The sequence below is a fragment of the Dunckerocampus dactyliophorus genome, chromosome 21 (assembly GCF_027744805.1).
Source record: "Dunckerocampus dactyliophorus isolate RoL2022-P2 chromosome 21, RoL_Ddac_1.1, whole genome shotgun sequence".
Taxonomy (NCBI): domain Eukaryota; kingdom Metazoa; phylum Chordata; class Actinopteri; order Syngnathiformes; family Syngnathidae; genus Dunckerocampus; species Dunckerocampus dactyliophorus.
In genome coordinates, this window is record NC_072839.1 from 14,286,130 (window position 1) to 14,408,025 (window position 121,896).

General features: G+C 42.5%; 1 protein-coding gene across 1 annotated transcript; it reads left to right on the forward strand.

Moving 5' to 3' along the window:
* Window positions 1–51,572: 51,572 nt before the first annotated feature.
* Window positions 51,573–117,133, forward strand: LOC129173888 (cadherin-18). Its single transcript, XM_054765196.1, has 12 exons — window positions 51,573–51,726; window positions 69,651–70,149; window positions 84,663–84,957; window positions 88,804–88,923; window positions 97,907–98,074; window positions 98,180–98,367; window positions 98,441–98,694; window positions 99,118–99,254; window positions 101,132–101,253; window positions 103,078–103,195; window positions 111,051–111,302; window positions 116,343–117,133. The coding sequence occupies exons 2-12, from the start codon at window positions 69,919–69,921 to the stop codon at window positions 116,846–116,848; spliced, it is 2,391 nt and encodes a 796-aa protein (XP_054621171.1). The 5' UTR covers window positions 51,573–51,726; window positions 69,651–69,918; the 3' UTR covers window positions 116,849–117,133.
* Window positions 117,134–121,896: the final 4,763 nt, after the last annotated feature.

Sequence of the window (121,896 nt, forward strand, 5' to 3'; positions counted from 1 at the left end):
GTAGATGCTCAAATACTTTTGTGCACCTTTTATGCCTGAGAAATTCTTGGCTTTACTCACGTTTTTTTTTTTTTTAAGAGGGTGTGGAGATTCTAAATGAAGCTCAAATGTGGTGACTTTGACCTTGCGGCTGGGTTGTAGTCAAAACTTAAAGGAAGTCCCTGTGGCAAAGTCGCTAATGAAGCGAGCGGGGTGAATGATAATGAAACAGCCTTTTCCTCTTTCACACACACAAAAAAACATAGAAAAACACCAGCAGCAGCAACAACAACAGGAAGTTACTTAGTAATTAATAGCTTCAAGACGATCTTGCAAAATTAGCACTTTTCAGCAGGCGCTCTCACGCTCATTTTCCCGAAACGCAGAACCCACCAAAGTGAGTCACTGCGGTAACTGTGAGCATGTTTACAGAGCGACGTAGCAAACTTGATCAGACAAGTATATGAGTGAAAACACCCAAGCTAGCCTCTAGTCAGGCAGCAACAATTCCTTTCAACACAACACGATGCTGGGTGTTAAACGAGCATTCTCCCGCCTCTACTTTGGCTTTGATACGACCTCCCAAGCCAGGAAATTTGCTAGTTAACTTCTTCCCCCAGTGCAAAAAAAGACCCCAAAAGCCATCTTTTAAGTGCGGTGTCAAAGGCGCTAATGAAATCTTTCTGGCTTTTAAAAATAACATCCTGACTAATCTCATGACTATAACATTTCAAAGATGATAAAATGGTCTTAGTGTTAAAGGCACGTTCCAGCTGTGACCTAATAAATATGTAATGACTTTAAAATACCCGCCGGCACCATCCTCTAATTACAGTTAATGTGTGCTGGGAGTCGTATAAATCAATATTACCCTTAAAAAGAAACACTGTTGTGTTGCCTTGATGCATTATTTGATGTCATCATTGCTTGGCAATTGACTGGTTTTAGGTTTAAAGGTGAATCAGCGCATTGGGAATTGGAAATACGATTACAACTGGAGTTTTCTTGCAGGAGTCAATTTATGACCCTGTTAATATTAAAAGCTACCCAGTAACGCCCAGTAACACCAAGCAGGTCCAAGATGGTCCATTATGATTATCAGAGGTGATTTATTAGAAAAAAATTGCTAAGTAACAAAGTTTGCCTTACCAAAAAAGTATAGTATACAGTATAATATTGAAAATGACCCAATTAATGCTTCTTTTCAATGGTCTAGAAATTCTAATCAGGGGTCTGTAATTAGTGTCAGGTCAAAAAACATTGGCATTAACAGCTGTGGCTGTAGGGGCTAGGTTCGAACTGCCAATCCTGAACGATTGTTTGTGGACAACCTGCTCTACCTCCTGAGCCACTGCTGCCCGGTACAGTGGAACCTCAGTTAGCGTGCACCCGGTTAGCATGTTGAATTTTGCCTCGGTTTGCATTAATTTTCCAGTTAGCATACGATAGTCTTCTCATGATATTAATACACTGCGTGAGTCCAACTGTGTTTCTAATGCATTTTTATCACAAAATGTCCATTTTAGCAGCCTATTAGCTTGCTAATACATGGAAACAGGAACCGGAGAAAGCTCTTTCGCCCATCTGTGATGTCATCAGCAGATGACTTTGTAGTTCTTGGCTAACTAACACAGTCACAAGTCTCAAAAATGTTTATAGTTTTATAATAGTATATTGTTTTACATGCTTAAAACAATTCTAAATGCATATAAATGATGAATGAACATTTAAGGTTACTTTTGACTTTATTGAAAATGTGACTGTTGCCAAAGACACAATGAGGCAGCGAGATAAACACAAAGCTTCCTGTTTTTTCAGAGTTATTTGTTGAATTCAATAGTGTTTCTCTCATTCTTTACCAAAATGCTGGCACTTGCAACTTTCTTTGGCTCCATTTTGGGTTATTTTGCAGCTGTGATCAATAAGACAGGCAGAGACCTGAGGTGAGAAGCACTATTGAATTAAAAAATAACTCATGGCAAAAGACAAAGGTGGTGTCTGTGTTGATCTCACATCACATCATGTCCTTTGCATCTTCAGTGAAAGTAAAAATAGCCTTAAATGTTAATTTATCCCTTTCATTCATAATGCATAGGTATTTCTATTTTCAATTGTTTTCTGCTTTTCGTGGCTTTCTGGAACAGATTAATTGGATTAGATGAAAAAAATGAATTAGGTCAGAGTACGTGTTGGTTAGAGTTGGACCTTCTGGAATGGATTAATGACACCAACCAAGGTTACACTGTAGTTGCATTTGAATTATTATGAGGGGTTAGCATCCAGCAGCTTTATCTAGCTCTGCATGCGCTTTAAAATGTTGCTACTCAGATGTTGGTGTGAAAGTTATGCGTGTTATGATTAATTGCCATACTGTTGTGCATAATGACCTCATCAGCACTATTAATCCTTGGTTTAGCAGTCTGCTGCTATTCCTTTCATTACAACATCGGTTCTGTCGCTGCCATGTTGTACAATACACGTGTTCATAAAAAATCTCTCTTCACTTATCGCCTGCCGGATGTTGGGTTTTAGCCTCATCTCATCTTTCAGTTGAGCTCATCAGCGGTATTAATGCAGGCATTTCAGTTATTAATATAAAAAAGCAAGTTGGCTTTTAAAACAAGGTGGTTAAAGATCGCTATGATTATCGGATGAGATTTATTAGGCAAATTTGTCAGCATTATATTGCTTGGTAATAAGCCTGCCTCAGGAAAAAGCTCATTAATGTGATTCTAATTTACTCCACAATTGCTATTAAAAGTGACACCCCTGTTGTCAAACGTTGCGTAACTTTACGATGTTAAATTGACACAAGCATTCATTGTTGTGATTTTATAATCCAAGCAGGCATTGGCAGATGACATTTATGGGAATGGATCCATTCCCCAAACAACAAGGGCACATTCTTAATCAAACCTTCATCCGTCCTCATAACTCATGCAGTATTAGAGAAAAGTACAACATGGAGAAAAACACTTCCTGCACTGTGCCACACTCAAACAGCATTTCCTCATTTGGCTATGCTCAAACGCGTTCCCTTTACTTTGAGAGACAGGACGCCTTGAAGAGAACATTTGGCAGATTGCCATCTCGCTGCCGGCTCGCTTAGGAAATGAAAAGACAAAAATGAAAGACAGGAGATATGCGCGGCAGTAAATACCTTCTGTGTTTGTTGGACCTTGGAGCGCCAATGTGATCAATTCTCTGTTGTTTCAGGACTGCAGACTTGAAAAGAAGTTCACGCCAGGACTCTGTCCACATGGGGCAAATGCTAATAGATCACAGGATTCCGAAAGAAAATCACTTTTCGGTCGATTAAAGTATTAAAAAAGGTGGAGGGTGGCGGTGGTGAGGGGGGACACGTCATTAGGACCATCTAATTGTCGCCCTGAAATGGACTCCCTGCTGTTAACTGATTTATTTGCGAGGTGGGGGGGGGGGGGGGCGCATGAATGGTTCTCGCTGTTGATTGTTTGCAAGATTGAGTCATCTGAATTGTCTTTATTATTTGATCCTAACAAGAATTTAAGAGAGTTAAACCAGGTTACTTGGACACTAGGATAAATCTCACTGGGAGAACCCTTCAAGGCTTTCAGTTTAATGGCACACTGGGACACAAACTAGCCTAATTCAACAAAATGTACTACTAAAAATGTTATTACGATATTCCAAAACAGTCCACTGGAAATGTGTCCACGCTAGTTAAGGTCAGAACTGTACGTTATTACATTTTGTGTTAGATTTCATTGTCTTTATGCCATAAAAATGTTCATTTAGCACATTATTGTGTTTTTGAAAGGCAATTTCTTTGAAGATCCATTCAGATGTGACAGATTAGAGTGGAACCTTAGCCTATGCCCTGGTTAGCATATGTTTCGGATGACATAGAAAATGCAGTCAAAATTTTGCCTCGGTTCGTGTACATGGTTGATACAATATGGCGCATGACTTGTCGTGTTCGTAACCTATCTTTATGACGTGCCTGTTAGCATGCTCTTGTTCAATATTATACAGTCTTATAGCTCAGTGTACACACACACACACACACTCTCACCCTCCATTATACACACACACTCACATAGCACAATCAGAGTCGCACAACACTTAGATATGACTCAGGGAAAATTACTGGGAGGCACATAATAGATGCATTGTTCTCATTCACACCAGCTTAACTCTCACTTTCACTTTCTAGGCACACAAGCTTAAGTCTCACCTTCTAGAAGGGGCAGCTGCTATATAGCCCATAGCAATGCGGTCCAAAACACCAGGAAGAAAAGCTAAATGTAAACCGGAACCAGAAGACATGGCCCTTTGTGCTGGCTATAGCTGATGGACACGAGAGGGCATCAGTTATTTGAATAGAACGACAGTGGAACCTCTAAAGCAGGGATCACCACCGTGGTGCCCGCGGGAACCAGGTAGCCCCCCCACGACCACATGAGGCGCCCGCAAGCCTGCTTTTCATTCAGGTTTTCAGTTAATAATGTGAGAACACTAGAAAGAAAAGTATTCTGAAACATAAAATGTGAGTTGTGGATACCAGCATTTTGTGAACGTTTTGGTAAAACAAGCATATTTGATCTGTTTGGGTTGAAATAAGGTATGAAAATCATTTCTACAAAAATGAGTAGCTCGTGGCCATTTTCATTTTCTAAAAGTAGCTCTCGCAAGAAAAAACATTGGTGACCCCTGATCTAAAGAGTCCCTAAAGTTGTACGATTAAGAATTGGACCAAAATGTGCCTCTGAAGTTATATTCATGGCTTTTTCCTCTTCTTTGTGTCTTTTCCACCTTCCTACATAAAGTTAAGACAGTGTATTGTGGTTTTTGCATAGTATATTTCAATTTACACTTGCAAATATAGCTATTTCTTGAAGAAGCCTACGCAATCTAGCCTATTTCAACAAAATGTCCTACTAAAAATGCACACCAGAAATGTGTCCAAGTCTCCAGTTGAGGTCCAAACTTTATTACATTTGGTGTTGAATTGCATTGTCTTTACAGGGCTACAGATGTACATTTAGATCGCTAGTGTGTTTCTTGAAACATCTTTCAGATATGACGACTGATCGTCATCTGATTTCCTCCTTTGCACAGGCTTTAGCCCATGGACGCGAGAGGGCGTCTGTTATACAACCTCCTAAAAAAGTCCTTAAAGTTGTAGAACTCGCAAGTTTTACAAAACAAGTGTATGGCTTTGGCTTTTTTTTGTGCATCTTTTCGTGCAACACTTATTCTGATACGCGGTATTACACGTTCCTCATTAAAGTTAAGACGGGGTTGTTGTTGTTTTTCCGTTTTAGCTTCGACATTTACCTTGCTTGTATACATAATAGGATTTAAGTTAAATGAATAGTTTTTAAATTAATATGAAATTATTAATGAATAGTTCTGATTATTCTGATCTGATTATTTCTAGTCCCATTGTTTTCTATTGGACAACGTCGCAAACGTCAGATAAATCGGAGTAATAGACTGTGTTCGACCTTTGAAGTGAGACTGTTTAGAGTATTTAAGTCATTCTGTAGTTTTATTGGGCTATGTTCTGTGTGAGTGTAGCTGAAAGTGAGCCAATTGTGCACCGAGCTGCCAGACGACAAGAAGTAATTATGGAGAAACTTACTTGTTGTGGGGACTGCAGAGTGTGAATTTACTTCCAGCGGGATTGATTTTTTTTTTCTTTTTTTAACCAGCGCATTTAGCTGCGTCCTTGTATGACCATAACTTCAAACCATCAAGAGTATTTACTATATGCAGGCAAGTGAATATAATCTAATACTGAACAAGTGTCATGAAAAAAATCACAAAATAAAATGTCTCCACTTTGTTTTGACACGGACGTCAATAAGTCAAGTCCTTGTCAGCAACTTTTCCTTCCAGACAGATTTTTATCAGCTCACATGAGAGTTATGATCTGCCAAGATTGAGTATTTTTATGCCGTTTATTGCAGAGCGACATTCAGTCATGACCCGCTGCCACTGACTGTCTGAACACAGTTATTTTACCAAAAAACACACACTTAAAACACAAATGGGTCTCATAGGTCACAGAAAACTGGCTTTTTGGAAAGCTAAAATACAGATATTAGTGTTTTTTTTGTATTTTTATGTGTAAGCTAAGTGTTCTACTCCTGAAGCGCTACACGTAGAGGGTGTCAAAACATGCACCCCGACTGTGTTGCCTGTGCTCCACAAATACACCACATGGTAGCCCTGTTATTACCCTGTAAATATGATCCATGTGAAATTTCTTGCACAGCTGAACGCGCTCTACAAAACAACCCACTGTAACTTTAATGTGTTTGGTCGAATGACCACAAAATTTGGTACACGCTTTTAGGGAACGGACAACCATGTGTGTCAAATTTGAGCAAGATTGGTTGAAAAACATTGCTGCCATCAAGCAAAACGTTGGCGGGACTTTTGCCATTTGTCTAATGATTACAAAACTTGGAGGCTATCTGTATTACATATACACTAGCATGTATTCTAGAGTACTTTGAACACAACCCAGAGGGAATTTACAGTTGTGAAAAAAATGGAACAACCCATGGGGCAAAAGGTATGTACTGTATTTACAGTAATGATGTTAAAGTGCACTATATATGGTTTAGTTAACTACTATATGTATTTGTGCCTTTTCCGGGAATGACGTCCCTGATTGGCTAGAACAACCTGACATAGCTATAGTGCCACCTGTTGTTTGGCATGCACTTGACAGCCTGCTAACTTTTTGTTTTTTAAGTATTTTTTAACAGCCTTCCTGTAGGTCAAGATTTTTTTTAAACCACATATCTTGGCATGATATGATTTTAGAAATAATTGTATATGCATGTACTTAACCCAAAAGCAATCCTCTTTTTTTTTACAGAATTTTTTTATCCTCAACTTTCTGTGACTGATGGTGACAATGGAGTCTCTGTTGTCTAATCTCCAGGGTCTATTTTGCACAAGCACATTAAAATGGACAATTATTATTTGCAAATGACTAATCCTGAGAGAGAGAGAGACAATGCAAGGAGCTCCAGCTCTCCAAATGAGAATATCTGCGCTCTCCTTGACTGACCCGCCTCATTGTCGTCATCTTCCTTTAACCACAGCACAGCAACAATCGCACACAACACACAAGGCGTACAGACACACACTCGGTTAGGAGTGGAGGTGAAAGCTAAGTAGCGTTGCCAGGGGTAAAGATTAGAATGACAAAGGAGAATGGCTGCTAGTGGAGAGAGAGGCGAGATGGAGATGCTAATAAAGGCTCTCTGGTGGTGGATACAATATCAACGCTGCCCCAAAGAGAGGCGAGCGGCGGCAGCTAAACATTTTAGTGAGGCAGGATGGAGAGGACATTATCATGGAGTGTAGCGATTAAAGTTTTACTCCAGGGTCAAATGAAGCATTACGGCTGCTCACTCACTTTTAAGAGTGTCCTTTTTTTCAAGGCCTTCAGCGTACAGTTAGCAGCTTAGCTGGCTAACTTGCTAGCCTGAGGACTGTTTTTCTTACGAAGCATTAGTGTAGTCTAATACATATGAAATTGTCCATGGTGATATGCTAATTGAAGTATTAGCTATATTCTCTGAAAAAAAATCGGTTACCCTGCTTTTTACCCTTTTCCACATTTAGCGTACAGTTAGCAACTTAGCACTCTAACCCTGTTGTCACTTATTTATGTATTAACAGTATATATATATACATATACTGTATATATATATATATATATATATATACACACATACATATATATATATAAAACCAGAATATATATATTATCGATACGCTTTGCTAAATAGTTATACTCTCTGGCTCATGTTATCAAATATAACAAATACTGTATACACCTTTAGCGTACAGTATTTAGCATACTAAAAGCGCTAAGGCTAGCCTTAAGCCAGTTGTTTTTTCTAACTAACAGTGTAGATCAATACATGTAATTGTTATTGTATTGACAGCTTAGCACACGCTCTTTGGTAGCACCTTTTTCAACTGAATAGCGTTGTCTAGCTTAGCTTACCTACAATTTTGGACTATGACAATAGATGTGAAAGCTATATGCTTCGGTTCATTTCATCAAATATAAAGAAAGAAGAAGCACTTTTTGTTACACTGAAAGATTTCTACCACTCTCTGCCTTTAGCAAGTTAGCAACTTAGCTTGCCTGACCTTAGGTGGCTAGCCAATTGTTTTTCTCACCAACAGTGTGGACAAATACATACAATTATTGCTTTGGAGGCATCCATGTAATGGTTGAATGACTATTTTTGGTTGTTACATTGTTGACTGGTTAGCAGGTGCTCTTTGCTAACGTTTTTCTCAGGAGCATAAGCTTAGCCTCTCTTACTTTCCACGGTGATACGCTAGTACATACTAGCTATTTCCTACAGTTTGCATCTTGAAGTTTACACTAGCTCGCTAAAGGCGCAACTGGCTAGAGCTAGACTGTTAGAACCAGTACTAACCAGTATTAGGATTCATATTTTTCGGGTTATCAGACGTTTTTGGCCAGTCTTTGCTAGCATCTTTCTCAATTGCGCAGTGTTAGCAATCTCAGCTTAGCTTCTCCTGTTTGCAACTATGATGTTAACAGACGTACAAGCTATGTTTCCGTTTTGGGTTATTAAAACTGCAAACAAAAATAAGCATGAATCATGGAAAAATGTTGTTATCCTGAATGAAGCACAAAGAAAACGCGTCAAAATGCTCAGCTTAGTTTTGCTCTAAATACGTACATAAGATGCATACTTTGAATGATTTTATTTGTGTGCATTACCAGAGAATATTTGAACATGTTGGAATGGAAGTGATCCATTCTTGTATTTCGCCTCGGTACTTAAAATAATGGACTTAAAATAATGGCACGGAACACACAAGGCCATTTTATTTCTAAGCGGCGATCTATGTACATTAGCAACAAGAGCCAGAAGTATATTGAAGCTGCTTTATATTCAATTAATGCGCAGCCCCCGTCTATTACCGATGATAGGTTAAAAGAAGGTCAGGTCCTTTATTCCGTGCGTGTCCAACGTGAGCAATAACGTTATTACCCGCCCGCACTGACTGTTCAATTTGTCTGCTTTTGGGACGACGGGAGAAGCGGGACGGTATTTTTTACGGCGGTGCTTCGGAGGGGAGTCGAGCGCGGAGGCGGGGAAGCGGAGAGACGGCGGCTGCATGCCAACGCGCTCGGCAGCTTTTTGGCAACAAGGTAGCACGTTGATAGATATCACAATCATTGCACAAACATAATGGAGAGAATTCCTGCCATTGGAAAGAGAACCTAAACATAAAAATACTTGAAAATTCTATCATTTATGGGATAATAACAATATACCATATTTATATAGTGCCCCAAAAATGCTGTATAATAATACAGTATGCGAATGAATAATACTAATAACGATAAATCAAATAATGACAAAATGAAAAGAAATCATACCATGGACAGCCGTCCGTCACCGCTTCACAGTTCAAATTTTGTGGCTTCACTCTATCATGTTTTTTAAAAATAAATTAATAAATTTTAAAATTGTTGTTTTGTGGTTGACATGTATATTTAAGCATTTTTTTATTAAGCATTTTCAAGCATAAAAATGGCTAAATGAACAGAAACACAAACTAGGGATACTCCGATAGATTGGCCACCGATCAGTATCGACCGATTTCCGTTAAAAAAAAAGGAGCCGACCACCTGCGGCTCCAGCACTTTGCAGCACACAGCGATCCTTTGGTGCAGTGCAGTGTCTCGCTCGAACTAACATCTTGGCCAGTGTCGTCCTCCCACTTTCCCTCAAAACCAACGCAATCGTGTCTGCCGTGTGGAACCGCACTGCTAACACATGCCACGAAAACTACCTTGCGAGGGTGAAAAGCTTTCATGCGGCATTCGAAGAACAACACTTGACGGAGTATGGTGAGTTTTGGAGGGTCACGGGAGCTCACGTCAAACGGCAGATAACGCAGCCACTCACCCGTATGCGTGTGACAGTCAGACGGCTAAGCTAGTAACACGAAAAATCATTGAGTCATTCTGACGAGGGCAGCCTTTCTCAAAGGTGGAAGTTGGCCAGCGTCTCCTTTGAGAATTTCAGGAGTTGTCTTCAAAAAGTCAGTAAAATATGATGTCGTCTAAATTAAGGTGATTTTATTGTTCCTTTTTTCATATCATACAGCCAACAGCCATCGCGGGAAGTACACTGCCCAGCAAACTCTCCCAGTGCTAATGTGTGAGTCTATGTTATGTCTAATATGTCTTATTTTCTCTTATTATGTCCACTGAATTGGGTAATAGGAGTGTAAAGGTGACTATAGGGATGATATTTCATGTCCAGAGGGCTCTAATAACATTAAAAAACGTTATTAAAAGGTCTTAAACAGGTATTCTATGCTCTAACTACAAATATAATGCATTTAATAAATAAGTAATCTTACTTAAATTCACCAATTAACCAATTAACCGTGATAAACAAGGGATGACTGTGTACTTTATAATAATAATAATAATAATAATAATAACAATATATCATGTTTGTATAGTACTTTTCTAGGGGGCAAAAAATTCTGTATATAATAATAATAAAAAAAAATACATTTAAGAAAAATCATACCATGTATTTATAATTAATTTGAGATAATAATGTATTTATACATTTGGATTTTAAAATTATTTCTAAATGGATTAAAATTACATTAAAACACGTCATTACAATATAATTTTTTTTTTATTTTTCCACATCGCTTCATGATTGCTGTATTATTCCGTTTATTCAACTTGAAGCACATTTTTTCCTTGCTTGTCATTGTTTGACACCTTCAAAAGTGGACGTCCCCCACTAAGCATGGCCTGGGAACATGCAGAAATGCTGTTATTAAGTGTGGAGAGGGGACCGTTTTTGTAATGAAAGCACGGCCAAGGCTTGGTAATTACCAGATTTAAACCTTAGAGAATGATTGGACTACACTGTCAGCCTTCTTTTTTAGCCACATTACATTTTCTGTCATTACTGTCACAATTAAAGTAATGGTATTTGTACAATACAATTAGATTTTCTGAATTACTGAAGCATAATTATATAACACGATCAAATACCAGTTGAGAAGTGTAATTTGTCCAGTGATTTTTTTCCATGCAAGTACAGTATAATAACCTGCTCATTACTCACAAACACCCGCCGACTCATGACCTCCTATTCTTCGTTGCCAAGGGACACGACCTGACACGACCACGTGAGCTGCATGGCGCTAATGCGCCTCAGGCCAACTGCAGCCCCCGACCACCAGGCAGTTATCCGGTCATATTGTACCCCCTTGTCAGTGTCACCAGTGTCAACATTATGCATGCACAATGCAAGCGAACACACACGCCTTTATCAGCATGTCAGCCCCGCCCTTGGTGGAGCGGTCCGGTGGGAATGGAAGCGACTGACAGGAAACAACAAAAAGGTCAAGTGCCATTTCGCAGCATCATGCTAGGGAGGAAAATCCTGGTGCCGCAGCGTTTGACCTTGTCTGATTATTTATTCAATGAAAAACACCACTTGTTAAACAGCATACCGCACTTAAAGGAATATCACAAAAATACACATCTTGGAAGTTGTCTAAAATGAATAGCATTATTACTGTAGTGTATTTGGATGCTGGAATTTAAAAGGGCTTGTACTAAACACGCCCTTTTGTGTGTCTGTAGCTTTAATGCTAATGAGTTGTGTTTGTCTCTGACAGAGAGTGTCTACAAGAAGCAACGATGTATACTTTATCCACTTTTTACATATACATGTGTCCAACGTAACGTATGCCATATATCACATACAACAACCTAACATTAACGAGTGGGACAAATGTTAGCAACTAGAATAGCTATGTGAGCTAAAGTGCTAACATGACACTCACATTTTAACAGCAACTTCATGCTAGGTTAGCCTATTCGCTGAAGAAAAACTACTGTAGATCAAACTTACAGCGCCCACGTCTGGAGCAGACTGAGCTTTATTTTAAGACAGGGGTGTCCAATCTGCATCCTGGGGGCCGTTTGCGACCCACGGCTGTTTTTTTATTGGCCTCCGGCACATTCTATAAATATTATTTAACATGAACATTAAAAAAAAAAAAAAAAAAAACGCCAGAAAAATGAGAAAAATCTGCAGTAATTTTACAAGAATAAAGTGAAAATATTCACAGAAAAAAGTTGTAATCTAACCAGAAAAAGTCATAATTTTACAAGAATAATGTAATATTATGAGAAAGAAAGTTGAAATATTATAGAAAGATGTTAGCGTTTTTTTTAAGTCGTATTAAACAAAACAACGAATAAAGTTGGAAAATTATAATGTGAAAGAATAAAGTCCTAACATGGGAATAAAGTCTTAATTACGAGAAGAAAATTTGCAAAGAGAAAGTTTAAATAGTTAGTAAATTTAAAACAAAAACAACAGCAGAAATGAAAAAAAAACAGCTGTAAAAAAAGTTGAAAGCTGAAAAAAGTTGTATTCTAACAACAAAAAAAGAGAATAAACGTAACGTTATGAGCAAAAATAATGTCATTTTAGTAGCATAAAGTTGGAATATTAAAGAAAGGCATTTTTCTTCAGCTGTGATAAACAAAACAACAAATAAGGTTGTAATTTTTGGAAAACAAGGTTGCAGAAAAGGTTATAATGTTACGAGAAGTCAAAATATTATGGAAAAAAAGTCATAGTTACGAGGAGAAACGAGAAGAAAGTTGACATACTTACAAGTAAAAATAAAATGTAGAAATCGAAAAAAATAGCTGTAATTTTACTCAAATAAAGTCAAAATATTCAGAGAAAAAAGTCATACTCTAACAAGAAAAAACAATTTTACGAGAATAATCTTGTAATCCTATGAGGAAAAATGATGCCATTGTAGCAGTATCGAGCTAAAATCTTTAAGAATTTTTTTTTTTCGTTTTTTAAAGTCATATTATTATGAGAAACAAAACAAAATATAGTTGTAATCTTTGTAAAATTAGGTTGGGGAAAAATGTATAATATGGGAATAAAGTCATAATAATTTTTTACAAAAATCATTTAAGAAGAAAGTTGAAATATTTGGAAATTACAAAAAAAAAACAACAGCAAAAATGGGGGGAAGAAAGGGCAGAGAGCAAAGTGGATACTCATAATAGGCGTTTTTACCTGTATCACAAAGCTCAGATGCACTTTTATTCTTGAAATATATCGTATATACGCAACTTCTTAGCACATCTCTATGTGTTGCTTTACAAAATATCAAAGTGGGCCTTGCATCCTTTCATTTTTCACTATGTGGCCCTCGCTGGAAGAAGCTTGGACTTCAAAAGAGAGCATTTGAGTGCCTCTTCTCTCAAAAGTGGAGCAAAGAAGCGAGGAAGATGATAGATTTTTCTTACATTCGGTGTTTGCGAACAGGCTCTACAGACACATATTACTTATAGAACATCATTAAAATGTGACTTTTGCAAAAAAAAAAAAAAAAAAGGGACCTTTAATGAGGTGTGTCTTAATAAACAGTAATTAAAAATAGCAAGGTGGTCTACCAACCTATCAGGTCTCTTTGCCCAGCGGGTAGTCCATTCTGCTAACATGTAGATAGCATAACATCATTGACAAAAGCAGTCTTATTCCACCTCAGGACGTTACAAATGTCAATTCATTAGTAGTTACCAAAAGTGATAAACTGGGAGACGGACTTATTTCTCAGATTGGTCAAAGTGGCTAAATTGAACGGCGATATCAGCCGACAGCAGCAGGCCCGCAATCTGCAGCAAACACTCAACAGTTACGAGATAAATCGGTTGCCTGCGGTGGCGAGCCGCAAACTCCACCGCCGCTGTCACCTCGGGTCTCGGAGACGCGGGCCGTCCACTCACATGTGTCTCATCTCGTCACAACATTAGCCTCGAAGTGAGTAGAGGAAAAAAAAAAGGTCTGAATATAATGTAATAGAGCCTGGCGTGTCAGTCCCCTTGACGGCTGCATCCATCATTGTCAACGCAAGCGACATCAGCGGACGGTCCAAGGTTTTCACCGAAGGATCCGCCGATTGCCGACATCTCGGTCAGGTTGTATGCGAGCGTGGCGGTGATGGTGAGGAGGAGGCGAGGCTGAGTGAAAGTGGCAGGCAATGTGATGGCGCGCTTCTTTGGGACCTTGGGGAACAGGCCAAGGAAACTTCCACCCTAAGTTAATGGGAAGTCCAACACGATGACTACTAGTAGTGGATGGTTAGAGTTACGAGGTTAGCGTTTTTTGGAAAAGCCTATTAAAGTCAGAAATCGTGCATCTTTTTCCCACAGTTGCTGGTGTCTCAAAGTCAACCCGTGAATTTTCCGACACCGGAGGTAGGATCAGAGGTGTAAAAGAGCCGGGAGAGTCGCTGTGACAGTGCTTCTCACCTGATCTCTAAGGGAGAGCTCTGCAGACAAAACTCATTTCAGCCGCTTGTACCTGCGATCTGAAGACACTCTACTGATTTGAATATTTTTGCAAAATCTCTGGAATATGGCATCCAGTGAAGGAATTTTGTTTAAAGTATACAAAAAGTCAGCATGCTAATTCGTGTTTTTTTGGACAAACATTTGGCATCAACGTCTGACATATTGTCGTTAAACTCTTAGGAGAGACGTCAAAGTGAAGCTGAAGGACGCGTATGTTGGTCTCTACGGAGTATTGATCCTTCCCCAAGATAACGCTAATCAATATCACGCTAGTAAGGCTAGTAGCATTACACAAAACTGCTTCACCCATAAAACGTTTGAGCTTGATGAACGAGCCAGAATGGATTGTAGCGTCATCTCTGTTGCCGTCTCTTATGCTCAATACCGCCACCTACAGGACTGGGGTGGAAGACTCCGATGAAAAATGTTTTTTTAGGAACGGCAGCTTGTCTCATTTGGGTTTTTCTTTGTCTTTTCTCGTAATAAGCTAGGAAACTAACAATTCAGAAAATGTGTCACATCATTTTGTGGGTACGCTAGCTAGGTGAGTGTTTCAAGGTCTGTTTGTTTTGTTTTCTGCTGACATTTAAGGCGTGTGGTGGCTTAGCGCTGGTCTTTATTGAGGTGGGACTGCTTTATTGCATTTCATTAGTGTAGCTTATTAGCTAAAATTCCAGCCAGCCGCTGCTGATATCTGTGACTGGAAGCACAAACATGAAAATAATCAACATCTAATGATCCACATTCACCCATTTCACTAATCATTGTTATTATTTTCCATTCTGGCATCCATTTCATGGTTAAATACAGACTGTTGCATCTTTCTTGTTAGAATTTGTATTCCTATTTAATGTGGGCGCATTCATTAACATGAGTTAATGCAACAATAAGCGTGGAATAATAGACTCCCTGCTAGCTTTTCTTAAAAGAAAAAAAAGGAAAGTAAATCAAAATTGCAAGCAAGCGCCTTTCAACACCACGGAATATGCAGTTTGATGAATATGCAACAGCAGCTGAACTCAACTCAAGACTTTGTAATACTTTTTTCCACACAGCTCCTGCAAAAGATGAAGAACCAGGAGGACAGACGCATTTTTCACAAGCTGTCGATTTGCATGTCGGTGTCACGGGAAGTCTAGAGCTCGTCAAACACGGGAGATTTACAAATTGGAATCTCCTGATGGGACTGTAGTCATTCCGAGTGATTAGAAATCAGCTAATCGCCTCAGGGAGCTCCGCGTGCGAGGACTCCTCTCCTCAGAAATGTCAGACATACTTGCCAAAAATGAGGCATTTTATTCAAAGCATGCTGCTTTGTGCACAGTGTTGTTTATTTTTGTTATTTTTTATTTGACATTTATTGAAATCATATTTTATTTTATATTTTTATTTTTTGTATGTTATATACTGTATATTTGTATGATATACAGTCATGGAAAAAATGATAAGGCCACCCTTGTTTCTTCAGGTTATTGATCCATTTGAATGCCTGCTACAACTAAAGGTACATTTGTTTGGACAAATAGAATGATGATAACAAATATAGCTCATAAGAATTAAATAGAAGAGCTGATATCTGGCAACTTCCATGGTTTTCTTCATAACCAAAATCACTTACATGAATAGCTATAGCATTGCACTGCCAAAAAATGTAACTCTTATAGCTACTTTTGTTGTCATTGTAATATCTGTCCAAACAAAGGTACCTTTAGTTGTATCAGGCATTCAAATGAACATAAAACTGAAGAAACAAGGGTGCTCTAATCATTTTTTCCATGACTGTATGTTTCGATTGTCCTTGTCAATATTTTGTTATTTTTATTTATATGTATACAATATTTTACATATATAATATTTTATATTATATTTTGCATTTTTTTTTATATATTTTTGCATTTTATTTGTTTTTTGTGTTTTTTAGTTATGATAATATATTTTTATATTTTCTCGTCTTATTTTTCTATTTTATATGTAAACATTTTACATTTATACAATTTTAGATACAATTTTGCAATGTTTTATTTTATTTTGTTAATATTGTAGGTACTGTATATAATATTTTTATATTATATATTTTCATTTTTTTCAGTCAATATTTGTTTTTTATTTTATACGTAAACATGATTTCACATTTCTACAATTTGATATTATAGTTTGGATTTAACTTTATATGTAATTATTTGTAATTATTAATAAATATGTTATATTTTATATATATTAATATGTTATATTTAGCATTTTTATTTTATATTATATTATATTAAATTATATACTGTCACAAAAAATGTGCAAACGTAGAACACACTGATGTTGCATGTAGAAGCTATTATTTATATTTACTATGATGGTGGAATCAATCATGTATTCATGGCAGTCAATAAGCTGTTTGGGGGAGCGTGTGGTCGGATATTGTTAGCCGTCCTATATTTAGCTGTGTGTGTGTGTGTATGTGTGTGCATCTGCTATGCAAATGACCACTGGGACTTGATAACAGCCTTTCATTTATCTTAAAAGGCGTACAAACGTCGAGATGAGTGTAAAAAAAAAAAAAAATCATGCGTGTTCACTCCTTGTAGCAACAGTGGATTATATAAACATGACACAACTCCCAGAGAGGTTTTTCCTCTTCCATGTTTCAGGATAGGCTGAAGATTCCCCCTCCTCGTACTCCAGCTTGCTTTGCTTACTTTGAGCGAGCGAAGGGCGTAGAGGAGAAAAAAGTTGACGTTTGCAAAAAGCCCGAAGCCACTGACAGCTTCATGGGCGCCTTGAAAGGCTTTTGCCAACTGGCTTTGTTGGCGCAGAGAAGCTCTGATGCCAAACAGACGTCTGAGTGTCTGCTCATCCTCCGAGAGATCTTGCCAACACAAAGACACGGGATCTACCGCTTCCATCACACCAAGCACGTGTGTGTGTGTATGTGTGTTTACGTGATAATGAGCGCGCTGATGTGTGTGTTTAAGTTTCTCTCCATGCAAACAAACACACTTATTTTCCCCTCCAGGAAGAAGCTCTCAATTATTGAGGAGCAAGCATTGATTACACAAAAAAGGAGAAGAAAAGCTGCATTGTTGTTGACGGCGCAGCGCAGTGCTGCATTAGATACCATTCTAGGATCCATTTAAAGCCACTAAGGTATTGGGAGACAGCTATTAACCAATGAGCGGATCAATCGGACATATTCTTCATCTTAGCAAGACATCGTGGACAAATTGTATGCTTCCGGAACAGTTGGCAGGCAAGTGCACAAAGCTGAGGTGCATAAAGGCATGCTCTGATGAGTTTGGTGTGGAAGAATGAGCCTAGGTCCAACCTGAGTGACCGCTGATGCTCACAAACGGGCAGACACACTCCAAAATCTCGTACACGGAAGCCGTGATAGCTGCTTGACTCTCCGCTTCCTGTAGGTCCATCGTGTCCCAAAACGTTTGTTCACACGTTGGGCCCCCCCCGCCCCAAGACCCAATGTAAAACAAGCATCAACATACCGTAACTGCTCCAATCAACCACCAAGTCTCCTATAGCAGCTTTATCTACTTTTGCTGCTGTTCACAATTCCCAGTGTGTACATAAACGTGTACATTCATTTATTTATACCAAGAAACAGGAATGCAAAAGGTTTTTGCCAAGAAATTGCGTTCTTGCACGGGGATTTTTGTTGGCAACCCAATTAAAAAAAGCATTTTAAGTCACCAAAATAAAATAATCATCTTGCTTTCCGTTTCACTGAATAAATAAAGGTACCTTTTTATCAAGGTGCAAAAAGTCGTGAATGAGATGCAGCATGTTTATTTTGAAGGCATCCCCATTAGTTTGACCATGGCAATCCTTAGTCGAAGACAGTGCTAATATTTATGTTATGTTAGGAATGGAATATGTTCCCTCTATCCACAAGCCTTCAACGTGTCTTGTTCAAAGCAGAGGGAAAAAGTGCCATTCCTCATATTCCTGGAATATTTTAGCTGTGCGCTAAAAAAACATTCAATTAGTCGAATATGGGCAAAATCTAAGGAATCAGATTTGGTTATGAAAATCCTGAGTCAAAAACAGCACATTTATGTTAGGTTAGGAATGGAATATTTTCCCTCTGTTTTCAACAAGCCTTCAACATGTTTCATTCAAAGCAGAGGGAAATTATTCCATTCTTAATATTTCTGGAATATTTTAGCTATGCTCTAAAAAACTTTCGATTAGTCGAATGTGGGCAAAATCTAACAAATCAGATTTGACTATGAAAATCCTTAATCACAGACAGCCCTAATGTTTATGTTATGTTAGGAATGGAATATTTTCCCTCTGCTATCAAGACGTTTTCAGAGGGAAAATATTCCAATCCTAATATTGCTGTAATATTTTTGCTGCACAAAAAAAAAAATGAGTTAGACAATTAGTTGAAAATGGGTAAACTATAACATATCAAAACATTCCATTCCTAATATTCTTAACAGTACACGAGTACAATCTATGCAGGCAAACACTTTTAAAAATGGTCTTAGAATAAAACAAGTAGATGTACTGTAAGAAGAAATGTACATTTTTGACAGCTGGGCTGCAATGGAGAAGTTGGAGAAAAGTAGCGTTGCTTGTAACAACTTTAAAAAACCCTCCCGCTGTTTGTCGCTCAAGTTAGATAACAGGAGTTTGACAAAGTAGAACAAAGTCTTTTTGTCCCGGGAAGGCCTTCACGACTGGTAAAGCATTATCACCACGGTAACACACACACACACACAAACAAACAAACGCACCATGGCTGAGTCCTTCTGCTTTTATATTCAAATAAGCAGCATCGCTGGCCCGCATATTTAGTCAACAAAGGCCGGAGCCATTGATGGGCTGGGCTGCGCCCATGCACGAGATGCTGTGATGTGCCAAAATGAAGACTTTCTGCCTGGAAGTAGAAGCACCGTTTCCCATTAAGCCGTTGCCGGCTGGGTTACGCTTGATTTGATTCAATATGCAAAAAACCCTCAGAAAAATATGTCAGCCTGCAGGCTGTGTGCCGTGCTAATGTGGACCTCAATGGACGCATCTTAATGAAGAGGCCAATAGAGTGTGCACTCTATATCGCTATCCATCTATACTATTTGCACACTGTTTATGATTTGATCCAACACCACAAAGAATATAACACGCAACAAGCACAATGTGATTTAAAGGGTACGCTCGCACCTGCTTCGTTTGTCTTCAAGTCACGAGGGAATGCACAACACCTGACCAATTAACCTTGTGTCCTGCTAGCATCAAAGCTAAAGTCCACCATTTAACCATTTAATTTTAATAATACTGTAGCATCTTTTTACACTTGCTGATAAATAATATTACATAAATAATAATATAAATGATATAAATAACCTGGATCAGAGTATTTCTATAAAATAACAAATAAATAGAAATAAAACAAATAAAAACATTAATAATATATATAAGAAAGTAAAGTTTAAAAAAGTATTTAAAACATGTAAAATATTTCCTGCGCAGAAAATAAAATAGAAGATGATAACAATATTAATAATATAATATTTTAACAATTTTATCAATACTAAATACATACAAAAATAAAATGAGCTATTTTTTAAATATAAAACATTGCCTGGACAATTACTAAAGCGCTTTACATAGCAGTAGTTTGATTGTGGAACAGATTACTTGAATATGAATAATGAATAAAATAAAACAAATAAATTCATATATAATAATATATACAAGAAACTAAAGTTTAAAAAAAATTGTAACAGTGGCTGTGCAGAAAATAAAATAAAGGATGATTATTATAATAATATCACATTTTAACATTTATCAACAATAAAGACATACCAAAATATTTTTTAATAATACATTTAAAATAATAATAATAATAATAATAATAATACTGTAATAATAATATACAAAACTATTTTTATTTATCTTTATTCTCTTTTTTTATTTTGCTTTTTTTATTTTAAACAATGCCTGTACAGTAACTAAAGCTCTTTGGATGGCAACAGTTTGACCCTGCAACGATGACTTCTCTCAAATGATTTCTTAGAGGTTTAATTTTTTTCCTTCATCAGAAACCAACCAGCGTCCTTGTGAGTCCATTGTTCAAATGCTTTAGAGCTTCTGCCAAGGGATGCACAGTAATTCCAACATGACCAACACCATATTTTGGTTTACATGAACTCCACTGTGGTGGTATAAAAAGCTAGAACAATATACTGTAAATGAGGCGCAATACATTAGTCTATAGGGTTGTGCAGGTGTACCTAATATTGTGTCCCATCCATCCATCCATCCCAGCCTCTCACTTTCCTGCGCTTTCTCACAACGACCTATAAGAGCTCCTTGTGTATGGGCCGTTTCTGTGGGGTGCCACTTTTCAGATGGCGGCATTAATAGGTGGGACGGGGGGGAAGTGACGGTTCCGGCTCGTGTTGTTGCTAAGCAACCGCCGCAGCAATCCCACTTGGAGCCATGGTCGGCTTTCAGTAAAAATAAAGTTTTAACTTCTTTATTTGAAACGTTTGTTGATTGAGTTTTAAGACATGTACAATTGTAGTAGCACACTTGCATAGCAAATGGTCGCTAATGTATCAAATCTTAGCGAGTCCAACCTTGGTACAACAGCTACCATGTACTGGTTGGCATTGAGACAGATTTATGTACACTTTAAAATATCTGCCCGGTTATCGTCAGATCTAACCAATCCCGAATCTTCTTCCCAGAGTGACTTTATCGAGTTCAAAGGCTCAGGGCGTCAAAGAAAAATGTGATTATAAACCTGTGTAATGGAGCCTTTTACAGATGGAAGTGGTGTCAAAAAATATCTAGCTCAGTTGAGGAAACCTTAGACAAATGTTACAAACAAAGTCACAAACCTGTAAATATCTTTAAAAAATGTTAAGAAGTAGGAAGTAAAATATTGGCGCAATAATAAAACCTAAGAGGTGGTTAAGTCCTCCAAGAGGCTTAGGTCTGCAAATGCTGTTTATGTAGCCCGTGAGTCTTTTTCTTTCTCATAAACTTCTAAATTTAACTACAGTAATCCCTCGCTTATCGCTGTTAATTGGTTCGTGATAAGTGAATTTCCTCAAAGTAGGAGTCTTTATTTATAAATGGAATATGCTCATAGCATAGAAAACCTGTTTATGACTTTCTAAATACAGTTTTTTTTACATTATTAGAGCCCTCCAGACATGATTTATAAATGTGTGTATTTTTAAAACAACATGAGGGAGGTGCGAGGGACGACCATGCAATCAAATCTCAGTTTTTGAAGGCCCCCGTTTTCAATATTTTTTGGTTAAAATTTTGGCAAACTTTTACTTCAGTTCTAATACACTTTCTCGGTAATCTTAGAATATTGTGCAAACTTTTGGATTTTTACTTTTTGGTATGTTGAATCGTGTGGTATTAACAAAGATTCAGCCATCTTGGATCACATACCCAACACTAACTAATACAATAATACAGTATCCTCATTCTGACTCTCATTCTCTTGGCTCATTCTTTTGGCAAACTTAAATGAGAATGTTACACAAACGTCAGTCTGCCGCATCAACAATAAGTTCCATCCTGGCTAAGAGAGAAGAAATTAAGGAAGCCGATATTGAGAAAGGGGGGAAAAAGTGTCGCCGTAAAAGTAAAAGTGATTACTTTGTTATTTATAATCATTTGGAATTATTTTCTGCATGTATTATTCTTGATAAAATGTATTTTTTGTTCATATTTTTGCATGTTAATAGGATTTGCTTTATTTCCTATGGGAAAAATTGCTTCAGTTATCGTCAGACCTTTTGGAAGAAATGAATAACAAAGAACCGAGGTACCACTGAATCAAATTTACGAAAGAAAAACTCGGGAAGAAAAGTGGTAAACAGATAAGAAAATTGTGAAAGCATATTCATCTTAATGGAGTTGACACGGGCCCTTGCAGATAAATTAAGCAAGGACCAGGGGTCTAAGTCTGCCTGGATTCTGGGTCAACAATGAAGCAAAGTTGGCTTTATGAAGATCTTCAAATGTATGTGTGACCTGGACAGCCAAGAATGTCAGCTTATGCAAGGCAATTCTAAACAGGAAATAGAACTTGGCAACATAATTTATGGGAAATGTGTTGCTTTTATTGAAGTTGAGTTTGTACACAGATACACGTCCAAAAGCTTGAAGAGTGCTGAGGGCGACGGGGACTGAGACGGAGGGGCCAGAGGCATATAAAAACGGAGGTCATCTGCATGACGTGAAACCTTCAGCAGCACATTGTATCTACATATGCCTGCACTGAAAGGACTTGTAAAAAGTGCTATTGAAAGACTCTCGATGGCGAGCGCAAAAAGCAGTGGGCTTGAAGGACAGCGCTGTCGTGTAAAGAGTGATAGAGACAAGAACACTGAGACTAAATATTGTTTGTCCTGACTGAGGCCTCGGGGGCTCAATGGGGGAGTTGAACCCATGACATTAAACTGTTGGCAAAGCCAAATTTTTATAAAATATTTTGGAGTGGCCTTTTATTGTGGCCAACCAACAGCAGACCTGTGCACTAATCATTCTATCTAGTCAGGTATCATTTTAATATATCGTGCAACCCTAAGGGTAACCATCTAGTCCGTGGATTTACAATTTCAGCAAACTCATCAACCAAGGAAATGCCCACATTGCCAAAAACATACTCACAATCAGGAGTCGAACACGGAGCAGATAAACAGAGCGACATCTAAAATTCCTTCCATATATTATTCATCTCCATCGACGCAGCAGTTATGCCTGAATCCGTTTGAATCTGTGGGATATAATGGGATGCCGATGATAACTTGCTTGCTTTATCGCAACGTTCAAAGAACGGAGCAAAAGTTCAGTGGCGCGGCCGGTCATAAGAACATCAAGTTCTGCCTGTAGAGAAATCTGCTCCTTATAAATCTCTGGGGTTTGAGAGGTAGAGTACAAGTCATCCATTTCAGGTATGTTAACTTACTTGGTTTTTTGTTTCTAGGTTTTTTCTCATAACCTGCATAGGAGATGATCTCCCCCACCCAATGTATGTTTTTAAAGTCTCCCAAAGCACAGAGGCAGACACACCAGGAGCTCACAAAAAAATCCATTTCCACTTAAAGCATACGTCCATTGAGATCGGAGCAGGGTCAATAACAATTGTTTCGTATATGCATATGTAACGGGTGTTGTGCGGATGTTTATTGGTAAACCTCACCTGACACCTTAAGAGCCGTGCTGGACATCGAAGTGACAGCCTATGGTTTTAGCTTGATGGCTGGCACTCACGGATCTCATGCTGTGGACCTTGGGCAGGGCAGGATGCAATGCAGGGCTGGCTAAACCATGCAGATATACGTGAAAGTCAACCAGAAAGTAATCAATACAGGTGTAAATGTGATAGACGTGAGAAAAAAAAAAGTATTGCCTTCAGAGGGATTGAAAGAGAGCAAACGCTTCCATGAAAGTCTGGATTACCTTTGCAGACTTGATGGTGAGGAATCCCGGGTGAGGAACAATCAAGCTGGGGATCAAGCCCAAGAGTTCAAGTGTCCTCCAAATATCAAGTAGTACCGTGACATGTCAGGGAGAGTTGGGAAAAGACATCTGAATAAGGTGCCTTGATCATAGTTGGGAGCGTAAACATTCACATTTAGGGCCACCGGAGTCATGGAAACCTGAGCAGTGACTATAATTTACCTCTCATTAAGAGCAGAAATTACAATTGAGTGTACAAAGGAAACAGATTGATGTAGCAAGTCAGCGGCACCCCTTGATTTGCCTGAAGATGAAGAATGATAAGTATGTCCCCCTGTTCCCTCTTCAATCTTAACAGATCAGAAAGTTTAAGATGAGTCTCCTGAAGAGAAAATTACACGGGAGCCCAAATGTGTAGTGTCTTATTCCTTTTTTACGCTTCTTAAGCCCTTTACAGTTAAAAATGGTGAATCCAATAGATACCTTGCTCTCCTCCACCTTCCTTCCTGCCGCTTGAGGATGTCCCACAGGTGCTCAGTTGGGTTCAGGTTTTAGCCACTTCATCACTTTCACCTTCATCTTCCTCAACAAAACCCTTGTCACCTTGGAGGTGTGTTTGGACTCCTCATCACATTGGAAAACTTCCATGCGGCCCAGTTTCTGCTTCACAACATCACAGAAATCATGTTTTCTCCCACTGAACCGCAGCTCCCTAGTGCCAGCAGCACTTGTGTGTCCCCTTACCATGACGTGACCACCACAATGCATGTGCGTCTTGCCAGAAGACTGAAAATATGGCTCGTTTTGTCACTATTGACAATGTAAGTTGGCAAGTAAGTGTGTTTGACGTGTGGATACATTGATGTCCCTACCAGGGAGACAATGCATCATATGCTGCATGCTGTTATGCCTCATTAAACTTGGGAAGTAAAAGAGAGGGGATCACACAGCGTCACAGTACATGTTGGTATTCATGTTTCCTCTCTATGAACCACAACTCTCCAGTGTTGGCAGCACTCATGCAGCCCCAGACCATGATGCTACCGCCACAGTGCTTGACTGTAAGCAAAACAATTATATTGCTACTCGCTTGTGTTGCCAGCTATTTAGACATTGTATTGTATTGTCCCGGAAGAAAATCTACTGGAATGTGAGGAGTTTTCTGGGATACTGTGGATATTTAGAGGACAATCCCACCAAAATGACACTGGAGTGTGTCATCTTCATCACACCATGTGCTCCCAAACAAATCGGAGGCTACACAAAGTCGACTTTTAATGCAATTAGCCAACATTTAATGGCCATAATTCTCACCACCTGCTGCTATAAAAGCAGCCAATACTAATGTTGTTCTCCTAAAGGCAAGAAAAGAAGAAGAAGCCGGAATCAAACTAAATAAGTAAATTAGAAAAGTAAATTGTTTGAGGCTAGAATGTCAATATTGAATTTAATTACCTACACTGCAGCAAAAATCAATAGAGATTATTTCTAGAAGCGAAGCGGAGGTTGGAAATAATTGCATTCGCCTCGTGATAACCACGCTCTCATCAGTCTGGACGCAATTTCTTATTAATCTTATTTAGTCTTGAGGATGGGTGTATTTTCTCCCTGAGAGAGGTAATGAAGACATTTTCTTTGGACATCTTTGTGGCAAAGTGGATCATTCTGGCTTCCCGCATGCTCCGTGTCAATAAGACCTCACCTCAACTCCCAGGCTGCCGGAGCTGCAGGCCTCATCAGACCACATCGAGAGCAACGTCGGGGGCTCAGCGGCTCATGCAAATGCAATCTGCTCGCCAATCCCTTCTGCGGCTGAGCACGCAGGCTCGGAATGGCGTTTAAGGTGGTGGTTGGTGGTTTGGAGTGGTGTTTTTTTCCAGTGAGAGAGAATCAGTTTGGCTCCGAGACATGTTGATGGTGCAGAAATAGCTCAGAACACAGAAAATCAATGCTCCACTCCTCACTGACTCCTGTTACTCGGCGAGGACAGACACGGTGGGAATAAACGCCACCCTCAGTGAGGGTTACCTGAGCAGACCACACTGGTTTTACAAATTTTACCCACTGATTTTAACAAATTTAGTGCAATGCCTTTCTAACTTGGCTACATTTTACACACTGGATAGGAAAACATATCAACTAAATATGTATTTGTTTGTGTAACTCTTCTCTACCTAAACTGTTGCACTCAAGAGGGTGAAAATCTGTCAACAAGTGCACTCCTACCGTGTTGCCTATGTTATTACTTTTCTGACAAATACAGCACATGGCGGCGCTGTTATTAAACCCCATCATTCGGATTGACGTGAAATTTGTCACACAGCTCTACAAAACAAACCCTCCTAACTTGGGTTTGGAGAATTTGGTACACTCATTTAGGGCACGGACCGGCTTGTGTTCCCACAAATCTCCCGCGGACCGGGGTGTGTGTGTGTGTATGTGTGTGTGTGTGTGTGGTGGGGGGTGGGGGTCGTACATTCTAGCGATCTAATTTATCTTATTTATAATGTACTGTGTAAAACTAAGACATGAATAACATCAAATTAAAAGCACAAAATGAATGCCGACCCACCATCCACCACTTCAAGTTCCAGCCAAGTTTTTCCAGAGAGATTATGACATCGCTGTTTGACCTGTGTGGTAGAAGGCAGTGTGCTAGCATGAATTAACTTGAGACAAATGTGCACATTAGCACTCAATAAGTCATCAAAACTTACCTTTATGTATTCCCACATAGTATCAGCATTTGAGACCAAATAGATTTGAAAGAAAAATGGTAAAAATACAGTAGTAGTCTAACTGTGCGGCATGAGAAAAAGTTAGCACTCGCACAATGGACATGCGTCAAGTGCGACGGATGTAACAGAGAGAATCCGGCCACTTTTCAAAATAAAACCTAAAATAAATTAAATAATGGGAATTATTTTTTCTTTCTGTGCGGCCCAGTACCAGATGACCCACGGCCAGGGGGCTGGGGATCACTGATCCCACACATGTGCTGATAAGCACATGTGTGGCATAGAAAATGGATGGATAGATGGATGGATGGATGGTTGAAAAACATGGCAGACATCAAGCCTAACGTCTTGGTCTTGGACTAATTGTCCATAAGTCATTGAGCATTTGTCTAATTATGATAAAACTTTGAGGATACCTGCATTGCATGTACGCTAGCATGTATATCCAAAGTATTTTAGCCCCAACCCTTAGGGGGCGCCACAAATGTCATCAACATTAACACTTCATGGGTACAATACTAAAGGGGCGAAGTTAAGCAAAGTCTTAAAACTATTTTTTTAATCCTCCTGTTTAGGTTTCAAGCACACCTAAAGGGGGAGAAACTCGGGAGAGCCCATTGTGTTGATTGGTGGCGAGAGAATGGTCACTTCCAGAATCAGAAGAGAACCAAAACCAGTGTCTTCTTGCAATGTCAGGAAGACAGAAGTCCTCCATTGGTGTCCTTTGTATACCGCGTGGACTCTTTCTTTGACAGAGTTCACAGCAGCACACACACATTCACACATTTCCTCGGTGCTAGACCTGACGTCTGCCGAGGCACTAAGAGGCTTTCTTGCTTTACTTTGCTAATCCCATCTCCGAGTCGCCTCACAACTGCCTGTTTCCTGCCGATGCTACATAGGAGAGCAATGTAATTACTCTTAATCTTCATTTCAATTGGAGGTAATTAGTAATGCAGCTACACAACCTTGGGATGAGATGTTTGCACAATAAATACATAAAAAAAAGAAGCATTAGCATCGCCCGCTAATAAGCACGTGTGTTTAGAACACGTGTGTGAAAGTCAGTGCACCCTCTGATTTGTGTTTACGTTGCGCTTTAAATGATGTCTGCGGCCTCGACATCATGCTAATGAACACAAATAATCTGCTCTCCAAGAACACGTGTGCGAGAGAGTTGATTTGCTCAATGGGAACATTTTGTTTCTTATTAGGAGGCGCTTCCAGTCGACTGGAGTGGAACAGTCAGATTCCCAGAATGTAATTTAGTGTAACTGTGTGCTGCACAAGAGGAAGGGGACTGGGGGGGTTATTTGATGAAATTACACTGACTTTTGTATGTCACTGATGAGCCAGTTTGAGAGGCAGTACAAGCATATGGTGTTTACAAGGTGTATGGAGGAAGAAGAATGCTGAGAACCACAGTGTCTGATATCATTTATCCTGATATCCTGGTGGGTGGGGGGTCCATCTGTTCATGGATCATCTTACATTATCATTCATTAGTGATGAGTACCTACAAATGTTATCCTTGAAATGTGTTTCATAAGCGTGTGAGGCATATTTAGGGCTTAAACCTGTATTGTGTCGCGTGTGAAAAATGGCAATTGAAGAGAGAAGGGGAGTGTTCTAGAGCTGAATCTAATCTAATAATTATAACAATCACTTTTGTTGCAAACGTTGATTCGGAACATCAACATCAAGCAAGCAGGAGGGGGTTTGGAGGAAAGCGTGGGCCCAAAAAATGTCAATGACTTCATCACTTGCTGTTGCACCCGGAGCATAAATGTGAGCAGTAAACGTGAACGTATAGTTAGAGAATTTGCAACAGCGATCGGCCGAATACGTTCCAAAGATCATCTGGTTGAATCGCGATTGACAGGTTGCCGGCCCCTACTGTTGGCCTATCCTTATTGATACATTATAAAATGCCATTTTTTGTTTTTGTATTCATTTGTCGTTCATTTCTTTATTCATTTTCAAATTATTTATTTTGTTTTTTATCTATTATAATTTATTTGTATTTGTTTATCCATTAATTTTATATATTTTATTATTTATTTTTTTATTTTTGTATTTTTTTTCTTCTAAAATTATATTATAAAGTATCTATTGTTGCACATTCGCTATTATTTTCTCTCCCTATTAGAAAATGGAAACATTTCAACACAAGAAGTGGACAAATGGCCAGTAATTGCTGAGGCATGGAGAAGGGGTTGGTTTAAATGAGCTCTGCTTCTTCCTACTCCTTTTCGGACATGTAAGTACGCAAAAATTGCTGAAAATGTGCGGAATGTTTCATTCAAATGCAATGCAGGTGCTCAAGCCATGCACTAATTGCAGCAGAGGTTTATAATGACTGTTATTACAAAGACCAGATGCTCCGCTCATCATAAGCCACCTCGTAATTTGATTAGCAAATTGTCAATACAGGCCGGGGTGGCTCTTTAGGGAGGCTGGGTCCAGTCGCACCCCGCGCTGAGGAGCAGCCTGCGGAGGCTGGTGGGAAGGGGGTACACCGGGTCGCAGGCCCCCGTGCCAGCTCGTTCACAACCTTTTGACAACAAACAGCGAGCAGATGTCACAACAGGAAGCGCTTGTCGTTTATTAACTCGCTCGTTAGGCCGCGTGCCCGTGGCGAGAATGAACAATGAAGCTCCTCGAGATGCAGGCTCATTCCCAAATGATTACATCATGTGATATCACGGCAATGGTTTACTCGATTTCATACATGCTTTACAAACTTACAGTCAGACACACTTCAACAATTCTGCGTGTCCGAAAAGGAGTAGGAAGAAGCCAAACTTACTAAATCCTAACCCTTCTGCAGGTCTCTAAAATGACTGATACTTTGTTCACTTCCTGTGTTTCACTTGTTCACTTATGACCTTTTTCTAACCAGCAGATCAAACAATAAGAAAGTGTGATGGGGTTAATAGAGTCTTTGGATACATTACGCAGTAATGGAAGATGAAATAAATACAGGAGAAAAAAACCCAAAAAATCATATTGTGTAAAGAGTAAACCAACATAATAATATGAAATAAATAAAACTGGTAAACATTGTGAATTCATTACATACATAATGAAAGGTATTTCAGTTAAATGATAACAGTTACGGTGGTATTTATTAAATAATAACGAATGGATGCAGGAAGAAATGATATCAGACACTGAAGTATTCATTAAAGAACAATAAACAAATGAATTTGGGATGAATGATATCAGACACTGAGTCGTTCATTAAAAACTAATAAATGAATGAATTCGGGATGAATGATATCAGACACTGTGGCATTCACTAAATACTTATAAGTCAATAAATTCGGGATGAATGATATCAGACACTGTGGTATTAATTAAATACTTATAAGTCAATGAATTCGGGATGAATGATATCAGACACTGTGGTATTCATTAAATAGTAAATGAATGGATTCAGGGAGAAATTATATCAGAGACTGTCGTATTCATTAAAGAATAAAAAATGAATTCAGGATAAATGTTATCAGACACTGGAATACATATTCATATAAGTCATATTAAATAAATGGATTCAGGAATAAATGATATCAGACAGTGTGGTTGTTATACTTTGTATATCCCATGTAAACACCACATGCTTGTAGTGTTTGTTAAAAAGGCTCATGTGATTACATTGACTGAGTTCCTTGCTCAAGCTATCTACAGTATCAGTCATAGTTTTACTCTGCATCTGCACACGGACATGCTGTTTGTGCATAGAGACGTTTTCAGTATTTTTTTCTCCTCTCTTGTTGTGATGATCTGCCAGCAGGCTGTTGTTTGCTTTGTGCATGATTTTAGCTGTTTGAAAGATTGTTGTTGATCAATTTGTGATTTTAGGAATGAAGCGTGTGTGTGTTTTCTGTAAGCGGCATTATGTACAATCCTTACGTGCAAGTCTGGTTCGTGCTATCAAGTGAGCTTTTTAAATTGGCTCAACTTCTGATCGGCGGGTAGTCTTGCAGCGCAGATCTGGCGTGGTAGGCGTGTGTCATAAACGTGGCAGTGAGAAGCTAAATGGCAGGGGGCGGGGAGGGTTAAAAAAAAAGCGAAGTAAGGATGCAAGATGAGGCTCGAAAATTGGTTTCACACTTTCACATTCATCATGAGCGGCAGAGGGAGGCATGTCTGACAGACTGTGGCAATCTTAACAAGCCAGCCTTTGGAAGGCGGAAGGGGGAAAAAACCCGCTAAAACACTTGGCTAACTTTCAGACAACATGAATTAGAGGCATCTAAGTAACATTCTCTGAAAAAAATACATGATGAACAGCAGCATCCAAACGTGCTACCAGACAAGACGGATGTCAACCGCGTTTCCCGGCCAAACTTGTTTGTTTGCGTCGTGGAGTGGAGACACCTGAATGGAAGCGCCGGATGGGATTTATAGCGCTTGATTCACGCGCGGTCATCTCCGCATCGGGGCAAAAGTGTTGTCAGACGACCGCTCTTAATTTATGCCACATCAGAAGAGAGTAAATCCCAAAGATTTCTTAGTGACAAGCAGGCAGGACGTATGAAGTATGTATGAAATAGTAAAACACAATTCATGAAACATGTCACGCAGCCTGGCCTTGTCGGTAAAAAGCTATCATGGGCACAAAAACAAGTGCCCTCAAGTGGTAAGGTAATATATAGCATTGTAATATACATGATATATTTATATATAAATGCTCTCACTATAGGCGGAGCATTAATTGGAAGCAGGCAAAATTGTTGGAGCGAGACTATTGAAAACCTATTAAATGTAAGAAGTATGTTTTTTAACTTTAATAACGATTTGGAGCGCATGAGAAAGTGGAACACAATACTATTATTATTGTTGTTACACTATTAAATTCAGTCCAATAGCTTCTCATATAGAGGCCTTCACAAAACACACACTCACATAGCACAATCACAGTTGCACAATGCATAGATATGACTGATGGAAAATTCCTGCGAGAAGAGGCAAGGACACACAATAGTTGCACAGTTTTCACTCACACGAGCTTACCTTGCACTTTCCCTTGTTTATCGCGGTTAATTGAAGACTCAACCGTGATAAATGAATCCCCGCAAAGTTGGAATCCTTATTTATAAATGGCGTACTTAGAGCATAGAAAACCTGTTTTTACGACATTAAAATATGATTTTTAACATTATTAGAGCCCTCTGGACATGAAATAACAACCCTATAGAGCGCAAGTGACGTCTGAGATTCGGAGTAGAGTTTTAGTTCGGCGTGGGTTACGGTCGCAACAGGAGACCGTGTTAGGGATTATTGTGCCTGTTGTGAGATAATTCAAACCTGCAAAAAAAGCCTCTTGCTTCGGTGATCAAGTCTGCTGCTTGTGTGTCTCATCGAACATTACAGTAACATTGCTGACAACTAGTGACCAGTGTAGAGTACTGCATATTATCACATCTTTGAATGCGGCTTCTAAATGCCTTATATTTGTGTTTTACTTAATTTAGTTAATTTTAATGCTTGAAAATGTTTAATTTAGGCAAAAAATACAAAATATGCTTAAATACGCATATTTTTGGCAAATAATAGGCCATATTCAACCACGGAAAGGCATTACTTAGAGAGATTACTGCATTATAGTTCTGCGTCCATCACAGATTCCAACATATTTTGTGCACAGAACACAAGCCACAGTTTTATTCAGATCGCATTCAAATTTTGCATGTTTGTAACAGTACTTAGGATCTTGGCATGGGCTGAAAATTGTGTCTCTTGCTTCAATTTTGATGACGATATTTCCTTTTTTAGGCAGCCTAGTTGCGCTTTCATCCACTTGTCCATTGGATTATTGTTATTATTATAAGGGCAGTTTTTTGTCTGCAGCTCTTGTTATATTGTATATATACCTCATGAAGTATAAGTGGCTATAGTACACATGTGCCACTTATTCTGCAAAGGATCTGGAGTGAAAGCAAAGTTGGTCAGAGTGAACATAAAGGAGAAAGGTGGCTTTGCATTTAGGAGACTTTTGCAGTTCTGGGAGGGAAATTGCTCACTGACAGCTGAAGATTTGGCTTTGTTCCGACGAAGGCGACCCCATTTGCAATCAAACAATCGCAGATGAACGCTTGATGTTGTTTGCCTGCGCCGCTTTTGCTTGATGAAAAGAGACAAAAATAAAAAAAAACAAGAGCAGAGCGTTTGTGCTCCACTCGTTTAACAACCAATTAGTCATCAGGCTGCAGCCTGAAGCACAAACGGACACTCCTCCCCGTCGGCCTGTTGGACGCCTTTTATGTTTACGCCAAAGTAACGTTAGCGCCAGGTTTAGAAAAAAAAACCTAACAGCGTGTTTGTCAGTTCTCAGCGGGGCTAAACACGTAATGACATGTCACGGGGGTCATGTAGACCAAAGACGCTGAGCTACGAGGTGACCCTGGGGACACGATTACTGCGTAAATGTGTCATTACCCTAAACAAAGCGATGCTCTTATGGTTCATTACAACAAATAAGTCACCAATTAGCAGTCAACGCCACCTCCAACCCACAATGTCTCATTTGTCTTTTTTTTTTTGGTGTGACTTGCAAAATTGCTGCCAGGGTTAAATCATGGCGGCCATTTTCTTTCAAGGCAGCAGATGCCGCTGCACTCAGCATATGTGCGAGGTCATAAATCCAGATTACCTACTTCTTGTGTCCCTTCTTCAGCCATCTGCTGACTGTTCAGCACCTTCTTCTTTTTTCCTAACCACGACTCATCTCAGAGAGGGGGAGAGAGGAAGGCCAAAGCCGCGATGTTCCGTCAAATTGAGATGAAATATTTGTTTTTAAACACGTGCCTGTGCAAAACATGAGTCACTACACTGCTGCTGCTTTTTATCCCTTACAATGTACACTAATCCCTCGTTTATCGCAGTTAATTGGTTCCTGACCCAACCATGAGAAGTGAATTTCCACCAAGTAGGATTCCTTATTCATAAATGGAATATTTTCCTATTTAGGGCATGGAAAACCTGTTTTCGACCTTCTAAATACGTTTTATTTAACATTATGAGAGCCCTCTTGACATGAAATAACACCCATATAGTCACGTTTACACCCCCATTACTCAATATAGTAGCTATAATAAGCGAACGTAAGACATATTGGACATAAATAACTTGCTGATTCTTGCTGTTTCTTCCTGGACAGCATACTTCTTGCGGTGGCGGTTCAATGTAACATTACTGACACCTAGTGACCAGTGTAGAATACCACATATCACGTCTTGAATGTGTCTTCTGAATGCCTTATATTTGTATTTTACTTCATTTTGTCATTGCTATGCTTGAAAATGATTCATTTAGGCCAAAAATACATCAAAATTGCTTAAATATGCATATTTTTGGATTAGCAATAGGCCGTAGTCAAACATCATCACCATCATCAAACAGTGCTGATTTATTAACTAATATATTTTTGAAAAACCATGATAGAGTGAAGCCGCAAACTTGGGAATAGTTATGTTCATCATACATCAATTCACACACGACAAGTAAAATACTCATCAATGGTGGTGCGAAGCAAAAAAAACAGTCATATTGGAAATACAGTGAAATAACGTTTTTACCCAGTTATAGCATATTTGCTAGTTGCAACCGGTCAATAATGGGAAATCGGGGTGTATTACTTTGCTGCAACCAGAAGCACTGCTGAGTCAATCTCAACTAGCCAGCAATTGCAATTTTCCATTCATCCATCTTCTATGCCACTTATCCCCACTAGGGTCACGGGGTGTTCTGGAGCCTATCCCAGGTGACTCCGGCGAGAGGCAGGGTACACCCTGGCCTGGTCGCCAGCCAATCGCAGGACACATATAGACAAACAACCATTCAATATACCTAAATGAACTCCTAAGTCACTCACGCTGTACACAGAACACATGAAGGTCATAAAATACTGTAATAAAACACTAAATACAAGAATTAAATCAAACAGTAATAAAATATACTTCCAAAAAAGTAATAAAAATAAAAGCCAAAGCACTGGCAACCATTCCATCGCAATAATAAGGCCTGTAGTTATTACCGTTGCTTTCATAAGAGCAGATCCTTTTGTGAGTTTCCGAATGTCCGAATGTCTTTGAACCTGACGTGTGTATGCTGGAGGAGGGTGGCTCGCTGCGTAAAAGACCGTTGAGTTTGCTGATGTTGTTTTGGCGTGGGATTGTTGATAGACCACCTCCTTGTCATCCGTACGTCTGGGTAGATGTTACATTATGATCTTTACCTATCATGACGGGTGTGACAGTCCCATGTTAAGAGCTGTGTGGCTGCGTGTTAGCCGCACGTAGTGTATTCTTCCGCTGTAACTCGTTCTGGTGCAAGCCAGTGCATACGTAACCCCGAAACACTCGACAACGGAGGACCACCTGTAGTGTAATCATACTGTAATAATCATATGTGTGGTAAACACACTCTAGTGTATTTGCCTTGCAAGTACTACAGTCAGCCAAAGACATTTAAGTACACTGTGTGCAAGTACGTTGTGCACTGTTACTGCAGTATATTAGTCACGTCTAAGCCTGCTGAGTCCAGCTAGCAGAAGCTGTGGTTGGAGCATCCTGACACGTCTACTGGCTCTGCGGCTCTAAACTGTCGCAGCTGCTACTTTCATTAGCGGTGGATGGCTCTGAAATGGTCACAGTCGTGTATTTCACGAGCGCCAGCACACCGTGCAGCTCCTCTGGGCACCCGATTCGCGAGTGTCACATTCAGACAGCGCGTCGGTGTTACATAACACTTCTTTGCCCGGCTCGGCTTTCATTGGGGGATTGTGAATTTAGTGTAAAATTAGACATTGACGTCCCTCTCGCTTTTCCAGGAGGCCCTTCCAATCTGCCAGGGACCATCAAGAGGGGAGGGGGGGATGCGGTGCTGACACCTCGCTAACCCTGGGCCCCCTTGATGGAGCATCTCGCCTTGCCAGGTGGACACGTTCATTGTCCGGCTGCCTTATCTCCTCGGGGCCATTCCCTCTGAAGATCAGCGAGGCTGACAGAGCGAAGGCAGGCATTCCTGCTGAAAAATTCCAGAGCAGGTAGAGCCCCGCGGAAACTGCCCACTGTGCTCGTGTGGCGTGTCTAAACAGTCCTCGATGGTTAATTGCCATCAGCGGGATGCATTAGTGATAATTTGCTGATAAGGCTACTATATTGAGGCTCTCCAGCAGGAGCATCCACTCCGGTTGGTATTGCTATCTTGCATAGACGGAGCATTTAAAGGCTGCTGGGACACTTCGTCCCACAAGGCTTTATAATGGACTCAGGGCGGGTTGCTTGGTGAAATCTATCACGGCCTGACTCACTTGACGCTGGATGTTTACCTCCATCAAGCATGCAAAGCCCACAAGTTAGTGAGCTAAATTGCCAAGCTAACCTAATTCCATAAAACCATCACCACCAAGACGACAAGACCTCAAATACTATATGATGCTAATTGATAACCGGCTTATGTGAGACTTCGAAAGCTGACGGAGTGTTAAACGAGTGTTTAAGGGCTACAAGGTGATGAAAAAAACAACAAAAGCAAATCTGGCGTGTTTATACGGCTCAGCTGATAATGAGGGATTAGGCAGGTACACATTTACACGTCCACCGCCGACATCAAATCTCTCCGCAGGTGGGACGGGAATTTTGACTGCACGCTAAACAGCGTACGAGATTAAGACGTTGCACACGCAATGCAAGAAAAGTGTCTCGGCTTCTTGCATGCATGGCTTTGTGATAACTTCATGGACACTTAGCTCTGACTGATGCTTTCATAGAGGTAGTCACCATGCTTGTGGTTTGCCATCAGGTGCGCCAAAACCGGCAAATATCAAAGATTTTACCACCATGATGCCAAAAAAAGGTCAACTTTAAACGTTAAATAAGTCCAAAACATGCAGTGAGGAAGTGTGGTGTAAGGAGGGTAGAACTTTACAATTTCTGACTCGGTTCTTCTAAAATATTTGTATTTCTTTGAATATGACTTTATTCACGCAAAATTCTGTATTTTTTAATTCATTTTTATGAATTTGTTCTTGCAAAATGTGATTTTTTTTCTTGCAATATTCTGACTTTTTTCTCGTGAAATGACTTTCTTTCCTGAAAAAAAGCACGGATCTACTCATAAAATTATTTATAATTATATTGATGTAAAAGCTGACTTTTGCCACAAAATTGCGGCTCGAACATCTCTCCCTCACAAAATTAATGATTAAATGATCACTGTTGGTTGAACACGGCATACAAAACAGATGCACATTTTCAATGATAAAAATGGCTATAAGAACAAAAATACAAATATAAGGTATTTAGAAGATGTTATATGTAGTGCAATATCTGTGATGTTGTGTGCTAGCTACTGTAGAGTTGCTGAGTGTTAGCATGGTTAGCAGTGTGGAGAGTACCAGTGACTGGCGTGAGTTGTGACTGACAGCAGCTCCTGTGTGAATGTTCACTGCGCCATAAAGGTAGTATTCTACTACGCTGGCCACTAGATGTCAGGAACGTTACATTGATGAGACAATAGCCACCAAGTATGCTGTCAATGCTAACATGCGAGTCTATGTAATGTCTTATTGATATTGAAGATGTCTTATGTTCTGTTATTATGTCAACTACGTTGGGTAAGAAAGTGAAAAGGTGACTATAGGAGTGTTAGTTCATGTCTAGAGGGCTCTAATACTAAAAAACCTATTTAGAAGGTTAAATATTCCATTTAGAAATAAGGAATCCTACTTTGTGGAAATTCACTCATCGCAGTCGGATCTAGAACCAGTTAACCGGTGTAAACGAGGGACGACAGTATATATACATATATATGTATTTTTTTAAATATATACTGTATATACTGTATATACTGTATACGCAGTGGATTCGCAATTCAGCGTTCACGGCCCTGCAAATTTGCGGATATTTGGTGAAAAGAATTATGTTTTAAAATGTGTATTCTCTGAAAACATGCAAATTTTACCGCAGAAAATAGATCTCTTTCACCATAAGTCACTTCTACACTGTATAAATATGTGAGAATTCGGGTAAAATGTACAGTATACATGTACCACTATTAGAAAGCCCCCAATTACATTTTTATGTCTTTACGCTTCACTGATAATGTCTTTTTTCGTCAAGCGCTGAGATTTCGCACTTTGTTCGGTGGTCCTTGAATTCGCCATAGTTGTGTGCTGTGAGGGTTGGGTGTGTCGAGAACAATATATACGCATATATTCAAAACCTTATACTCTTAGAATTAGGATTTGTTGTCATATTACAAAATGGAATCTTTTTATATAATATTACACATTTATTCCTGGAAAATGACTCATTTGTTTATATGACAGTGCCATTTTGGAGCCTGGAAACACAAATACAAAGAGGACAGAACTCAAAGTGGAGGTTTTTGAAAACCATACTTACTGTTTACGTCTAAACTAAAAACAGGGGACATGCGCATGTCTGTTAAGCGTCTCTTCTGGGCATAAACAAGTTTTTTATATCGCCAACTAGTGGCCTGGAATGCACATGAAAGTGCTTTTTTTTGTAAATGCTGATCTCTATGTGAAAAACAGTCCCTTGAGCCTTGTGTGAGATGTGGACTGTTTATGCTTTTACTAGTGAGATCTTTAAGAAGACAGCGAGGGCACTTTGACCTTGTAAACGCAATGCATCGATCACGCGCTATTAAATGTTTACAAGCCTTGTGAGCGAAGCACTCTGCCGTGAATTTATCACCTTCCTAAACAGTCCCGGCACTCCAAAGTGGACTCCTGCATAAATCCGCTGGTGTCCCGACTGAAAAAAGGCCCGCTTCTGCGACCCCGGCTCGCGAGAAGCTTATCCCACCGGCTGGAGGCCATATTTAGCGGCAGACGTGGACATGCTTGACCTCGCTCCACTAGCGAGGCACACACAGGTTGGATTACCTGGTGCTCCCTGATTCGCTAATCCCAGATCTGTCCCGCAAAGATTAGCAGAGGGGAAATCAACCACACGCAAAGTGGCACACCTCCATTCCTCCCTTCCGAAAGTAGCTCTCGGTAAACATCTACGGGAGCCAATAGCCTTAAAATGTTGAGCTATTTCCAGCGTCTGCAACCGTTGCTCTCATTAGATAATAATTTGTCCTCAAGCGAGGGAGGCAGGAAGGTTTTTTTCTTTGTCTGAGCGAAAAACAAAGCAGACGTGATATCCCGAAAATGTGAGCCATTTGATCCCAAGCCAGTTTGCTGGAGTTTGGTAATGGTTTCAGTTTATTTCTAACTTACTTAAAAGTTACACTGAAGAACATCACATTTACACTTGCAGTGTCCACAAAGAAGTGGGAAGCTGCAAGGGACACAAAAACAGCCACAGCTACAGCAAAAGCGGAGGGTCGAGGTAATTGTTTGTGCCTTTTCCTGCCTGCTGTTTGCAAAAATGGAAATAAGATGAGGCTAACAAGCTTCTCATTGCCTCCAAATGGGCGCATCAATGCTGCAAAAAAGGAGACTTATTGCTTTGTTTGCTCAGGCAGAAAGGACGCTTGACTTCACAGAAGACGCTACACTTGAATAAGCTGACGTGGACATTTATGGAAATACTTGACAAACCTTAGACACTCGTGGCGCTGCAAGCTAACATGCACGGTCAAAGCAAGCGGGCTTCACACATTCCGAGGTAGGAGACGTAATGAGGCCTAAGGCTCGGAGAAACACACCGGTTGAGCGATGAGAGAACCCCGAGGTGGACCCCGCATACAGATCAAGGCGCTTGCCGCGTTGAAGAACAATCACACCGCTCAGCGGGTGGGGGGCGTCTTGCTGCTGCGAAATGATGCAGTCTGACTCTGAAACGTTGTGTTGTGCCAACTGTGTGTGAAGCGCTTTGGAGAGGGATGGTCCAAAAATAAGGAAGTCAGTGTTTAAAGCGGTTATGTACTCTATTCCCAACACCCACCCACTTTCAACCACATTGTCTCATATCATTTATCCTCAATTCATCACCATTTTTCATCTATTTATTCCTCGACTACTTCTTCTTCTTCCGCCGCATTTTTGTGTAGGTGCCGTGCATGTCTGGATCTGAATACTTCACCTTCAGTGACAGCTTGTATTTGACCGATTCAGTGCATGATGTCAGAAACACTTGTCCTTCACTTTTGATGCGTACCACGTGGGAATTTGGAGCGGCGTTACGATGCATACACCGCAGGCCGCCACAAATACGTGAATGTATGGGAAACACTGTGGAGTGCCCTCTCTGTTGAGTTGAAACACTTTGCTTTGATTGCACTGCCTCCTTAGTTAAAGAACCCCAAGTAAACAATTGCTGTTTTTATGCAATTGTTGCATTGCTTGATTGCTATATTTTTAGCCTCAACACTGGTTGCCTTTCAATCTTTCCCCAGCTGCTACGTTCAGCAAGTGTGTCCCTCAGAGGAAAAGAAAGTAATTACACGCGAACGTAATCATCCATCTTTGTTTATTAACAGGAGTAATTTATGTCGTTATTAAAGTGAAATCTGGTACAAACAGGGGAGGCCGGATTAAGAAAAGAAAGAGCGCTTCCGCTGATGGAATGAAGCTCATTAGATTTGTCTTTCAACGGTTTCGTCAAGCTTTATATGCCATCTACTCCTGACATCACTAATATTTTCACCACGCACCATTCCTGTCAGCGTTTTTCCACGGCAGTGGGAGTGACGCAGGTGTGTGTCTGCTCTGCCTCGTCTTCACGCCAATGACATCTGACAGTGTCGGTTTCCGTGCAGTCGGGGGGCTCCGGGGGTCGCCATCGCGGGGTTTGTCTCATCTCTACGTAGAAAACACACACCTGTCGCCTCACGTTTCATCAACACATCCCTCCAAAGGCGCGTTGCATCAGCGCAGGGCTTTGTTTTGTGTTAAACAGTACGCTTTCTCCTCCGCGAGCGGAAGACTTCTCTTGCATTTTGCTGCTGCTTCCCTGACAAAAACACCTTTAGCTGGAAGACGTTCTTTTAATTTCATTGGCTCCGCGTAAGTGGATGCGGGACCTAAAAAGTGCTAAATATGATTTTTTTCCCACCCCGTCTGTGCTGCACAAAGTGCTTCTTTTAGGAACACAAAATAGCTCTCAACTCGAGATGTGCGAGACATTAACGAGTCGTTCAAAACTCACCAGTGTTTCACAGAATCAGGACTCATGGGTAACTTGTTCATTTACTCAACCCCTACTACCGCGAGCTCAATTAAAAAAAGAAACTGCAACTGTTGCAAGTGTGCAACTGTTACGCTAACTGCACTTGTAGGAATAAACATTGTATGGAATTGTGGACATGGCCCCAACTTGTGGATGGTTGGATGTTTGTGATTTTCTATTTTTTGTCTTCAGTGCTGCTGGGAGGAGATCTTTTTCACTGTCCCTGTAACAATGCCAATAAAGTTGTATTCTATTCTAAATGTATAAGCACCCTAGAAAGAGCAACAGATCTGGTCCTTGCCTCAAATCCACTTTCCTTTCCCCTGCATGCCCTACGAACAACTCACTCAGTTTCTCCGACTCACAGGTGCTCTGCTTGAGCTTCACTGACACACCGGATGACAAAGACTTCAGTTTCACTGATTCATGAGTGCTTGAAAAAGACGCAAGTATCACGGACTCACGGGTTGACAAAGACTTGTCTTTCAATTGACTCACGGATAGTCGACGAAGACTCAAGTTCCACTGACTCACGGGTGCTCAACGTAGACTCGAGTTTCACTGAATCACCGTTGCTCAATAAAGATTCAAGATTCAAGTGTTTTATTGTCATAAGCACAGTAAAACAGGCAGTTATACTATGCAATGAAATTCTTATTCTGTTCATTCTCCCAAGAAAAGAAAGAAAACACAAGAAAAAGAATAAGAACAGAAGAAACATAAATACCAATAAATTAAGCAACAACAACAGAAGAGACATTTAATAATACATTAAAAATAAATAATACAAATAAATATACAAATAAATAAATAAATAAAGTGCTATGAGTGTGTGTTGCGTGCGGCGTGTGTGAGTGCTTCGTTGAGGAGCCTGATGGCCTGTGGGTAAAAGCTGTTTGCCAGCCTTGTGGTCCTGGACTTCAAACTCCTGTAGCGTCTGCCTGACGGTAGGAGTGTGAATAATGAGTGTTGTGGATGTGTGCTGTCCTTGATGAGGTTGTGTGTTCTTCTCTAGTTTTATAAATGTCTTGCAGTGAGGGGAGGGCTGCCCCAACAATGTTCTGTGAGGTCTTGATCACCCGCTGGAGTGCCTTCCTATCACGTGTTGTACAGTTACCGTACCAAACAGTGATGGAGGCGGTAAGGCCTCAAGTTTCACTGACTCACCCCCAAGCCAGTACCATTTTGTGGTAGCCTTTTATTGTGGCCAACCTAAGGCAGACTTGTGCAATGGTCATGCTGTCTCATCAGCATCTTGATATGCCACACCTGTGAGGTGGATAGATAGATATGGATGAGGAATGCTCACTCACACAGATATGTGACCAATATTAGGCCTTTTGTGTACAAAGTTTTGGATCTTTGAGTTCAGCTCATGAAAAATGGGAGCAAAAACAAAAATGTAATGTTTATACTGTTGTTGAGTGAAACAAAATATATTGGTTTTATGTCGTTTGAAAACACATCCAACCCCTTGCAGTTAGTCGGCTAAAGCGTAGGTGTTAGCTAGCACACTAAACTAGCTGAAAGCTAACATTAACATTAGTTTTATTGGCTCCTTGTAAAAAGATGCAGAACTAAAGAGAAGAGCCCAGGTTGTTTTATTTATTTATTTTTTTTACCTCTTTTGTGCTGCACAAAGCGCTTCTTTGAGAAAGAGAAACAGTCAGCCATATGCCATCACAATAAGCAGGGTCATTTAGCTTGTCGTCAGAGTTCTAAAAAGCCCATTACACAACTGCCGTGTTTTCTTCATAAAGTTCTGTTTATGGAGTGTGCGGGCTCGTCGGCTACGGCCGAGTCGCAGACGCTGCCGGAGGCCAAAACGCCGTCTGCCGGAAAGTGAAACCTTTTGACCCATGACTTTCCATAATGTTCATCCATAAATATCACTTCATTTTCCCCTGCTGAACGACACAGACCTGCAGCAGGAAGAACAGGCGGACCGCGGCTTTGAAGGCACGGGTAAAGGAGATAACAGTCGCATTTCAACATGTTTTCTCGACCTCTTAGATCGACCGGCCCATGCTGGGCGATTGTTTGTCCCAAAATATGAAATACATCAAATCTACCCTGTCGCATCCTGACGAGTGTATCGGATGTCAACTTCTTACTGTGGACCGCTCGGTGCCTCGCGGTCACTCGGAACGGCAAAGTCGGGACTTGGATTTCATCCGCGGCTGCAGAAAGCCTGTATTGATCTCATCAATGATTCAACGGGGCGAGCAGCCATCGGTGTAGAACAAGGAATGCGCCCACATTAATCGGATTTAGTGGACACAACATTGAGAAACAACCACGTTTGTCTGAAAAAATGAGAGATGTACAGCACCGTAGCTCAACCGATTCAAACACAACCAAAGAAGAAAATATACTTCTTGTTTGATTCAAGTGTGCTATTACTTTTCTCTTAAGTATTGGACAAGAAAAAGTGTCAAAGGCCTATGAAAACGTGATTCAATAACATATACTAAAGAACAGTATTGGACTCATATCAGGACTTAGTAGGTTGCCAAGTCTTGCATCTGCTGGTTAGTTGTTGCAAAAGTGACCTTCTCTGACAAGAGTAGCAGCGTAACGGCGGATGAATTATTAACCCTTGGCGTCATCAAATATGCAAGGCCCATAGTTGATGACGCCAACATTCACAGCCAGAGCACAAAAGAAGTATCACCGACTTGTCACAAAGCATACGCGTGACGTGTCGGGGAAATGTCGGAACTTGGCCACCGCCGCCTGCTCCCGCCTGTGGCAGCGCCGCGAGGTTTCCACATGCACGCTGCTTCCTCATTTAAAGATGCACAGCAAAGATGTGGCGTTGTCTCACACTGAGACAGTTGGAGGTGGGAGACGTTTGATCCGTTCTAACGAGGAAACAATGGACCGATTCTTGCACGACTCGTGCCAGGCTTTGTTAAAGTATGAAAACAACATAGCGGGTTTTTAATGGTGGGGAAACACCGAGCTTGCATTAAAATGTGATGTTTTGTAGGCCGTAAAGCCCATCGGAACCAGGACCCCACCTCTACTAGTGCTAGAGAAGTCAACAGTCGATAATACAAATTTCTACAATTTGTCTTTAACCAAAAATTTGCTGCATTTTTTTTTGAACAAACAAGATTTTATGCTTTTTGCAAATGCAGTGCAACCTTGGTTAGCGTCATTAATTCGTTTCAGATGGTCTGATGCTAAGTGAATAATTTTTTTCCATAACAAATAGTATAAATCCAGTTATCTGTTCCAGAAATCCAAAAATGTGCACACACAACATGTTTTCATGTTTCACATTGGAAAAAAATGGCAAATGCATATAAATATGAATAAAAGGGATAAATGAACATTTAAGGTTATGCTGAGGATGCTAAGAGGATGTTTTGTGATGGAAAAGTACGGTTGGACTCAAGCAGTATATTAGCATGACAAGAAGCGAGGCCATAACGGAAGTTCCACTGTATATTTAACTCCAATGAGTTAGTCAGTAGCTAGCATGCGACACTAGCTCACACTGATAGTGCCTATTTTAAACCAACAGGTTAAAGAATGACTACACACAGCAACATGTTGTCATCTACAGAACATTTCCACCGATTTGTATCATGAAATGACCTGAAATCCAAGTGTTTCATTAAAGAATAGCTAACAATGGGTGCTAGCTAGACACTAGCTGCTGCAATAAGAAACGGCCATTTTGTTTGGGAAAAAAACACCACTCAGCACAACACAAAAAGCGCCTCGTCTTAGGCAATTAGCCCCTCAGTCCAGGCCGTGATTTACAGAGCTGTCATTAAAAAGTCGTCAGGAAAATCGTCTCCATGCGGAGAAACAACAACCCCGGCAAAAATCGATAGCCCGCTAACCTTTCAAGCATCGTTGTTAGGGAGAAGGCCCTTTTGCGTTTACAGGAGATTAACACTTCTATGAGGCTGCAAGTTCTCCCGACGTCCATTAATAAATCATCAGCGGAATCCATGCACTTTTACTAGCATCATAGAGCTTTATAGGCTGTTTACTACTGTTTTAATACCACTTTACTTTCTCCCACTGGAGCATTTTTTTTCACCGAGTTTTATTCAAGGGCTTTCATCTAAGAGCACCATTCCCTGAATTCACAGACGAGCCCTCCTGGAGTTCAGCTCAATACGCCGATGCTGAGATAGGGAACGTGATACTTGCTTTTGGGCGGGGGAGATTTTGACAGTGATGTCGAGAGCGGAAACGTGTCAGACTAAATTGTGTTTGTTCCTTTGCAATTCTGTGGTTGTGTTAACATTTTTCCTCAGTGCCATCAGTGGTATGCTTCTGTGGCGGAATTTGGAATTGGCTCAGCACAAAAAAAAACCCCAAAAAGCAAAAAAAATAATCGTTTATGAACTAATAATGACATCAAATTTTGTGGTATGAGTAAAAATGTGCACGTACAATACTCTCACCCTGTCCTATGAGAAAAATCTATTTTCGTACATTTTAGTTTTTGTCGCACCTTTTGGAACAAATTAATGACAAAACAGAGCTTAACCATATTTATATGCATTTAGAATTGAGTTATGCACGTAAAACTATCATTGTAAAAGCATTTTTGCAAACCAACCACTGCTGATCATAGTCGGACGAGCTGACTTTCACTTCCTGTTTCAATGTGTTAGGAGTCTGCTAACAAGAATTGGTGTTTTTGATGATTTTTTTGATGTTAACCCTAAAACACTCTAACCGAGGTTTTGTTATTGATTCATTAACTATAATACGGCCGACAAAAACTGAAACATATGAAAACTGAAGTGATTTTTCTCGTAGGAAATTGTGGCTTATTGTCCGTCCACATTTTCATTCATACCACAAGACTGAATGTACCAAAGGTGAAAATACAATGTGCAAAACTGTACGATAACCAAGACAGTGTTCGAAAACTGAGGTACAATTTTGGGTAAAAAACAAATCATACTAAAACTTGCCTGTGAATATTCTCATTCATCCAGGTCTTTGGACTTTCAGGGCATTGAATCGATCACAGCTGAACTGTTCAGGTTGTCTTAGAAGACGTTTCGCCTCTCATCTGAGCAGCCTTCATCAATTCATGCTCAAAGACTAGGTGGGACAACACTAGTCAGCTCTGGTCTGAGAACTTGGTGCAAGATCCAGTGTATTTATCCTAAAGCAGGAGGCATGTCCAGACAGGAATGGTTTGGCTCTCTTGTGGTGTCAAATGACGGTGGCTGGGATACAGTCTCCCTGCACCTCAAAGAGAAAGAGCACCCTTTTGGGGACTAAAATGTACACATTCTGGATGGAGAAGACAGATGCTTTGAAAGAGGAGTGAGCGAAACCATGTACGTTACGGTTGAGAAGCCATCTCTGAATAGCGTGGGAAGTCTGCGACACCACCTTTCTCCCACGTACAATGCTGCCCCTTCATCCCTTCCGAAAAGATTCAATCATTTCGACTCTAACAAGCAAGCTTGGTTTCAGGTGGCTCCATGAGCGACCATCATTGCGTCTGAATGGGATGCTCATGAAGGTGATACCACCCGAACAACCATCTTTGGTGGGCAGATCCCACCACCGTCATTTGACACCATTAAAGAGCGAAACCATTGCTGTCTGGACAGAGGACAAATGCACTTGCCAAGTACCAAGTTGTCAGACTAGGGACTAGAGCTGTCCTCTCTGGTCTGACTCGTGTTTGTCCCACCTCGTGTTTGAGCATGAACAGACTAAGCATGCTCGGGTGAGAGGTAAAGCATCTTCTAAGACAACCTGAACAGTCCAGCTGCAATCGATTCAATGCCCGGAGCAAACACAAACTCGAGTGTTCGTAAAGCGAGGTTTGTATTCATTGTCCTTAGCCTTTAGCACTACCTGGATACAAAAATACATAAATACATTCGACATGAATGGACATCCATAAAGACATAATGGCCTTGCTTTTGTCTGAAATTCCCGCTAATCGGAGCGTTTATGTCGAGACCTGCAGGCATGACGTACTTGGTGATGGATGAGGGAGGGGCGGGGCCAATGAGGGGTGTATTGTGTATCGTCGAGGGCGTTGCTCTCCTCATTACTTCCTGCTATCCTCTCATCCGGCTGCTCGCTTCCCCGTTGCCTAATTTGTCTCCCCAACAGCCGCTCTTCTTCAGTTTATAGATCTTGACCACCATCCCACCTCCCCTGCCTTCCTCCATGACGCATCACCCTCCATCCTGTTGATTTCTCCTCCAAGGCCTAATTGATGAGTGAACACTAACAAGTATCCTCTCCATCATGTTGTGCTCGTGAAGGACCACCCCCTTCCTCCTCAGTCCCCCTCTTCTTCTTCCTCTTCTTTTCATGGAGGCGTTCATTATTCATTGAGTTAGTGTTTGGATCGAGGGAGAGCGAAGACATGGGCAGAATTCATGGGCAGACTCAACAGCTGGCCTAAGGCGACTGAGGGGGAGGCAGAGGCAGGTCGGACATGACTGACTGACTAATTGATTGACAGCGACCAGCAGGATGAGGAACATGGAGGAGGAGCGGCGGGCTGCTTTTGACATAATTGGACTTGGATAAAGAAAATAGAAATATGTTTGTTTTTAAATAGGAGGCCACATTCCCTGATATTACTGACATTATTTACTATGATTGACGTTATTAGCAACACTTCACGTCTCCAGTACATGCACAGGTGGCTGACTGCTGCCATAGCAACACGCAGTGTATGACGCTAGCTGGAGTTAGCTGAAATACATTTTTAATATTCACACATTTTACAGGAGCTGGGCAAAGCTTGTAATCAGATGGGAACCATATTTGCTTCAAAACAAACTCTATAGTTTTTCTATAACCAATAAAAAAAAATATGATCCATCATGAAAATGTTTTTTAAATCATAAAAAATATATATATTGATGAATTACCTGTAATTATAATTAAACGTAATTATAATACTGTACTTTCATTTTGTGTTGCAAAAGTAAGACTCCTAAAATGTACTTGATATTTTCCGCTCGTTAAATTATATCAATTTAAATTAAAATGGACCAACATAAACAGCATGATCTGAAACCAGCAGCAAAACAATGTCTACCTGTAAAAAAACCCATAGCATAGCATAGCAAGGCATAGCATTACATCGGATTGCATAACAGCATAGCACAGCGTGGTTTAGCATCTCATCACATAACACTGAAACGTCTGAATGACCTGTAATTAATTATAATGATACATGCAGTAATCCCTAGCCACTTCACGCTTCAAATTCCGTGGCTTCACTCTATCACAGCTTTTAAAAAATCCATCCATCCATCCATTTTTTATACCGCTTCATCCTCATTAGGGTCGCGGGGGCATGCTGGAGCCTATCCCAGCTGACTTCGGGCGACAGGCGGGGTACACCCTGGACTGGTCGCCAGCCAATGGCAGGGCACATATAGACAAACAACCATTCACACTCACATTCATACCTATGGACAATTTAGAGTCACCAATTAACCTCACCTGCATGTTTTTGGGAATGTGGGAGGAAGCCGGAGTACCCGGAGAAAACCCACGCGCACACGGGGAGAACATGCAAACTCCACACAGAAATGCCCAGGGGAGAATCGAACCCAGCTCTTCCCGATCTCCAGGCTGTTCCTGTATTGGCCAACGTGCTAACCACTAGACCACCATGCGGCCGCTTTTAAAAAAAATATCAATAATTAATAAATCATCGCTGTTCCATGGGGGAACACGGCCTATTAATAGTAAAAAAAAAAAATGCATAAGTAAGCAAATTTTGTGGGGTTTTTTGCCTATACAAGCTTTTTCGAGCATAAAAATGGCTAAATGAAGTAAAATAGAAATACAAGGCATTCAGAAGACACATTCAAAGATGTGATATGTTGTATTCTGTACTAGTCAGGTGTCAATAATGTTACATTGACGAGCCAATAGTAATAGCTGATCTCCAATGATGAACATGTGTAGGAGCGGTATGTATTTGTAGTAACCCTCTACACCAACAGGGGGCAGCATAGTAGATTACATGTAATAAACTAATACGTTTGCCCTGTACTGTATTGTCCCACAAAATTTCCATGTTGCTGACTAAATAATGGGGGTCAAAGAAAGTTGCCAGTGCCAGCAATTTTAGAAAGAAAACATCTTTGAATTCTATCGTGCCAGCATGTACGGGAAGTCGGCATCAACCATAAGTTCCTACCATTCGTCATTTATAATTATTTTGCATTGTTTTGTGCATGTAAAACTATAATTATTCTCTATAAAATACATTTTTTGTTATAATTTTTGGGTATCTGTAATGGATTCATCGGATTTACATGATTTCCTAGGGGAAAAATTGCCTCGGTTTTTGTATGTTTAGTTTTTTGTCGAACCTTTTGGAACGAATACATTAAAAAAACGAGTAACCCCCGCAAAAAATGCTAACCTTTCGATTAGCATCTCTATTTGAAAAGGGGCTTTAGCGGAACGATGATGTGGAGAACAACAACCTCCACCACAATGATGGTACGAAGCACACTTCAGCACCAGGATTCAATCCCAGCTCTCATAATAGCTGCACCATAAACATGGTCAGAAGGCCTGGTGGGTCGCCACAGCCTGTCATTGTCACCAAATGTGTTGACACTCCAGAAGGAAAGTGTTTTTGTCAGCGCAAAAACATGCCGGCAGAGACGACGCTGTCTGGATTCAAGAGAGGGCTGAGGAAGCGCTGGGGTTCAAAGAGTGTTTACGCCAAGTTGCAGCTGAGCACAGCTGACGACTGTTTTTTTTTTTCTTTCTATTTTTTTATGGGTGTGCATTGATTTGTTTTAAGTCGGTCAGTTCTCGCTCTTCAGCAGACGCCCAAAAAAAAAAAAAAGGATGTACACAGACACCTGACGTTGCCAGGTGGCCTCATATTGAAGCTTCACAACAACACAAACACCCAATATGCATTCAGCAGCAGGAAAGCAACTGTTGTGGAGGCGGAATGTAAACTGGAGCGTCATTAGGTACACACAATCTAATATGTGCTGCATCTATAATTCTACCTTTACAAAGACACTAAAATGAAGTCGGAGAATAACGCCGCAAGGATAAAGTCATCATATGACAAGAATAACATCAAAATGACATTTTATGAATTACAACTTTCATCTCAAAAACATTTAGCAATATTTATCGTCATTTTCTCGTGAAATGATGACTTTAATATTGCGGCCAGGAATGAAGATAATAATTGAAGCATTGCTTGCTAAGGATTAATGAAATGATTGCTTAATTGCGTCGCAATGCGATTGAAGAGCGTAGTGCCTGGCTGAAACCAGCAGAGGCAGTCGCTTATCACAGTTGGGTCTGGGACCAATTAACTGCGATAAACGAGGGATTACTGTCCTGTAATACGTCTATATTACAATGTTATTGCCTCTCAATTTGAATGCATTATATTACCTTTCCTACTGTGCTACTTTTACTTTTTTTCCACAAAAACAAACAATAACTATCAACCTTGTTAACTAAAGCCTAGGTCGCAACCGGCCGTGCGATTTGTGGTGTTCCCCAAATCTCTGGGGGTTTTTTTGTTGGTGGAGAACGTAGTTGTGGTGACCATGAAGGAGTAAGATCACCATGCACCCAACGTACAACGTACTGTTCAACGTGCGTACCACGCACAACATCTGAGGCTGGCGTTTCAGTCGTACAGCCAAAGTACGCAAGTTGTAAGATCAGCATCTGACAAACTTGCAAGAAATGTACTGACCTTGCGTTCCCTGCGGGCTGCCTATCAAGGTTGCAAGCTGTACGTTGTGCGTACCAACGACTTAAGCATGTGCAGAAACATGGTTGGTTCTGCACATGCGCGAGACCTACGTCACTTCCTCCACTTGCAATTTTTTATGACAGAGCTTCTGCGACGTCATGCGCTGTGATTTTTATTATTATTGTTTTCAATGTCTGAACATAAATGGTCAATGATCATCCTTAATATGTGTAATATGTAATATGTGGATTCTTTTCTTAATGACGCTTATAACAAGACTTCGCCAGCATGTAGAAGGTCTTTATTCACCAAAGACCTCATGCAGCGCCACAGACGTACACCTCATATCCGCTCATGTAAATAACAATATGTATTGCAACAGGCATCAAATATAAATATATAATTACACACACATTATAATAGACATAGCAAACGGAGGAAAAAAACAAAGATACATTGTTAAATACAAACACAGATGCAATAAAGCACATAAAACAAAGCCGGAGACACCCCTGCAGCTTTATAGACCTCAGCTTTCGTGCGATGGATGCACTCTCGCACGACCGACTTACTCGACCAAGCATAGAGCACGTAAGAAATATCTGAACGAGCGCACGCCACACATACGGAGTCCACAAGTGCAACGTACAAAAAAAATGACATTTTGCCTGGAAGAAACCCAAGTTCAATTGAGAGGAGTAATGCGTGCCGACTTAACGTAACCAAGATGTATTCATTTCCTTGCTTATTTATTTATTTCCTGTTTTCTGTTTGTTTTAAAGAGCTTTTTTTTAAGTGATGTAGTTTTAGTTGTATCTTGGAGGTAGAGGTGGTGGAGGGAAAGACGGCGCAAAAATTAGAAAAGGGATAACATATCGCTTCCTGATCGCTATCTTATATAATCAACGTGTTAACAGAAATCGAGAGGAGCCGATGAGGGAGGGAGATAACGAAGAGAGGGAGGAAGAAGCGGGGAGGCTGATTGATGGTAACAGCCGACCAATCGGGCGCCTCTCCCTGCACTGAGCCTCTTTCCTAGGCGTGCACGATTGGACGGGACGCACGCACACACACGCACGCACTAGCGCTCGCTGGCTGGCTGGACTCACTCGTCCCGTCGCCACACGAGCACACGCGGGGGAAGCAGGCAGGCGGCATCTGAGAGGACTGCAACCTCCTGGAAGAAGAGGAGGAGGATAGTATGAGGAACATGATGGAGCATCTGAGGGCGTATTAGGCAGGAGGGAGCATGGCGAGGTAAGGAAGACGCACAAGTTTATTCCATTTGTTTTTTGGGGAACTTGTCACATGACTGGGATTCATTCTGCTTGGGAAGAGGAGGACACTTTTCCCAGCATCATCATCCTTTTCCTCGCTTTGTGTGTGTGCGTGTGTTTTCATGCAAAGTGATTGATGCATGTGCACAATGGAAGTTGGAGGATGTCCCATCATTTGCCAGACGTGACTTGACGCACACTGCAGGAAACCAAAACGAGCGTGAGTGAGTGCTGCAGCAAAAGGAGGAGAGAACGCCTCAGTTCTCTTCAGAGACTGCGTGTGTGCGTGTGTGTGTGTGTGTGTGTGTGTGGAGCAATGCATGTGCCGGGAGGTGCTTATTGCTGCTGTCCCTGTAAGTGTGTTGCATTGATTGGGTTTAACGGTGCATGGTTGTGTGCTTTAAAAAATGGTGGTAGGATATATGGGGCAGTTTACAAATGTGTTACACAGAGGACGCAGTGACACGTTTAATGTTTCGTGGACAGCTGTGCACACTTGATTAGGTTCACCTGCACAAGTTAATGACTTCCACTACGACTATGCAAAGATAATCATGCTCATTTTGGGAGGTATTGACTTAACACTGTGTTTATTGTAGGGGTTTGCACTGCATCGCAGAGATTATGAGTGTGGAAACTCATTGATGATGTTAAAAAAAGGAGTGCACTACGTGGCTGCAACCAGCAGTGGCGCTGTGGAGTCTCAAGCATTTTGCGATGTGAAGGAGGACAACATGATGTATGGCACAGCCAAGAAGACCTCCGGCACGGCACAACTCTTCCAGGCAGCATGAATCTCATCAACATACATCAATATTATATTAATACAGAAAATATATTAAGTACATTTTTCCAATTATAATTCATTCCAATCAATGGGTGACCTTTTCATAAAAAACATTACAATTCTCCTTTTAAACCTCAAAAATCGGGGCGAATATGATGCTAGCTAACATTAACATTGCAAAGTATAAGCTAACTTCAATCCCTTGTAATATTTACTAATACCAATTTTCAATCGACAAAAGTTGACTCATTGCTCGTTAATAATTAATCGACATAATAAGTAATCAATGGTGCAAAACCGAGTGCCGATTAACTAATTCAATCCCAGCCGTTTTTCAAAATTCAACCCCTTCAGTCTTGGTCATTTTTGGCGATTTTGACTGATCTTTCAAGGCACACAGAATATTGTGTTCTATGGCTATATAAACATGGAACCTACCAAAAGAAAGACTAGACTCTCTCACTTCCTCCTTGCTGTCGAGTGTGTTAATACATGCAAAAGATCCACCTTCAGCCACCTTGTGGCCATTTGTATGGCTTGAAGCTGCCTGACAAGCGACCTCTTTTATTGTGCAATTGTGTCATCACCTCTTTTTGCCTCTTACGCAAAAAAACGTAAAAGACGTATAAATACATCTGTGGTATTGAATGAGTTCCAGGTACTGTATCCTGGAGGGACTGAGGCATAACAGAGTGCACTACTGGGCTGCACCCAGCAGAGGCGCTGTGGATTCAATCACTACTTTCTGCATTTCTTTCACCAAAAAAGCTGCCGAATTCCAAAGTACTGTATTAAACTTTAATAACCCGGAAGCTTTTAACGAGACAACGCCAAAATAATAGATAACATGATGTTAATATAGGCCTACCTCCTTTTGAAGGTTTGTATTTTTCCACAAAATCAAACACACAAGTTTCTTAACGATATTACGCCTCCCTAAAAGCTGCTAACATGCTAATAGAATACAGTGGTATCTGGACGGCCCCAACTTTGTTTGCGATATGTCTAAAAGATGATTTTTTGCTTTGAGTTGTGAGCTAAAATTCGGATTACGAGCCAGTTTCACATAACAGCCCACCGCTAGTTGGTGTAGCGCAGGGGTCACCAACGTGGTGCCTGCGGGCACCAGGTAGCCCCCATGACCACATGAGGCGCCCTCAAGCCTGCTTTTCATTTAGGTTTTCAGTTAATAATGTGAGAACTCTAAAAAGAAATGCACTCTGAAATACAAAATGTGAGTTGTGGACACCAGCATTTTGTTCATGTTCTGGTAAAACAAGCATATTCGCTTTGTTTGGGTTGAAATAAGCTATAAAAATAATTGTTACAAAAATGAGTAGCTCTTGGCCATTTTCATTTTGTCAAAGTAGCTCTCACAAGAAAAAACGTTGGTGACCCCTGGTGTAGCGAATGCCACAGCGAACGCCGTAACAATCGCTGAGCATCCGGTGTCTCGTGTGGAAAAAATGACAAAGGTGTGCGTGCCTCTGAAGCCGAGGGAGTCGATAAAGGCTGGCACGCCAGCCAAGGGTGTTAAAATAACTTCTAAACAGTGGACATCTATCCACGAAAATGTGGAGCAGCTGCTGATGGTGCGGCTGACGGGGAAGCGAGCTCGCAGGAGATACCGTGGGGGCCCGGAATTCATTTCAATGAGGAAAATTGATTTGACATACGAGTAATTTAAGTTAAAAGCGCCGTCACGGAACAAGTTAATCTGGTAAATCAAGGCACCGCTATACAGTACAGTGGGTTTGCCTCCTGTAGGTGCTGCTCCAGACAGCAGGGGGCGCGGTTGCAGCTTGTTGCACGTCATTGGCGGATTTGTTAAGCTTGACTGATGGCTATTAACTATATTAGTAGCCCGAGGTAGCATTGGTGATTCAGTTGAACTTATGTTGATGGAGACAATGCTGGTCAATATTTGGGCATGGTGAGATTCAGCAACTTCAGGTACTTGGTCAACACAGCCACTAAGAGGCGTAGTCATGCAGTTTCCCCGGTATTGCCATGATATGCTGTGATTTATTCATCTCTTTGACACTCCCCGCCCTGTTATTGACACAACTCAATAAATCCAACCACCTCAGCTCTTTGAGGCATCCATTGTCAGCTGCGGTGTCTTTTGTGCGCTTCCACCGCTTCCTGGAGACACCGAGAGGGGAAAAAAATCATAATAAAAGGAAGCTTTGTGTGACGCTTGGCTGATATAATCACCCGTGAATGTTCCCTTGTCTGCAAAGGCCACGGAGCTAATTAGAGCCCTATTAATCTTAACGAAGACAGCGACTCAGGAAGACCATCACTTGCATCTTGACTTGCCGCGTGGATGTCATGGCGTGTGGACGTGCACCCACTAACACCGGCAGACTGAGAGGGGAGTCTCTGGGGGCTTTTCCTGCAGCTAGATCAAAGACTACATCGCGGACGATCACATGAACACCAAAGTACGTACGAGGCATTTAACAAGACAAGGCCAAATCAATAGGTTAGGAATGTTGCTAATCTCAACTTTAATCTTCACTTTCCTTTCATTTCTGGTACTTTTTCCTGTGAATTCAACATTTCAATCACCTAACGACAGCACGACAAATCAGTGGCGCAGCTATGATGATCGACATCAATTTTGTCCAATGACGCGTGAACATTCACTGAAAAGCCAGTCAGTCACAGCTGCAGGAAACCTGCGTCAAAATGAGAGGAGTAATGTGTGCCGACTTGACTTCTTGGAATCACTGGCCGCTTTTTACACTTGATGTACTTTGTTGATTGTATTTTATGATTGTGCTGATATATCAGTCACAGCCACTAGAGGGCGTGATTGAATGGTATCTTTCTATCATATGCTGTACTACTGCGATATATGTGTTAGGGGTGTCCTGATCCGATACCGATATCAGATATTGGTCCAATATCAGCCAGATAACAGATAACTGCTCCACAGACACGCACACACACACACACACACACACAGAAAACAGTATTGGATTATATCAGCCTGCATCTAAAATGTCTTCTATTGACACTCCAACCCAAGCAGTCCATTCCCGACTCTGCACCAACGCTTCTATCCAGCAGCAGCACATCTATTTGGTATGCAGAACCCACGTGATCACAACAACAGCGTGTGCTAGCGTGTTTAGCAAGGAGTACGAGTGATGTCAGCCGTGTGGCTGTGTTTTTTGCGATAGCCCCAAAAAACCCAGCTGAGTGCAACAATTGTCATGCAAACGATTCCCACAGAACCGGGGGAATTTAATAAGACCAACCTCATTTCCGCGACACCACAGCTTCCGGAAATATTCACCGCCGTTTGATACATTTGCAGAGCGGGTCGCCAAAAAGTCATTGGCTGTTGTCGGTGGTGAGTAACGTTGGGTTTAAAAGCTTCATTGAGCATGTCGAGCCTCGCTACATGACGTCTCTGGAACACAGTAGCATCCCCCCAGCATCCGGTGTCTCGTGTTGTGTTGTGCATTGAATTAAATGCAGAAATTATCGGAAAAAATGAAGACGATGTGTGTGCCTCTGAAGCCGATGGAGTCGGCTAACACGCAAGCCAAGGGTGTTAAAATAATTTATAATAATAAATGAGCTTAATAAACTTCCTTGGGTTGGAGTGTTTCGACTATGGCCTATTATTAGTCCAAAAATACTGAAAGGCAAGTTATATGTAGTATTGTGGTCACCAGCATTGTTATGAGACATGATGTTAGATTACAGTACCTTTCACACTGCACGGAGACTGGCTACTGAGCTGACATACCATGGCTGAGATTGAGTAAAAAAAAAGTTCTCCTCTCATTCTGTGTGGAAGTGGTAAGTGGTTGGCTTCTTTGTCCTTCTTCCACACTCCGTTAGAAACACTTTCTTAATTTTAGAGTAGTAAGTACAGAGTAAGTACATTGGAGAGGCTAACTAATTAGCTTGGTAGCTTGCTATGCTAGCGGCGGTTGTTTCTTATGTCCCTGTAGTGATCCCGTAGCCTGCGCAATGTGAAGTAAACAAGGAATAATAGGAGTGTAAAAGTGACTACTGGGGCGTTATTTCATGTCCAGACGGCTCTAATAATTTGAAAACACATATTTAGAAAGCAATAAACAGGTTTTCTATGTTTTCTATGACAATTTTCCATTTATTAATACTGAATCCCACTTTGCGGAAATTCACTTATCGCGGTCAGGTCTGGAAGCAATTAACCACAATAAAAGAGGGACGACTGTATTCCCGTTTTGTCTGGGTCTAGTCTGTGACGGTTTTGGTGACCAAAAAATTCCAAGGCATATAAAGAAAGGGCGTAGGTCCGCCCAACTTAAACATCTCATTGCAAAGACGAATTGCGCTTTCATGCATACGGCCACGATTTCAGAAGTTGTTATTCATTTTAGGTTGGCGATGATCACTCGTGTCACCGGTGCAATCTTGTAAAATAATCCCCGCCTTCTAATGTTGCTTGTTTCGCGAGAGATAAATGACGCGTGAAATTCTGTCCTTACGCTTCTTATCAGTCATTCCCGCTTGATGTAAAGCGACGCGCAGAGAAATGACGGCCCATCAAACACGGCGGATTGTTTTAAATTCCTGGGGCAGGAGAACATGAGCGTGGGGAATAAAGGAGTAAAATGTCTCTCTGAGGGTTCTCAGGCATTCAGGTCATTGTTAGGCTGAGCCGTAAGATGTGGTTCCTTCGGTTCCCGTGTGTATACAGGCTTGAATCCAAGGAGAATTACATTTGCAGTTCAGAAGGCAGCAGGAACCAAGTCAGTCGACCAACCTGAGAGGTCTGTTCTTTTCTAGCGCGGCTCTGTCTGGTAATTAGAACCTGAGAGACCAACAAACAGTCTTCACTTTGGAAAAACAAGACGGCTTTGGGACTCTGACGGGGCCAACCCGACATGTCCAGGCAGGCTTGGGACCAGTGCATCATAAAACCACCACAAAGCAGATCCCTGGTACCAATGCATCATGGGTTTCATGTCTGATTGCATCAGGGTATCATTGAATCCTCGTGTCACAGAACCGATGCATCACATGACCATTTACCAGGCATCATTATGGTCATTAGTCTGGAAGTGCGCTTACATTTCAGCCGTGTGACGAGGTGGATCCTCGCCTGCAGTGAAATGCAGATGAGAAGTCTGCTCTCTGCATGTTTGCCCTTTGTTTGAAGTGTCTTTGCCAAACATGCAAAGCGAGTCACGGCGGCCAACGTTGCCGCATGAATTGTTAATGTCCTATTAGGCCAGTTTGGATTTCCTGCCTCTCATACGTGATGAGGGTTTGCTTTCCGGGGAGACTGTTCTGCCTTTTAAATGTCTCTTAAAAAGGATACGAGGTTATTATGTAATCACCGCACATTCCGAACTGGGGATTCTGTTATCCGCTCAGACGTGTTGGACTGCTTCGCAGGCTACTCTCAAAACAAACTTGTCCATGGGAGTTTATAAGCCTCCAAAATGGCTTTCCTCGAAACTCCATGACCATAATTGACTGCAATTTGAAACAGCATCATCGCTTAATGAGGAAATAATACATAATGTCATAATACAAACTGCACTGACTGCATGAGAGGCGGGGGGGGGGACTAAACTCATAACATTTCTCCAAGGTTGGCAGCTCTGCTAGCGTCTTTATTTATGCTTGAACTATGCTGGTGCCAGCAACTCATACAGTGGTTTGTACAGATGCATAAATTAATATTACAGGCTCTCAAATGTATTTCCACTCAAGGGGGCGTGAAAAAATGTCTGTCGCCTGTCACATAATCGAGAATGAGAATGAGAATGATGATAATAATACTCGTGAAAGTGAAAAAAAGTTAAATTTTTATGGCACTTTTATGGGTGGGACCATTTTCAGTAAAAAGGGTCAAACGTGGAACTTTGTTCATCAAGCGGTAAGGCAGGGGTGTCCAAACTGCGGCCCGGACGCCATTTGCGTTATTTCGTATTGGCCTGCGACACATTCTAAAAATATTGATCAGACTTGGGCTTAAATGAAAAAAATAGGAACTAAAATACTTTAATATTTTCAAATTGCAATATTATGAGAAATTACCAAAACAACAGCAAAAAAAGTTGTGATTTTTGAAAAAAATAGGTTGTGGAAAAATGTGAGCATGTCAAATGTTTGCATATTAGAAGAATAAAGTCAAAATATTATGGGAATAAAGTCATAACTACAAGAAGAAAATTTTATTTACAATAAGAAAATAGTTGTGGAAAAAGCAGTTGTAGTTTTACGAGAATAAAGTCTAAATATTAAGAGAAAAAAGTACCGTTATGATTTAAAAAGTGCAGCATGGTGGCCACACAGCCAGGAGAACAGGAAAATGAGGGCATCTGTGTGTTTGCATGTTCTCCCCGTGCATGCGTGGGTTTTCTCCGGGTACTCCGGTTTCCTCCCACATCCCAAAAACATGCAGGTTAGCTTCATTGGACGCTCTAAATTGTCCATAGGTATGAATGTGAGTGTGATTGGTTGTTTGTCTATATGTGCCCTGCCATTGGCTGGCAACCCGCCTCTCGCCTGAAGTCACTGGGATAGGCTCCAGCACACCAGTGACCCTAGTGAAGATAAGAGACATAGAAGACGGATTTTAAAAAGTCGCAATTTTACGAGAATAAAGTCATAACATTTTGAGAAACAAACAAAACAAAATAAAGTTAAGTCATTTGCAGCCAATTAGGTTGGAAATAAATCATATTTTGGGAATAAAGTAAAAATATTCAAATTTTTAAAAAATAAAGATTATGTAAGAAGAAAGTAGAAACATTTTGGAAATAAAAAAACCACCAACAACAGCAAACATGGGGGAAAAAAGAGCAAAAACCGAATTTTCTACTAATAAGCTTTTTCACCTCAATCACAAAGCTGAGATGCAGTTTTTCCCTAAAATATACATAAGTTCTTAACTTATCTACGTGTTGCTTTGCAAAATATCAAAGCACCCCCTGCATCCTTTCATTTTTCCGAACGTGGCCTTTGCTAGAAAACGTTTGGGCACACCTGGGTTAAGCTTGAAAGGCACCAATGAAATTCTCCCACGGAAGCTCCAGCCAACCCAATTCCGCTACAGCGATGAAACCTCACGCTTGACACACCACAGCGAGCCGCTGAAAATGTGCGCCTGACGGTATTTGGACGGCGCTCGCTAATGGGAGCGCGTGAGTCAGACGGAACGTCTGGGCTAATTCAAGGATGGAGGATGATAATGACGAGGCTTGACGACAACAACCACACTTCTGACGAGAGTCGCCACACAAGGTCGGACTTCTCACCCGGCAGAACACCTTTTCAAGTTAAGTCCGCTTGAAAGTGTGACCCTGAAGTACGTCAATGTGGGAACAATCCTGGGAACATCCCTGCCACGACTATTTACTGGCAGCGTGCACACAAACCGACTGGAAGAAAGTGATTGCTTTTTACCACACAGGCATCAACAAGTCATTTGCTGTGATGGTGTTGCATCACTGAAGGACACGGAAGGCGGCAGACGTTTCACCAGTAGACTTGTTGATGCGGTGGAGGAAATGCCTCGCAGGAGCAGCACAAATTGGGATATAACGAGTCCGAATCAAAGAAGCGCCACCGCGAAGGAGGCTGAGGAATAAATTCCCGAAAATTAATCAGCAGAGTTCCGAGGGAGAGTTATTCTTGTTTGGTCGGAGGGGTAAAAAAAGCATTTTTTTTGTACCAAGACGCTACATGTGTGGAGCACGACTGCACTGCAGCACGAAAACCAACTTATTGTTCAGTGAATACTTCATTACAAACATTACTACCTTTTTATCTGACGGCTTCGTGGAAAACAACTTTACTTGCAGTTTGTTTGCTAGCTAGCCAGGTTATGCAAACCCCACGGCAGGGGCGGGGCCTAGCCAAGAAGGAGCATCCAGGAATTAGTTTTACTACTGTCGAGACTGCAAGGCGTTTAAAAAATATATATAAATGATAATATCATTTATTCATGAATATAAATGTATTTTATAATGTCTAAACGGTACTAAACATACAACAAAATGTGATAGCATTATTTTCATGATTTCATGACATTTTATTATGCATCATTATCATTCATTCTTTTTACATTTTTACAATCCTGCATACGCCTGTGACCCTCATGAGGACAAGCGTCATAGAAAATAAATGAATGGATATGTTTGATTAATTCATGTAAATAAAATGCATGCTATTAATGAGATAGGAGAGTTAGACGGCATCCTGTATATTTATACGTATTTATGGAACAATACTACCACTATTGTCAATAATAGTCACCATAAGAATAATAATAGAAATAATATATTGAAATGGTCTAGTTTGTGTTTTTTTGCCTGTAATGAATCTCATTCCATCTGCAGGTGTATCTAATGAAGTATCAGGATACTGCAAATGAACACTACTAAAAATAACTCATCTGCCACCCCTGCTTTCTATTTCACGCTCACACACACACACACACACACACACACACGCACACACACACCTACACACACACACACACACTTGAAAACAGTGTGAAACCCCTTCAAATTGCACTCGCACGAGGGAAATCTACCTGGTGGCGTCGTATCGCAGTGTGAAAATGCTAATGTGAGAGGCACTGCTCCCGACCCCCTGCCTGGGTGCAAAGCCCACCCTGCTCGTCGTGCACGCTCTCGCTGGCGTGCAGCGCCTGCCAACGGCGTCCAGACTACGGCTGCATGCAGACTTCTTCTCCCACGTAAAGCCGGGTGCAGCGCTTGTGGGCGAAACGAATACATTTCCATTCCCAATCACGGCGATCTCTTCTTTTCCTCTGCTGTTCTACTTGGCATGGGATCACTCACACGCCAAGTGCATGAACGACAGGCTCCTCTTAGCTGGAAATTGATGAACCGTTCATCAATATTTCCTATTTGTGCGAAGGGAAAAGAACTAATGTCATTTTTTGGGCTGATAAATGTCCAACCTTTGCGCCCATGTTTGTTTGTTCCTCACGTTCTCTTCACGCATTGCTGCCCCCGAGTGCTCATCGAAGGTATCAGCAGGACTACGTACAGGAATGGAACTCTTTTCAGGAACCAATTACATTTGTTGCATATTAGCATAAAGGCGCAGATTTAGGGTGTTGTAACATTGCGAATCATCGAGGACACCCCGTGGTGTAAGTCTTCTGGTCGCGAAGCGCTGCACACAAAGGGGTGAAACTGTGTCCAAGCATGCACCCCTACTATGTTGCCTGTGCTATTATTTTTGCAGCAAATACACCACATGGTACCGGATTGACTTGACATTTCTCACCCAGCTCAATATGCTGTGCAAACAAACCCACTGTAACTTCAGGGTGTTGGCCTGAATTGCCACAAAATTTGACACACACCTTTAGGGGGCCGATGTGCACGTGTGTGTGAAATTAGAGACAAATCGGTTGAAAAACATGGCCGCCATGAAGCCAAACGCCGTTGCAGGGGCGCCAAACTAACTGAGCATCCGTCTAGTGAAACGCTAGCTTGTCCATAGGGGGCGCCACGATATCAGGGTGTCATACAGTTGACAGGTTGACTGTTTTACCACTTTATATATTGCAAACCTGAGAAAAATCCATACTTTCCCCGTGTAATTAACACAAATATAACCTGACAGCTGAAACACAAGCGACACACAAAGATTGTTGTGCGGCAGCATCCCGAGAGGTGATGATGCATTTTTTAAAACCTGTGCACGGAAAAACTTCCCATCTATCTAGGTCACAGACTCTTAATAACTTATATGCGCAAGTTTGTTTTTTTTTTTAAACATCGCCGAGCGGAGTTGTGTATTTGTTTGTTTGCAAATGAGCACAAGAGTGGCAGCTTGAACTCCCAAAAAGGCTTCTTGCTTGTCAGCGTGCATTTTATATTCCACTAAAACTTATAGAGGTTTAGTCACGAGTGCAAAAGACGCAATAGCAAAAGTTATTTGATTTCGGGACTTCAGTTTCGATTAAGAGCCCAATTAGAGAGCTAATTGTTTTCTTTTTTTGACAGTTTTTCACATCTAATGAGATGCTGAACTATGATCCTCAAAATGATCAAGAAATGAGGAACTGCATTCTAAAAATGTTTCACTCTGGGGAGTGAATCTACAGACACTTTTTGAATCAAACATTCCCATGAATGCCTGCACAAAAGCCACCCACGGTGAATAAGAACCACCCCAGGTAAATCACGCAGCACTGATTTAAAGCTTTTATGTAAACATCACACCACGCTTAGGTCAGGCTTTTCACTCTTGTATTTATTTATTTGTTCATTTATTCAATGCATTTCATTTTTTATGTATTGATCTGTTCATTATACATGTTGGATTTTATTTTTATTTCTTATTTTTACATTTTTCGATTTTTTTCCCTTTCTTTTTTTTCCATCGCTTGATAAGTCACACATGCCAAACTCACGACTGAAAGCCTGGAAATAATACACTTAAAAAAATATGACTTTATTATTTGGAATCGTTCTTATTTATTTGATTTTGCAATTGTTTTATATGAAAAAACATTTTTTTAAAGTTGTTAAAAATCCCAAAGACACTTGTGTCTCTTGCAAAATTTAACTGAAGTGTCAAGTTGTCAAACCCCATTTGAAATGAAGGATGGTGGTTGCATTGGCACCTTGACTTGTGATTTGAATGTAAGCAAGTCAATAAATAATGCACGTACATATTCAATCACATCATGGGAAAGTTATGCATGCATATGGTTTCTCAGATGCAGGGCAACCAGTGTCTGTGTTTTCATGCATTCTGGGCGCATCCCGAAGTGGTCGGTGAGCATATGTTTGTTATATTCCACAAATATTTGAGAGTAGAAATGAGGAGACAACACTGGCCAGTCTCTGTGCTCCATTTGAAGACTTTTTCCTGGCCCAGCAGATGGGTCCTGTCTGCTCCACGCTGGCACCGGTGGCGTATGACGAGCGTTCAAGAATGCTGCCATTAAACACACAACAGATGGAGCGTTTTCCCAACTTCCAACCCGCGCTCGTTAAGCAGCCAAACAACATAAAGCTTCGCCGACGAGTGCCGCCGTGTTTTCTAAAATGTGACGCCGGGAAAATGAAGAGTCCACCTTTGCTCGGCGAGGTCGTCTACGCTCCGAGGCTTCCAACTGTCGAGTCAACGCAGAGTGTCCGCGCAGATGGCACTCGGAACGGAGAGCGGAGGAAATGACGAAGCGCTGTTGACTTTGTTGGGAGGGGATGACTGACAGTGTGCCCTCGGCGCATGCTGGGAGTCATTAGGGCTGCTGGCCTAATTAGCTTCGCAGCTAATCCGTGTTTAGAAACCTGCTCTACTTGCTCCCCATTAACCAGCGGAATGGAGTCTTTTCCGTTGCCTGGGAAGATTCAGACGTTTGACACTTTCAAGCTGTTAGACTTGCTTATTTTCACCACTTTCTGCCTGCTACCTAGCAACCAATACCCAATAATGTAAAGAACATACTTAGTAGTCACTTCAGTGTGGTCTGGTTTGCAACCAAGTACCTCAGTTTTCATTGTCAAAAGACCAATCATACAAAAACCCGATAGGGCTTCCCCTTCTCTCCTTCAAATGATCTTCCAAGACATTTTCAGAGACGACTTCTAACATCATACGGATCAGACCTAGCGACACATTTGAACATACAGTTGATAGTTTTGTCTCTAGGCGCTAAGTTCTTTGTGGAAAAATTGTTGAGAAGCAGGGCTTCCGTGCTTCGTTGCGCACTTTGGAACCCAGATACATCGTCCAGTCGCAACGTTATTTCCCTGACAATGCAATTATTCATAATCCTGACGTCTGTAAGTGCCGTATTATTCTTCTATGAGAACCGCTGGTACAAAAATCTATATTTTGTTTGAAAGCTGTTTTCGACTTTGCTGCACAGCAAAAATATGACATTGTCAGAGATTCAATGCTCAGGATTTCAGTTGAGATCACTTGAATTCAGAAGTCTATTATTTATTTGTGAATAAGGGCAGCTTTTTTTATGTTGGTGAGTTAGAATATGCAGAAGTTTGTTCATTTCATGCCACGTTTTGCTTTCCAAAACGTGGCATGTTTGCAGGGTGCAAAACTTACATCATTCTCACAACGACAGGAGGTCCCACACGGCAGACATGCTTGTTTTGCTTTTGGTGAAGAGAAAGCGGGAGGGAGACGGTCACTATAGGCCGGATGCTGCAATGGGGGCGGTGCTGATTGGCGGTGCTGATCGGCGGTGCTGATCGGCGTGTGCTAGTATCGGCATGTGCCGAAACTGTGCTTTTTCACGGAAAAGGTGTTTTTGCTCCAGTTGCTTTAGAGGACTAATCATGGTCCCAAAATGAAATGACATCTCTCATGGCAAAGCTACTAAGCTAGCTAATGACTTGTGACCAGCTAACATCTGCAGATTTCCATTATTATTCCACTCTTAAAAAAAAAACAACCTTCTTTCACAACTTCAATCAGTCCGCCCCGGGCAAATGTGAGAAGACTTTCATTGGGGCTTTCTGGCTAAAAACTTTCATCTCAGCGGGGGCTGGAGTTCACGCTCCTCGGAACAGTAGAACAACGGCATTACGGCGCACGAGGCAAACAGCTGGATGTGAGAGGATAAGTCGAGCCCAATTTAGTCAGATGTGTTTTTTTTTTTATTCACCAGCGTGCACCGTCTCTTCCAACGTAGCGAGAAGAAGCTCCGAGGGTGTGCTGCGCATCGCGACTAATCGGCAGGAGACGGAAGTGGGTCAAGCAAGACTTTGTAGATTCCAGGAAAGTGACTTTTGACTTGACACAAGACTGTAGGCCAATCGTACTGTAATGTGACACATTGATTGTTTGCAGCCAAGCCTCATCTTATACATCGGCACACATGTCTCTGACTTGAAGGACCACCACGAAGGGGGCTTTTAAGTGGCTCCACTGTTTTTCCCCTCTGAACACTTCAGCACGTCTCATGCTGTGCTCGTCTCCGTCGTTCAGTGACATGTTTTGAGTCACCCCAGCCCACGGCTGCGTTGTTGTATGACATCAGTGCTCGCCCAGCAGGCAGCGGAGCATTCGCTGTTAGGGCCAGCACCCCCCGCCCCCCCCAATCAAGCAGGACTAAAGTAAGACACGTCTCCGTCTTTTATTGGCCTTCATGGTGGCTGGTCCCCCCGCTGTGCCACCGGTAAGGACTGCTGGTGGAACGCCTGCTTCGGTCTTGTCTAATTTAAGTTGTTTACAAGACCGCGTGATTCGCCACGATTTAAAATTCCTGTTTGCATGAATAAAACAGCAGGCTGAAGAGTAGAAATACTGTTTTTTGGGGGGGGGTGGTGTCTGACAGTGACGCCCCAGCCACAGGTTGCACAGGGCAAAACAACAACAACAAAACACTCCTTAGCATTGAAGGAGGACATGAAAAACGACGCCGTCCGGGATTCTCTTGAGGTAAAAGTACAAAAGCTGCTTGTTAAATTATGGAACATGTCATCCTGACCAGGTCTCCAGAGGAAAACTGTGTTGAAGGTTTCTGCAAAACCAAGGAGGTGCACATTCTCCGCTGCTGCACCTCGACAAAAACCCAAAATAGCAAAACATTGTTGTGATGTTACAACTCGGGTCGTGCTGTGAGCGGAATTTTTATAGCCGTTCCCACTTTGATGCATTTTAAGTTGCAGGACTTACTTTACAGATTGGCAACCTTACATGGAGGTAGTTGGGAGGAAGGGATGCGACGATGAAGACATTCAGAATATTCCATTCTTAGGCTCTGATTGTCAGGCTTGGACTTGCATGCCACACCAACAGGGGGCACTATAACCCCGAACTCATTTCTACTACAACTAGAACTAAATGTTATTTAAAAAAATGTACACAATGAAAAAAATTAAGTCAAATGATATGAGTTTGACATAACAATAAAGAAATAAATAAATAAAATAGATATATAGCAAACACTAAACTGGGGACTTGGCAAAAACAGCAAAAGAATAGCATGTGGACTCAGACAAAGTAGAAAGTCAAGTGTTTAAGTGTTTAAGTTAAGTGCTTAAAAGACTACTTCCTTTTTTCCATTTTGGAAGACAGATCTTCTGAACCCCCCCCCCCCCCAAAAAAAAAAAACCCATGACTTAAGGACGTCTGGTATGAACAGTGGTCATTTTATATGTCATATTCTATTCATCACTCGGGCGTGATGGTCATTTCGAGTTACGTAACTTCATATCGGATTCGTGTGCGTTCATCAAAACTTTCCTACACAGTCTGTATCCCCAAAATCTGCCTCCCGTGTTGGACACGTCACATACACGCTCCATGGAAGAAGATGCTGCTGATTTCGTCGCTCCCTCAAACGTACAACAGCATCAGCACGTAACAAGGCCACTGACTGAGGAGAGCCCCTCGGAGGCTCCGAAGAGAAACCACTGGAAAATATATTCTCACCGCAGCGCTCCCACACTCGGCCGGTAATTGTCTTATCGATGCTCCTCTCCTTGTGTCGGGAATCACATTAGCGAGGAAAAGCGGGATTTGGGTGTTGCTCTACCTATGCAGATGAGAATCTGGACGCAGATTACACGTGTTTGCAGAGTGTTTATCCTCTGCTGCTTTAATCCGACTGGAACTTGCAGCTGGCAGCAGAAATCAGTCGTCAACAACAAGAACAACAACAACAGCGGCGCCTCCTTAACGTCGCTAACAACTACGGCGCGTCACAAGGGATTATCCGAGGCGTCTACACAAAATTCAATCAACACATATGCATGATGTCTCCTGACAGAAGAGAATAGAGCCATTATCTACCAGTGCGTTGCGTGCATCTTCCTCTGCCATGTGACTGACAGGGTGATTGGCAAGAGGCGGACATTTTGAAGTTAGCCCCCTCTTACACCCTACTAGACTGCAAAGCTGCCATTCAGCCTACACCCATAGAACGCACTTTTATGTCACCGTAAAACACACATCTGTAATAGACTGTACATACACAGATGAATTTAATTATTCATTCATTCATTCATACAATAGACAATAAGAACACATTCAGTCATTCTTTACTTGAAGATTTATTCAAATCAAATGATCAAAAAATACATATGAACTGTACTATATCATAACTATAGATAATTAAATCAATTAATATTTTTAAATAATTAAAATAAGACAAAATAAATATAATAAATTAACTAATGGAAAACACCAATTTATGTCACCTTAAAAACATACATTTAATATACAAAGAAGTTTAATTTTATTATTAATTAAAATAAATAAACAAGACATAATTCATAATTAAAAACATTTTAATTATTACTTATTAAAATCAAATCAACAAAAAATAAATACGAACTGTATTAAATAATACATTCAAGTAATAAATAAATACATAATTAAAATAACTAGATTGAACCATTAAAATAAGAAAAAATAAATAATAATTAAATGAATAGTAAATCTAATTGTCCAAAGTTAGCTGGGATTGGCTCCAGCCCAGCCCGCCACCCTAATGAGGACAAGCAGCACAGAAAATAATTGAATTAATGAATAAATATATTCAAGACATATATATATTCATGTTAAAAAAGTTAAGAAAAAGTACTTATTTATATTACATATTTATAATATATATAATATATTAAATATATATATATATATTAAATATTTTATATTTTATATAATATTATATAATATATAATACTATATTACATAATATATACAGTATATGAAATATTTGAATATACATCTACCCGTTTTCTATGCCACTTATCCTCATTGGGTCACAGGGGTATGCTGGAGCCTATCCCAGCTGACTTCGGGCAAGAGTCACCCTGCAATGGTTGCCAGCCAATGGCAGGGCACATATAGACAAACAATCATTCACGCTCACATGGACAACTTAGAGTCTCCATTGAAGCTAACAAGCATGTTTTTGGAATGTGGGAGGAAACCGGAGTACCCGGAGAAAACCCACACATGCACGGGGAGAACATGCAAACTCCACAGAGAGACGCCCAAGCAGAGATTCAAACCCAGGTCTTCCCGATCTCCTGACTGTGTGGCCAAGAAGCTAACGACTCGGCCACCGTGCAGCCCAATATAAAATTGTATACCACGCAGGCACGCGCATTTTTGCCAGAGTATGTGTCCAGACTTCAGGGCACCCTGTATATTTTGATCGACATTGGATGAGCGTGTTTGATTAAATGTGAGGAACATCAAAGGGAGAGAGTATGAGGCCCTCTGTAGAAAAAGTTTGGACATCCCTGCAACGTTTTTTGACCGAGAATACACAAGTGCCTGCTGTATTTCACAACAAATACACATACGGCGCCATGCTGCACTTGCCCAACAGACACCATACATCACATACGACAGGGTTAAGGAGTGGCACAGGCATTAGCAACACTAGCATAGCTATGTGATGCTAAAGTGCTAACATTATGCTCACATATGCATATTTGCTGAAGAAAAACAACATGATCAAACTTAGGCAGCTACCTATGGATAGTTGGCAGAGCTTTATTTTGAGATGTGTAGCAAAGCCTGCTATAACATCACTAAAGGGGCTATTTTGTAACAGTTGAGAACCCAAAACCATGGCCCGAGGCCTGCCAGGACGCTGCAAATGAAGTGTGTAAAATGGATGGATGGAAAGAAGAACAATCCTTCAAGATGCCTTCAGTGCAGGTTCAAATGCACGACTTTGAAAAGCGGGCCAACAACACGGAGATTTAAAGTCCTTATTTCTTCCAATTGGATGACTTTTCTCTCGGTGTATTATTTTCTCCATTCCTCTGTGCTTATAGCAGGAGACTGCGTCCCTGTGCAGTCATTATGGGATGCACAGCTCACAGCTCACTCAGCCCAAATCAAAGCTTTTCTCGCCTACTCTTAATAAAGTCGACTCATGCGCTGATGCGTCAGGGAGCCTCTGATTAATGACCTCACCGAACGCTATCAGTCAGCACGCGGCGCTCTGACCTTCTAATCGCTGTCACGTCTCCACTCCCGAGGACAAAAAATGGCTGACAGCCGTTGTCTGAAGCACACGTGCTTATCTGGGAGTTGCAATTTAATTGGTGGGAATTTAGCCTCTAATATCCATCAAGCTAATCCCTAACTCTGTGTTTCTCTTTCCGCTCTCCTAGGAAATCCACAATGGCGTCCAGGATTAACCTCAGCTCCGACTAGAAGTGCCCACGCTCACCTCTGTCGCTCAGTTGGGAAATTCCATAATGTAAATGTATCGTAGCTTCTGGGCCATGACCTCTCCTGGATTTACCCGGACCACTCTTCTCTTCGTAGTTTGGATTTAAAGGTTTGTGCGGACCGTCCGGCAGCGGTGGCGGCGGCTGCTGCGGCGGCAGGAGGAGTTTACCGCCTCGGAGCGTTGGGATAACCTTACAAGACGCCGCCATGAGGATTCCCGCCACCTCCTGTCTCTGCCCCGTTCTGGTCTGCCTTTGCTTCATCCAGAGGGCCTACGGGGCGGGCCACCACGTGTCCGCCAAGGTGCTCGCCAAGGGCCAGACTAAGAACCAGACCGGGGAGACGGAGGTGCACCACAGGCCTAAACGGGGCTGGATCTGGAACCAATTCTTTGTTTTAGAAGAACACATGGGGACAGAGGAGCAGTACGTGGGAAAGGTAGGAATTCTGAGCAGAAAAGTTGACCCCAAGAAGCTGAGTCGAAGGTGGGCTCAGGTGCTAGACTGCAACGTCAGCGTTCTTATCCTCTGATATGGAAATGCAGCCCTCGTTTGTGTTTGCTGTCATTCAGATGTCTGGCAAAATTCCTCCCACATTAATGTCAGAGATGTTTTATTCCGTGTGATTAATGAGACCCCCACGCCACATCGAGCATGCTTGAACCAAATTGTTAGAAGCGGGCTCTCTGCGGGAAATGAACCCGGATTTGATCTCATGGTAGGAAATGAAGCAGCGCCAGGGTACACCGGTGGGCTTGCTGGTTGGGAATGTCATTGAGGAGATGTCCCTCGCTGTGCAGAAGATACTAGTGGGTGTTGTTCTCACCTCGCCTGCTGAGGGCGCGGCACGACATGATTGGAGATGCTGGCTGGTGACTTCTTTTGGCTCCACAATAAGCCACGGGGAGCCGGTTAAGTCCTCTGCTTTGCAGATTGCCTGCCCTTATCTCCCCAAATGTGAAAATGTGTTTCTCCGCTGCACTGATCATTATTCCAGGCACTCAGGCACAGACTAATCCCCTCAACTGCACTGTGGGAGAAAGGCGGCATACTGACTGCACATATGTCTGTATTTCAGTGCGCCTCAGAAGGTGGGGCGGGGGGGGGGGGAGAAAGAAATGTGGCATGACATGCTCGGGAAAAAGGCAACAACTGCAAATATTACTTTCCGCCTCAAAAGTCTGTTTATTGAATCAGCTCAGGGTTTGAATGCTGGATGTCCTTGCCAGGCGCAGAAAGCCGCCAAGGAAGGGTAAAGCGTGTTTTGACTAATATCACGTGAAGCATGAATGAACCCCCAAAAAGTCCTGCAGCATCAGAGAACACCAGGGAGATCTGAAAGCAGCTATTGCAACAATGACAAGCAACAAATGATAGCCGTAAAGGTCCTCGATTATGCAAAAGTGACTTTTTAAAGTCATCCCTCGTTTATCGCAGTTCACTGGTTCCAGACCCGATCACGATAAGTGAATTTCCGCAAGTGGGATTCAATATTAATAAATGGAATATTTTCGTAGTTGGATCATGAAAAACCTGTTTATGACTTTCTAAATAAGTTTTATTTTGACCATTATTAGAGCTCTATAAACATGAAATAACACCCCTATAGCCACCTGGATGCTCCTGTTAGTCTTTGTTTACACCACATTGCTAACGCGCAGGCAACGGGATCACTGCAGAGACACAAGAGGCGGCCACGGTGTATAAACTGAAGAAAGCAAGTGGGGAATAAGTACAAAGGAAGAAGCCAAAAACACAGAATGGGAGAATAGCTTTTTCACTGTCATGTCGGCCATGCCATGGCTGACTACATGCATGTCATGTAATGCCCTTTCTCAAACCTTTGTGTCATGACTGAAGCCTAGTGACCACAATACTACATAGAGTGTATGACTTGTCTTTCAATATATTTTTTGCGAATAATACACAATGGTCAACCAAGCAACAGAGATCATTTATTAATACATGTTTTTTTCCGTCAGCGTGTCGGCTAACCTAGCATAATGTTGCTGTTAAAATGTGAGTGTAATGTTAGCACTGTAGGCCACGTAGCTATGCTAGTGTTGCTGCCTATGCTTTTCCATCATCAACTTCTTTTTGCCACACAAACTGGAGCCAGAAGTCATTGTGTTGGCCCCCAGCTCCGTCGCCAGTCTAGGATGTCATCAGCGATTGACTCTGTGTTGTAGGTCTTTGCTGAATAACACAATTCGGCCACAAGTATTTGCTTTTCTTATTGATCACGGCTGCAAAATAACCCACAAAGGAGCCAAAGAAATTTGTAAGTACCAGTATTTTGATAAGGAATGTGAGAAACACTCCTGAATTCAAGAAATAATTCATGGCAAAACACGAAGGTGTCCGTGTTGATCTCACTGCCTCATAGCCATCTTTGTCAACAATCACGTCTTCCGTGAAGGTAAAAGTGAGGTTAAATGTTCATCTTTCCCTTTCATTCCTCATTTATGTGCATTTGAAATTGTTTTCGGCATGGAAAACTACAAAAAAAGTGTTTTGTGTTCACATTTTTGGGTCTCCAGAATGAATGAATTGGATTTATCTTATTTCTTATGGGAAAAATTGATTTGGTTCAATGTGGATGTGTTAGTTTGAGTCAAACCTACTGGAAAGGATTAATTACGCTAATCGAGGTTCCACTGTAGACGGGCCAACGACTGCATGACCAGTGAGTGAAATGCCAGATAACGACCATAGAGAGTTTAGTTGTTTGCATTGGTGATGTGTTATTGCGTGTTGCTGCTTGGTTATGAAACTACTAGCGCGTTTTTTCTCCTGTCGTGTGTGTGCTCATGTTAATGCCCGAGGAGGTTTGTAAAACTGCAGCTACTGAGTCAGCACAGGCACTTTTTTACACACCGCAAGCCTAGGCACTCGGCGACCTGTGTTACTCGCTCTGTGGTCTGCCACTCGGTGACTAAGTTCCGAAACACGCCTCCACTTTGTACACTTTGTAACATGACCACTTAAAAGCGGATGGTGGAAATAAGGGAACATAACATGGCTCCGTGCTTGATTCACCGCTCTTGTTGAGATAGTCTGACCACCTAAGTAGAGGTTCATATCAGAAGCCAGTCCACCAAAGAGCTAGTGACCCCCCATGGCTGACAGTGGTAAGCAAAGATGGAAAGATTTGATGCAAAAAGCTTCCCAGAAAGGTGTGTGAAAAAGCTGCTGAATATATCTTCTGCTGTTTTCTAGCTGAGACTTGTTTGCTTGTGAACGCTATGCTAGCTTAAGGCTGTTGTTTTTCTGTGTGTGTGTGTGTGTGTGTGTGTGTGTTTATGTGTTGTGGCTGCTGATAGAAGCACAAACAACTAATCCCAGGCTATGATAAAGCGCCGCGTAGAAACACAAACATTATGAAAGGAATCAATTTGACATGCATGTTTAAAGAGATGAAGCCTCCAGATGGTTCGAAAAAAGAAAACATTTAATTATGTGGGTTGGGACTGATGTCCTAAAGTGGCCAAGAGGCAGAAGGACCCTTAATTAGCCAAGGATGGGAGAGCACAAATGTACTGTCATTGTTTGAGCCTGCAGTTTATTTTGGTTGTTTGTTTGTAGGATTATGCAAAAACTCCTTAAGTGATTTCTAATAAATATTGTGATACAGGAAGTGAGCAAACTAGCACTAATTGTTGAGACATGGAGAAGGGGTATAAGAGCTCCTTCTTCCTACTCCTTTCCCAAGCACGTCTAAGACAGAAAAACACGACCATGACCATTGCAAAAGCAAAAGCCATGGAAAATCTATGTTTTTTTTTGCATCTTTTTAACATCGCAACAGGATATTTTCTCATTGAGATGAATTGGTGGTTGGCTGGATCAGTTCGCAGCCAAGTGTAAAGCGGTTGGTAGTCCGAGTCCAACTCTGTGGTTCTCACCCGGAAAAGGGTGGAGTACCATCTCCAGGTCAGGAATGTAGTCCTGCCGCAAGTGGAGGAGTTGGAGTACCTTGGGGTCTTGTTCACGAGTGCTGTAACGCGAGATCGACAGGCGGACTGGTGCGGCGTCTGCAGTGATGGGGACTCTGCATCGGCCCGTTGTGGTGAAGAAAGGCAAAGCTCTCAATTTACCGGACGATCTACGTTCCTATCCTCGCCTATGGTCATGAGCTTTGGGTAGTGACCAAAAGGACAAGATCGCAGGTACAAGCGGCCGAAATAAGTTTTTTCCGTGGGGTGGCTGGGCTCTCCCTTAGCGATAAGGTGAGAAGCACTGTCATTCAGGAGAATCTCGGAGTAGACTCGCTGCTTCTCCGCATTGAGAGAAGCCAGATGAGGTGGCTCGGGCATATGGTGAGGATGCCTCCATAGGTTTTCAGGGCACGTCCGACTGGTGGGAGGCCTTGGGGAAGACCCAGGACACACTGGAGAGACTATGTCTGGACTGGGAACGCCTCGGGATCTGTCAGGAGGAGCTGGACAAATTAGCCGGGGAGAGGGAAGTCTTCCCTGCTGAGGCTGCTGCCCCTGCCTCAGATAAGCAGAAGATGGATGGATGGTAGTTGGCACATCAAATATGTGAGAGAAAATCCGGCATTTATTCGTTTGTGCCTTTTACACAGAACCCAGCCTTTCACACAGCGACACGATATTCGGGAAGTTAGATGAGCCACACCATTGGCACCAGGCGTATTTTTGTTTTTTGTTCCAAACATTCAGAGAAAAACGGAAATGTATGCAAACCAGAGCAATTTTTACAAAATGCAATTAAACCATGCCAAACAACCAAAAGTATTAACACAAATGTAAAAAAAAGCGTCAAATGCAAGGAATATTGTATAATAACTGAGACAGTGTGCAAGAATTTCATCAAAAACCAAATCATTCACCATCACCATAGGCAGTGTCCCACCAATGTTCCGGTTATGACACTACGTCCAAAGCAGGAAACTTGCCAGGTCAACTTTTTGCAGATACGCAGAACTGCAAAACTGGAAAGAGAAGAGAAACAGGCAGCTTTTGCAAGCGGTGATTGATGAAATGCAGCATTGTTCCGCTTTTGCAAACGTCTGTCCTCCTAAAATAAGCAACCCTACTATGTGCATTAGATTCAAATGCTAAAAAACTCACATAAAATAAAAGTTTTACGAGAACATACACACACAGAAAAAGGCAAAAAAGTGCGTGTCCAACTTGTGAGCAGTTCAGTGCACTTTATTACCGTCACTCACTGTGCCGTCATGAAGCCGTGACTGCCGGGGAATAAGTGAAGCGGCCATTCTGTCAAGAACATTTTTAATCCCCGCGAGGTATCCCATAATCCCCAGTGACACCTTTCCGGGGGGGCATTTGGAAAATGACAGCCCTGTGCAGCACGAGTACCAAGACGAGACGGCCGACAAGTTTTTGTGTCAGTCGGATGTCGATGCTGGAGGACGGGTGGACAGCGGTGAAGTTAACGACACAAACAAAAGTCGTCATTGTGTGTTGACGAAGCCGCTTTGACAGAAGGGGCGTTTGTGTGCTGCATCCTCCCCTCTCGTCCCAAGCATCTCAGAGAGGTGACTAAATGTTTTATTCATGCGTCTAAAAATGCATCGCGCCAACGTGACAGAATCAGGCAACTGTCACGCCGGCGCATGTGGAGGGAGCTCGGCGGCCCCCGAAAAGACAACAGAAAGAGCGAGTACATGTGTTTGGGAGCGCGTATGTAAATGTCAGCGGCTGTGCAAAAAGCAGGAGGTTGCGATGTTCCTTGTCAGCGCTCTGCTGGGTTGCGAGTGTCAGCCAATCGTCGTCAACCTTTGCGGTTTCTCGGAAAGAACAAAGCTCTCGCCAGGACTCTGTGGGTTTTAGAGGAGCGATGAAGCAAGGAAGCTGCAGGACACAGAGAACTGGCCTACAAGATGGAGGAATTTTTAGTGCAGGACATCTACTTCCAGCTACAAAAGATACGTACCGGTGGCTCTGCGTTTATGGCGTTGTGTGGTTACATACACGGTCCCATAAATTCATTCACTTTGAGTTTTGCGGCTTCATTCTGTCATGGTGTTTCAACATTATATTCATGAATAAATCATGCATATTTAAGCATATTTATGTTTAAATTTGTACATATTTTAAGCATTTTCAAGCATAAAAATGGCTAAATGAAGTAAAATACAAATATAGACACATTCAAAGAGGTTGTGATGATATGTCGTATTCTCCACTGCTCACTGGTTGTCAGTAATGTCACTGTAATGTTCGGTATGACACACAAGCACCAGACTGATCGCTGGAACAGCAGGCTTTTATTGCCGAGCACCGAGGTTTGAATGATCAGACAGACACAATAATCCCTAACACAGGCTACTGTTGTGGCCGTAACCCACACCAAGCTAAAATGCAAACGTCACTTCCTGTACGCCCCCCACTCAGCTCCCCAATCACTGGAACACATTTACAGCAACACACACCAGCATGAGTCTTATTTGTGTCTTAAATGGCTTATTTTCTCTTATTATGTCTACTATATTGGGTAATAGGAGTGTAAAGGTGACTCTAGGGGTGTTGCTTCATGTCCCGAGGGCTCTAATAATGTTCAAAACTGTTTAGAAGGTCATAAACAGGTTTTCTATGCGCTAACTACAAAAAATGTCATCTTTTAAAAAACTACAAAATGCTAATATGTAATATATTTACAGCAGTTTTTTTCCCCCAAGGACCTTGAGTGTGATTTTTTATGGAGACATTCTTTTGTCACGAGGGACAAACAAGGGTGGATAAACTGATCTGGTGTGTGGTAAAATGTATGCACATCTGGACCTCCAATAACCTGGAGTATCAGTCAGGCAGACACGATGACTCATCCTCCCAGCCGACGTCTAAAAAGTGAACAACTATTACGGCCGAGCATCGAGATTTTGCTTCCTGTCCTCACCCTGACCCTTTGGGCTGTCGGCTGGTCATTAGCGGCGCGATCCTTCATCGGGGGCTTACTGTGACTGTTACAAATCAATTCCAGCGTCCAGCCAGTTGATTGGGAGGCTGGCCGAAACGTGGGGCCGGGCATTCCTGACAACAATCAGCCGCGTCCCACGTATAAAAAGTGATTAAATCCTCTTGAGTGAGGTGTGTAAGAAGCGAGATTAATCCAAAAGTCAACCCTGCCCCTCTTCAGCGCAGCGCTAATTGCAAATATGGAAGCCAAGGCATGCATCACCAGAAAGCCATAATCCCCTGCTTCCACTGCATGCTCACATGTTGATGCTGATAGCTCCTTGGCAAGGAATGCTGAGATGTTTTTCTAAACTGGGGTTGCTTGGTCGTCATGGTGACGATGATCAACCAAACTGCATGTATAAAAGCAACAATTACAGGTCCTACCTTCACTAAACGGTGAATGTGAAAGGCTAAAAGTCACCCAAACATCGCTTTCATCTTCAGGTTTACCACCCACCTCATTCGGCCTGCGTTGCAATTCTGTCAAATATGATATGGTTGTCCAAATAAAAGTGTTTTGGACTGATGCCGACAGAAGCGTCCAACGCGTGTGCGAGGCCGCCGCCGTCGTAACGATACATGCGCCGTTTTTATGACGTGCTTATCCCTTTTGCTACCGCAGTGTCGATATGATGCCTCTTTACGAGAGCACATAACAGCGGCTGCCAGACAAGCGCCGAGCAGAGAGAGAGAGAGGAGAACTAAAACATATAGATCACATAGAACTATATATGTCAAACACGTCTTGGTCGATATTCACCAGCGACATGTCCAGTGATGCTTTGGAAGGAAGGAAGATGGATGAAGGTCACAGTAAAGGTTGTGGTTCTATGAGTGGATTGGATCCAAGCTTCAAAAGGTGCAATCTGGTCTATTTTTGCAGGAACATCTGCTGCAGGTTGGGTTTTTTCCACATACCCGACCTGACAAAATCAGCTCAGGTGTTGGACTAAATACGTTTTGTGGCTAATGGATGCTTGAAACGTATACAAATTAGGGCTGTCAAATGATTCAAATTTTTGACCAGATTAATCACAGTTTTCAAATTAATCATAATTGATCACCACTTGCAACTATGTCTGAAATATGCCCAATTGTACAATATTTCATTAAAAGAAAGCTAAATGACAGTACATGATAATATACATTTGTATGTATTAACAGCTCCAAAGGAACAGAACATTTAAATCAAGCTAAAAGACAGCACACATGTCTGAAAATCGATGTTCCTGTCGACTCTTTAATCGTAGCTGAACATTTGAATCACACTTTAACCATGTTACTATGCGCAATAAAGGGTTGCGTTCAAACACGTCATTTAAGTTGAATTGACATGTTTTGAGTGTATTTTCTGGGATTTCCAAGCATTACATGCTGATAAGAACATCCACTCATTGAAATAAATTAGCATAGCAAAATTATTTTTGACAGTACTGATAAAAATGTTCAAGGTTTGAAGAGTGTTAGTGTAAAATAGTGACAGTAATGTGTTATTTCTATTAATTTCTGGACTATTGAGCACATTGGAATATAAACCGCACCCACTAAGTTTAAGGAGAAAAAAGGATTTGTACGTAGGCCGCACCTGTTTAAGCCGCAGGTGTTGTAACATGGGATTTTTAGTACATAGAAAGGTGGTATACAAAAGATTTTTTTAAACTTTTAATTAAATAAATGTTTTTTTTCTAAACAGTGTGTGTAACACGGCTAGTTAAGCTGTAGTCTATCAGAAAAGTAATTCATGGCTGTCTTCATCTTCCTCCCGTGCACTAAAACCACTAAAGTTGTCTTCTTCCGTGTTGGAATTAAACAGCCTCATAATTCCTTTGTCACACATTTTGTCAGTCTCTCTCTCTCTTTTGTTGTCGCTCTCAGTGTCACTTTCGTCTCGAGGCAAATTAGCCCTTGAGCTTGTGCTGTCCTCTTCATCACGCAGTAGTCCTTTCCAAACCAGTTGGTGATAGTGGATTTTTTGACAGTGCTCCATGCTGTCAGGACTTGAGTAAAAAGTTGCTAGATCGATCGCCTTCAACTTGAAAGCTGCATCATATGCATTTCTCCATGCGTTTTCCATGATGAGGCTGTGTGCATGAAATGCAAAATGACTGTTCTGAAGCATACGACGAAAGTTTGTGAGATAAGAAGGTGACCATAAACTAGCCACATCACTGCGGGGTTCAAAGCGTGAGAAAAAATAGCGGCTTATACACTTAAAAGTACCGTCATCAAACATACTTGAACAGCAGTGGTATCATTGTCCTACTGTTTTCACATGATACGTATCCAGTATATGCATCTTCTACTCCTGAAGTGTTGCACTCAAAAGGGTGAAAATTACTCAAAATGTGTACCCCTACTGTGTTGCCTGTGCTATTATTTTTCTGACATATACACCACATGGGAGAGCTGTTCATCAACCCTAGAAGTCGCATTGACTTGAAATTTCACACACATCTTCACAAAACACCCACTGTAACTTTACGGTGTTTGGCCGTACCATCACCAAATTAGGTACACACTTTTAGGGGACTGACAAGCATGTGCATGTCAAATTTCAGCAAACATCAAGCAAAACCGGGCTACCAAACTTCTTCCCCACAAGTCTTTCAAAGAACAACAAATGGATGTCTTTGTGACGAGTCAAATGGGCAACTTTGACAGGTGCATTGCATTAGATCTTTGATTGGGTATCATGTTTTTGCACACTTCTAAAGCATCAGAAAACAGTGATTGGCATGAAATTAGTCGCCCGGCAAGCCGCAAAGATAAAATGTTAGATTTTCACTCAGGTTGCTTCACTATCGCCTCCACTGTTCTCTTGAACCGCCCCCCCCACCAACAAAATGCGTTGCCAGCTGCTGCACGCCACTTATCTTCTCCACTACACTTTAATAGAGTCACCCGGAGAGAGCCAGATAAACACAATCCCTTGTTTTGTTGCCCTGTGGGGCGGGGTGAAAGATACCTCTCGCTTCTCTGGGGGTGGGGATGGGGGGTACCACCACCAACACAATGCTTTTCCTCTGGACTTCATTTCCTGTGGAAGCTAATGACATTCGCCTGGCAGTCAGGACATTTTCTGCATGACCAAAAATTAATAACATAAATAAATCATTCGGCGTTGTCCCCTCCCACCCCCACATCCCGCCGCACGCAGACAAATGGACTGGAGGATTTGAAATGGTGCGGCAGAAATGTAGCCGCGAGTCCATGTTTTGGTTTTCAGCTTTGATGAAGGGAGTAAATAAGCGGCAGGAGGTCAGGCACAACTGCTGCTTTTGGGGAATTGTGAGAGCAAAAGCACGCACTGGTGCTTATGAGTGCAGCACGCTAATGACTAGCCCTAATGACTAATGCTAACGATTAGCGCTAATGCTCAGGCAGCCTTTAGTTGTTAAATAACTTTGATTGGGAGGAGGGCTCAGCGCTGCTTCCTGCCTGCAAGTACTAAAGGGTATGTCAGGCGCTTGCCAAAATGATTCCAAAATTGGCTTTTAAAAGAAGGAAAACTGATTTTCAGTCTTTTACCTTCATCTTGGAATCAACAAGGCAGTGGGTAGACGATAGTATTGGGCGGCAATCCCTTTTAATAGTTTCCTGTATCTTTCCCGTATTTGAAAAAAAAAAAAATCCAAAATCAAATGTTGGTAGTAGACCAGAATTTCCCTTATTTTTAAAATGCAAATGTTGACAGATATGGTGGACTCATCGATACCAAAGAACAGATACTACCAATACAAAGGTTTTTGATACTGGCCTTGATTGTCATATTACAATATTTTAATATTGGTTTGATTTTCTAGACATGCATAGCTGATCTATAAAAACGTTAAAAGCATCTGTTGTAGCATAAACTAAGTAGGTGTGGTCTTCGTAGTGTATTATTTATCTCTCAAACTGTATCGGTAGTGGTATCTGCGACAACAAGCTCTGTTTTACTTGTATCGGTGAGAAAAGTAGGGGTATTGCTTGCCAATAGTGACAGTGGCTGGCGACCGACCAGTCCATGGTGTACCCCGCCTCTCGCCCGAATTAAGCTGGGATAGGCTCCAGCATACCCTCGCGACCCTAATGAGGAAAAGTGGCACAGAAAATGGATGGATGGATGGATTCTGATGACGATCGGGTAAAAATGATGACAGGCAGCAAGGTGACTTTGACCAAACTCGGTTTCACACAAAAATGTTCAAATTAGTCCGTTTGCCCTGTACTGTATCGTTCTAAACAAAGCACCCTGCACCTTGCTAACTCACTGCCTGTGCATTTTTTATTGGGTGCAACTGCTAAATAGCCTACCATGGGGCCAAGAAAGGTTGCGACTGCCAGCACTTTGAAGAAGCTGAGACACACTATTTTGCATTCTATCCTGCATGAAAAAACTTTATAAAATGTATTTTTTTATTAAGATTTTTGGGTTGTCTGTAACACATTTAATCATTTACATGATTCTCCTATGGCATATTTAACATTGCTTCAGTTTTCGTACGTTTCAGTTCTTCTCCAACCTTTTAGACGGAATTAATAATGAAAACGGAGTTGCACTGCAGTAGTATCTGGAGAACCCTTGAAAGAGCAACAATAAAGTGGACATGTATGATGGTTTCTGTGGTGGATTTAATAAAAGGACTGCCTCCTAGCCTAGAGGCGCCTCATAGATCTTTGCTCCGAGCGCCCCTTTGTCTGTTTATTTCCCCCCTGCTCTTGAGCGAGGTCGACATCGCGGTGTTGATGTCTGAGTATAGACGTCGGCAGAATAATTGAGCAGTGTGGGGTGCGGTGATGCCGCAGAGGTGGATGCCGTGCAGACGACGGCTTGCTTGATCATCATCACTCCAGCCAGACACCGGGCGCGACTTTCTGTTATTTGAGGTCACTTAAATGTCAGGATTGTAAGACGATCAGAACACAGCGGCGATGTAACAATGTGGGTCTGAGGTTTGGAAGCTCAGACAGTAAAGCGCCAGGATTTCCTTTGGAATCAACAAGGTAGCGACTGACTCTCTTACGTTAGCCATCTAAGTTTTTCGAACATTTAAAGTTCTGTGGCGGATTTTCTTCTTCAGTCTGTTGTAAGCCCATGACAGCTGCTGCTGATTGCCCATATGAGGACATCCAGTACACGAGGGGGGAGGATGTGCACATATTGCTGCAGGAAGTTAACCTGAATATAAGACGCTAGCTTTTTCCCCATAACAAAGGTTGGATAAAGATGTGTCGTCTTATATACGGTGGTGGAGATTTATATGTGAAAATCAACACGTGGCATCAAACAACTTCTTCCCTAGGGAGTCTGAGCTTTTCTTCCTGTCACTCACACGGCACAGAGATGTCTTTAACTTAGTGTACGTAGTTATTTTTTTTCCTAAAACAGGTCTTGAAAAAGAGGAGTTGTCTTCCAGTCAGGGTGGTCTTATATTCGGTTCAACATTATTATGGCATTACAGTAATCCCTCGTTATAGACCAGACCGTCATAAGTGAATTTCCCAGAAGTACAGGATTCCTTGAATGGTCTATTTTCACAATTAGAGCATAGAAAACCTGTTTACAACCTTCTAAATATGCTTTTTAAAAGATAAGAGCAACGCACACATAGAGGAAGATGTCCTGAGCAGATGTCCTGAATAAGTGGGTTTTAAATGTGGATTTGAAAAGACGAAGAGAGTCTATGTTCCGGATGTCCAGTGGGAGAGAGTTCCAAAGTTTGGAACGCTCTGCAACCCATGGTGCTGAGGCGAGCAGGTGGGAGGATCTGAGGGAGCGGGAGGAGGTGGCAATGCTGAGGAGATCAGAGAGGTGGGAGGGCGGCGGCGAGCTTGTGGATGGCCTTGAATGTATACAGAAGGATTTTGAATTGAATTGGCAATGTGACAGGGAGCCTGTGGAGGTGCTGCAGGATGGGGGTGATGCGGTGATGATGCGGGCGGCTGAATTCTGGACCATTTGAAGCTTATGGAGGGATTTGTGAAGGAGGCCGACGAGGAAAGAGTTGCAATAATCAATATGGGAGGTAACCAGGCTGTGAACAAGAATAGAGGTAGTATGGGGGCGGGGCGTAGGCGACTGATGTTGCGTCGATGGAAATATGCAGACCGGGTAATGTTACTGATGGAATGGCAGCAAGCTGTCGAGGATGACACCCAGCCTCTCAACCTGAGGAGAGGGGAGACCTTGCTGTTGTCGATGTCGAGGGAAAAAACTGCCAACTTTGGGTAGTGTGGATATGGAAGCAACCAGAAGGGTTTCTGTTTTTCCACAGTTGAGTTTGAGGAAATCTGAGGTGAGCCAGGATTCGATTTCAGTTACGCAGGTGCGGAGGATTGAATTTGATTTGCTAGAGAGGTGGAGCTGGGTGTCATCCGCAAAGCAATGGAAATGGACGTTGTATTTATGTAAGATATTGCAGAGAGAGAGAAGGTGGATGATGACAAGAAGAGGGTCCCAGGACAGAAACCTGAGGCACGCTTGAAGTAAAAGGGGAGGACAGAGATGTGTGGGACTTGAGCTGAATGAAGTGAGACATGAAATAACATCCCTCCGGTCACCATACACTCCTATTACGAGACATAATAAGAGAAAATAAACCAGTTAACACACGAATAAGACTTGTGCTCGTGTGTTGATATAAATGTGTTCCCGAGGGGAGGAGAGTGTGACTGTGTGGTGGACAGGAAGTGACATCGGGGGTTCAGAGTTGAGCAATATTAGCCGAACATTTTATTCAGGATTTTTTTTTTATTAGGGATAATTGTGCCTGTTGTGATCATTCAAACCTGCAATAAAAGCCTGTTGTTCCACCGATCAAGTCTGGGGATTGTGGGTCTCACCGAAAACTACAGTGACATTACTGACACCTAATGACCAGTGTAAGGTACTACATTTCATCAACATCTTTGAATGTGTCTTTTTAATGCCTTACATTTGTATTTTAGTTAATTTTGTCATTTTTTATGCTTGAAAATACTTCATTTAACCCCAAAAATGAAACATTTGTTTAAATATGCATATTTTTTTACTAATAATAGGCCATATTCAACCACGAAACAGCTTGATTTATTGATTAATATATTTTTTAAAATCTGTAACAGAGTGAAATCGTGATTTTCGAACCGCAGTGGCGAGTGACAACTGTACACTGCAAAAACAGAAATCTAAGCGAGACAAAGTGTCTGAAAGACAGGATGTTTGGCATGTTTACTCTCTAGAGTAGCTCACTTTGCTTATGCCAAATAATATGTACTTGAATCTAGTGATATACTTCTCTAAATAAGCAAAATAATCTGGCAGCAGAAAGACATTTTACTTGCTTCAAGTAAGCAGTCAGTCTGCTCAAGTCTGCTGGCAGCAGCAGACTGTTACACCCACGGTGTAAGAAGGAGAGGTTCCGCAGGTCCTTCATACCGACCGCTGTCAGGCTCTACAACACCTGCACCACCTGAACCATGTTGTAGTCACTATGCATTCTTTACACTGTACTCTTTACTTGCGTATCTTGCTTGCTGCTGTAACAAATGAATTTCCCTGCTGTGGGATAAATAAAGTACAAATACAAATACAAGCATTTTGGCAAGTTAATTTGTACTGTTCTGGGTCATAAATGTCAGACTTTACAAAGATAAGCACTTTAGACTAACATTAGTAGGAAAAACAGCGTAACTTAACTTTGACCTTGATTTAGCAGTGCAGGTGTTCTGCTCTGTAAGATCAATAGCGTTCCCGTGTATGGATGGGAAGTATAATTGACAACTTTGAGAACAGAGTGTAGTTGAAGGATATACAGTACAACAACACACTGTTTTTGCTCAACCACTAAACAAGTACGCTCTAAGAACCATTCACAGATATCTTCAAATGTATTGCTTAAGGATAAAACCCTAAGAACCTTGGTTGAATGAGGTCCATTGATCCAGCACTACATAGAACTGGCTTAAGTCGTATTTTGGGGCTGCAAAACGATCAAACACTTCAAAGCCTCATGCCGCCTCCTTCTGTTTTCCCTTCCAGCTTCACTCCAACTCGGATAAAGGCGACGGATCAGTCCGCTACATCCTAAGCGGCGAAGGCGCAGGGACGATATTCCTGATCAACGAGGTGACAGGGGACATCCACGCCACCAGGAGCTTGGACCGCGAGAAGAAATCGCATTACGTCCTGCACGCCCAAGCTTTGGATCGCAACACGGAGGAGGCGCTGGAACCCAAGTCGGAATTCATCATCAAAGTCCAAGACATCAATGACAACGCGCCGCAGTTTCCAGATGGACCCTTTGTAGCCACGGTGCCCGAAATGTCTGAAGTGGGTGAGTAGTGTTTGTATAAAGTAACATGACTTGACACAGCTCATTGTTGTCACAGAAACTCCACACCGCTTCCAGCTAGTTTTACTGCCAAAAACCTGCTGGCGGATATAATTAGCCGCTCGCTGTGACGCGGTCCCAAGCAGGAAGACCTTTGGGAGGCCGAGGGAGCCCTCCACTCCACATCAAGGGAGAAAAGAACAGCTTTCTTCCACCACGGAGACAAGTCGCAGCCTCGCATGCATCATGTGGCAACAACATCTATATTTTATCTTTTTGGTTGTTTTTTTTCCCCGACAAAAGACGGGCCTCTTCTCGGTCCAGCGAGTTTTGGCCTTGCGGCGAAATCGCTCGTATTTCACGGCACGTCTTACAAATGTTCAAAAGGTGCAGCTTCTCCTGCGACTACGAATTTGCTTGACGAAACAATTGACAGAGACAAAAACGCTCAGTTTTGAGTGGCGCTGTCAGTATCACATATCACGGGTACGCGGCATCACACTGAGAAGCTGTACCAATCTCCCCGCTACATGCTTTACCGTCTCAATGAAACCACAGCGCGGTGTAAACGCTCATTAATTATGCAAGCGTCAACATAGCTGCAGGCGCCCTCTTAATATACAGTCAATATGTGCCAGGTTGCTCTCATGCGTATTCATGCACATCAAGAAGGAATATACACCACATATGTATTGTATATATGCCACATACTGTACAGATACAGCGCTTGTGGAAATGCTCACGCTGCCTGTTTTTCATGTGAAATGCATTTGTTGGGATCTGGGAGCTCGTTCACGAGCACACACGAGCAACAAGGCTTTTATTATTATTATTTATTTATTATAGCAAGATCGCTTAGTGAGCATAAATACAAGAGCAGGTCTTATCAATCGTTTCAATGTGACCCAAGCATGTTTCCTGGGGACCTCCCGTTTACGCCTTGGTTCATGTCCTGTTTACTTCCTGCTTGAGAGAAGGTTAAATGTTTACACTGTGTTGTTGAACCAGTGAAAGCCATGACCATGCAGGAACATACCGTATTGACCCAAATATATGACACGTCATCTTATATTGCTAGTCTACACATTTTGTAACTTGCTTATTTTCAAGAAAATGTTTTTTTTTTTTCCCAAAACAGGTCTTGAAAAAGAGCAATTAGAGTAATCCATCGCCACTTTACACTTTGAATTTCATGGCTTAACTCTCACAGTTTTTCAAAATGATATCAATTAATAAACCATACTTTTCTGTGGTTGAATAAGGCCTATTATTATTAAAAGATATAAATATTGCAGCAAATTTTAATGATTTTTTAAAGCATAAAATGGCTGAATGAACTTAAATAGAAATGTAAAGCATTCAGAAGAGATGATGATATGTAGTATTCTACACTGGTCACTAGGTGTCAGTAATGTTACTGTAATGTTGGGAGAGACACACAAGCACCAGACTTGATCGCTGGAAAAACAGGCTTTTATTGCAAGTCTGAATTATCTCACAACAGGCACAGTGATCTCTAACACTGGCCACTGTTGCGGCTGTAACCCATGCTAAGCTAAATCTCAACTGTGAACCTCCATTAGAGTAGTTACTCTTGCCAGCAACAGTCTTCAGTCCTCCAGCGCCCGCATGAAGATGTGTATAAGAGCTTCAACTACAGAAAAAGAAGGGCCGTCTTACATTTGGGGTTGTCTTGTTATGCTAGCCTCCATTAGTGTAGCTACTCTCGTGGGTCATAACTGCAAACAACACTCACCACGAAGATGTGAATCGGCGTCCTGTGTCTTAAGAGGCCGGACCATCTTGTCTAATGGCGGCTTGGCTGTGGTTCAAATGCAGGAAATGTGGAGCTTTTAGCTGGCATGAGGAAGCAAATGGACGGGGGAGCTTAAGCGACTCCTACGTGTTAGTTAGAGCGCTACCGATGGATGACAAACAACAACTCACGTGATCGGCAATAAATACAATAACTGCAAATAAATAGCGCTACCGCAGCACAATGGTTTCCAAGCGTGGGAACGCATACAACTCAAGCGTGTCACCACGTCTTCCACTTCAGCGGTTTCCACGGTCTCGTCACATGATCCTTGCCCTTACTAATGCGGCGTACAAGCTAGCCGTGCACTCATCAGGTAATTATACAGTAAAGGGTTAATGAAGCCTGTAATGCTATCTGAGCAGTGGGCAGAGTGTTCACTCGGAGCACGACGGCTTTCAGGCGCTGTGCGCTATGACAGTAAATAAAGCAAGTGGCCCTCCATAATTCTTTGTCTTCGGGGGGTGCAGAGAAGAATGAACGATGCTAGCTGCATTGTTTCAAGTGAAGGTCAAACCCGGAAAAATAGCCACCTGTTTCAATTTGCAGCCATCATACACACACAGTGCAGCTTCCTATGTGCTTAGTGCATGTGCGCGCACGCATGTGTGTGTGTGTGTGTGTGATTCCAAATCATTTCTACATTTCTTACAGACTTCATGAGACGTGTCATCATGGCAACACAATGGAAGGCGTCAGTGCATGAGAGCACCAGGATCCATGTTAGGATTCGATATCTCCCGTGGCTCCCAGGAGAAGCCATCAATGCTTAGCCGGGAGGGGGAAAATGGCTGGGAAATTCCAAGAAGAAAAAAACCAAAATATTCTCTTTAACCTCGCGTTCCTCCAGCTCCCTGGATCTCATGGAGAGTAAAATCAATAGAGCTCCTGTTCTCACAATCAAAAGTTTGATGATGTTCAGATGAAGGGTTTGACTGCCACAGCAAGGAGGCACGGTTCACCGCTCAAAGCGCGAGATCTGTCGCCGAGCGGATTCACCGTTTTAGGCTGTTCACACTGCAGGGTATGAAGCCCAATTAGATTTGTTCTTTTGTTTTTATGTAGACTTGCATCCGGGAAGCGACATGCTTGCGCACAAAACACCGACGTCACACGGCTGTGAGTGTGTTTCCGGAAGTAACTATATCACTGTTTCCTGGCCTGGTCTGGCCTGGCCTGGCCTGGCCTGGCCTGGCCTGGCCTGGCCTGGCCTGGTCTGGCCTGGTCTGGCCTGGCCTGGTCTGGTCAAGAGCTTTTGCGCAAGCGAAATAAACAGTGTTGTAACCAAAGCATTCTGCGTAGGCCATCAAGGTGGAAGAGGGCAAGATTTTGGCTATAGAATCTTGAGGAGACATCTGTTGCGTGGAGCGTGTCGGTGTGGTGTGGTGGGACATTGACATGAGCCGCTTCACCGAAGCACACTTTTTCAATAATTTTCGGTAAGAAGAAGTGTTGCCTAAATCTGCGAGTACATTTCCCCAATGCTTGCATGTTTTTCTATTTCCCTCATCTCTAGCCTCCAAAACGGTACTGAGATACTGAAATGTTTACTCAAAAATGCCTTCTAATTGCAATATACTTAAAGTATGACTAAAATCGTTATATTGCAAAATATTATCTACAACCAAAGACACAAATTCCAGCATGAAAATGATTCTAAAATTAGAACGACACAAGAACCTGAGATCGAATGCTTGTTAAGTTTCGGAATGTAACCAATATTTTCGGGGAAAACGTGTCCTCTGAAGTGGAAAGAACTTGGGAATTTGAACCGCTGTTGTGCATGACGTCGCCAATTTTACGAGACTTCAACTTGGCAAGCGTCAGAGGAGTAATTCCGTACTTAAGTTTTGCTTTTTCTTTGGCTTTTTGCAGCTTTTCGGCAACAAAAAGCCACCCACGCGGCAGCCTCTCAGGGATTACGTCACAATTTCATGGCCCAAATCAATGAAAACCAGGACGTTTTCTAAACACACAGCTAATATATTCCTGCACAGCCCGCAAACTTTTTGTTTTTGCGTGTTTATGTGCAGGGACGTCTGTGCTGCAAGTCACAGCCACCGACGCAGACGACCCCACCTACGGAAACAGCGCCAGGATCGTCTACAGCATCCTACAAGGACAGCCATATTTCTCCGTGGACCCCAAAACAGGTGCAGCCCCTGCCACACACACACACACACACACACACACACACATACATATATATATATATATATAATGCATACACACACAACAAAGCAAGCGTCGTCAGCATGGCGGCTATAAATATGAAATGCTTGATAATAACTTTGCTGCATCGCTACAGTGAACACTGTGTTCTTTTAGCGCGCCGTCATAAAAGCTGAAGCAAGCACAGTCAACTTGTGGACCGCCGGCGCTCCTGCTGGACTTATTGTCTCCTTGGGGGTTGAAGCAGACATTTGCAGGTTTTTTGCAGAGTTTTTTTTTTGTTGTTTTTTTTTGTTCTTCACCATCTGAGCGGCGGGAAAGCGGCGCAGCGGGCGGCACAGCCATCTTTCGTCTGAGAGGCCCGGAGTAGAAGCTATTAAATGTTAATAATCTCTCCAAAGTGGCCAGCATATAACTTTTATATGATGTGAAAAATGCATTGTCGGGAGTGGTTTTGTGTCTCTTTGTGATCTCCTTTTGTCTCGCAAAGTGTTTGAAAGACGTGCGCGCGTGCTAGTCTGAGGGCGTGTGCCGATGCTAACAACAAACGTGCTTATGAACTGATCGTCTGCGGTGTGCAAAACAACCTCTGAGACCACAACGCCGCTGTAAAACACGCTGCACAAATGAAATGCTGCATATTTTCACTCGCCCCCCCAGAGAGGATGATTGACGGGGGTGGGGGGTGGAATCGGGGCTGGATCTACCTGGCTGCACACGTCCCCACGTGTGGCGGCCTCATGAGAAGAGTAGTTTGCATGCGCTGACTCTGCAGCGGTGTAATTCTTGCTGGAGGCCGGCGGATGATTGGACACGCGATGTAAAGCCAGGCCATGCTGCACATTCCACACACACACACACACACACACACACACACACACACACACACACACACACACACACACACAGTTGGCTGTTGTTTTTGCCACTGGCCATCCACCCTCAGCCCTCAAATTAGGCCACACAGAACTCCAGTGGTCAGTGCAAGACGAGGAGGAAGTGGCGCTCGCATGCCACTTGTTCTCTTGTTAAGTCTTATCGCTGTGGCACACGGGGGTGGGGTGGGGGGGAGGCCGGTGGGAGTGCTTACTCTCTCTCGGTTCTTGTTTGACAATAGCAATTGATGATGGCTTTCCTTCTTGGAAACTGCTAAAACTGCTGTTCAAAATGCTACTCCAAATAAGTTGCCATAATAAATCATGTGACAGCGCTCTCCTCTCCTATTGGTTGCAAGAATGTAAACAGGAAGACACTTTGATGTTCAAATGCCACTACTCAAAACCTGGAGCAAAATTGCTCTGTGTTATGAAAAGAGGGGGCTTTTGATGATGTTCAAATGTTATGTGTCACTGGAGCCTGTTGATGAGCGCCAAACGTGAGAAAAATCTTTTGAGAGGAGAGGCGCTCAGACGCTCGCTTTTGAAGTTGCTGCTTTGCTGCTTGCACCCCAGCTTTGGTATGATTTTGGTAACAAACTAGTCTGTTAGTCCTGCAGCGTGTCCTTCCACGACATCGAGTGCCCAAACAACGCACCCTACGCGATGCTTGACTCTGTCCGTGCATTTTTGATTGAGTGCGACTGCTAAATAACCCACCGAGGGGACGGAGAAAGTTGCGAGTGCCAGGAACTTGATAACACTTCCATCATACATGTACGGGAAGTCCGCATCAACAATAACTTCCATCCATTCACCAGTTAGAATCATTTCACCTTGTTTTCTTCATCCATCCATCCATCCATCCATTTTCTATGCCGCTTATCCTCATTAGGGTCGTGGGGTATGCTGGAGCCTATCCCAGGTGACTTTGGGCGAGAGGCAGGGTACACCCTGGACTGGCCGCCAGCCAATCACAGTGTTTTCTTCATGTAAAACCAGAATTATTCTCTTTTAAACTGATTTTCTTCCTCATATTTTTGGGTGTCGGATGCACGGTGGCCTACTGGTTAGCATGTTGGCCTCACAGTCATGAGATCGCGGGTTCATATCTCCGTTAGAACATCTATGTGTGGCGTTTGGGTTCTCTCCGGGTACTCCGGCTTCCTCTCACATTCCAAAAACATGCATGCAAGGGTATGAAGACTAAGTTGTCCATAAGTGTGAATGTATGAATGAATGAATGAATGGCGATCCGGTCCAGGGTGTACCCTACCTCTCACCCAAAGACAGCTGGGATAGGCTCCAGCATAGCAGCGACCCTAATGAGGACAAGCGGGAAAGAAAAAAGATGGATGGATGAATTTTTGGGTGTCTGGAAGGAATTAATTGGATTTACATTTTTTATGAGAAAAATTGACGCAGTTTTTGGACATTTCGGTTTCCGTCCAACCTTTAGGGACGAATGAACATAAAACCATGGTGCCAAGCTACAGACACACAAAACGCTCTGCTAAAAGCATTTTTACACTGTCTAACGTCCACCAGCATCAAGGCTAGATTTGTTTTTATGCCACACCGATTCTTTTGAATTGGTTCATCAGTTGATGGACGGTTGGCATCCCATTTAGGCATCAAACTACAAAGACAACAATAAAGTGTCATCTCTGGTGCTTGCCGCCATTCAGCCAATCCATGACATGCTTGAAGACGTAGCCACTACCCTGAATGACCTGACTGATACAAACACGTAATCACTCAGCCTGCACACGACCGACCACATTGCCAGTGATGGATAAACTGAGTCATAGAACAAGCTGCTGTCCGTCACGTTGGCCACCTCGTCCGCCCTTCTCATTCTTGCCTCACAGTCTCAGAGAAGCACTACATCGCATTGCTTTGCAGCGCCTCACGGCCCTTCTTGCATCCTAAATAGGCTAATTTCTCTGCCGATGTGGGATTTGGGAGTTTCATTGAAGGAGCTGACACAGATGGAGGCTGCCTCTGCGGTTACACTTTGCCTAAAGCCTCAAGCTGTCATCCTGTCAATCAGACATAATTTTGAGGATGACAAAGTTCTCAAAAAAGGAGTGCTTTGATTGTCATCTAGCCATGGCTGCGAAGAGCGCACCACTGAGGGATAACACGGAATTGGACGAGCCGGTATTCCTGAAGCCGGAGATTGAAGGGCGGTTTTGGTAATCTTCTATAATCCTTTTTGTTCACCCAGGAGATTGTCCTCCTTTAGAAGTTTGCTGCCAGACAAAGAGGTGGATGGTGCGATGCTATCTGCTTTAATAGAGCGGGGAGGTTTGGGTAAAAGGCTAACCACCTCACTGTGTCAAATTGGCCTCCGGTTCAAGGAAGTCAACTCTTTCTCAATTATTTTCTAAATGAACCCACGGCCTCCGCTGAGACTCTCCGGGAGGTATTGTGGTCCGGGGAGGGTTCAAGGGTGCAACACTCACACAACCTTTCAGTGACTCCAAAAGAAGTCTTCTGGCATTGTGAAAGATTTCCACTTTCGTGTGAAATGCAGCCTTGTTCCTTGCAATGTATCAAGTGGGGACGCGGAACCACCGAGTTTATCCTCACCTGTGGTTGAACCCCACACAATGACACAACGGCACAGGAAGCACTTCAGACTACTGAATGGTGTCTCTCGGACATTAGCTGAAGTAAGACTGCAGTTAATAACAGGCTTTTAGTGCTTTGTAATGCACAAGACTGGGAGCTCATGCTGAGGGCTGGCATTTACACAGCCCGTGCTTGGATTCTTACAAAAAGGGTTGGTGTGCTTTTAAGATGTCAGACAAAGACTTTTCTTACCATTATGCAAAGTTTCCAGACCAGTTTTACAGTGTAATTGGTGAGAGAACGAAAAAGGCTATGCCACTTTTTAAATGCAGGATTTAAAAGGTGTGGAAGTGGTTTGGAACGGTTTCTATTTCTTAATAAAGAGGCCTAAAACACCCCAAAACCTGTTTATTTTATGAACTGGCCAATAGCTGGTTAGTGTAAGGTTTGACGTGAAGCACAGTTAGCATAGTGAAAGGTTTGACGTGAAGCACAGTTAGCATAGTGAAAGGTTTGACGTGAAGCACAGTTAGCATAGTGAAAGGTTTGACGTGAAGCACAGTTAGCATAGTGTAAGGTTTGACGTGAAGCACAGTTAGCATAGTGTAAGGTTTGACGTGAAGCACAGTTAGCATAGTGAAAGGTTTGACGTGAAGCACAGTTAGCATAGTGTAAGGTTTGACATGAAGCACAGTTAGCATAGTGTAAGGTTTGACGTGAAGCACAGTTAGCATAGTGAAAGGTTTGACGTGAAGCACAGTTAGCATAGTGAAAGGTTTGACGTGAAGCACAGTTAGCATAGTGAAAGGTTTGACGTGAAGCACAGTTAGCATAGTGTAAGGTTTGACGTGAAGCACAGTTAGCATAGTGTAAGGTTTGACGTGAAACACAGTTAGCATAGTGTAAGGTTTGACGTGAAGCACAGTTAGCATAGTGTAAGGTTTGACATGAAGCACAGTTAGCATAGTGTAAGGTTTGACGTGAAGCACAGTTAGCATAGTGAAAGGTTTGATGAATGGATAAAAACCTCAAGTGACCCTTTTTTGATTGAGATATTATGTGCGCTTTGTTGCTATGAAGCCTGCAATGCCTTTTAAGCCACTACACAACACAACCTAATTGATATACTCATCCCTAATTTGCATCTCAATTCCAAGTTGGATTGATAATGTGGCAGGTGTGGATTGTGGATACACAAAAGTATAAACGTGCACACACAAAAGGACTTTTGCTTTCATGTATTTTTGCATCTTGTTATTGTAATTCGTGTGTGTGTGTGTGTGTGTGTGTGTGTGTGTGTGTGTGTGTGGTTGTCCTTGCTCCTGGTGAGCGTTCAGAGAGTCGGTGTGCTTGGCAGCCCTGCTGGCGATGCACAATGTGTTGTAAACTTGAGCGCCTGCAGCAGCGCACAGGTCACTTGCTAGCACTTAATTGGGCCGGAATACATTGGGAGCGACTATACAACCCCGCCTGATTGTTCTCGCGTTTGCCGGCAATGCCTGGTTGTAAAGAGTGGAATAAATATAAAAGAGCAAGCGAGGGAATTTGTGTCCTTCTTTCAAGGCTGTAAGCAGCAAATGACACGTTGTAAGAGACACAACATCAGTGATTAGTGTTTAAATGACCCGAGACACGTTGAAACAGGAGGGCATTCAGCGTACAGTCACATTTAAAAGTCAGCTGTCAGTTAAAATACGAGTAAATGCAAACAGAGGAGAGTTTTGTGGCAACAGCTCATCATTTTCCTCCTCGGGTCTCCAGTCGGGTCCAGTTGAGACGCATGGCTGTGTTTATGACGTCTCGCTCCGTGCTGATTCATTGCTGGTGAGCGCCCTAGCCAGGCTCGCCACGACAGATGATACGTGACCTCCGAGAGCCCACCCCGATTCTTAATGCTGCCTCCTTGACCCACTTTTAATGACGAGTCTGCCCGGTGCCGGATTCATTTCAATCTGCAGGGTCTTGAGGAAAATGACCTTTTGGAGTAATGAAAGCGCTTTCATTTGCACATTTTTATAAAGAAGAAGAAGAAAAAAAGCGTAATTAAGCTTGTCATGATTTTTATTGATATGAATAGCTTGAATAAAATACATTAGCTGGAGCTCCTGAATGGACTTGAGCAGCCTCGTAGTTTGACTTCTATTTCACACTGCTGGTACTCTCTGACACCGCAGACAAACGCTTCGGTTAACGTTGAGTATTCTCATATCATAGGAACTTAAGAGGGTCATGACATTTGAAAATTGGTATCTCTGTCTTTCATCTGATGCCATTCATTTGGTTTGGTTTGGTGATCGTCTCCAATTCAGACCGCTAATGCTAAAGTTTGTCATCGTGGTTGGCGGGAAGAGCTGGGCTCGCTCTGTTTCTTTGTTTCTTTGTGAGGGTGCAGCTTCCCTACCTGGAGGATGCTGCCATTACATTTTGAGTCAGAATCCAAACAATTATGTTAAACAACCAATTATGTTAAAAATCGGTAAAAAAAAATGTTTTAACACATTAAAAATAAAAATAAAAAATTATTTAAAAATATTTAAACTAAAAAATAAAATAAATGTCAAAAAATCTATAAAAATAAAATTCAAACTGCAATTCAAAATGTTTATAAATGAAATATTAATTAAAATTACCACAAATGATTTTTTAAATGTAAACATTACAATATAAAAATAAAAAATACAATATAAGATAAATGTAATGTAATATAAATGTTGCTACGTGTGTGCAAGCTCAAACTAAGTTGAATCTTGATTGGATTCAGATCTCGCAAGGCTATCAACCCCATCCCAACTTTTTGATACATATAATGCTGGATTTTTTTTTTAAAGATGCATCCGTTTATGTAAAAATGAGATAAAAATCAAATGAAATAAAAATACAAATACAAAAAACATAACACAATAAAAATATAACTGGAATGCAATCAAATAAAATATTATATAATGTGATTATATAAAAAATGTACATAATCACATAATTGCTACGGCAGTGCAAGATCAGACCATGTTTAACCGTCATTCAAATCTTGTAAGATTTTCAACAACTTCCCAACTAAGTTTTTTGATACATACTGTACACAGAGCAATGCCTGGGACATCTAAAAAAAAAGTTCCTCATTCAGTTTTGAAAAAAATGCTATAATAATGCAGCGTTAGTCTCATCCAGATTGGCAATAAATTGTATCTGACATGTTTATGAGGGATGCACTTCTACAGCTATTAAGATACACGACAGTCATGGTTTCCGTCCATGTGGAAGGTTTGGGTGATATGAAGAAAGCGTAGCAATGATTTTAGCCAATTTTCAGCAAGGTTTATGTACACAGCAAACAGCAAATGTTTTGTCCTGAATTGTTGTTGTCGGCTTTACAAAGGACTCATTTTTGGACTAATTCAATCTATAACTTGGAGATGCAAATGACTGCACACCTCCTTACAACTCCTCTCATCAAGCGTCGGTGGGAAATAGAAAAAAGTGTCCTGTCAAGCAAATCAGTGGGTGTCAACTGTCAGCAGGAGGCGAGAGAACGCAGAGTGTTTCTTTTATTCTTTGTCCCTGTGGCGATCAACATCACAACGTTTTCCACACGGGTCCCGCTGTTCCCGGTCAAGCGTATTATTGCAGGGTTCACAAGTTCACAAAAACACGAGTTCAGTGGTCGCCGGGGGGTGCCAGCTCGGGGAGAGGAGGAGGAATTTAGCACTTGGGAACGGGTGCGAGTGTAACAACATTATTCCATCTCGCTCCACGCGGCGCTTTTGAATCAACACGCTCACTGTGACGCTCGTATAGGACATTGTGAAGTGCACTTATTGGCTTGGATAAATCAGCGCAAGTCAATCTTTAGCACAACGTGTGTGCATTGTGGTTTTAAATGTGATGGAGAGGTGAGAAAGTCCTGGATTCAAGGCTGCGCAGTCAGTGGATGTAAAGTGGGGAAAGGCCTTGGCAAGGAAGCGAGGATGAAGGCCGCTCATGATGCTGGAGGAGGAGTCCATTGAAGTCTTAGCTTGAGCTTACAGTAGTGCTGTTTGCACCAACTACTGTATGTGTTGTGCCCAAAATGCTTTGCAAGACATGCTAGCAAACATGTAATACAGATATCCTCAACGTTTTCTAATCATTACGTTGGGATAAGTCTGAGAACTTGCATGCTCAAGAGTGTATGCGTGTATAGGAGGCTGGTGGGTCATTTCTAGACTCATCCTCGCGGTATTTACCATTTATACATTTATCATTGCTATACAGCGGTCCCTCGTTTATCGCAGGGGTTAGGTTCTAAAAATAACCCCAACAGGTGAAAGTAGTCAGCTTCATTTTGTTATTTTCTATGTTTTCAGGCTGTAAAACTTTATACACTTTTCTCAGACTGGCATTCACATTTTCTCACATTTCGCTTGTTTAAACACTGTCACACTTCAAACCTTCGTTTGAATTTTAATGATCAACCTATGTTAGACACCTAAGAAATAATGAATAGAGACTAGAGAATAGAGTATTTCACAGTTCCTCTGACCGTGCCTCTTCGTCCGTGCCTCAACGCTCCGCTGTAGCATTTTTGCATCCTTGTTAAAATCTATTGCTGCTGTCGTCCTTATGCTATCCTCCTCCTCCTTTATGTAACAAACGGAAGATTCATTGATTCCGTAACTTCTACCTTCCTTCCGCATGTCCAGAAGTCAGACTTTTAACATCTTCCTCTGCCTTCGTCCACACTGTGGCTTTTGTCGGGGAGAAAACTTGCAAACATAGAGTTCACAGAGTTCAGAGTCAGACTGCTAGCTGTTTGCTAGCGATCGAACACAACAGGAGACATTGATTAACTATGGTCTACAGTCCCTTAAGCAATGAGGACGCAGAACACCAGGCGCGTTCATACGCTGTAAAAAAACAAACAAAACATGCAAAATTGCTGCAAGGTAAATGGCCGTCTAACCAGAGGTCATTGACCCCAGAGAGGGAAAACCCCCTCTGCTGGCCCAAACCGGTGGTCCGGTCAGGCCCTCTATAACGGCGGCATGTCCAGTGGTTGGGGCTCACTTTGAGATGTCGTCTGTACAAGCAACTTGAACCCACCCCGTCAAAGTTTGTGTGTGATTTTTCTTCAATAAAACTTCAACTTTGCTCTTTTGGAGTTGTTCAATCTAATAATTAGGGTCAACTCTTTGAATTAGACAAATGCTCAATGACTTATGGGCAATTAGTTGCTGAGTTCCATGCCCCTGCAAAGCCGTTTTGCTTAATGGCGGCCATATTTTTCAACCAATCTCACCCAAATGTTTCATACATGTGCTCGTCAGTCCCCTAAAGGTGTGTACCAAATTTCATGCTAATTCAGCAAAATACCGTAAAGCTACAGTAGGTTGTTTTGTCCAGCACATTGATCTGTGAATCAATGTGATGTATGGGTTTTGATCATAGCGCCACATTGTGTTGTATTTGTCAGAAAAATAATAACTTTTATTAAAAATGATTACTATTAAAATGGTAAATGGTATCTTTGTCTCTGCAGGGATCATCAGGACTGCCTTAGCCAACATGGACCGGGAAGCCCGAGAACACTACACTGTGGTCATCCAGGCCAAAGACATGGCGGGCCAAGTCGGCGGCCTCTCCGGATCCACCACCATCAACGTCACGCTGACCGACGTCAACGACAACCCGCCAAAGTTCCCACAAAGTACGTACGCAACGGGACCTGAGGACAGTCCCGATGCTTCGTTGGGTGTCCCAAACTGACTCACAGTCAAACGTTGTCGCGCTCACACCGATTTCCTGTCTGCAGAAAATTATCAGCAGTACGTCCCTGAATCGGCTCAAGTCGGGAAGCCGGTGGGGAAGATCAAAGCCAACGACGACGACCTTGGCGCCAACGCGGACATCAAGTACAGCATCATCAACTCAGAGGGCGCCAACATGTTCTCCATTGCCACCGACAGGGACACAAAAGACGGAATCATCACGCTCAGAAAGGTAAATATTTTGTTTTGATAGGCGCACCTTTGTCAACATGGTGTGCGTTTACATCTTCGCTGTACCCCAACAGCCCCTCAACTACGAGCGAAAGAAGACGTACACGCTGCACATCGAGGGAACCAACACCCACGTGGACCCTCGTTATTCCTACTTGGGCTCCTTCAAAGACACGACCACCCTTAAGATCACAGTGGGCGATGTGGACGAAGCGCCCGTCTTCTCTTTGGATTATTACATCATGGACGTGTACGAGAACTCGCCCAGCGGCACGGAGGTGGGCGCCGTCACGGCTCGGGACCCCGACAGCAGGAACAGCCCCGTCAGGTAAGACGGAAAGTCGCAAAGAAACGATGCGAGTCGAGCTGGTCCAAACCTGGCGTGATGTCAGGAATATTTCCGTGAATGATTCTTTTGTTTCCCGGGCGATAACAGCGTGAGCTAACCGCAGGCGATACAAGTGCTTAGCACATTTGTATGCGCGCTAAACTTCCAGTTTGTGAGGCAGTGGAAATGGGAAAGACAGATAGCAGCCCCGAGGCGGCGGACTAATCCGAGGTTTCACTCTGCACAGGTATCTCATTTCGTGACACTCATGCGTGCGATCCCCCCCCACCCCGCAGCACCCGGTGGCGACGTGAAGCAGCTAATGAGATGGCGTGTCGCTGATGCTTCAGCGAGATGTTGCCAGAGCATCGGCGTACTGTAACTCTGGACTTATTCTGAATGATTCCTGCCGTGTGTCTTCAGGTATTTCATTGACAAAAAAGAAGTGGGTCCAAATTACTTCCGAATCGACGAGATCAGCGGCGTGATCAGGACCACGCAGCCTCTGGACCGAGAGGACACGGCTTGGCACAACATCACTGTGATGGCCTCGGAGGTTGGTAGGTACCTGGTTGTACTTCACCGTCGTTAGGTAGCACTTAATGTACTCACCTTGCAGGATTACCTGTTTTTATTTTTTATTTTGTAGATATTTCATTTCTGGCCTACTCTTTAAGCGATGATGCAGCAAAATGATAAAGTAAATATTGCCAATTGCAGGTACTGAGGGTAAGGAAGATCATTTACATACTGATTAGAATGTATTCAAGTAGGACTTCCTTATAATTGACTAGCAAATCAAATTAGTCCCAATTGTTCACTGTCCTTTCATACATGTAACAATTAATTAAATTAAAACAGGCCCCGCTAACTTTAGCTATCAGGTAACTTGGCTAATTTGTAATCACAATTAAGCAAATCCCACTGCCAAGCAACAGAGGTGCTGCATGCTAATGCTTTATTATCTCCTCTGTCGCTTATTAGCATGCAGGCATGCGCTTGCAGAAGGCAGAAATATGGCAGCTTTGAATGCGCAAGGACAAGGAAAATAAAAACCTACCAGGCAAAGACACAGACAAAAATATGTCGAAGATGCCACCTTTTGTAGGTTCTCTTAACAAGATAGAACATAAACGTTCAGTCCTTCATTCACTCCTGTGTGACCTTCCTGTGATCGTTTTATATTTCACCAAGACTCTAATAAACTTTCTGCTGAAAACGGACATATTTACACAGTTGTATTGGTTAGGACGGCATGCATTGGAAGGCATGTGATACATGCACAAAGTAAACAGCCTGCTTTGCTCTTTACATCAATCACTAATAGAATTCTTTCCCTCTGCCAAGGAGGCTTGTGTTTTTTCCAGATTGAGTTTGTCTGCTTCTTTATGAGCGTCAACTTCCTATCATCATGCATTGTATCGACATGGATTTGCACTGTTTGAGGGATGCTCCCATTGCATTTTGTGTACAAATCCGCACAGTGTTAAAAATGTATTCCCTTGATTAAAAATCCAAATAAAATACAATAAAATAAAACAGGGCTGCACGGTGGCCTAGTGGTTAGCGTGTTGGCCACACAGTCAGGAGATCTGGAAGATCTAGGTTTGCATGTTTGCATGCTCTCGTTGTGCGTGCGGGGGTTTTCTCCGGCTACTCCGGTTTCCTCCCACATTCCAAAAATATGCATGTTAGGTTAATTGGCGACTCTAACTTGTCCATAGGAATGAATGTGAGTGTGAATGGTTGTTTGTGTCTATATGTGACCCGTTCAGGGTGTACCCCGACTCTCGCCCAAAGTCAGCTGGGATAGGCTCCAGCTTCCTCCCACGACCCGAGTGAGGATAAGTAGCGCAGAAGATGGATGAATGGATAAATAAAATATACAATAAAAACATATAAAAACTAAAATGAAAGAAATAAAAGTAAAATGAAACATGTAATTAAAATGTTTTTATTTAAAAAAATACTTAAAAATGTAAATGAAAAATTGCTGCGGGCGTGCAAGATCAAACCATGTTTAACCGTGATCAGATTAAAATCTTGCAAGATTTTCAACAACTTCCCATCTCAAGCTTTTTATCTAAAAATAATGTTCCCTAGTCCCATTTGAAAAAAATGCCATAATGATGCAAGGCTAGAATCCGCTATGTACACATACTGTAGATCTGGATCTTGTCCAGATTGCACAATTGGCAGTAAATTGAATGTGACGTGTTTCTGATGGATGTTTCTATAGCTACAAAGGCACAAAATGGTGGTCATTGCAGCAGGTTGCAGGCACTTGAGTGATGGCTTCTGTCCATGTGTTGATACACCACAATAGTGTCTGCATCAAGTAGCAGCAGTCAGACAAGAAGAGCAGAGGTTGTTATTGCGGTAAAAATGACACTGTTGACCTTTTGCTTTGATATTTGTCTTCCCTCATCTGTACCAGACAATCCTGGCCTCTTCAGTCACATCCTGGTCACCGTGCAGGTCCTGGATGTCAATGACAATGCGCCACAAGTGGCTGCCGACGAGGAGGTCATTGTTTGTGAGAGCACGCGGGCCGGACAGGTGAGCTTCTAATGTCCACCGTTTCTTTTTTGTAAACTATTGTTCCGCGCAGCAGCTTGTGGCTGAGAGGCAGCCTCACAGGGCGGCCGCTTCATCAAGGCTCATTTAAAAGCAGCACTTCAGACCAAACTGTGGCAGACTCACAATGGAAGCACGCTTTAGTTGCTCTCAGTGCACTTTGATTCCTTTGAATTAAGCGTTTTTTTTTTAGCTATAGAGCAATCAGCCGCATGGAAATGGCTGAGAGGCCAACTGGCTGTCGGAACAAAGCAACATTTTAATCATTTTGCACTAGTTGTGGAGAGTTTGAATTAAGGTTTGCATTAAAACGACGCCGGGGCTTTGCTTGCGGATTAAGCGTGAGGAATGACGTTGCGTTAAATGGCAGAGCAAAGCTTGGCTGCACACGTTAAAGAATGCGAATACGTTTGGATCACGCCATGCAGGGATGCTCCCATTGGTTGGCAGGCAGGCACTAATTAACAGGCGCCAAATAGCCCTCATTTGCATAAATAATACCATATGTGTGGTTTTGTTGCAGTCAGCAAACACAGACTGAAGGTGATTAAACACTGATTAAAACTCACTGATGAATGGTGAGAGTCAAGCACCCACGTTAAAGCCACTCCATCCATCCATCCAACCATCCATCCATCTTCTTCCACTTATCTGGGGGTTGCAGTCCCAGTAGGGAAGTCCAGACTTCCCAATCTCCGGCCACCTCTTCCAGTTCCACTGGGGGGACACAGAGGCGTTCCCAGGCAAGCAGCAAGACATAATCCCTCCAGCGTGTCCTAGATCTACCCTGGGCCTGCTTAGGACACCTCACCAGGGAGGCATCCAGCAGGCATCCAGACTAGATTCCAGAGTCACCGCAACTTTGAGCTCGTCACCTTTTCTCTTAGCGTGGGGTCAGCCAACCTAAGGAGGAAACTCATTTTGGCAGGTTGCATCTACAACCGCTACCCAAAGCTCATGACCATCGATGAGGGTAGATCGTAGATCGACCGGTATATCGAGAGCTATGCCTTCTGACTCAGCTGTCTTCACATCGATGATCCAGTGCAGCGACCGCATCACTGCAGACTCGCCTGTCGATCTTGCGGTCCACCCTTCCCACAGTCTTGAACAAAAACTCCTCCACCTGGGGCAAGACCTCACTCCCAACGCAAAGGGTGCAGTCCACCCTTTTCCAGCTGAGAATCATGACCTCAGATTTGGAGGCGCTGAGTCTCATCCCAGAAGCGTCACACTCAGCTGCAAGGCGCCCGAACAAACGCTGAAGGTCACAGCTTGATGAGGCCATCAGGACCACATCATCCACCAATAGCAGAGATGAGATCCTAAAACCTCCAAACTGGACACCCTCAACTCTTTGGCCCTAACAATTCTGTCTGGGAATTGGTGACAAAGGGCAGCCTTGGCGTGGCAACCGTTCACCATGAACAGGCTTGGCTTACTGCTGGCATTAAAAAACCAAATATAACCATGTGATGTTCCTGGCCAAGGTTTTAAACATGTCTGAAACAAATAAAGCATACTATACCACACCTGGCTTGTAAACAGGAGTTCCAAACATCCAGAGAGAGATTCTTCCACGTTGTATTTTAAAAACAAGAATGAATCGAGTGATTGTTAGCTTGCTTTGAGAATAATTGAGGAGGGAAATATATATTTGAGTGTCTGTAGGGATTGCTATACTGTGATGACCCCAATGCTAGTCAATAATTCACTGACAAACTTTCACACACGGCCTTTTCATCTTGGATTCATTGCCTACTTCTGTTCCCCCTAATGATCTTGTGTCGGCGTGTCCAATTTCAGGTGATCCAGACAGTCACCGCCGTGGACAAGGACGACTTTGCCAACGGACAGCGTTTCTCCTTCGCCTTGCCCAGCCAGATGTCAGTTAATCCCAACTTCACCCTCAAGGACAACGAAGGTACACTGAGCTGCTCGGTGGCTTTGTTTGCATTCCTTATGAGTCCTGCCAGCGTCCCTCAGGGAGGCCTCGGCTGTCTCCGTCGCCCGCCCGTATACCGCCGCACAGACCCGCTCGACATCTGGGAGGCGGAACACCGCGAGGGGCTCGGCTTACCGAGTCGGGGTCGGTGAGGAGCAGACGGCTTTTGCCGTGCACGCGCTTGCTGTTGTCAAATGGATTCACGATGCTCTCACTTTCCTCTTCTGCGCGCGTGGAAGTTAGTGTTGGAGCCAACAGCAGGTGTTGCCATGGCAACCATCGCCATCTCTGGTGGATACCTCGAGTTAGGTTGGTCTGTAGTGATGATGAGGAGGAAGTGGAGGTGGTGGGGGGCACGCGTACTGTTAGCCACAGAGAAAACAATTGTTCTCCAAGTCACAGAAGTGCATTGCATGTTTTATTTATATTTATTCATACAAGTTTGGGATGTTTGTATTTGTTTGTGGAAGCTTCTACTCCTGAACTGCTGAACACAAACAACGTGTCAAAACATGCACCCCAAATGTGTAGCCTGTGCTATTATTTTACTTACACATACACCACATGTCAGATGGACTTGAAATTTCTCACGTGGCTGAATGCGCTCTGTAACTCTAAAAGTTAGATTGACTTGACTTGACAGCTTTATACAACACCTAACTGTAACTTTATGGTGTTTAGCCCGATCACTGAAGGGGACTGAAGCACATGTGTGGAAAGTTTGTGCAAGACTGGTTGAAAAACATGGCCGCCAATAAACAAAATGTCTTTGCAGGGACATGACGGGGCTTAGCAAGTAATTGTCCATCAGTCATTTGACCATTTGTCTCATGATTATAAAACTTTGACGGTATCTGTAATACATTTATGCTAGCATATCTTCCAAAGCATTGTGAACACAATCCATAGGCGCTGCCACAAATGATATAAAATCCATTTGCTGTCAGTTGAAGGGCCATTCAGCTCTTCGCATACGGACATGCCGCTGTCCTCTGTGGGACGTATATAACAAGCATGACGCGAGGTAAAAGAGAGGTATAAAAATAGCCAGGTGACTTTGTGATTCATTCAAAGGTAAATCAAATCAAAGATGTGCAGCTCGGGACGACGGACGTCGGATCGGGCGGGAATGTTCCCGAGGATAATAAACGCCGCCTCGCTGTACTTGTTTGTCCTCGACATGGGAACAACTAAGAGGGTCGAGTCAGAGAAGCCATTTGCGCTCCAATAAAAGCAGCTTGACATCTTCCATGATACCATCAGGCGGACCTTTAAGAGATGGTGCTTCTAGTAGTGGTCTTGGAAAGTCACAGAGAAACATTCAGCAGGCTGCTGGTCCACAAGGATGCGGTGTCCATGGTGATACTTTTGCTCATTGAGAAATTCCCACAAAACGTGGAGCCATCTGCTGCCAAATATCCCAATTGCAGCATCAAGCAAAGAGGCCCTCTCTCTGCAATGCTCCATGGCAGCGTTTTCGGATCACGCTGTTCGACTAATGGCGCATCGCAAATTTGGCTCCTGCTGCACAGCATCCCTCTTTTTCTCCCCTCAAACAAACTGCGGCATAATCCTCCCGTGGGACGGGATGCCTTTTGTGTCTGACATGAAAATAGAACATTGTCCCTCTATTAATCATTTGCTGCAGAAAGTTGGAGTGGACTGTACACAAAATATCACTGAATGGTCTAGAATGGAGCTGGTGCAGCTCCTGTATATCAGCTTCCACTTCTGGGAGAATTTTCTGAGAGTGTGTTTGGAGGGGGGAAGGTTGCATTAGAGCTGATTAAATGGCTTTTGTGTTGAACTGGACTAAACTGTGGCAGGCTTTGCTTCTTGGGCCTTTTGGTGGATGGAGCATCTGAGCATCACTCTGTTGAGGTTTTGGAAAATGGTGACTGCCTTTGACTTAAATATTCCCAAAAGTGATGTTTTAATGATGTTCTTAAGCCTCGGTCACAACCAGACGTACAATTTTTTGCACATTTACCTACTGCTGACGCAGCAACAGGAGCAACTGGGGGTTCATTATCTTGCCCAAGGACACTTCGACATGCTCACAGTAGGACGGCGGCTCCAACCCGCAACGTTCAGGATGGGAGACCACCACTCCACCACCTGAGCCATGCCGGCCCATGCTAATCTTCTTGTCCTATTGTCCCACTCTTTGATGCTGTGCTGTTGTATGTGATATATGGCATCTATTACCGTATGTTGGACAAGTGCACTCAGGTGTGGACAAACAACAGATCCTTAGCATTAAAGCTACAGAGTTCCCAGTAGGACAACACCCTTTCAATATGCTATACTAGGGTATCTAAGACTTTGTTCAAAAAATAGTAGAACATGGGGACAGGACTCTTGGATCATGTGTAGAAAGAAGCAAATGTTCAAACTCCTGGTGACTTGCAGTTGGAGTTGTTGAGAGTCCAGTCCACTTTGTCCAAAGATGTCAAGCACGAGCTGCATTCTTAGTGTTAAGCTCCAGCAGCTCGGTCCAACCCACTCATCTGCAGTGGTACTAAAAAGAGGAAGTCCGAATGTGGATTAGAAGTCCTTTGCTGTGTCGGCCGGAGCGGCACAATGCGGCGGCGTGCCGTTGACGACTGTGTCTCGTAATTAAAGTAAGCTGCTCGCGCTGCCAGCCTCCCTTTCCTTCTTTTATGTTGGTTGCTCAGTGGCAGGCACCCCCCTAAAAAAACCCTTCTGTTGTTGTGACGAAAATCCCTCTCAGTCATTCACACCGCTAAATCTCTCGTGACCTCCTTTTTCCGCCTGCGTTACCCCCTTCTCGCCGTGGATCTTCATGAGACGCCGCCGCCGAGGAGTTTTCGCCTGGTGCTTGTTTGCGGGATTATGTGTACAAACCGGCGAGATGAATTCCATTCAAATGCGTGCAGGGGCCAAAGACGAGATAGAGGGAGTTTTTTAACACTGCCACCGAGGCCTTTGTTTGGTCAAAACATTGGCGTCAACTTGTCCACTAGCTTGTACTTTTGCAGAATGTTGTACGGTGGTGTCGCTGCAAATGCGGTTTCGTAATCCTCTGCCAGCGTGATGATAATGTCATCCAGTGGGACACAGCCACGCAAATACTTATGCACTTTCTTCTCAGTGCACGTACTTGATTCTCATTTTGCAATGGCAAGGATTACTTCTCAACCGTGCAACCATAAGATATCCAGCCTACTTCTGTGCTCATAAAGTGCTCATCCATGAGGTACCTGCCTTGCAAATAATCAATCCCAAAGGTTGTCTCTGATGCAGCATCATCTATGTATTCGTCTACGACAAGACGAATGTGCACAAAGCCCCATAGCGTCACAAATTCCAAAAGGTACCAAATATCCTTTTTTCCCAGGACATGTCCTCTTTTCACATCCTGTCCTGCTCATTTTAGAAAGTGATGAAAATGTCCTGGTTTTCATTGTTTCATTAAGTTCAGCAACATTAGGGAACTCCTGGGCATGCCGCCTAACCCCTGAGAGGCCGCCGTGTGAGGCCGCAGAAAGCCAAAGAACAATAACATATACACGGAGTTAATCCTCTGACACTTGCGGAGTTGAAGTCTCGTAAAACTGGCAACGTCACAATGGTGGCTCACATTTCCAAGTTCTTGCAGATTTTTTTATTTTTCCCCAAAATATTCTGTGTCATTCTGTTTTTGGAATCATTTTTGTGCTAGTTTTTGAACATCCGTCCTTTGGAATTTGTCTCTATGGTTATAGATAGTATTTTGGAATATTACGATTTATTTTTGAAAATTCTAAGGAGGATTGACCAGGACGAACATTCCGATTCTCCCAGGATTGATCGAATGTTTTATTCCGGTTTCTCGTTTCAATGCCCGCTTCGCCAACCAGAAGAAATAGCCGCAAAACACCAACAAAGAAGAAGCCGTAATCGAAACGACGAATCGTAATCGGAACCGGTATCGTTCAAATTCAAACTATGCCCAACCCTAATTATGAGGCATCTCTGAGTTAACTTTGAGTATCTCATTGCCAGGAGTAGGCAACCCGTGGCTCCGGAGCCGCATTCAGCTCTTCAGCCTCCTTGTAGTAATTGTTTTTGGTCATAACAAATTATTGATAACATGTATTTAATACCTTGGAGTTCAAAGTGAAAGTGAAAAAGTGTGAAACTTTAACATCAAATTTTTAGAAATGTTTATATTTAGTCAATTGAAGTATGTGTGACATCCAAGTCTATGACGCTTGCATTTACCTACAGATGGCGTGTGGAGTGTGCCATCCCTGCGGTAAGCTAACCATGAACACAGCAAAAAAGTAATCAGTTACAAATGAGAGGCTGCAGTGCTGTGTGAAGAGCAAAGTCATATCTTACTGTCCCACGTAGGGAAGATCAGCATCGAGTGTCAGAAAAAAAACATTTCATTCAAACCCGTCAAGAAACGTTCCTCAATTTAGGTTTACTTTTTTAAAACTAAGAAGCTGCAACTTAATGTTTTATTTATTATATTAAAGTGGGCTACGTTTTATTTTCATTTTACACAAATTGACTCAAAAAGGCTCTGCTGTTGTATTGTGCTGTTATAATGGGTAAAATTCAACAAAGACTAAAACTCATGTTGCGTTTGCGGCTCCTGACTATTCCCTTTCGTATAAGAGGGCCCAAAGTGACTTTTTTGATAGTAAAGGTTGCCGACCCCTGCTCTGGGCTCTGCAAACCGCAGCGGTCAAAAACTTGTATGCCCTTGCGCGCCAAAATCTGACATCTGCTGGTTGCTCCTTGACTTATATAACACATATTTGGCTCCGGTAGCTAGCATGATCTAATGTCAAACGATTGCTCTGATGCATTTTCAGGCATTGTCTGGTATTTCAGTCTTTTCTTCAGCAATTGCCGTTCCACACTAAATGACACTGTTGATTGAGTGCTAATTTAGCACACTCGCGATGTGCAGTGTTCACATTTTTTCCTCTCTTCAGCAAAGTTGCTTTCAAGAGGAGGCATTAGCGAACGCTTTCATTGCTTTTAAATGTCAACGTGCGAGCACTGCCCTCGCCTCTGCGACGTCACTCATTCGCCAGAGAGCGGAATCGTCCACTGTTAAAAGCCACACAGCTGCTTTGCACTAACTTGTTAAATGCGTTCAACTTTACTGTTCCACTTTGTTCTCATTACCTGTCACTTTGCGGTGACATTTCCCTGTAGAGGGGGAATGAAATGATCTTTAAATAACCCCCATGCATAAATAGTTCAATTGATTTCTGCAGGTATCTGTTTTCCATACTAAAAGGGCTCCTAATATTACGGCTGATCAGCGGTCGTGGAAGAGGAGTTGTCAGGCGGTTGATGTGTGGGACGTTTAATTAGCCTTCATGTCATTCATGCTTTGAAAAGGGGCGCTGGGGGGTGGGGTGGGGTGAAGGGGTGGGGGGGCGGTATGGGGGTTGTGGGGTTTACACGTTCAATTCCCAAACAAGACGCGACGTGATTGGTGCAAATACACTCTAAATATGCTCTTCTACTGCTGAACGAGAAAAAAGGTATCACTTGTAAGCAATTTGCTTTGACTAATCCACGTACGGACATCAAAATAGACACATTGGACACTCCATTAGGCACACACATCTACATAAGACCCAGTACAAAAATTCTGATGTTTATCAGTTAATTTATGTACTATTCAGTGAGTTTATAGTCAATTGTCATCCTCAGAACGCCATGTTCCTCAGGCATGCTAATGTCTGCTTCAGCACATCTGGTAAGGGGAAAAGTGCTGCATCCACTTCGGTGAACTCTCAGCGTGGGAGTTCACTTTTACATTCTTCTCTGTCCAGTGAGTCTGCTCTAAGACACCTCAAGCCCTCTCTGCTCCCTTTAGAGCATTTTCAAAGACATGTCCTGTGAAAACCATGTTATGGCAGAGTATGAAGACGAGTATCTCCACTGGCTGAACTCATGGTGCACAAGAAAGGCATATTTTTGACTAAACACTTCTATCCAAGCATGCTGGTCACAAATGGGGTTCAATTAGCCATTAAGTTAGAAAGGATGCTGATTTCACTGTGTAATATCAACGCAATGCCTTGATGAGATTCACAGGGCATCAAATTGACTGTTCAGGGTGTCTAAGAAGATGTTTCGCCTCTCATCCTGAGCAGCCTTCATCAGTCCATGCTCAAAGACTAGGTAGGACAGCTCTAGTCTGACTAGATAGGGTAGCTCTAGTCTGAGGGCTTGTATTTATCCTAGTGCAGTCCTACCTATTCTTTGAGCATGAACTGATGAAGCCTGCTCGGATGCAAGATCTAAAGTGTGTATCCTCCAAAGATCCTGCACCAACCCCTCAGACTAGAGCTGTCCTATCTAGTCTTTGAGCATGAACTGATGAAGCCTGCTCGAATACAGGATCCAAAATATTTATCCTCCAAAGACCCTGCATCAACCCCTCAGACGAGAGCCATCCTATCGAGTGAGCCTACAACTGTCCTATCTAGTCTTTGAGCATAAACTGATGATGCCTGCTTGGATGCAAGATCCAAAATATTTATCCTCTAAGGATCCTGCACCATCCCCTCGGACTAGAACAGGCCTATCTAAATAATAAATAATAAATAATACATAATGTACATATTATATATAATATATATATATATATATATATATATATATATATATATATATTTTTTTTTTTTTTATACAAAGTTTTGCTTCATGTCGTAGTGGTGGGCGTACACAACATGACTATGTGGGCTACAGTGCTTATATTACAGTCGGCAACAACATGATGCTAGGTTAGCCTATTCGCTGAAGAAAAACATGATCAAACTTACAGCTCCCAAGTCTGCAACTGACTGACGGATAGACGGATTTATTTTACGATGTGTAGTGAAGCCTGAGGACACAGGTGTTTCGGTACAAAACCAAAAAAAAGCACGTGCTTGAGCGCCTCATCTCGTAAAAGTGGAGCAAACAAGTCAGGGAGATGACAGATTTTTCTCATGGTCGGTGCTCATAGACAGGCTCTGGGGACACACATTACTGTTAGAACGTCATTTAGACGTCCATTTAGCATAATAATGTAGCAGTACCGCTCCTGTGGTTATAATGATGCTGTCGAAGGAAGCACTTGGACACGCATGTGAGGCGTCTTCAGAACAAACAACAGGAAGCAGCTGTGATCTCCAAGCAAGCCGAGATGGCTTTTAACGAGAAGCGAGCAGCTCTTAGGCTCACACTTTGCCTCCTCGCCTATTACCTGCGTGCGTCGTACACTACTCACACACGACGCACGCACGTCTACAGATGGCTCGTCACGCCGCGGCAATAATCAAGACCTGCTGCGTGAGGCGGTCTAATGTGGGATTAGCATGTCCTAAGTGAAGTGTACTGCCATGTTGTGGTCGGCGTGGAGAGGATGCTGTGCTGCACGTAAACACACACAGCTTGTTTGCATCAGCCTCCATCCCACCCACCCCCCAAACCCCCCAGTCATCTTCCAACACTTATTTGCACAGCCCCCCTACGTCTCCTCACAACACACCAAACAGCCCCCCGCCTCCCTGCCTCCCTGCGTGCCGATCCGCTGATACGGCCAGTCCGACTTAATAAAGCTTGAAGTGTGTGTTGTCATACCAACTGTCCATCATTATAATTATTCGGAGATGGAGCCCAGATTGGCGAGGGAGGGCAGGTCTCACAGTAGTGGCAGCAGGGAGGGGAGCGCCATGTACTCTCCCTGTCCTGTTCATTCAGCATTCTCACGCAAGTCACTATGATATAGCCTCCACTAAAATAGTCATGCTTCGTTTTGTTAGCATTACCATATTTGGTGACTTTCGGTGTTTTTGTGTTGTCTTTGCAGACAGCACGGCCAGCATCGTCGCCAGGCGCCGCCGCTTCAACCACCTGACCCAGGAGCTGTACGAGCTGCCCGTGGTGGTGTGGGACAGCGGGGAGCCGTCGCTGAGCGGCACCAGCACCTTGACCCTGCGTGTGTGCCCCTGCCAGCGCCACGGCAAGATTCGCATGTGCCAAAGCGAGGCCTTCCTGTCCTCTGCGGGCCTCAGCACAGGGGCGCTCATCGCCATCCTGTTGTGTATCGTCATCCTGCTGGGTGAGTGGTTGGGGACAGGGCCCTGTGGTGGTGGTGGTGGAGGGGGGCTCAAGGGCAAACGGAGGAGGAGAAGGGACGGGTGGACTTTTAAGGACGTAGGTGGGATTCAGAATGAGGCTGGGGAGAATTAAAAGAGGCCTGGAGCGGACAGAAGAAGAAAGAGAAGAGGTTGTGAAGGACACAGCAAGAGGAGAGCATGAATAGAAATGCTGAGGACAAAGATGACAAAAGAAGACAGGAAGTGCAGGGTTACTGCGGCTCGGGGAGACCTCGTGTACACTTTCGCCTGCATTTTCTATACCGCTTGTCCTCGTTGGGTCACAGGTGAGCTGGAGCCTATCCCAGAAGCTCATGCCTGTCTCCAACAGAGTTTGCATCTCCATGAAAAAGCGCTATTGTGTACTTCATCCACTTTTTACATGTAACTGCCCTTCTCTAATGTGAAAATAGACAACGTTAGGAGCATAAGCACAGCTGCAGCAACGTCATGCTAGTAGGTTAGCCTATTCCTCTTTTTAACAAGAAAAACAACAAAGTTGCAGCTCCCACGTCTGCAGCTGACTTGTATAGTTGGCAAAGCTTTGATTTAAGACGTGTAGCGAAGCCTTTTTTTTACGCTGTCCTCCTAAAGTGGTGCCCATATACACAGGCGGGCTCATCCAGCTCGGGGCGGGCCAGATGTGGTATCAACACTCACACATATGGGCAATTTAGAGTCTCCTAATGAGCAGAATTTTAGCAGTCCCAAACAATTCTCTAAATCGGGGTGTCCAAACTTCTTCCAGCAAGGGCCACATCGTGAAAAATGAAAGGATGCAACTTTAGCACTTTTTTCTTAATATATTGACTTTCTTCTCATAAAATCAGAGCTGTTTTTTTTCCATTTCTGCTTTTGTTTTTTTGTTTTAATTTTCCAACTATTCCAAAAATGTTGTTCTTGTAATATTATGACTTTACTCACATGATATTTTGACATTATTCTTGTAACATTATAACTTTTTCCGCAACCTAAATTTGGCAAAAACAACTTCTCTTCCATTGTTTTGTTTTGCATAATATTACGACTTTTTTTCTTGAATGTTTCAACTTTATGCTAGTAAAATTATGTTATTTTTCATAATATTATGTTATTCTTGCAAAATTACGACTTTTACTCGTTAGATTACAACTTTTCTCCCTTAATGTTCTGACTTTATTCTGGTAAAATTATCACAGATTTTTTAGTTCTTAGAATGGGCTGCAGTCCAATAAAACAACAGCCTCAGGCCCTTAATGGCCCACGGGCCGCACTTTGGACACCAAAGCAACAAAATGTGTGGATAATTTCACGTGTGACATATTCGCAAAACAAGACAGTTGGCCATGTTGTCACCTCGCTGTCGCACCCGGAGCTGTGCCATGTTGCTATGGAAACCTGCCTAAGCACCACGACGTATATAAACTTGTGAATACTGTCTCCACTTTATAGGATAAAAGTTCTTTTGAGATGTAATGCAAAATGCTTAGTGAAAGACGCACACACACAGGAAAAAAAATCTGTAGTCAGCTTGTCTTGTGGCCGTGAGGCGTCTCAGACCAGACGTGTACGTCGCACGGGGGGGACATGATGCGATAGAACGGCGCCTCATGCCAGCGATTGTCTCAGGGCGTTGAACATGATGCATATTCATGATGGCTTTCCTTGACGCAACGCGAGAGAGGCCGGCAAAAAAGGCCAACACCGCCTCTCGCCGCAAACACTCGAAGCGGCAGGCAGAAGCCGCGTTCTCTCATCAGCACAGGCTTGACAAAAGCCTGAAGTGGGTGGGATGTGATGGGGGTCACTAAAATGGCCCGAAGCCTGCAGCTTTCTGTAAAATTGTGTGCTGAAGGCTGAGAGACGATGTTTTGTGTCACCTCTGCCGTGGTCACATTCAAGTACTTTCTCAATCGCTCTTTGCAGAAAGTTCATACAATCACTCCAGTCTGTTCACATTTACAAAGAAAAAAATCCATCCATCCTTTTTCTATTGCGCTTGTCCTCATTGGAGTGACGGGTACACCCTGGCAGGGCACGTGTACAAATAATCATTCACACTCACATTCACACCTAAGGACAATTTTGAATCTCCAATTAGCCCAGCAAGCAAAAAAAATCCTATTGGAAATAATGGAAATAAAAGGTCAAACTGCCGATAAAAAGGCCTGAAATGCCTATTATGGATACTCTCAAGACTATAATATGCCTTTCCCAGTTATTAAATGCGCTTTACGTTCAGTTTTACACAATAAGAAACAATTACAGGCATACAGTCTAAGGTATTCTAGTTATTTTCTTGTCAAAGAAACTTCCTGCTGGAAAATGTTGAGTGAATTGACGTGTGAGACAGCACCCTCTGTTGTATTCATAGCTGCAAGACTCGATTGCCCTGCCGCCCACTTTCTATTTAAGTTACCATAAAACAAATACAATTTAACGCAGAAAAAAGAAATCCGCAAATAAACTCACATGGTACCAGGCGAGATGACATTTAGACTAGAGGTATAGCGTGAGTTTAGAGACATATATTTCTGAACTTTATGAAAATAGTTGCAATAGCTGGAAGCAATGTCAAGGATGAGCTCCAGATTTATTTTTACACAAAAAAGCTAACGTGTCAGGAAAAAACATATAAATCCTAAACTTTAGAGAGGTAGTTTTCAATACTTTAAGACTGTTGTTCTTAGTCTAGCACTAGAAGTTTCATAGCCCTGCCATTTGGCTTTTCTAACTTTCATGCCTAAAGGACAGCCAAGTGGCTGCATTAGTTTTGAACTAATATAACTAATATATTCATGGATTCAGCCATCGTCTGTGAACCGCTAATCTGGCAGGTAATGGCTGCGTTTACAGAACAAAGGTGGGTAATTGTAGGTTATTGAGTTATTCATTTTAAACCACGCAGCCTTTCGGCTGTCCTCTGGGCACGGGAGCTGGAGTAAGAAAATGCTGGGACTTCTAGTCCTAGAGCAGGGGTTTCATTGAGGGCCACACCACAGCTATGGCTCCCATCAGAGGGCAGATGAGAGATTGGCATATGAAGATACATGTATGATCGCCTCATGATATGACACAATCACAGATGCATTTGATAATTATGTGGGGGGTTTTTGCAACAAATTGGCAGATAACTTGCTTTGGTAAGTCAAGGTGACAAGCAGATATTCATGTATTTATTTTTGATAACAAAAAAATGGTTGGACTATCTTTTTGCATGATCAGCTAATATTTAAGTTGCTGATGCTCGCTGAACGCGTTGGATGGCATGTTTGCGTGATGATGGTTCCAACTATGACATTTTATGCCATTTTAGAGACAAATCTTTCTGAAATGTAGGACCGTAAACAAATATCCCCCCACTGGCGGCTGTAAGCAGTATAGCGGTTTAAACAACCTCAATAATTACACATCTCAAGATGCATTTTTCCTTCAAAAAACCAAAATGTGTTGCAAAACGTAAATAAATCCTTCGATGCTTGCTGACCTGAGTTCTTGCACGGTACACCGACACTTTGTAGGGAAGTTTTGTGCAACTTTAGAGACGTATTTTTCCTAATTTTACCATGGCAGATAGACAAAGCAGCATAGAAGATGATAACCAGCAATCATACAACACCCATATAGCTTTTCTGACCATCATCTAACCTTCCTTCATCTTGAAGGAAAAGATAAGTGTCACCCTCAAGTTTGAGCAATGGCGCCGCTATCAAGCAAGAGAAGAATAAGAAGGAAATGGGGTTTTTTGACACAATTGCATTAATGCAAACGCTTATCTGGTTTCAGCTGCAACTGTGTCATCATCGTCAAGCATTGCTTATCAGCGCACACAAGAGATAGAAGCATCGAAATGCAGAATCTCTCCTTCAAGCCTTCACCGGCGCAGCTTATATGAATGTCATAATGAAATATATTTCTCATCTGTTGTTTATCCATCCCGAGGACCGCTCTTATCTGTCATTTACCGAGATGTGTGGTGCAAGAATGCGGAAGGGGGGAAAAAATGTTTCAAAAGCTGTTTTATGGCTTTTCATTTTATACGCGCTGGATTGTTTGTGTGAATGCAATGTGAGGCTTCCACTGGGTGCGCCTCGTCTCTGCTAATGGAGCATAATGAACTCCCTTCAGATCGTACGCTGCTGTAAAAATAAGTGACCCCCCCAGACACACACACACACACACTCTGCTGACACCATCTGAGCAGATGATAGCGTTAACATCTCACACAGAGGTCATCAGTAACTCTCAATTTACGGCACAGAGCACGTCGACTTCATTAACATTTGCATTTCCATTCTGCTGTATTATATTTATGCGACTCCATTACTGACCAGCGATAAAAACTGAGATGACTCCGTACACTAACACATGTTCCCTTTCTCTCGTCATCATCGTTTTGCATTTTGCATCCCGGCACGGCATGTGGCTTAAATTAGAGGCGCAGATGACGACGAGACAAGCATCAAGCCAACAGCTTGCGTCGGGAGTGCCACCGCTGTTGGATGAAGCGTGTTATTGATTTACAGCCCCTCCACGCTTGGCCGCATTTAATGTCCCGATATAAAAATCGGATAAATATGCACGTGGAATCAGCTTGTGTTTTACGAGCGACAACATTTGTGTTCGTTGAATTAACACGCGGATGGGCTGGCGTTAGCACGAAGAACGTGGCACTTCTGGACTGTAATGGGATTTGTTCCAGTTAATTTAACACTGGAGTCATATGTATTTATTGGCAGCAGTACTGCAACACAATACCAGTAAACAAATAATACAAAGCAATACTAATGACTAAAGATGGGTTTGTTGGAATGACGCTCGGGCAACATTATCAGGAAGACTATTATGACAGTCACGATCAGATGAGATGACATTTATAGCGTTTTTCGTCATAGTTTCACTTGAAAATGTCTGAAGAAAAGAGCCCTGAGGCACCCCAGAAGCCGTGTTTGCTGAACCAATATAAATTGTGATGTACTTGGTGTCTCGTTATGTTAAAATATCCCTGTTTTTGGGTCTTGCAGCTATCGTGGTTCTCTTCGTGACCCTGAGACGGAGCAAGAAAGAGCCGCTCATCATCTCCGAGGAGGACATCCGCGAGAACGTGGTCACCTACGACGACGAGGGCGGCGGCGAGGAAGACACGGAGGCCTTCGACATCATCGCCCTGCGCAATCCGGCCGCCGCCGAGGAACTCAAGTTCCGCCGGGACGTCCGCCCGGAGGGGAGGCAGCTGAGCGGCGGGCCCAGAGGCCACCGGAGTCCCTCGTTGGAGCTGGATGAGGTGGACGTGCACGAGTTCATCAAACAGAGATTGGTGGAGGCCAACATGGACACAAGCGGCCCGCCCTATGACTCGCTGCAGACCTACGCCTACGAGGGCCAAGGCTCACCCACGGGGTCCATCAGCCCGTTAGACTCTCTGGGCACGCAATCGGAGCAGGATTATCACTACCTGGATAACTGGGGGCCTCAGTTCCAGAGACTGGCAGAACTCTACGCAGAGGCAGATTCAAAAATGAAAAGTTAGTGTGTGATTCCATTCCTTTTGAAACCAAATCGGATTGAAATACCTTTTGGAATCTTTGGCGGACAGTATGAAGAAATCACATCTCCTCTCGTGTGGTTTTTACCTTCTAAATTGAAGAAACCGCTTTCTTTTTTTTAAAATTCTGGCTCCTTCATGTGGAACTACTAGATCAGATTTTGAGAAGAACGAACAACACTATGGGGAAAAATGAAAGGGATATTTTCCTTGTGTATATTTTTTATTGCTCAATAAAGTTCTGATATCCATGTGGGTGGATATTACGTGAGAAAAGTGCATGCTTGTCTTCTTCATCCATCATGCAAGTCGTTAAACCGAGAACGGATGCCTTCCAGATTCGATACTGACGGATCAGATCAGCTTGCGTGTAATTTACTCTGTGTGGCCTTTTTAACACGTTTAACTCTCTTATCCACATGAGGCATCTGCTGGATGGGTATTGACGTATCGTCCACAGCTTTGAGGTTAATTAAAGCTCTCTTTTACAGCGTCGGTTAGCTTTATGGCGGTGGAGAATATTGCGACGGACGGACGTAACAATGCTCCACAGAGCAGTTAGAGGAGGAGCGAGCAAAGTATCATCACGGTGGAGTAGTTTCTGAGGCGTGCTTGGAAGGTTCTCGCTCAGATTAAAAGAGTTTGAGATTCTTGGAGAAAGTCCTAGCGCCATATGGAGTGACAACAAATAGTATGTCACAAAGATTTGCATTAATGTGTTTACTTCAAACTCTGGGGGAAAAAAATGATAGAAACGTCTATTATCACTTTTGGAACAGGATGGTTTACTCTCAGTTTCCCTTAAGAGCTACAATGGGTTGTCTGCAGGATGTCTGACTTTGCTTGGAAGAATTCAGGGGCTTATCATGGATGCCCCCACACTTTTCAATAACCACAGGGATTCTGTGTTAAGATCTAAGGTATGGAAGGGGTGAAGAGAGATTTACCAACCTTGACTTTGATGATGATGCTCAATGAAGGTCCTTCCTGTTTCACTGGATAACCTGTTGGCCAAGACCAAAAGCCATGAATTCAGGGACTTATCCAGTACTACTTGAAGCTTTGTGATTGTGGGCGATGAGCATGTAAAACGTAGGTAGACTCACTTTCCTGAGTAGCAATACACTAAACCAGTCCCTAAACCAGACAGCGTTAGGCCTTCCTGACATTGCTATGAAGATCCAAGTCTTTAGAGTGGTGCTTCTCCTGATACAAGACCTGGAACGTAACCAGTGATCTTAGACAGGACTCATTTGGTACCAAGTCCCGCAGGAAAATCCTTGAGTAGCGAATTGTTCGCAAGCGGGGCGGACTGTGGGCTGGCCTGGGTGTTCACATAGTATAACTACCTGTTTTACTGTGCATATGACAAGAAAACTCTTCAATCTTGAATCTAGGGAGGAATTTAGAAGCCTGGTTAAGACCCATGCATCCATCCATCCACAATCTTCCGCTTATCCGTGTCCGCGTTGCGGGGGCAGCAGTCTCAGTAGGGAAGCCCATATTTCCCGGTCTCCAGCCACCTCTGCAAGTTCCACCGGGAGGACACCAAGGCGTTCTCAGGACAGCTGTGAGACATAATCCCTCTAGCGTGTCATAGGTCTGCCACGGGGCATCCTCCTGGCTAGGCATGCCCGGAACACTTCACGAGGGAGGCCACCAGGAGGCATCTGAACTAGATGCCTGAGCCACCTCAACTGGCTCCTCTCGATGTGAAGGAGAAGCAGCTCTACTCTGAGCCCCTTCTGGATGACTGAGCTCTAAGGTCGACTTCAGCCACCCTACGGAGAAACCTCATTTCAGCCGCTCGTATCTGCAATGTTGTTGTTCTTTCTGTCACTACCCAAAGCTCATGACCATAGGTGAGGGTAGGAACATAGATCGGCCAGTAAATTGAGCTCAGCTCTCTCTTCACCACGACGGTCCGGAACAGCGACCGTAATACTGCAGATGTTGCATCGACCTACACCGGAATTCTGTCACTTTGTTTTCTCACACTTTGGTCCTTACTACTGTATGTGCAAGAGATCATTTCAGTTAAAGCAGTTAAATCATCTCATGTGGTAATCAATTGGCTTACCTGACAGTACGATGACCATCAAGGGCATCACAGAGGCAAAAGTTGGCTTTGCTCCGCACCATCCTCCTTCCTGCTCCAGTTTGGTCTTTTCCTTCAGAATCGCTGATGACAGTCTCCAGAAAAGACAAAAGGCAGACTGATAAATATTTTAAATCCTCCTCTTGTAGCTCCCGTCTTTTCCCTCGCTTGTTATCATCTCCTGAGTGTGTTTTTGTCTTTGACACAAGAACATTGTCAGCCGCCTTCTCTCGGAAGGTCCCGTATGGGTAACTAAAGGAGAAGCTCCCAAGTTGACATTGCTTACGTCTTATTCAGTCACTGTACATTTATCACAGTGCCTTCTTTTGGTAGAATTTCATTATCAGACTTTCTCCGCAAAATCAATGCTTCGATGCAGTTGCCAGGGGAAACAAAAGAGGCTGGAATGCTTAATTTTGTTCCAGTGGGAGAAAAGTCAATAAAAGTCCACAGAGCTGAGAAGATGATTTAGTTGCACAATTTTAACACAATTAAGAATATATTGGATGTGACTTGACCCTTCAATAGTGATGACAGCATTTCCTCTGGCGCTACATGGTCTGTTCCTGGGTGTTTTCAGCCATGTTTGCAAAATCTCATGTGTGTTCAAATAGTTACTTGTTAGCTAACTAAGCATGCAATGACACTTACAAGTTTTAGCTGAGAAAAAGACTTGAATGTAAATTCATTAATAAGCCGTGTAAATTTTCCGCTCCGGCGCCGAGCGTGTGTGGGAAATGAACCAGGAGATAAGCGCTCGACACTGGGAGAGGTTTACACGGATTAAAACCGTCACTCCTGGAAATAAAGATCTCATTCTGGCGAAAGCCCTCATGAATCTATTGGGGCGATGCCGCCTTTTCCAAGAAGTCGGCTCACAAGATGAGAACTGTTGTGTCAAGTATTTGCTATACAGTACAGTACGTGCTTTGGTCTTTTCTTACAGTAAATGATTTCATCCTGGATAAACCTGACAGGAACATCATGCTTCTACAGAGTGGCTCTGATATTCTGTAGGATTTGTTGTGGAAGTCATTATTGATATGCTGTTTGCAAAATACACAAACAATTTCTGTTCCTGGATATTGACAAATTACAGGAACTTTGGAAATCCATCATCATAACATTTGTTATATTTCGTGTCTGCCGCCGTCACGCTCGTTAATTAAGAGTGGGAAGCGCCTTGAACGCCTTCTGTTTTGCTTCTTCACACGCCAGCTGCTAAGCAAGAAGCTAGGCTCTAGTTATGGGACCAAATTACCCCACTTGAATGACATTTATTAAGTTAATTATGTATTGATATAAAAAAAGCATGTGGTGTACAATCATTTTTGATGATTGAATCATTGTGATGATTCAAGATTCAAGAGTTTTACTGTGCATATGACAATAAAACTCTTGAATCTTGAATCATCACAATGCTTTGCGAGTGCAAGGTTTTACTTTCCACTATTTTTTGTGAAATCAACATTGCACAGCTATCTCTTGACATGTTTTTTATGACTGAACACCTGAAAGACATAAGCTAGTTTTGAGTGGAGCTCAACTTTAAATTTTGACTCACTTGTCAGGTTTTTCGTTAGCAGGTTCGGACGACGTGTCATACAGGTGCATGGGAAGTAAAGGTGCATGTGTTTGTGATTTAACGATCCATCGAGACCCACGCGGGCCGACGAGGTCGGAGGCTCGTGCAGTGTGCGTGTGAGAGCGTGTGCATCTTATAAATGTTCATGACTCTGGAGTGCAGGAAGGTGATTTGGAAATAAACACATCAAAGCCAGACGCAATCCTTTCAAATGCAAGCGTGCCGTCATTAAGACGGCTTCCAAAGCCAAAACTTTGGGAGTTTTGTTTGCAGCCAAGAAACTTTTTTTTTTCTTTGCCAGCATCTTTATTATTTATGTATGTATTTTTATACATCATGTCTGCAACTTCAGTGTAAAACCTTTTTTTGGGCAACTGTGAAAAATGGGCAAACTTTGGGTAATGAGGGGGCTTTCTATTTGATCTAAAGTAGACCAAAAAGGGACGTGGATTCGCTTTCATACTAACTTGCAATGTGAAAGCAGAAGGAACTTTTCTGAAGGGGATCAAGGGCTTTCAAACCAGTTTCATTCGTCTCGAAGGACCAGTTGTTGCCCAAGCAAACTAGAATAAAAACAGACCAAATGGTGCTACAGTGAAAGCACCCTCTGTTCAGTTCATAGAAAGAAGCCTCCTCTGCTTTGATTCTGTTGGTCCACTCCTGTTGAGATGCTGCATCAAGAGCAAAAACTAAATCAGTTTTTATTCGTTCATTTATTTGTTCATTATAATGGACTTGGCTATGGTTTAGTTTATTGTGAACACGCATAAAGCCTCGGTCACAACCGGACGTACAGTTTCTTGGCCGTGCGATTTTTGACCCAAATCGCTGCTTTTTTTTTGTTCGTGGAGAACGTAGTTGTGGTGACCATGAAGGAGAAAGATCTCCACACGTATGGAGGATGTACAAAATATCGTATAGTTGGCCAATTACATATGTGGGGTGCACGTGTGTGCACGTGTGCGACATCCGAAAAAAAATGACATTTTGCCCAAACCTGACACCAGCAAAGCATACGAAAGACACACGTTGGCTGTACGGGCGACGCACAAAGACATCCCAAGCGCGTGTGTTTGTCTCGCAAGCGCCCGAAGAGTTTGTTTGACATGACAAAGAACCTCTGCGGCCAGTCTGCACATCACACACGCGCCCTTCGTGTGTTTCTTGCATTTTTTTTGCACGTAGATCGACCGTAGGAGCCCGTACGACCAGTTGTGAAGGCTTAACAGTAATACACTCGTCCCTCGCCAATTTGCGTTTTGAATTTTGCAGCTTCACTCTATCACAGCTTTCCAAAAATACAGTATATTAATTCATAAATCATGCTGTTTCACGGTTTAATACAACCAA

What these genes read in the sequence shown, in the direction of transcription:
- LOC129173888 (XM_054765196.1), top strand. Translation starts at nt 69,919, where the DNA reads ATGAGGATTCCCGCCACCTCCTGTCTCTGCCCCGTTCTGGTCTGCCTT. An exon ending in CCCGCCAAAGTTCCCACAAA is followed by an intron (nt 98,075 to 98,179) that starts GTACGTACGCAA and finishes TCCTGTCTGCAG; the next exon opens with AAAATTATCAGCAGTACGTC. An exon ending in AGAGCACGCGGGCCGGACAG is followed by an intron (nt 101,254 to 103,077) that starts GTGAGCTTCTAA and finishes GTCCAATTTCAG; the next exon opens with GTGATCCAGACAGTCACCGC.